General features: G+C 40.9%; 3 protein-coding genes and 1 pseudogene across 9 annotated transcripts in view; 1 reads left to right on the top strand and 3 right to left on the bottom strand.

The window, feature by feature from the left end:
- Positions 1–29511: 29511 nt before the first annotated feature.
- VCPKMT (valosin containing protein lysine methyltransferase) lies at positions 29512–43160 on the bottom strand. The gene is made up of 6 exons (XM_075531140.1): positions 42881–43160; positions 42693–42803; positions 42459–42531; positions 41472–41591; positions 40319–40420; positions 29512–37110 (listed from the first exon to the last, which is right to left on the bottom strand). Exons 1-6 carry the CDS (start codon positions 43141–43143, stop codon positions 37096–37098), a joined length of 684 nt encoding a protein of 227 aa, XP_075387255.1. The 5' UTR covers positions 43144–43160; the 3' UTR covers positions 29512–37095.
- A 542-nt stretch (positions 43161–43702) lies between these two features.
- On the bottom strand, positions 43703–115834 carry SOS2 (SOS Ras/Rho guanine nucleotide exchange factor 2). The gene is made up of 23 exons (XM_075532368.1): positions 115600–115834; positions 96861–96986; positions 90716–90847; positions 89285–89449; positions 85955–86158; positions 80462–80605; positions 79229–79339; positions 76975–77073; positions 75279–75406; positions 74144–74799; positions 73359–73440; positions 71757–71879; positions 68259–68362; positions 66833–67049; positions 64280–64399; positions 63965–64127; positions 56056–56173; positions 54799–54971; positions 51196–51312; positions 48010–48271; positions 47285–47326; positions 46293–46402; positions 43703–45455 (listed from the first exon to the last, which is right to left on the bottom strand). The coding sequence occupies exons 1-23, from the start codon at positions 115684–115686 to the stop codon at positions 44949–44951; spliced, it is 3990 nt and encodes a 1329-aa protein (XP_075388483.1). The 5' UTR covers positions 115687–115834; the 3' UTR covers positions 43703–44948.
- Positions 99027–99335, top strand: LOC142426790 (U6 snRNA-associated Sm-like protein LSm3 pseudogene; annotated as a pseudogene).
- A 21351-nt stretch (positions 115835–137185) lies between the features above and the next one.
- L2HGDH (L-2-hydroxyglutarate dehydrogenase) overlaps positions 137186–144179 on the bottom strand; it is a 68047-nt gene continuing 61053 nt past the window's right edge. For all 7 annotated transcript variants that reach the window (XM_075531197.1, XM_075531199.1, XM_075531198.1 and 4 more), the window contains one exon: positions 137186–137615. In XM_075531197.1, coding sequence (XP_075387312.1) covers positions 137420–137615 — 196 coding nt within the window. In that variant the 3' untranslated portion in view covers positions 137186–137419. The remainder of the gene's footprint in view (positions 137616–144179) is intronic.

Below are 144179 nucleotides of genomic sequence, written 5' to 3'. Positions count from 1 at the left end.
ACAAGAATGGGGAGACTTCATCTTACATACTTTGGACATTTTGGCAGAAGAGACTAGTCCCTGGAGAAGGACATCATGCTTGGGAGAACAGAGGGGCAGTGAAGAAGAGGAAGGCCGTCACAAGATGGACAGATGGACTGACACAGTGGCTGTAACTATGCGCTCAAGCGTGGGGACAATGGTGAGCACGGATTGGGCAGTGTTGCTTCAGTTGTGCATAGGGGGCAATGGGTCGGAACCGACATGATGGCACCTAACAGCAACATGCAATCTATATACTGAACAAATGATCAGAGAAGCTGGAGAGGACACACCAGAAGCAGAGGAAGGCCTACTATCAACTTTTGATATGCAGATGGCACAGCTTTCCTGCTGAAAGCAAGAACTTGATTAAGATCAACGAGTAAAGTCTGCGGTATGGATTTCAACTCACTGTAAAGAAAACAAAAATCCTCACAACTGGATCAGTAGACAATGTCATCATAAACAGAGAAAAGTTTGACGTTGTCAAGGATTTAATTTTATCTGGTCCACAATCAATGCTATGCAAAGCAGTCCGGAAGTTAAACAGCCTATTGCATTGAACAAATCTGCCACACAGATCTCTTGCCAGTATTCAAGAGGGCTAAGGAGCACCTGACTGAGGTGCCAGGATTCAAGAGGACTAAGATGGACCTGAGGACTAAGCCATGGTATTTTCAGTCACTTCTTACGCATTTAAAAGCACAATGAATAAGGCAAACTACAGAAGAACAGATGCGTTTGGATGACGGTGCTGGCAAGGAATATTGAGAGGACCATGGAGTGCCAGGAGAGGAAGCAAGTCTGTCCCGGAAGAAGCACGGCCAGCATGCTCTTTGGACCGGAGGATGAGAGTTCCCCTCCCCCACTTTGGACTTATCAGGAGAGACCGGTCCCTGGAAAGGCGCATCATTGTCATGCTTGGTAAAGAAGGGGACCCCTGAAAAGGAAGAAGACCCTCCAAGAGACAGACTGACACCGTTGCTGTAACGAGGGGCTCAACCACTGTGAGGAGGGGCAGGGCTAGGCAGTATTTCTGTTATAAAGGGGCCGCTATGAATTGGAACCAATGTAAAAGCACTTAACGACAACATTAAAAACAAACAAAAGCCTCACTGCCATCAAGTCAAACCTGTAACTGTTCACAGGAGTAGAAAGCCCAGTCTTTCCCAATGGAGCTGCTGGTGGTTTTGAACCAGGGACCATGCAGACTGCAACCCAACCCAGACCGACTACACTACCTGGGCTTCTTACCAAGAGCACACTCCCCACTTCCTTGCCCTTGTGGGTTCAGTGTGTGTCTATCCATCCACCTACTGGTAGATCATTGCTATTGTAGAGTTATGGATACAATAATTCTCACCTCTGTTGCCTTTTAACCCTTGCACTCCTCCCAAGGCCTTCCCCTGCTCCATCATGTTTTTGCCGACTTCCTTTAGTTTATATTGCCTGGCCCTTCGTCTGAGTGATTTTTTTGCATTATCAGTTCAGTTGCCTGGCTCAGGGTGTCTGAAACCTTCTTGACCCTTTCCCCCCCTTCCAAGTAGCTGTAGAACACACACACACACACACACTCTGTGTGTGTGTGTGTGTGTGTGTGTGTCTGTCTTTGTCTGTCTGTCTCAGCAGCACTGGCAGCTGCCAGGAAACATCGGTGGGTGCTTGAAGCTCAGCCTTGCCCTGAGTCGCCGGAACTCTGGGGAGAGTCTTACTCTCGTCAGCCAGGCTCTGTGGGTGTTGGTGCCCGGTGTGTCCTCTGCCCATATCCACTGTGTCTTCCCATAAGCGGCTCCGGCCTGCAGCTCCCACAAAGCAAAGCACCATTTATATCTTTCCCTTGGAAGGCCCGCCGATGCTCAGAGACAATGGCATTAGCCACAGCACTGAGGCAAGGAGCCCTTTGATTTTGTGGGCTGGAGGAGGCATTGGCAAAATGAACTCATTCCTCCAGGAATAATGTGGATTTGCAAAATGTTCTCCGTGTCCCAGGTTCTGCTCTGCAGCATTGGGTTTTCTCCGGAGCGCCTCTTCACGCTTCGGAGTAACTTGTTTGTCCAGCACCTAAGGCCTGGTTGGTTCAATAGAAATGAGAAGAGACGGTGACTTTCCGTCACAAGTGTGAGGAGAGAGATTGGGGAGCGAAGCTTGATAAAATGTGGGTCTGCAGGGAGGAAAGCCTGAGAGGCTCAGGAAGCAGAACCATCCCACTCTCTTCCATGGACCTTTGGGGTGAAGTCGAGGATGGGCAGTGCCTGGAGAACTGAATCTCTTCTCAAAGGCAGGATGCTCTATGAGAAGGAGGAACAGGAGTCAGCTGCTGTCAACTACGAGAGCTAGCCAGAGCCACTCCGTGTCCGTCCACGTGTAGAACTGGCATTTGGCTCACACGTCTCTTTTCCTGTTTGCGCATCCTTAGAGCTCCGTGGGTGACAGGACAAACACCACCCCTGCTGCCGCCAATCCCCTCTGGACAGATGCGTGAACGAACGTACAGCCTGAGGCCTCACACTTGGTGCAATGACTCCGTCCGTCCCGGCGTCTGTGCCGTCCAGGAAGTGTTCACCATGTGGTGCTGAGCCGAAGCGTTATTCAGGAGAGGGGCAGGGCGGCCCGAGAGTCTGTATGGCCGCCCCTGTAATCACTTTTAAGAGCTGGCATTGTTTGAGCAAAACGTAGAAAATGCTCCAGTAACTCAGGTGTGAACCTGGGAACTGGGACAATCACCTGTGTTCCCAGGACTGTTTCTGCGAAGAGCCCGAGGCTGGATTCTCTCAGGAGAGGCTGACAGAGCGTGGCTCCCTCATCATGGAATCGTGCTCCCTGCCAGGGGCCTCGGGACGCTGGCAAACACCACCATTCTGTTTGCTGCAGAACGAGAACCCCGGGTTTCAAGGCTACCTGGAAAGTCATGCCTGTGCTCTTGAGATTCCGGTAAGAAAAGTAAAGCCATAGATCCCAGCAGCCTTTCATCAGCTAATTATACAACCACTCACAGCCTTTCCCCTTCCTTTCAGCCCCCTGCTCCTACGATTTGCTCATATTTCACAAGTCTGGGCAAAGATATTTACCCACGTGCAAAGCTCAAGTTCGGAATCGTTCCGTGGCCATTAGCCTGGGTTTTAGGTGAGTACTGATTCCACGAAGCAAGAGAAGGGGCTGCACTGCCATCAACTGTGACAGTCCCGAGTCCATCTCACAAGTCAATTTCAACATTTCATCAGATTGCCTACTGGGTGGGAATTTAATTATCCTACAGCAGCCGCCGATCACCTGTCATATTCCGCTGTCTGGCATCTGTCACAAAGTCACCTGTGTGAGAGTCCAGAACCCTTCCAAAACATTTTAAAATTCAAATCTTCTTTTAGAATTGCTTTTCTTAAGAGAAGAAATTAGTTTGGGGGATGCTGTCTAGTCATAGAACAGGGAAGAACCCCATGGAAGGAAGACCCTTGAGGAGAGGGAGTGATGCAGAGGCTACAGCAATGGGCTCAAACGTAGCAGCACCGTAAGGGTGACACAGGAGTAGGCAGGGGTTCGTTTTATTTGTACACAGGTCACTATGGGTCAGAGACGACTCAACGGCGCCTAACAACAACACAAAGATAAGGGTCATAGGTCTCCCCTATAGTTTTTCACAATTGAAAAGAAAATCTATGGTTCTGCATTGAGCTGCTTATCGACGACATCAGGCTTTCTACTCCCATAAAGGGTTAGTCTCGGAAACTCACAGGGGCAGTTCGACCCTGCCCATTAGGATCGCTATGAATCAGCATCAACTCAATTGGCAGTGAGTTTGGTTGGTTTTTATCTTACCAATTTATTTGAAATAATATCATGGGAATATAGATTGAATTTCAAGTTTCAAATCTGGTTTAAAAAATAACTTACTTCAATCTTTCAAATACTTTGACAGATCAAATCTGCTTTGGACGAGGGCATCTAAAGTTCCGCGAAACATTCAAGCCAGTGCACTGTGAAAACCACCATTGGACACACCTTTGTAGCAACACTGGCTATTATAACTATCAGTATTGTCTTTGCTTGCCTGCTGTGGTAGCCTATATGAGGGTGAGCCCAAAATTATTGCTACAAAATCACAGAAGCCCTTGTTAAACACAAACATCGACTGTGGAGGTGCTGCGTCCCAACACGCTGTACATCTAGAGCGACGCACGACTGAAGGCAGCACTTCTAGCCCTCTAGCCGTCCCCAAGAATGCTGCACCCAGTCGGCGCCACGTCATGACAATTTTGGCATCCGAAATGGACTCATCGTATGTTCTTTGAATCTCTTTGCTTGTTTTTCGTCTTCTTCAATCTAAAGGGGCAGGGGTGGTCCAATGGGGGAAGCTTTCCCTTAAACATCTTTGCAGGTCAGCCCTGTTGTGATGGGAAACATTCCTCAGGGCAAATTGCTGGCCTTTTCCTCACAAATGTAGGTATCAATTTCTTAAAGTGTTTTCATAATAAGACCCCATGAGCCCCATGGGTCCTTTGAGAAAAAATGTATGTCTTTTGGGAGTCCCAAAAGACAGTCACAATAACTTCCTAGGCTGACCACTCTGCCTTGAAGTCATTTTTGAGATCTTCCAAGTCTCCTTTACACACTTGATCCAGCTAAAAAAATATTTTATCAGGGGCAGCATTCCCACGTTGTTGCAAAGCCTCAGTGATTTGGGAAGATGCCCACTTGAGTTGTGTTCAATTTTGACATTAGCCCTAGCCTTCAAACTGTTTTGTTTCCTGTGGCACAAATAGTGTCTCTTTTTTAAAAAAACAAAAGGCGCCCTAATGAGACTAAAACAAACCAGCGCCTCTCTGCAGCCGTCCGCTGACCATGCAGACATGTTTAACACGCTCTGTTCGGCACACGCCCTCGCAGGTAGGAACTAGACTCTGGTAGCATTCGTTTTTCACTTCTCTGCATGTACACTGAGACCATGGTCATTTCAGCCATGTTCGCGCACGATTTAGTGCCATGAATTATATTCCCCGACGGTTATTTTAAAGTTAAAATTCTATTTTAACATTGCATTTCTAGAACGCCCCCCCGCCCATCCAGCTCACCCTCTTTGTAGTCATTGCCTGGGAAAGAGAGCTTTCTCGTGTGCTTTCTTAAGAGGCCCACCCAAGGCTGGGTGCCATCCCTGTCCCTTCCTGCTCCACCCTGTCCACCCACTCTATTGTGCCCCGTACACAATATAGAGGATGCGCCTCCACACCCCCAGGGCACCTGCAGGGGGAGCTGTGAAGCAGGCATAGTTCATTTCCTATACTTCCTGCCATCACACCGAGGCTGTGCCCAGGAGTCTGACTTCTCTGAAAACGGGATACTGACAGGGAACTGTGGTCAAAGAGGGAGGAGGGCCAGGGAGTGGGGAATTAACACTCAATGTGACTTTTTCTGTAAGCCAAAGAAGTTTCATTTTTCTTTGATGATACCTTCAGATTCTAATCTTGCTCTCCTCAGATGGATTTGGGCTAAAAGCAAAGAATATCAGAGAGCTGTTTACTGAGTTCTATTGTCTAGGCAAAGGCGTGCTTCCACATGGATCATAATAAACTATAAATAACATTAAGAAGAATGGGAATTCCAGAACACTCCATTGTACTCAGGCAAAACCTGTATATGAACCAAGAGGCACTCATCCAAAAAGAACAAGAGGGATACTGCATGGTTTAAAATCCAGAAAAGTACCCCAGGGTCATATTCTTTACCATAACTACTCAATCTGCATACTGAACAAATAATCCAAGAAGCCGGACTATGTAAGGAAAGAGGCATCAGGATTGGATGTGTGGACAGCACAGCCTTGCTTCCTGAAAGCCAAGGGGACTTGACGTACTCACTGATGACGGTCAACGAGTGCAGGCTTCAGTGTTAATACACCGCAATGCCAAGAAAACAAAAATAAACTGGGCCAATAAACAACGTCAGCACAAATGGAGAAAAGATTGAAGTCATCAAGACTTTCATTTTACTTGGTCCACAAGTCAAACAACTCCCTGCATTTGAGGGAATCTGCTCACGAAGGTGTCCCTCTGAGGACTAAGTTATGCCTGCCCCAAGTCATGGTAGAGTCAATCGCTTGATGTGCCTGTTGAAGTTGGACAATGGGTAAAGAAGGCAGAAATTGTATGCCTTTATAGTGTTGGCAACGAATAAGTCATCTACCGTGGAGTGGCAGAAGAATGAAAACTGCCTTGGAGGTAGCCAGAATGCTCCTTAGAAGCAAGGATGATGAGACTTCATTTCAAGTACTCAAGAGGGACTAGTACCTGGAGACGGACGGCATGATTAGGAAAGTAAAAATGGCAGTAAAAATGAAGAAGACTCAATCTGATGGACCAACACTGTGACCCTAACAACAAGCTCAAACACAGTCAAAAGGTTCTTAGGCCAAAAATAAAGAAATAAATAGAAATAATAATAAAAAATAATTTTTTTTAAAAAAGGCTCTGAGGCCAGTGCAGTGCCAGGGAGGGTTTTGTACACAGACAGGGTCCCTATGAAGCAGCCCAACCTGATGGCACCTAACAACAACAGCATCAGTAGTTTAAGGACATGAGTTGAATTTTATTATTTATTTGCCCCAAGTAACTACAGAGAGGCCCCTGGGAGGACAAACAGTGAAGGGATGGACTGCGAACTGAAAAGTTGGTGATTCATTCCCATGCAAGAGACCTTGAAAGAGTGGCCTGGTGACCTGCTTTTGAAAGGCGACAGCCTTAAAAATTTATTGCGCCAAGTTCAACTCTGTGACACGTAGGGCCACCGAGAGTTGGAATCCAATTGGTGTAAGTGGCTAGAAACCCCTCCCAGGGGGACAGATAATGTAAAAGTGGGTGAGGGGTGACAGAGGACGATGTAAGGTATGAAGATAATAATCTATAGCTATCAAGGGTTCGTGAGAGAGGGCGGTTGAGGAAGAAGGCAAGAAGAAATGGGGAGCTGATATCAGGGGCTCAAGTGAGAAGAGAATGCTTTGAAAATTATGATGGCAGCATATGTGCAAATATGCTTGACACACTGGAGGAATATATGGATTGTGATAAGAGATGTAACAGCCCCAATACAAGTAATGGGGAAAAAAGCTTACACGTGACCCTCTAAGACGCTGCTAAGGGCTCTTCTCATTCAGAGCAAAGGAAAATGAAGAAAACTGAAGATTCAAGAAAGCAATCAGTTTAGAGCACTACCGTCTCCAGTGAGCCACAATATCCTCTACCCTGAGCCCAGAAGAACCAGCTGGAGTATGGCCACTGCCCACGCTGACCAGGGCCACAATAGCAGGTCCCATGGAGAAAGGGTAAATCACGTTGAACAACTTTATCAAACAAAACAAAGCAGCTCTTTTCTGGCTATTGCAGCACTAGGAACCACGAATCACAAAATCTGGTGAGGCACCCTCTCCACCGTGGTACAAGAAGTCCCCACTGGGAACCAGCACAGTGCTGGAAGTTTTTGGAGATGGTGGAGCTGCAAATAAGCTTGAGGAACTACGATCCCTGAAAAAAACAAATGTTTCTTGGGTACTGCCAGGATAATGTGTGCCATCCCCCAAGTTCCCTGTATGTGTCCCTCAGGACAGAGAGCACTGTGATAAAGGCAAGGCTTCATCCCTCACATGGACACTGAGCTGCTGAAAAAACTCAACAAGTATATAAAGCTAGTCAAGAGCTGGCCAAGAGATATGATACTTTTTGGGCTCTGCATCTTTGATCAAGCAGATCTCTCAAATCAAGGCAGTAGGCCTGGAGAGTGCTGGCAAACTTTATTCCCTGTTTACCCACGATGTGAACAGGGTAACCAAAGTCCACCACTAAGTTCCTGATGAAGAATGTACTGTGTCTGGTTGGGCTTGGCACATCAAGGGCACCATGGGCAAACCCCAGCTCAATAAACCTTACTGTTACTAAACAAAAAAACCCACCCGACTGGAAGAATGTCCTGAGACAGCCTTCTAACTGGAAACTGGGGCATTCCCAGAAGCCACCTTTCAACCATGTAGGAGGTTTCACCGCCATCGAGTCAATGCCGACTCTAGGGTTCCTCCAGGAAGAGTAGAACTGCCCCTGTGGCTTTTCAAGACTGCAACTCTTGTGAAAGTAGAAGTCCTCATTATTCTCCTGCAGGAAGTAGGTAGGCATATAAGATAAACAATAACAGAGAAGAGTGTGCTCCCTGGAGCAATCAACCAAAAAGGGCAATATTTATCTAAAACCAAACAAAGATGAGAGGGCAGGAAGGGGTCCTGAAACCAGATGGATGGAAAGAGGGAACCCAGTGAGTAAAAGGGAAATACACCAGACCATTGCTGGGGTTGCAGCTAATGTCATCTAACAATTTGCTATAGATCATCGATTGGAAAACGAATGCGCTATGTGAACTTTCACCTAAAGCACAAACACGATGTTTTTTAAAAAAAACAACCTATAAGCACAGTTCTACACCGACTGACATAAGGTTGCTAAGGTATCGAAAACCAGAGAATGGAGTAATAGACCTATAAATTGAGAAAGAAGAAGACTGGAAGGAGTTGACAGGGAAGAAGTGGGGTTTATTGGGGATGTTGAAGTTAAAGGATGGCTGGGCGAGAAAAGCCTCCGGTGGAGGCTGGACGGCAGCTTGGCTAGAGTCCGAGATGAGCACACAGATGTGAAAGCAGCGTTTCAGAGGGAGCAGCTCTGGATTATGCCAATCATCCCTGGGGGTGGGAGGTGATGAAAGACAAATCAAAGTGAAAGCCTCACAGTTGAGAACATAGACTGAGACCAGGCAATGGGGAGCTCATGTGCACGAAGACCGCAGGCTCCCAGCACTCATAGCAGATGAAGACTGGGAATGTGGTCCCAGCAAACGCTTCAGCGTTTACGAGGACTAGTCAGCTCTCTACTGTATCACAGGGAGACCGTGTCTTCTTGTACATATCAGCTATGATTCCAAACAGTTTTCTTGCAGTGGGGCTTTTTGTTGTTGGTGGTTGGTTGGTTTTTAAATTTTTGTTTTGTTTTTAAATATGTAATCTACTAGATTCTCTGACTAAGGTGCTGAAGATCTTCAACTAGAATAAGAAATGGGTCAAAGATCTGGCCAAGAAGTATGACTCTGAGCATATCCAGCTGAATTCTACTCCTGCCAAGTGAATTCCAGCTCCTCCTGACCCTGTCCGGCAGAGGAGAACTGATCCATCGAGTTCCGAGGCTGTAAATAGTTATGGAAACAGACTGCCTCATTTTCTCCTGTGGATTTGAATCACCCACTTTTTGGTTAGCAGCCAAATGCGGAAATTCATTGTTTGCTTAACCACCACGGCTCTCTCCAGACATAGGCGGCATAAAGCAAAGACACTCTGTGTCACACGCTGCCAAAATAGCTAAACTGCTCTCATTTTCTGCCCTTCTTTGTCATCATAAACGCCATTATGTCTGTTGCTTATTGAATAAACACTGCACCAGGAAGAAAAAATTATTGAGAATCTTTTATATCAGGTGTTGTTCTAGACACTGCACATTTTAACTGTGTATACCCAGCTTCGGTTTACTGTTGGAGGAACTTCAACAGCAACACGCCATGTTAACTCACTGGCCTTACGTATCAACTTCTCTAATACGTTCGGCCCCGGCCCTCTGCTCCAACAACTCACTGCCATCGAGTCACTGCCAACTCAGTGACCCTAAAGGGCAAGGAAGACCTGCCTGCCCCTGCGGGCTTCTGAGACTGTGACTCTACAGGAGTAGAAAGCCTCCTGAGGAGTCACTGGTGGTTGTGAACTACTGACGTTGTGATCAGCAGCCCGATGCACAACCGCTGCCTCCAGCAATGCATTGGACGAGGGTCTGCATGGTTTCCAAAGGGGAATGTATTTTCTTGTGGAGGGATGGAGAGTGGAATTGTTACATTCTACTGTGGTGTTCTAAACCTGTAATGCCCTATAACTTATTAATGTCTTCCAGGATTTGCTTGATAAAAGCAACCTTTCAATTTTTCCTCTCTGGATTTCTTACATCCTGAGATAGCTAAGGTTTGTTGTGCCGATATGGTCGAGAAACACATGTGGGATTAACTGAAGGGCAGAGAGATAAATGACTCCATGAGCCTCACCTTTCTGGTTCTCTGGGCTCTTGTTCTCTGATGGTCAGACCAGTGTGTAGCTGCCTTGGCTGGAAAGACTCACTTCCTGCGAGACATCCCTGAGGTGAAGCCACATGGACCTAACCAGATGCAGCCCTGGGTGCTGGAGAAGCCATGTGGAGACCCTGCCAGCGCTAAGATGCTTACACCACCACTGGATTCAAAGACTCTCTACCCACTGGCCTGTGATCCTCCTGCATTCAGCATCATTGTGTGTGTTTCATGAGTTTGAGGATTCTGTAGTTTGGTTTTGGACATATGAGCTAAGTCAAAATTATGGGCTTGGACTGGACTCAGTTGGAATGCTTTCTTAATGTACACTTAACCTTTATATAAAACTCTCTCTTATACATATGAGTTTTTGTGGATTTGTTTTTCTAGTTTACCCAGACTAACTCACACCTTTTCTATTATTAAGGAAGAAGTATAAAAGATAAGACAAAGAAATCTCCGCGGAAAATAAAATTAAAGGACTACTGATAGGTCCTTTGATGAATCTGGAATCTCTCTTTTGTGATCAGGTCCCTGAGCTGTATTATGTGCCATATACTGTTAGGATGACTTCTTTCACATTTCTCTAGCCTGCAACACTTTCCCTGTTGGAATTCTCAGAATGAACAGGTTAAGCTTTAGTTTGTATGACTGCCTACATCCCTACGCTGTCCCCACATGTTACCTAGTTTAATCATCATGACAACACTATCCAGTAGATAGTATTTTCCATCTAGAGATGAAAGAACAAAGTTTCACTTGCCGGCCAACATAGAAGGTACGTTAGACAGTAATGGAGTGAATCATCTTCTCCTTCAGAGAAAACAGAGTGCTTGAGCTTCATAAAGAGATGATAAAATTTAAAACGGAACTGGGCTGGCTTCCAAAGCTCGTCGGAAATTTGTTCCTACCAACCATGTGAACCTCTGTGGTGCCTAGGAATCTCAGGTTAACATTCATTTGTTCATTTATTTATACATGGTTTTATTGGCACTACTTCCACATATACAATTCAATATCAACTGTATCAAGTTCAACCATATCAAGAAGAGTTGTAGTCTTAACCACAATCAATATTTAAATATTTTCTTTTTCTCTGCACTCAGTTATTCATGGTTTATTTTTTTCATTTAAATCATTTTATTGGGGGCTCGTACAAGTCTTATCACAATCCATATATACACCGATTGTGTCAAGCACATTTTTACATTTGTTGCCCTCATCATTCTCAAAACATTTGTTTTCCACATGAGCCCTTGGTATCAGCTCATTTTGTTCCCTCATTCCCCATCTTCCCCTCCCTCAAAAACCCTTGATAATTTATAAATTATTATTTTTTCATATTTTATCATATCTCCCTTCACCCACTTTTCTGTTGTCTGTCCCCCAGGGAGGAGGTTATATGTAGATCCTTTCAATCAGTTCCCCCTTTCCAGCCCACCTTCCCAGTGTCACCACTCTCACCACTTGTCCTGAAGGGATCATCCGCCCTGGATTCCCTGTTTCCAGTTCCATTGTTTCCACTGTACCAGTGTACATTCTCTGGTCTAGCCACAATTGTAAGATAGAATTGGGATCATGATAGTGGGTGGGGAGGAAGCATTTAGAAACTAGAGGAAAGTTGTATACTTCATCGTTGCTACCCTGCACCCAGACAGGCTCGTCTCCTCCCTGAGACCCTTCTGTAAGGGGATGGACAGTTGCCTACAGATGAGCTTTGGGTCTCTATTCCTCACTCCTCCTCATTCAAAATGATATGAATTTTTGTTCTGATAATGCCTGATACATGACCCCTTCAACACCTCATGATCACACAGGCTGGTGTAGTTCTTCCATGTGGGCTTTGTTGCTTCTGAGCTAGATGGCTGCTTCTTTACCTTCAAGCCCTTAAGACCCCAGACACTATAATTTGATAGCCGGCACCAGCAGTTTTCTTTGCCACATTTGCTTATTCACCCATTTGTCTTCAGCAATTTTTTGGGAAGGGGAGCATCATGGAATGCCAGTTTAATAGAACCAAGTATTCTTGCATTGAGGGCGTGCTTGAGTGGAGGCCCAATGTTCATCTGCTACCTTAATACTAAACCTATAAATATATGCACATAGATATATTTCCACATCTTCATATATATAGTTACATATGTACTGCCTGTATTTAGACCTCTATAAATTCCCTTTACCTCCTAGCTCTTTTCTCTATTTCCTTTGACTTTCCTATTATCCCACTATCATACTCAGCCTTCATTTGGGTTACAGTAATTCCTCTGGGTTACATTACCCTTGGTCACGGTCTACCAGGCCTCCTATGCACTCCTCACCACCAATTTAGATCACTTGTTCCTTTGTCCTTGGGTTTAACATCACTACCGCCCCCCCCCACCTCTCCCTCTCCCATGTCCCCTCAGAACTGTCGGTCCTGTTGTTTTCTCCTCCAGATTGTTCATCCACCCTATCTTTAGACAGTTCTGCAGAGATAATAACATGCACAAAAACAAGACAGAAAAACCAAGCAACAAGATAAAATAAAACCACAACATCATCAACAACAAGCCATTGACAAAAAAAGAAAGAAAAGCTTGTAGTTAGTTCAAGGACTGTTTGTTGTCTATTAGCCAATATTTTGTTAAGGATTTTTGCATCTATGTTCATTAGACATATCAGTCTATAATTCTCTATACCTGGGTCTTTGGCCTGTTTGGGCATCAAAGTTATGCTGGCTTTGTAGAATGAGTGTGGGAGTTTGCCATCCTTTCCTGTCCTTTGGAATATTTTGTGGAGTATCGGAGTCAACTCTTCCCTGAATGCTTGGTAGAATTCTGCTGTGAAGTCATCTGGCCCGGGGGCATTTTTTGTTGATAGCTTCTTGATAGCCCTCTCTATTTCTTCTTTCACTATGGGTTTGTTGAGGTTCTTGACCTCTGTCTGAGATAATTAGGAACTGTTTTTCCAAGTATCTATACATGTCTTCCACATTTCTGAATTCATTAGAATACAGACCTTCATAAGTACTTTGTGATTATCCTTTTAAACTCATGGGGGTCTGTTGTAATTAACCCTGTTTCATCCCTCATCCTGGCTATTGGTGTTTGCTCCTTCCTATCCTTGGTCGGATTCAACAGCGGTCTGTCAATTCTGTTGATCCTTTCATAGAACCAGCTTTTAGCTGCATTTATCTTTTGCATCTTTCTCTTGTCTTCCCACTAGTTTAACTCTACCCTGATTTTTATTATTTCTTTTCTTTTGCTATTGGAAGGGTTGTTCTGCTGACTCTGTTCTAGTTGTTGGAGGTTTTGTGATAACGTGTCTGTCATAAGCCTCTCTTCTTTTTTCATGTATGCATTTAATGATATCAAGTTACCTCTGATAACTGGCTTCACAGTATCCCATAAGTTTTGATACGTTACATTCTCATTCTCATTAGTTTCTAGCAGGAGATTGTTGTGCATCCTCAAATTGATTGCCCTTGCTTTCCTGGACATCCTTTTATTCATCTCCAGCTTTAAGGCATGGTAATCCGAGAAAGACGTCTGAATAATCTCTATGTGTTTGAATTTACTCAGGCTTGACATGTGTCCCAGCATGTGGTCTACTCTTGAGAATGATCCATGTGAGCTTGAGAAGAATGTGAATTTATTTTTCCTTTGGAGGGAAACCTCTATAAATGTCTATCAGGCCCAGTTGCCTAATTACATTGTTTAGCCCTATAGGCTCTTTGCTGAGTTTCTTTCCTAATGATCTGTCTTTCTCTGATAGTGGAGTGTTAAAGTCACCTACTATAATTGTTGAATCTGTGATTTCTTTTTTCATCTTTTTAATAGTTTGACTAATTTGCTGCTCCATTGTTGGCGCATAAATATTCAATATGCTAACTGGTTCTTGGTTTAATGAGCCTTTAATCATTATGCAATGTCCCTCCTTGTCTCTATTTTATGGTTTGTACCGTGAGGTCCATTTTGTGGGAGATTAAGATTGCCACCCCTGGTTTTTTTAAGTTCCCATTTGCCTTGTATACTTTTTGCCAGCCTTTTATTCTTAGTTTATTTTTGTCTCTGCACTTAAGATGTGTCTCTTGCAGGCAACAGATTGTTCGGGTATGTTTTTGAGCCAGTCCTCCAGCCTTTTTTTTTTAATGTATGAATTGAGTCCATATTGTCACAATCTGTGGATTCATTGTTGTCATACTCTGTCTTGTGTTTTGGGTGTTTTCCTATCTCCCTTCATATCAGTTTGTTGTGTTTGAGTGTGGAGTTTCTATCTTGTCTTATTTTTCCCACTGAGACCCTGTTGTCTTGGTAATTGTTGCTGGCACATTAGCTACTGGATGGAGATGGGCTATATGGTGGTCTCCTGCTTGTTCTTGGTGGAGGTTGATCCTCTGACCATAGTGAGTCAGCCAGTATCTTCTGCAGTGTCAGGTGTTTTGCAGTATATACTTTGAGTCTTTCCTTGTCCAGAAAGACCCTTATCTCCCCATCTATCATAATGGATAATTTGGCAGAGTAAAGCATTCTGGAGGAGGCATTTTTTTTCTTTCAGCTTTTGGCAGATGTTGCTCCACTCTCTCCTCCTCTTCATGGTGTCTGCTGATAGGTCTGAGCATATTCTTAACTGAGCTCCTTTGTATGTGACTGTCTTCCTTTCTCTTGCTGGTCTTAAAATTTTCTCTTTTTCCTAGAAGTTGAATATTTTAACTATTAAATGTCTTGGTGAGTTCTTCTTGGGGTCTAGTCTAGTTGGTGTCCTTTCTGATGCCTGTATGAGTGCCTGGTTCTCACTCATTAAGGTGGGAAAGTTTTCTTCCAGAAATTCCTTCGCTAGCTTGGCTGTTGACTTGTGCGGTGTGTTCTGCTCTGGTAGACCAATTATTCGAATATTATTTATCTTCGTAGCATCTGCCATTGATCTCAGGTTATCCTCTGCTTCAATTTTCCTATGTAACTGTCTTCTCTGCTTGCTTAGGTGTATTTGAGTGTCCTCAAGATCACTGATATGGTTCTCTGCCTCCTCAAGCCTAATCATAAATTCTGTCACCTTGTGTGTGGCTTCTGCGACCTCATCTGTTAGCACCTGTATTCCCCTTTTGTGTGTGGACTTAATCCCCTCTATTGTGGACTTCATCTTCTCTAGCATTGCATCCTTATTCTGCATGGCTTCTCTCAGCTCCTGTATTACTCCAAGCAGACTTCTGAAGATGTCCTTCTGTGACAGATCCATGTCTGATTCTTTTATGAGAGTCTTTAATTCTGCTATTATGTTTTGTCCCTCTGGGATTTTTTTGTTGGGAGTAATATGATCTGTTGGTTTTTCTGTCATAGGACGTCCTTCTCTGTGTTACTATTAAGGATGCTTTCAGGGGGCTGCCTGTGACTTACTATAGAAATGGGTCAGACTGCCGTGTTGGCAGAGTTCCTCGATAGTTCAGTGGCCAACAGTGGTGAGAAGTTTCAGTGACTGGAGTGGGGGCTGGAGCCTAAATGAATGCCCCTAGGCTGCTTTGACCTAGTCTGCTAGGGTACACTTAGCAGCCTTTGATTTAAATTTTTTTTAGTTAAAAGAGAGGGGATAAAAAGGAAAAGCAAAGAAGAGAAATTAATAATAATGAAAACGAAAAAAGAGAAAAGAAAAAACAAACAAACAAAATTCCCTTTTCCCTCTAATTTCTAGTGATGCCTAATAAAAGGCAGAGAAAGTGGTGCTGATCTAGGGCTCGGGAGCCAGGCTATGTGAGCGGAAGGAATGCTCTTCAGATCGAGCATGCACTCCCCTGGTTCCCTGCAGGCCTACAGTGTGGAGCTGGTAGGCAGCAAGCCTCCTGCACCGGCCAGAAAAGGCTGGGTAGCAGGGGTGCAGTGGGAAACACCGGGCGAGGCACCCACTTCCTATGTTGGCAGGAACAGGCTGGGGCCAGAAGGCATTTGGGGCCCCTGGCTGTGGCAACGCCGCAGGGTACCACAGTGGCTTGGGCTGTCCGGAGCTGGCAGAGACGGTTCCAGCAGGACACACAAAGCCTGATCATTAGGCTCCATAACAGACAGGAATGCTTATTGTTCCGGCCACCGGCACTGTGAACAGTGCAGGGCTCCGCAGTGACGTGGACCAGGCTAGAAAAGGGCAGAGGCGCTTCTGGCGGGAAACAGTGGGCAGTTGCGCCGGCCTTCCACACTGGCTGGGGCAGGCGGGCTTAGCGTTTGCAGCAGCCAGTGCTGGGAACCCCGCAGGGCACCACAGTGGCGTATGACAGCCGGAAGTGGCCCCTGCAGAAATGCAGGGCATGGGTAGAAGAGGGATGGGCTCTGGCAGCCAGCATGCGCCAGCAGGAAGTGCCCAGCGCTGGCAGCTGAGAGTGCACCACAACGCGGCCTCCCAGGCAGGGAGCTGGAGGGCAGATGGGGGTGCCCGTGGTGAGGTCCCAGGCAGCAGTAGGGGTGAGCTATACCCAGTGCAGGTCACCCAATCAGCTACTGGTAGATTGCAGGTCAGTTACGGGGTCCCTGGGTGAATAGAAGGAGGGATTGCTGCCCCGTGAGGAGAGGGGAACTGGGGAAAAGGGAAACTTTTCTCCTCGTGGGCTCCCTCGAGTGGGCAGCCCCTTTGGGGGTCCTGCCACAGCTGCGTGTGTCTTGGCCGCACAGCCAAGCAACTTCTGGCGTGGAGGCCCGGTCAGGGGGTGGAGTGGGTTTATCGCTGATCGCGGCAGCGGTGATGGTACACACTGGGGTCGTTCACCCTGATGCGCCAAGATGTCCCCAGAATCGGATCCCAGATCACTGAGACCCCGGCTGGGCTCAGGACAAATGCATAGGGTAGGGGTGGGTGCTGTCCTCCTTCCACTCGGCTACCTGGACACTAAACCCACCTTATTCAAAGAGCCCTCAGTATGTGCAGCTGACCTGGTCGCCATCTTGACCAATCCCCCATTTTATTTTTCATTTTTGACAAAAACGTACAGAGCAAAACATTCACCAATTCAACAACTTCTACAAGTATAATTCACTGCCATTGATCATATCCTTGGTGTTGTACCACCATGATTGTGATTCCTCTCCAAACTTCCACCACTATTAAAATGAACTCCATGCCCCCCCCTGCACCCCCTAGAGAAACACTTTCTCCTTCACCCATGGCAACTATGGGTCAAGTTTGGTTTCCTTCTCTGTCTTTTTTGTTGTTGATATAATATTCACAGTTTTCTTGATATAATATTCACATATCATGTAGTTCCATAGTTAAACTGCTTCTAAAATGAGTCATATACACATCATCACAATCAGATCTAAGACTCCTTCCACACATCCACTGATGGCTCCCCAACTCTCCCCCCTCCTTTCCAAGAAACCATTCATTGCATCCTTATTATCACTGTGCATCCACTCTTCCTGTGCTTCCTAAGCCAGGAGACCTAACAGAAATAACAACAACAAAATGACACAAAACAAAGAAGAAAGCAATCATGTATCCCAAAGGGAGGAGAAGAACACACTGGATGGGGTGTCACAGAGACACTTGAGAGTGAAAAGAGAACAGCAGATTTTCCTTTTTAATCCTTGAGACATGTTGCAAAGAAAATAACTATTTTAAAGGCTCATTGTTGTGCCTACATTCACGTCACTGAAATTCAAAGACATTTCCTGATTAAATATTTGTTATTGTGGAAGTGTGAAACTTGTTTTTCTGGTTTTCATGTTTCAAGAAACCAGGCTTATGTTCCATATGAATTATAAACCGTGAGATTATTCCTTACCCTCATAATGAATATAAACATAAAGCTTATCACATAAGGTTTAAATAAAACATGTTATTTATATTGGAACATGCCAATACATACTTGTATGCAGTACAAGGTTGTCAGGACACAATCTTAAAGAAACAATGCCAAAGTATGAATGTAGATATAGGATGGTCCTGTTCACACGCAACTGTGGCAATGATTTGCCAAAGCAATAAGAAGTCATCCTGAGACTTACACGATTAATGCCTACATTTCAGTCAATTAACAAATGAGTATAAAGTTAACTTTTAATAAATGAGTATAAAGTTAACAAATGAGTGTTCAAAGGCACTGACTGAACAGGGGCCTAACAGGCTGCCAGCGGTGTCTCAGTAGAGTTAATAACCTGAAAGGGATTAGCTATGTAAATATTTAGGTCTAAAGAGTTACATCTGGGCTAACTTGCTTTTAAGACTCTTAAGTTTGCTTTGCAAGGAAAAATATTGTTTCTAACCTTGTGAATATTAAGGTTGGATGGATTCTTCATAAGAATAAGGTCATGGTGCTCACTTTGGCAATACCTATACTGAAGTTGGAACGACACAGACAAGAATACATAACATGGTCTTCATATAAGGATGGCAGGCTCATTTGTGAAGGGTTCCATATTTGGGGGGAATTGAAAAAAAATTAGAAGTCATTTTATTGGAGGCCCTTACAACAATCCGTACGTACATCAATGGTATCAAGCATATTTGTACATATATTGCCACGATTGTTTTCTAAATGTTTACTTTCTATTTGAGTCTTGGTATCAGCTCCTCTTTTTTCCCTCCCTCCTGCCCCCCTCATGACCCCTTGATAAATTATAATTATTTTCATATCTTACACTGATCGCTGTCTCCCTTCCCCCGTGGTTTCTGTTGTTCATTCCCCTGGGGTGGGAGTTGGTTATGCGTGGATCATTTTGACAGGTCCCACCCCTTCCACCCCCGCCTCTCCCCACCTTCCCCCTACCCTCCTGGTATCACTACTCCCATTTCTGTTCCTGTGGGGTTTATTTGACTTGGATTCCGTGTGTCCTGAGCTCTTATCTGTAACACTGTATATGCTCTGGCCTAGCCCACAGTGAAAGGCAGGACTGGGATCATGATAGTAGGGGGTGAAAGGGGGGACTTTTTAATATATTTAAGCCATTCAATTATATAGTACATGAATTATATTTCAAAAAACTGTTTTTTAAAGCAAGCTAATGAATTCTGGGAGGATGGTAGTTTCAGCAAACCATTGTTCCAATCCGCCTTTACACAGAATAGGGGGCTTCAAAACATTTGTGGAAAGATCTTTTGATTCCATTTTTTCCCACTAATATTTTGAAGCCCCCCAGTACAACAAGAAATACAACAAAGAAATGGTGCCGGGCTGAGAGAGAGAGATTTAGAGTTAGGGAACAGAGGAAAACAGAGGTGAACTGCCAACTAGCAAGAACCAACCAATCAGCAAGGAGTCACATAAGGTAGAACACCCTATTTTCGAACGCTCTGCCCCTCCCCGAAGCAAGATTGACTACCCACAGAACAGCAGACGGCTGTGGACTAGGGAGTAGGCCCAGAGAGATCTGCTTCCTTATCTCCACACCCTCATCCAGCACAGACAGGACCTCCAGCCTTTGGCTCTAAAACCAGCAAGTAGACCTTCCTGAAGAGCCGTTTAAAGCAGCGGTTCTCAACCTGTGGGTCTCGACCCCTTTGGGAGTTAAACAACCCTTTCACAGGGGATTGCCTGATTCATAATAGCAAAATTACAGTTATGAAGTAGCAACGAACATAATTTTATGGTTGGGGGTCACCACAACCTGAGAAACTATTAAAGGGGCAAGGCATTAGGAAGGTTGAGAACCACTGATTTAAAGGGTCCCCAGCCCCTCCCCACCCGGACGCGGTGACCTGCAAGCCTATTGTGAGCTGCTACAGAAGAGCCCCTGCAGGGGATTCCACCCTCCCGTCAAGACTCTACTGGCTGCCTGCAAGCTCAGGCTTTGGAAATCGACAGGACCATCTCTTGGGGATTCAGTTTGGGGCTAGAACCCCCACTCCATGCTAATCCATTCTAGAAGAAATCCCAAATCAATTTTTTCCATAATATCTGAAAACTGATTAATCCGTTCTCGACCACCAAGTTTTTACCCTAACCTTGCCTTTTTATACAAATCATGGCACAGAAATTTCAAAGTTAATAAGTTCAGTAATTATATTTAAATAATTAAAAATATTTAAATAAATAATATCATTTAAATAAGAAACACACCATTATTAAAAAGGTTTTAGCGACTACAATACGGGCCATACCTTGAGGTGGCTGAGGATCTGGATCTGTGGACACGGACGTGGAGAGGAGGGATGGAGAGAGGCATTGTTTGGAAGGGGAATCCCCTTCCATCAAATCAACTGGAAACTGCTTCTCGGGCGGTTTTTCCCTTCTTTGCCTTTTTTCACTAGGATCTGGCTGGCTTTCTCTAAAAAAAATTTTTTTTAATAAAATAATCTGTCTAATGTGGTCTGTTGTTGGCGTTTACTTAACTGTTTTCTAAAAGGGTTTACTAAGTTATCCACAATATTAATAACACGGTTAACCAGTTCCTTATCATGGTGATTCTTTTCAAAAAAACTTTCTTAGGACCCATGTTTTTTTATCTAAAAACGATACAAAAAGCCACAAAAACTAAGAAAAGTATTGAAAAACGCTGCGAACACAGACGCAAAAGGTTAAACAACTCGTACAAACAACACCAACGAACGCCCAGTGACGGGAACACGAACTGCTTACAACGGTCACGTGTGCCAGGTGGGGTCGGATGCTTCTTTTGAGCTCAGATGTTTCGCATGGATATCCCATTACGTCGGGCGCTGATGCGGCCGGGTCGCGTCCACTGTACGAGCTCAGTGCGTTCCGGTTGGCACTGAGGGCTACTGGCTGTGTGCTGGGAAGCGGGTATTGTGGGCGGAGGATGTACCGCACTCCAGCAACCAGACAGGCTCCGTGGAGAACGCCCAGCATCGCTCCAAGCCGGACACTGTCCGGGGCGGCACGCTGACGGTGACTGCTATCAAAGGGCCACGGAGTCGGGTCTGCTGGATCGTAAATACTCTGATCACCCCCACTGAAACCAACCGACAGCCTTCCCGAGGAGTGAGCTCAGCTGTTTGCTCTCCCGTCGGGTGGGGCCCGAGGGCTGCTCAGCTGGACCGGAGCTGCCGTGTTAAGAAGCAGGCATCTGAGTGGAGGGTGCGCCCGCGGCAAACATACTACAGGGAAATCTTGGGCGGCAACGAGGCCAACCTTCGTGGAGATCCATGTGGAGCAGCGCAGCCTCTCCCCAACCTCGACACTGTCACCTGCAAGTCTGCTCTGGGGGTCATAGGGAGACAAGGTCAAAGAGCCCAGGAAGGAAAAGAGTGTTTGGAAACGGATTGTGGTAGCAATTGTACAAGAATGCTTGACATGATTGCACTATGGATGTGTTCACTCCAAATAAATAATAAATTAAATGTTAAGATGTTTTCATTTAATGCCCTGCACTGGTCTCAGTTCCCATGCTCAGCACGTCCAGTACTACCTCTCTTCATCCTCCACAGCACTGACCGGCAGGACAACGCTCCCTCCGGACTAGTAAGGGTTAACCTGCTCCCGGGTCCAGTTGCTTCTCAGGATTGCCGGCTGAGGCTGCTGTGTTAGGAAGCAAGAGCTTTGAGTGAAGGCTGCACAGGACACCAACCTTTTTCGGACCAGGGTGGATGTCTGATAGCAATAAAGCAGGTCCCCGAGAGGACCCATCCAGTGTGGGCCACCACTCCCTGAACCTGGTAATTATCGGTTGGCCAGCCGATTGCAAACTGCTACATAAGGTTCACAGAGTCAACTCCACTCCCACTGTCAGCGTGCTACCTGCCTCTTTGTGCACCCCAGAGCTTAGGCCTCTGAAATAGGTAGACCTCCCTGGGGATCAGTTTGGGTTTGTCTGCTTCTCCTTACACTTGACACTGAAGACTGCTGGCTAAGGCTGTGTGTTAGGAAGCAGGCATCTGGAGTGGAGGCTACACCCTGAGTCAACACACTCTAGGGCCGGCTATGAACGAAATAAAGCAGATCTCCCCGGTGGACCATTTTGAGAGTGATTACCCCTCCCCCAACTGGTCATTGGTGACAGGTGGGCTGCTTGGAATGCCTACAGGAGTTTCCCGAAAGTGGAGATAGGCGTTAGGTCACCCAATTCCTGGAAATTAGCCCACACAATTCAGCAGGGATATAGCCCATGTTTTACTTTAGCTCCTGTGGACTTACTTCATTTTCTTCCATTTCTACTTGAATCTACATATGAGCAACGTGCATGGTAGAGGGGCAACAAAAAAAAAAGCCAGCCTGTTGACAGATGGATTGATACAGTGGATGAAACAATGGATAACACTGTGGGGATGGCCAGGCAGGGTTTCCTTCTGTTGGACATAAGAGTCCCTGTGAGTCGGTACCAACTCGACCGCACCTTAAAACAACATATGATTTCTGAGATTGTAAGCCCTTATGGGAGCAGTCCCATCCTTCTCCTGTGGAGTGGTTGGTGGGTTTGAACCACCAAGCTTTCCATTAGTTATCTAACATCTAACCCACACCACCACCCAGACTCCTTTATTAGCTGCCAGATAATGTAAATCAAAACCACTATGATACCAGTAGAATTGGTACTGTGGAATAAGCATTGGATTTCTAACTACAAAGTCAGCAGTTCAAGCCCACCAGCTGCTCTAAGAGGGACAGTTGAGGCCATCTCGTCCCATAAAGATTTACAGCCTTGGAAACCGTGTACAGGGTCTTTGTGAGTCGGAATCCACTAGAATCTATCATCTAGTGACTAGAATGATAGTGAGTAGGGTGTAGGATAGTTAAGATTAAAAAGCAAACAAGCAGAAAAGAACAAATGTTGACAAGGATGTGGAGAAATTGTAACTCCTATCCATTGCTGGTGGGCATGCACAATAACACAGGGGTTGTAGGTAATAGTGTGACGGTGCTTCAGAAACACGTGGCTTAGCAATTCATTTCTAAGTGTGTGTGTATACCCAAAAGACTTGAAACCAGAGACTCAGCGAGACTTGTGCACCAATATTCATTGCAGTGTTACTCTTCACAGTAGCAAAAGGTAGAAACAAACTATATGCCCATCAGCAGATGAACAGATCGATAAAACATGGTACATACATAAATGGAATACTCAACTAGTGGAGAAATGTAATGGTAGATGCTACAGCATGGATGGAGCCAGAAAACATTTTGTTGAGCCAATAACCGCAAAAAAGGACAAATATGGTGTGACCTCACTGATATAAAAAGGCAACGAAAGCAAATAAACTGAAACCAAAGTTGATTCGTGATTACAGGGGGAGGGGTGTAATGGTGGTGGAAAGCTGTCTCAATGAAGGGCAGGGCTGCAAGGCTGGTTGCTGCCAATAAGTTGTTCACCTACAGAAAGCTGAATTTGTAAAGTTGTGTGGCAGATACGCGTAAAACCACCACCCCACCCCACCCCCGGCCAGCCACCAAGGCAAGCGAGAGCAGCTGCTAAGGCTGTTCATGTACACACCCCCACAGGGAATTGGGTCCCTCGGTTTGATGGGATATCCGACATAAATGGCCCAATAACAAGCTTCATGCTTCTGTTCTACCTTCTACTTCATTGTATGGCCCCTGGAGTCTTAAAAGTTGCAAGCAGCCAGCCAGGGAGTACTTGGTTTCTGTTTACCATGGACAACAGAAGAACCCGAGTCAGAAATAGGAGGAGGGTGTGGACTGTGTGGCTCACTGGCTGCATGGCATGAGACCAGAACACTAGCTGGTGCTCAGTTACCATCACTGAATATTTTGATTAAAGATTCTTTTAAAAAACAAACAGTTCTTTTGGCAGTTCATCCACATATCATGAGATTCAATAGTTAACTACATCAAGAGCTGTACAATTTTTACCACAATCAATTTTAGAGTACTTGCTTTTTCTCCATACTCATCGTTATTCAAGTACTTTTTCAATTTTGGAAAAAACTTATCCAACAAAACATTCTCCAGTTCCACAACTACTGCATGTAGAATTCAGTGCCATTGGTTATACTCTTCGTGTCGTTCCACCTTCAGTAGTGTCCTTCTCCAAACTGCTCCACCGCCATTAACATGAACTCAATGCCCCTTAAGCAAAATTCATCAAAGATTCTACAGCAACATCCTGATTATAGGGTGGTGGGGGCAGAGATAAAGAGGGGCAGGAGAGGAGGATGGAGTTAAAGAACAGAACTTCCAGTTTTTATGGACTTTAGACTTTTAGAAAACTATTTCCCTGAAAGAATTTTAAACATTAAACCTTAAGCCCAAAATATCCCCTGAAATCTTAAAACAGAATAACAGTTTAGCTTGACTAGTGATAAAAAAGATCTGCCTGTGTGTGTGGGATCAAATTGACAATAACAATCAAAATAAACAGTAACCTTGCGGGGCGGTGAGTATATGTGAATGAAGGAGGAGCAACTCAGACAAGGGGGGTGAGAATTGGTGCCCAAGACAGGGTTACCAACATCTCCGAATTGTACAGGCAGAAACGGGTGCACGGGTGCATGTTTTGCTGTGGATAGTCCCAACCACAACAAACTAAAACTTACGAGAAAACAAGCTTATCTATAGTAATGTAATACTAAGGATTTCTAAAAGTTAAGAACAGCTATCTAATATGCACAATAATTTTCTCCCATCAATTGAAAACAAAAAGTCCTTGAGAGCTTAATATAATGCAGAAAAGCACCCGTGACATGTTGCTGATGGCTGAAGTTGAAGTACATACAATTCAGGGTTGGACTCATTCTTATCTCTTGGGATTTAGTTAACCCTGCACCCTCCCCACACTTATTACACAGGGAAAGACCAGGAAACAATTGCTACTGAATCTACTAGAGCTACCTTGCTGCTTTTGGAGTTCATATCTAAACTGTGGAAAGAGGTATGTGGCTAGATCACGCCTCATTCCTCAGAAAAATGACCTTCGGCTGTGCTTCAAGGTAACCTGTTACCTAAGTGGCCTCAGGTTGAAGCGATGAGGCCCAGAGGAAGAATGGACTAAGGGCCCAGAGGAGTGCAGAGCCAATCTTGGCACTCTCACCAGGAAGTCTCGGCTCCTGTTTCGAAATGAGGGTTTGCTTTACAACGATGAAAATGAACCTGCCTGCTGCCATCAAGTCGATTCCCACTCACAGTGACTGCACAGACCGCCCAGGATTTCTCAGGTGGGCATCTTTCCAGAAGCAGACTACTGCCACACCTTGCACGGTTGACCCACCAGCCTCCGAGTTAGCAGCTGAGTGCACAACCAAGGCACCTTTGTGAAAATGAACAGCAATTAAAGATTTTTTGACCACCATATTTTTTTCCTTCTTTCTAAAGTGGCCTACTTGTTCCAATAACTGAATTCTGTGGAACAGTGTTTTCATCCCTTTCCATCCTAATGGCGATTTTTACATTGATGGGGACTTGCATTCACGTGTTGTATATTCTCAAAAATAAAAAACCCCAAATTATATACAGAAGATAATACGTTATGCACAAATTTAAGCCCCTATCTGTAATTCAGCCCCTACCATAACCATAACATTTACTGGGCACCTATTACATGCTAGGTCGCTAATTAAGTTCACGGTTGTTAGGTGTTGTCCTCCAGTCCATCTCCATTATTAGAAACCTTGTAGCGCAGAGTGAGAGAGGTACTTGGGGGCATAATGGTTACTTGTTAGACTGCTAACCTCAAAGTCAATGGTTGGAAACCACCAGCCACTCAGAGAGCAAAAGATGGGACTTTCTACTCCTGTAACGAGTTACAGCCTCAGAAACCCACAAGGGCAGTTTTAACCTGTCTATAGAGCCACTGAGTCAGAATCGACTCAATTTTCGGTTTAGTAAGACAGAGTAGGCTGACCCCATAGTTTCCTGTCACAGAAGCAGCTAAACTCAAAAATACTGCCATGGAGTCCATCTCAACTCATAGTGATCCTATAGGGCAGATGACCTTTGGAAAGCAAAAATAAACAAACAAACAACCCCAAAAACCAGTCACCATGGCCTCTGAGCTGACCTCTCTGCCTTGAATTTAATTGGCACAGCAGATCCCCTCAAAAGTCATGCTTTGATTGTGTGGGTACATCCAAGGCTTGTCACTGGCTCTGATCCATTCCATAAAACCATCTCCATTGTCTTTAATCTTGCTTAAGAGCTGATGGAAAGATCAGCTCTTTGAGCTACTGATCTTCCAGCAAGGTTTTTGGCACCCATCTACTGAAAGCTTGCTGAAGGTCAAGATGTTTGCTTCAAAATGAATTTACTGACCCACATGAGATCCCAGCTTTGGGGAGGGAGTGTAAAAAGAGGAGCTGATACCAAGGGCTCAAAAAGAAAGTAAATGTTTAGAAAATAATGATGGCAAAACGTGTACATATATGCTTGCGACAACTGATGTGTGAATTATTTTAAGAGCTATAAGTATCCCAAATAAAATGATCTTTTAATAATAAATAAAGATATCTCACCTTTAGTAGCTATTGAATCATGATCATAATAAGGTCTTCTATCAGTTTTGGGACTTCAGCCAGTTTCTTTATTGCAAGGTTGTCAATCTTCTCTTCTCTTGGCTTATTTTTGAGATCTTTCCAACCTTCCTCAAAACACTTGATCCAACTACCAAAAAGTTATTTTATATAGGGCAGCATTCCCATAAACTTGGTACAAAGCTTCAGTGCGGTGGCCACTTAGTGCTGTTTAAAATTTGGTTTTACCCGTCGTCACATTTTTTTTTCCCTATGGCACACAAAAATGCCCTTTTATTTAAAGGCACTCTAATGGTATTAAAACAAGTGTGTAACTGAGAGAACTTGCCTATAGTCATCCACTGACTGCAGAGGCATGCTTAAATGTGTTTTGTTTGGAATAAACCTATGTACATACAAAACCCGATAGCAATACTTTTTGACTTGCCTTCATATTTTGAAAGTACGTTGTTCTAACTTTTAATCTAATTTAGTTCATCTTAAAAATACAATTGTGATTCCATTCCAAAATTTTCTTTTTACAAGGTCCTTTCTATAAATCATATAAAGGCAAAGTCAAGCAATACCGGCCATCGGAAAACTTTAAAACAGCAATCATATTTTTGACTCATAAATAAACTTCTTTAAATGACTACAAGATCTGCCTATTGCATTAATTTGGCATCAAGGAAACCAGGGAAATTTCAAAAAGAAAAATTAGAGACACATTGTGTAAAAGAGCCTAGTAACAATCATTTTGAATTAGTTAACATTTTTCAAATTTTTATTTATTTTAATTGACATCATTTTATTGGGGTTCATACAACTCGTATCACAATCCATACATTCATCAATTGTGTAAAGCACACTTATACATTCATTGCCCTCATCATTCTCAAAATTCACATTCCACTTGGGTTCCTGGAATCAGCTCATTTTCCTTTTTCCCTCCCCCTCCTTCATGAACCCTTAATAATTTATAAATTGTTATTTTATCTTACACTGTGTAGCGTCTCCCTTCACCCACTTTTCTGTTGCCAATCCCCCCAGAGAGGGGGTTATATGTAGATCCCCGAGATCAATTCCCCCTTTTTTACCCCCACTTCCCTTCCAGTATCGCCACTCTCACCCTTGGTCCGGAGGGGTTCATCTGTCCTGCATTCCCTGTGTTTCCAGATCCCATCTGTACCACTGTGCATCCTCTGATCTAACCAGGTTTGCAATGTAGAATTGGGATCATGATAGTTGGGGGGAGGAAGTGTTTAAGTAGGAAGTGTTTAAGAACTAGAGGAAGGCTGTGTTTCATTATTGCTACACTGAACCCTGAGTGACTCATCTCCTCCTCACTACCCCTCTGCAAGGGATGCCCAATTGTCTACAGATGGACATTGGGTCCCCATCATGCACTCGCCTCATTCACGATGGTATGATTTTCCCCGCCTTTGGTGCTTGAAACCTGGTCCACTTGGCTCTAACACTTTTAAAAAATATTAAAAATAACCTAATTTTATGCCCAAATTCAGTAAACATATGATCCATGGAGCCTTTGCTATTAACTGGTAGCATATTCAGATTCAAAGCCCTTTCAGATTGTAACTGGTACATATAAACTAAGCCTGTAAGTGTTCTGGCACCAATAATCCTGCTTCCCTTTTGTGTCCCCCCCCCCGTACCCACCCCTATGTTCCCCACTCCCCCCACCCCTACATTCCCCACTCCCCCTCCTGCCCAATCTCCATTCTTGAACCTCCTTTTCTTTAGTAAAATCACCTTTAACTTCTTGGCCATGTTCTGCTTTCTATCACTTTCTATTTTTTATAACTGTTTATTTCCATTTCTAGGAGCCCTTGTGGTGTCATGGGCCAAGTATTGGGCTGCTGACTCCAAGATCAGTGGTTCAAAGGCACCCACCACTTTGGGGCAGAAAGTAAGGATTCCGCTTCAGAAACCCCATGGAGCAGTCCTTCCCCACCCTAGCCGGTCACTCCGAATCAGAATCGTCTTGAGAATCGTCAGTGAGTAGCTGGTAAATCTTGGCTGCTAAGGGTCAGATTCCCTGTCAGCTGTGTCGTCTCCCTCTGCAGATATAGGTCTACTCCAACCACAGATGGCTGGCTTTTATGTACTTTCTCCTCTTTTTCTGTTCTCTTCCTCTTGGGAAGGTGCTAGAAGAGAGCTCCTTAGTGTAGCGGTTCGCGGCATAAACGTAAAAGTCAGCTGTGGTTCGGCTGGACACCGAGACTGTATCAAGAACTCCTACAACTCAACAGCAAAAACACAAACAACCCAATTAAAAGACGGGCAAAGGACTTGAATGGACATTTTCCCAAAGAAGATACACAACGGTCAATGTCATTATTGTTGTTGGTGTCTCTGCGTCGATTCTGACCCATGGGTGCAGAGCACAACTGCTCCTTGGGAATCTCAAGGCTGTGAACTCTCCAAAGCAGACCATCAGTCAAGTCTTCCAAGACGAGTTGGAACTGTCAAACTTTTGGTAGTAGTGCCGTGTTATCCAGGGAATCTTTAACCATCGCCAATAAGCACATAGAAAGATGCTCACCAGCATTACACTGGGGAAAATACTAATCAAACCCACAAGGAGACACCAGTTCACCTCCACTAGGATCTGATTCATCATGATCCCATAGGCAGAGAAGAACTGCCCCACAGGAGTAAGGCTGGAAACCCTTATGGAAGCTGCGGGCCACCTTTCTCCTGCAGATACAGGGGCTGGTAGGTGGAACTGCCAGCACGTTCTTGCTATCACCCAAACACGCGGAACTACTGTCCCAGCAGAACACCTTTCAACGCAGATTACATATCAACACAAAGAAAACCAAAGCCCTCACATGTAACACTTTTCTGATAAAAAGAAAATATTGAAGTTGTGAAGGATTTCACTTTACTTGGATCCATAATCAATATTCATGGAAGCGGCATCAAGAAATAAAAATAAATCTTTGCAGTGGCTGCGAAGTAGAAGAGGTCTGGCTGGGCATCAGTTGTTGGGCCTCATTGTTCCCACCTCTTCTTCGCACCCCCCCCTACCTGAGATGATTCAATAGTGATTTGATCCCCCTCCAATAAAATATATATTGCAGTGGGCAAATATGCTGCACAAGACCTCTCTTTAAAGTGTTAAAATGCATTAAGTATCTCTGTGTGATCATGAGGTGTCCATGGGGTCAGGTATCAGTCATCAAAGACCCAGAACAAATCATAAAAAATCATATCAATGTGAATGATGGGGAGGGCAAAGTGGAACCCCAAAACCCATCAATAATCAATTGGGCATTCCCTGTCAGAAGGGCCTCAAGGAAGAGATAAGCTGGTCAGGATGCAGTATAGTACCGATGAAACACCAGAATTTTCTTCAAGTTCTTTAATGCTTCCTCCCCACAGCCCCCATCATGACCCCAATTCTACCTTACAAATCCGGCTAGACCAGAGCATGTGCACTGGTACAATTAAGAGCTCACAACACAGGGAATCCAGGACAGATAAACCCCTCAGGACCAATAATAAGAGTAGCGATACTAGGAGGGGAAGGGAACGGGGGGAGGGGGTGAGGGAGGGGCAAGGGCTAGTAAGGGGGAACTTATCACAATGATTGATGCACATGGGAGTATCAGCATCTATTTGGCTCCCTGCTTTCAAGTCTTTGGCTTCTATAGCCGCCAGCAGGGGAATGACTGGGGTGTAAGGGAGCAGGCCCTGGCGGCACTGTTGAGTAAGTGATGGATGGTTAACAGAAAGATTGGTGGGTCAGACCCATCAACGTTCAAGCACAATAGTCCGAAGGTGGCAAACAAAATGGATGGACAAACAAAATATATACAGGCCTACCTTGTTTTATTGGGCTTCGACTTACTGCACTTTGCAGATAATGTGCTTCTTATAAACCTGAAGTCTATGGAAACCATTTGTCCAGCAGCTTATGCTTACCTCCTGTCTCAGGGTCACACTTAGATAATTCCCACAATATTTCAACTTTTCCATAATGACACTACACACTCAGCAAACTACAGCTTAGTGTCAACATTGCATTTCTAGGCACCGGGAAACCAAACAACTTGTGACAGTGACTTCATGGAGTGACTTGCATTACTGTAGCAGTCTGGAACCGAGCCTGAAATATCCCCAGGGTATGCTTGTACACACAATGAAGTATCATTCAGCCTTAAACAGAAATTAAGTTCTGATAACCAGCTCACAATATGAAGACATGCTGAGTGAGATTAAGTCATACACAAAAGGATAAATATTGCATATTGCCACCAAGTTATATGAAATACCTAGAACAAGCAAACATATGGAGTCCAAAGTATATAAGCAGTAGCCCAGGGGCTGGTGGGCAAGGGCAATGGGGAGGTAGCTCTCAGGAGGAATTGCTAAGTTTGTTACAAGGTGCTGTCAAGTCCATTTCGACTCATAGGAACTCCATATGAGAACAGAACTACCCCCAAAGAATTGTCCAGCCTGAATAGATCTGTGTGCATAAAGTTATAAGCTTAGTATGTAGGTAGCAGATGGATATTGGGCCTCCACTCAAGTACTCCCTCAATGCAAGAATACTTTCTTCTATTAAACTGCCATTCCATGATGCGCACCTTCCCGACACAATCACTGAAGACAAAGCGGGTGAATAAGCAAATGTGGTGAAGAAAGCTGATGGAGCCAGGCTATCAAAAGATATAGCATGAGGTCTTAAAGGCTTGAAGGTAAACAAGCGGCCATCTAGCCCAGAAGCAACAAAACCCACATGGAAGAAGCACACCAGCCTGTGCGATCACGAGGTGCCAAAGGGATCAGTTATGAGGCGTATCAAGGAACAAAAAAATCCTATAATTGTGTACTCACCTCCCTGATATGATTGCTGAAGACAAATGGGTACATAAGCAAATGTGGCGAAGAAAGCTGATGGTGCCTCGCTATCAAAAGATATAGCATATGGGGTCTTAAAGGCTTGAAGGTAAACAAGTGGCCATCTAGCCCAGAAGTAACAACGCCCCTATGGAAGAAGCACACCAGCCTGTGTGATCACAAGGTGTCGAAGCGATCAGGTATCAGGCATCAAAGAACAAAAGAGCATGTCATTGTGAATGATGGGGACTGTGGAGGGGGGACCCAAAGGCCATCTGTAGGCAACAGGACATTCCCTTATGGAAGGGCTGCGTGGACATGAGCTAGTCAGGGTGTAGTGTAGCAACAATGAAACATACAACTTTCCTCTAGTTCCTAAATGCTTCCCCACCCCACCACTATTATGATTGCAATTCTACCTTACAAATCTGGCTAGACCAGAGTATGTACACTGGTACAAATAAGAACTGGAAACAGGGAATCCAGGACAGATGATCCCTTCAGGACCAGTGGCAAGAATGGTGGAGGGAGGGTGGGGTAGAAAGGGGAACCGATTACAAGGATCTACATATAACCTCCTCCCTGGGGGACGGACAACAGAAAAGTGGTGAAGGGAGACATTGGACAGTGTAAGACATGAAAAAATAATAATTTATAAATTATCAAGGGTTCATAGGGGAGGGACAAGGGAGGGGAGGAAATGAGGAGCTGATACCAAGGGCTTAATGTTTTGAGAATGATGAGGGCAATGAATGTACAAATGTGCTTTACACAATTGATGTATGTATGGACTGTGATAAGAGTTGTATGCACCCCCAATAAAATGATCCAAAAAAAAAAAACTGTCCAGCCTAAAGTCTTTAGGGAAGGAGATTCCCTGGGTCATTCTCCTGCAGAACAACATGAGTTCAAAGCGTCCTTCAGACTATCAGTCCAGCGCGTAACCAGGAAAACAATTGGAAATGGAGGATTGTGATAGATGCACCACATGGTTAGCTTATTTAATGGCAATGAATTATACTGTATATATTTGAGTATAAGCCGAGTTTTTTTCAGCACATTTTTAATGCTGAAAAACACCCCAGTTTTTTGTGGTAAAATTACGTGCCTCAGCTTATACTCGAGTATACACGGTACATGTAATGTTTAAAATGGCCAAGGATGTTTTTGGTGGTAAAGTTAGGTGCCTCGGCTTATACTCGAGTATACACGAACATGCAGTGTTTAAAATGGCCAAGGATGTGGTTACATATTCCACAATAAGTTTTTTTTTTAATGACTTGAGGTCCTTTTAATAAAAATACCCACGCTGGGACTGTTAGAATGGGATAGGCCCTTCATAAACCTTTTGCTTGCTTTTAATTCCTCACGTGTTCCCCTGTGCAGCCTACTTAGAGAAAGACTGCCTTACCAAGAGGTTGCATACAAAGAAACCAATCTCACTGCCATCAAGTCAGTGCTGACTCATAGTGAACCCCTGTGGGTTTCCAAGACTGTAACTGTTTATGAGAGCAGAAAGCCCCGTCTTCTGCTCACAGAACTGCTGGTGGTTTTGAACTGCTGACTGTGCAAATTGCAGCCCAACTCGTAACCACTACACCACTATCCCCTAAGTGGCTGTAACTGAGGTGATTCCTGGTCTGTGGGGATGCATTCCTGAGCAGTTTCCTCAACCTCTGGCAGTCCCTTGCAATTTGAGAGTTGGCTGCCTTTGGGCTGACTCCTGACAAGTAGCCTCACACATCACTCATAGCTCGCACTTGCCTTTAAACCCTGCCTGTGGCTGTGAAGTTCTTTAGCCTCCAAGTCAGGTTTCAACTTTCCAACTGGTAGGAATCATCTTCGGTAGCTTTCGGCATGACAATCATCTGCATTGTCTCCAATGATATTTCCCATGATCTCACAGTAAAACAACAGATAAGCTCACCTGGTAGGTAAACATTAGTCCGAACAAAGACAAATACTGGTTCCTCTCCTTGCAGGTATCCTAAATGCTGACACGTCCCCTCAGCCCCCCCTCTTGCGGCTTCTCGTCACGAGAATATGAAGGACTAGTCTACAGGCAACACTCTCGCCCTTGCCCGAGTGGGATCCAACACACAGCAATCCTGCACGGGCTGTCTGAAGTTGCAAATGTCTTTGGAAGCAGAGGAGCTGGTGGGTTTGTACAGCTGGCCTTGTAGTTAGCAGGGTTCACACAACACTGCTCCTAAAGGGGACTTCTGTTGTCTGGCTGGTGATAGGATGTGCAGGACCTGGAGTCCTCGGCACTCCCTCATGCTTGCTGACACGCACCACCGGTCTCTCTGAGCTTACAAGACAGGAGACACATCATGTCTTTTGATTTCAGATTTGCCCTTATTCCAGAATAGTAACAAATCCCACTTGATACTATTTTGAGGTGCTTGAAACTTGTAATTTTAGTTTCTCTAACTAGTTTCAGAGGTAACCATCATCAGGACTCATTGGATCTGCTGTCTGTTGGCCATAAAATTAGCTGAGAAGCATAAGGGGAGGGGGGTGTGTCACTACCAGCAAGAGCAAGGATGGGAGCATGGCCTCTGGACCTAAGACCACTGCACAGTGAATCTCCTAAATTCAGAAGATGGTGTGACATCAAAGAAGCCAGAGCCAGAGCATGAGAGTGGTGGACTTCTAGCCCACAGAACAAGTAAAGCCGAATGCTCTCGGTATACTCCTCCAGTAGAACGGGGTGTTCCTAAGTACTTAATTGGCGAAGCTGGGCTTGCAGACCCACAGAGGTGGAACTGAGGGCCGTCAGCCGGTGGCTTACTAGGGTGGGTGCCTTCCGGCGCCTATTTCAAGAGTTAGGTTCCCTGACCCATGGTTTGAGGCATAATTACAGCAGAGTGGCATGCCCCGTGGGCATTTATTAGCAAGGCTGGTAGAACTTTGTAACTTGTCCTAGGCAAATGTATTTCAAGCATTTCTCACCTGCACTGCCATCTGTTGACTTTAATAAACCCTTTAGCATGAATATTGTCGAGCTGTGTGTGACCATGGCAATGATTACAGGCCCCAGCGGACAGAGCAGAGCGCACTGAGACGGCGCACAACAGTGCTCTCTTATTACTAGAACTGCAGCATTCAGACTGAGCGTGGGCGTTACTTCACTCTTGGCTTTTCTTTACTGATACACTATGTATTAAGGGGAGGGGGACATAAGTGATTGTGAAAAAGGATCTTAGGAATCCGGGTGGACTACTACAGCTTATCAATGTCAGCCTTATAAACGCCATTTCAGAAAACAAAACACAACAACTAGAAAATGGTCAATAGCATAGCGTTTAATGGATAACTCCTAGTGATGTCAGTATTATTTTATGGGGAAAAAGTCTTGCTACTAGAGGCCCAGTTCGAATGTGCATAGATTTACGCCAAACCAAACATGTTCAAACAAGTCTCTGTGATGGGGGAACGCTACAGGAAAGTTCTCTCAGTTAATACAGTGGTCTTCATCTCACTGGGGCCCTCAAAATTAAAAAGGTCTCATCAAAACAAAGCTTCTGAGACCTGCTAGGCCAGTTTCATTTACGGCAGAGCAGACAGCTCAGGCTGTAACAACTGTACTTTGGAATTCTCAAGAGGTCATCTGACAGATCTCAAGAACACAGGATGATCACAGGGGCTTATTATGAAGTTGTGTTTTTTTGTTTTGTTTTTTAATGGATGGAGCTGTTTTAAGAATATCAAAAGCTGCATTCATGATAGCAAGGCAAAGGAACCTGGCCTGAGGGCTTTTACTCATCACAGCAGTGCGCCTGCTCCTTCTTCATGGGTAGCAAGAATTCTGTTGGGAAACTACCCCATCTGCCCCTACAGCCCTACATTGCACGAACATCTAAATGAAACTTTGAGTTCCTCCAGGACGCCAAACGGTTGTTGTAGCAAATTGAGAGCATAGAAGTCATCAGGGGAGAGTGAGGATATGTTGACGTATATACAGATCTACGTGGAGGATATGTTGATGAAGTATTTACAGATCTACGTGGAGGATATGTTGACGTATATACAGATCTACATGGAGGATATGTTGATGAAGTATTTACAGATCTACGTGGAGGATATGTTGATGAAGTATTTACAGATCTACGTGGAGGATATGTTGATGAAGTATTTACAGATCTACGTGGAGGATATGTTGATGAAGTATTTACAGATCTACGCAGAGGATATGTTGATGAAGTATTTACAGATCTACGCGGAGGATATGTTGATGAAATATATACAGATCTACGCGGAGGATATGTTGATGAAGTATTTACAGATCTACGCGGAGGATATGTTGATGAAATATATACAGATCTACGTGGAGGATATGTTGAGGAACAGTGGCTTCACATTGTAATATCTGTTTAATGAAGATTTCTATGAATGTTCAGGAACATTTTTTGACTCACACTCATACATTTAAGTTACAGTGGCTGCTTGGTTAAGTCACTTAATGAGATGCTAAGGGGAGGATGAACAATGTGTCCTGAAACACAAGAGCTAAGGAAAGAGCTTCTAATGCTGAAATAAGAGTGAAACAAAGACCTCTTCTCATGTTTCTCTAAGTAGGGATGCTTTTGCGCTTTCTTGAAAGCAGGCACATGCTTTAGGCTTTCATTTTTCTTCAAAGCTATTTCTGAACATTCACAAAAATCATAGGTCTCAAAATCACTGTTTATTTTAACATATAAAATGTGCCACCTAGTACCAATGTTTACAAACATCAGAACTCTATCAGGTTATCAGGTCACTCTGGAAAGGCAGGGGATTGAAGTCTTTGGCAGAATAGACTCTGTGAGCAGATAACTGTCACATTTACAGAGACTACAGAGTCAAAATCACTTGGTAAATTCCGACTGAGCTATATTCATAGAGATTTAAAAATCCTCTTACTGTTTCATATAGTAAGATAGCTTAATGTTCATATTTTAGTCTAATTTTTCTGGAAATACATAATGTATTTATGTATGTATTTCATAATTGAAATACATTTTGTGCAACTTAAGCAAATTGTATGAATCTAAAACTGAGCTTTCTAGACTTAACAAAATAAATTATATAAGTACCTCTCTCTCACTCCAAAACTCAATTTGTCCTATTTCCTTCTCAGGAAGTCACCACAGTGTAATTACTATCTGCATCACATAGAAAAGAAGAAATACTTTGGTCAGTATAAGTATATAAAACAATGTTCTTGGCTTTTAAAAATAAACAACACTTACATATTACAGCTATTTAAAAAGCAATGGAGTGGAAGACACATGATAAATGATGCCTGATGTATAAATCAAAACCTTAACAAAAAATTTTTTAACTGAATACAAGCTAAAATTGCTGGCTTACATTTTAAACTATTATAAGATACTAATCAATATCTATCCAGAAATTTGATTTATCTCAAATTTCCTCAAAATATGCAAAGTTAAACAGGGGCTCTTTCACTGTTTACTTCTGGTAGACATCAGGCTAAGTTCAATACCTATCTTTCCTTGAGAAGTGAATGAGTCCCTAACATTTATTTTAAGCAGAAGGTTATGCTGAGCTAAGGAACCTGCAGTGGAGTTCAGGTCCAGTGGCAGGCAGGCAGCTGTTTTCTTTTTGCAGGCAGTCCATGGAAGTTGCCATGTGTGTACTGGATACTTGAGGACATGCTGGGAAAATCTGTGGACAGAATCTCCCCATGCTGTATTCACATGCTTCATTCACATCTTCAGTTCTCCAGGTGGTCATGGGGCTTGGGTAAGATGGCTAAAGGCTTCATGATAGAAATTTCTAAAAGGAAAAAAAAAATTCATTTCTCACCAATTAAGTAATCGCTACAGACTAATACTAGAAACACAGTAACAATTCTGAGGATGACCCACGTTGGGCAGTACTTCGTTCTGCTGTGCACAGTCACTATGAGTCACAGACAACTCAATGGCACCTGTAAACAATACTAGGCATTATGTCTTAATGTGCTAAAGGCAGTTCAAATGAACAACTGTGCAGAAATATTTAGAAATGGTTCTTTACTGACACCTAAACCTCAGGCAGCCACAAAAACATAGAACTTGGCCACTAGAAAAATTAAATTCAAAAGGATACACTATGATAGTGAAGTGGACACAAAGAGTGGGAGAAAAGTCACGTCTCCTGGGTTAGTTAGGCAAGGGTCTAGTGTCCAGAATGCATAAAGAACCCTTATAGCACAGAGCATAACATGGCTACAGTAACCAAAGCAGGAAAGCATTTCTCCAGTAAGCACAAGACTGCTGTTCAGCATTGTCAGTCACTAGAGAAACGCAAATCCAAACTTCACCCATTGTCAGTTTCTTCAAATCAATTCTGACTCACACTGAGCCTGCAGGATACAGACCTGTCCTGTCAGGTTCCAAGACGGAAATCTCGCTGGAAGGCGAGTGCCATGTCTTTCTCGTGCTGCAGAGCTGGGGGTCCCAGCTGCTGACCTTTCCGTCAACGACCATGGCTTTAACGAAAACTCATAATGACCAACCTGGCGAAAGCTGGGGGAATGTGGAATCCTCATCCGTCGGTGGGGCCATAAAATGGTGCCAACACTTTAAAGCAGTTTTGCAGTTTACAGGGAATCTAGGACAGATGAACCCCTCAGGACCAACACTGAGAGTGGTGATACCGGGAGGGAGGTGGGGGTAGAAAGGGGGAACCGATCTCGGGGATCTACATATAACCTCCTCTCTGGGGGATGGGCAATAGGAAAGTGGGTGAGGGGAGATGCCGGGCCGTGTAAGATAAAATAATAATTTATAAATTATTAAGGGTTCATCAGGGAGGGGGGAACAGGAAGGGAGGAGGAGGGAAAAAAGGAAAATGAGCTGATTCCAGGAACCCAAGTGGAAGGCGAATTCTGAGAATGATGAGGGCAAAGAATGTATAAGAGTGCTTTTACTCAACTGATGTATGCATGGATTGTGTTAAGAGTTGTATGAGCCCCAATAAAAAGATTTTTTTAAAAGTTTTGCAGTTTCTCAAAAAGTTAAAGAGTTACTTAACCACCAATTCCACTAAAATCTCTTACACGAGTAATCACAAAAGCACCCCAAATGTCCACCTACTGAGACACAGGTGGACAGTATGGCATGCTTGTACAAAGGTACATTCTTCAGCCAGAGTGCTGTGCTGCAACATGGATAAGCCCTGAGAACAGTGACTAAAGTCAAACGCAGGTCACCTGTGGTGACTCCACCCACGACAGGCCCAGAGTAGGCCAATCTGGAGCAGAAAACACACTAGATGGTGCCAGGGAGCGAGAACGGGGTCTGAGGGCTTGGGATTTTTTAGGGGAGATGAAAATGTTCTACAATTAGATAGTGGTGGCAGTTGCACAACTCTGTGAACCTCTGAACTGTATGCTTTCAAAGAACTCATGGTACGTGACGCAGCTCACAACTTTTAAAGTTTCTCTATACAATCGTTCTGCCTCAAAAGATTCTACTTATAAAACTGCAGTTGCTTCAACTACAACTGGTTCCTTATGTCACAATATAATTTTATTTATCTTTGTATCTTTAACAGTGTTGGCTGATCTGAATTACTAATCCCACCATCCCTGTGAGAACTAGAGGACAGTAAGAGAGTCTATACAGATGGATCCTGTATTCACATATACCGTATATACTCATGTGCAAGCCGAGTTATTAGCACATTTTTTATGCAGTTGTTGCAGTAAAATTAGGAGCCTCGGCTGATATTTGGATCAGCTTATACTCGAGTATCTACAGTATTAATTAAGAAGCCTGGCAGGCTGGGTTTCTGGGGTGGAAGGAGGCCTTCACCCTGGTGAGTTGGAAGTAAGTCCTAATCACATTCTCATAATTAATATTGTACCCCACTATATCCTCCCATAATAGTGCTCCCTTAAAGTTACCTCTGACAAGCGCATGGCCGATTGCTATCAACCTGCAGGTTTAACTACAGCAGCAGACACAAGCTATTGCTCTCTAGGCTCTGAAGACAGCCACACCCCTTACCTGCCCCAGGCGCTGATGTGAGGTTACTCCTCCTACGGACCAGGGAACCTTTAGTGTTGGGGTACTGCCCACTTTGTTACCTACGTGGTTACCTGTATCAGGGGGTTTGCACACCCTTAGTGTACATACATAAGCCTTGGTTGGATATATACTCTTTCTCGCTGCGGGGACCTGGCTCCTCAAGTCAAGGCGGTCTCAGAGGTGAGCACTTGCATGCGTTACCTGTCTGATGTCTCTTTGCTTTTACTCCTCAATTACACAACTTCCCCTTGGGCCCGGTCAATTGTGGGGGCTGGCACCCCACACATCCCTTTTCTTTATACTTCCAATACCTCTCCCTGCCCAGTGAAACAACCAATTATATTTGTATTTGGTTAAGATTCAGTAAGAAACTACACCATGAACAAATTCCATCATATAAAAGATAACAGTAACAAGTGGGGCTTATTAAGTTTATCCTTAATTTTAATTAAATGCCATGATGCTGTCTTCTATCAATCACACTTACAAAAGGCAAGGGGAATAAAACAATGGATGCGATACAATTCCTCCCTTCTCCAGGGAGTCTTAGGGGCAACTTTTGTATTATATCCTAAGTGATATAACAAGTCCAGAAACAGAACCTGGCTAAGTTCTACTTACTGGAAGAGGAGTCTTTTATGAGCAGATCCGCCCTATCACATTTCACTTAGTTAAAATTAGTTAAAATAATTGGAGAAAGTTCAAAACAGATCCGATCTTTTCAAATCACCCAGAAAGCATTGCATCTTTTAAATAAGCAAGTTATTTGTCACAGGTGAAACTAAGTAATTAAAATACATAACGAACTGAAAAGGATCTTTATCAAAGTCACTGAGAAATGGTGGCCAAGTTCAGCAAAACATAGCTCCCCACTCCCATCTCAAAAAGACTGCATTCACCAACATAAGCCCAGGCAAATGTCTAGCTGACAATCTCCTCAGAAGATGGAAAGCCAGAAATATATTTACCGATTTTTTCCTGATGTATAAAATATGAATATCTTCACTTCGATATTCTTCATCATGTTTTTCCAAAGGAATTTTCTCAAAATCAAAGTCCAGTTGAAGGAGCTACAAATTTGAGAGTAAATAATGTCAAAATGCATGACTGGAAACTGATCTATGGTTAACAAGTCAGAATGACAGGAAAGGAAGGGGGCTTTGAGAGCCAGCTGATCCTATGTTCTCATGTTTGATGTTGAAGCATAGTTCCTTGGAGATGCACCCATGAAAAACCGAGGTAAGCACTTGGAATAGGTACAGCTTGCATGTTTTATCTCATTAGAGTGTTTAAAAATGTTAATATTGGAATTACATACTTCATATACAATAAAAACATGCTATCTGAGGCAGTCATACATCTATCTACTCATTAAAACCAAAGTGGTCTGGCAGCTAATGAAATTTCAGGGTTGTTACATACATGCACCCTGGTTGGTGCCAAATGTTTATCATGCTCGGCTGCTAACTAAAGAACCAGAAAATAGAAATCTACGTCAGAGGATTAAATACATCTACTACTTGCAAGTTTTCATGATGTAGTCTAAAAATGTATTATGTCACTAATAGATAGCCCCAAAAGCCAGTATCACATTTAATTGAAAACTTTCTCAGAAAAATACAAAGTGTCATCATTACCGTTTTACGTTCTTCTACATGTACTAGAGTTCAAGTTATTAGACAAGTGTCAGAAAAGATTTTAAAAATTAAGGGGAGCAAATAATAACAACAATATATAATTGATCAAAGATTCACAAGGGTGGGAGGGAGGGAAAAAAAGAGAACCTTATACCAAGGACTCAAGTAGAAAATGTTTTGGAAATGATGTCAACACATGTACAAATATATTTGATATATTAATATATGGAATGTTATAAGAGCTGTAAGAGCCCCCGATACAATTAATTTTTAAAAATCAAGGGGAGCAGACACAGGGGATGTTGGCAGAGTGGTATGGTATATAGGCTGTGAAGGATCCTTTCTTTAGGTCTGTACTTGTGTAAGCAGAATGGTTCCCCTGGCTGCTCCCAAAGGACCATCCTGGATGTACTTTAACTTGAGCACAGAGTCACAGCCTCCCTGAAGGACAATAACTACAAAAATAAGTCAAACAAAAACTTACCTCAAAATATTTCTTCTCAATTTCTGGATTTTTCCCCATGGTTCGTTGTTCATAACAACATATTATACAAGTCTCAGATCCACTGAGATCTTTTAAGGTTTTTAGCAATGGTTCCAAAGACTGTACAAAAAGAAATAATGTTCTTGTTTAAGGCTCCAAAACGTTTCTACTATTGGAGGGGGAGGAAGGACAGTAACTGTAGTCAGATTCAATCTCTGAATCAGCCCAACAAGTATACTAAAGGAAAGCTCTCCCTAACTAATGGCTGATACCATGTGCGTAATCATCCATTGTATCCTTCTAGGTTTAAAAAAAAAAAGATTTAAAAGAGTACATACATTTTAGAATCCCCCAAGGAAAACAGAGTTGACTATATACTTTTCAAACATTTAACTTTAATCTAATTTAGCTTGAAACTGAAACTATACCAAGTCTGAAACTAACTTGAACACAGGTTCACTTGTCATTATTTTTGAAATGTGTGATGTCCACGTTTTACAAACTGATATTTAAAGAAAAGTCATTTCATAAATTTAATAAAGTTTGTCACATAACGATGAATTATTTTTAATACAACTTAATTCTCAATGTTAAGGTTAGCATATTTATTGGGGCAGCTAAAGTTAAAAGAAGTTGGGAATGGCAAAATCCTTTATAATTTTTAAGGAAGCCTGTAACAAAACACAAGTAACATTTTTCTCAACAGAGTCACACGCCTATGTTAATCATAGTGTATGCATGTCATCCCTGGTGATCTGTGTCTTCCCTTTACTCCCCAGGCCTTAGTAATTCATTTTCAGAGATAGGACTGACAGAATGGCAGACAGACCTGTTTTAGATTTTGCCATAAAACCAGCCTAACTTAGGGGAATGCTCAATAAACACTAAAATGTCATCAATTATACTCCATGGCTAATAACAACAAGGATGTGAAAAAATGTGTGCGTGCAGTTTCTCAGAAAGAGGCTTCCGTGGTTGAATAATTACCTCCTCATAGTATATGCAGTCGGCCATCAGTATGTAGTCTGGTGGGGAAGGCAAATCTTCTGCTTCTTCTCCCCTTAAAAATGTTAGGCAAACATCTTTAACTAAGGCTTTTTGGTAGTTTTAAATGTGCTTTTAGAAAATACAAAACAAAACTGGGAGTCACTTTCGTATTAACCACGCATTTAATTAAACACAAGTTCGTTATCTTAAAACAAGCTTAAAGGCCATACAAACCATTTCAGTACCTTGGCTTGAATAGAACCAGTGACAAGGTGCTTGTTCATATTAATATTCATCTTCAGCAACTCTTGCAACTCCTCAAGGTCGGTGACTACAACATCTGCCCTACAAGACAACGTCGATTGAAGGTGGTAGGCGAAGGGTTCCCGAGAGAAAGCGGCCTCCCTTCGCCCAACTCTTACCCGAGAGTAGCGGCCATCAGCCCCACGGCCCCGGTGCCGGAGCCCAGTTCCAGCACCGACCGCCGGCTCAGCGCGTGGGCCCCGTCGCCAGCAAACCCGGGCGTTTCTAAGTACTTCGAAAGGACAATGGCAGCATCCCAAACCACGCAGCCCACGACGCCAGAGCCGTTTTGCTGCAGTCGCAACACGGTGCCGTCCCGCTTCTCCAAAGCCCGCACAAAGCCCCGCAGCGGGTCCTCGGCCGACTCCGCACCGCTGGCCATTGCCACCCGGCAGGCCCCTGCGTCGCAGGCGGTGACGTCACACACGCGCCACACGCGCGCCCCCGAGTGGAGGGCGGTGCCCTCGGCGCGCGCGAGCGCGCTCCGGGGCACAAAGCCCGGAAGGCAGTACTCCGGGGCGGGGCCGAGCGGCCGGCCTGCCTCTGCCCCAAATCACGAATGTGGCGGACCGAACTAGCGGTTTAAAATCGCGCTACCGCACCAGCCTAGTGTTCGGATCCGCTCCTCTGAACAGAGGAACGCACCCTCGGGGTGCGCTCACTCGGCTGGAGCTCAGTCCCGAGCCCTTACGCCCCGCCGGCGATCGCGGCCCGGCCCACGCGAAGCCACCGCCACCGGGGCTGCTCAGCAGATTTTACTCCGGGGCTATTCTTCGGAATGCTTAACCCGGGCAGCTTTGCACTGATCAGCGAAGACAACAATCATCCCTTAAATACCAGTGAAATGGCACAAAACATTGAAGATAATGTGAGCATATGATCTCTAAAAGACCAAGCTCTCCCCACTTTTGCTTCTTAAAAGGAAAACACACATTTTAAAATCGTTTAAAAATTAAGACTGGGGTGATTTATTAATCTTGTTAAGAACTCTGATACAAAGCACAGTAAAAGGCCACAGACCAGTAAATAAACAACGTGGCTTTTGGCTACTTTACAACTTCTGCTACGGCACTTTCATCAAAACATGCTTTCATTACTTTGAATGAAGATGTCCAAATGGCAAATGTTTATTCATTTCTCTGATTAAAAAGATTTAATAAAGGTTTAAATGTGATTTACCAGTCTAAAAATATACATTTTAAAAAATTTCAGTTAACATGAGATTTATAAAGAAAGTTACCAAGTTTTGAAGGCAAGACAGATTTAGTTCCTATGCCTTATGAAACTTTTCCTCTGAATTTATGAATTAGTAAAGTAGCAGACTGTATTATAAGCCTCAAGTCACTTAAATTTTATATAGGTTATTAGCATTATCTTCAAATATACAATATAAACAAAACTGTACATACATGGCAATATTAACTTTTTTCTTCTAAAACAATAGGCAACTCATTAGCTAAAGACACCTTGGTCTGCAAAAACAAAAGGCACATCTGAACGACATACATGCGATAAAATGGGCCCTTTTTCCTTTCAGTAATTGAGTTAGGTAGTTTTTGTTTACATTTTGACAAGATAATAAACACATTGCACTCTATTGTTTTCATTCCGTTCATGTTTGTCTTCAGCAGCAAATACTGGCATTTAAGCATGGCATTAAAAAGTTTTAAGAAGAAAAAAAAAGTTTTAAGAGCAGTGGGTGTGATTCACAATACTCCTAGATGTGTGTGTGTGTGGGGGGGGGGGGGGGAACACAGAAGATGGTCAGAGGTTCACAAAGCAGAAACACTACACCCCCCCCCGCATCTTTATATAAGTTTGTTGCCTTAAAAAGGCCTCTATTAGTCCAATTTGAAAAATTCCACAAATAACACTAGCCCCTTTCAGTGCAATCGGTCACTTTAAACTGTAAGTTAGCACAGTTTGCAGTGCAAATATAAATTCTTCATACTGGCCTTTTGGCAGCACTGAGGATCTAAGACAAGGCAATGATACTGATCACCTGAGGATAACGGTGAAGAACTTTTGTATTTTTCTTTTTCCAATTTTTAAAAGCTTATTTGATCAGTAGCAGTTTTGTAAGAACATTATTTGTAAAAAGTACTAAAATACGATGCCTTTTTCAAATAAATTAAAAAAAAACTTTACAAATACCATTCCAGTGTCAATGACTACATATAGCTAAGGTCATTGAGGAGTCTCTGCATTTTCTAGCAAAGGCAGTCTGTACAAAGGAGGGTGCGAGAGCTCCCGTTTGTAAGTCTTTGGTGGCAGTTTCGGCAGGTGCGGGCTTGAGTTCTGCCTTGGTGGGACAGGGGGAGCTGGGGGGTGGACAGGGTGACCGTGGCTGGAACTGAGCAAGTGGCATCGACGTGGTACTCTTGGAGAGGGTGTGGTAGGAGTGTTTGGAGAATTGGGACACGTACTGGTGTCCCTGAACCAGTCTGGATCTCTGTGGAGATGTCCCACCGGAGGTGGCTGAAGATTAAATGGACAGTTGATGAAGTGTTCCGGAGGTCGCAGGGGGACTGGAGGAGGGGTCTCTGGCAGAGGATCTCTTGGTGGCGGTGGAGGTGGACTGTGCAGAGGCCCATCGAATGCACTAGCAGGAACAGGAACTCTGGGTTTTACCTTTGGAGGAGGAGGCTGTCTTGGTGGAATAGCTGGAGGGTCATCTTCAGATTTCATATTTCCCTCAAAAACAAAAATTAAAATGTAATTAAACTATATCACTATCTTCCTAAGACATTTGCAAGACAAGATTTCCTAAAGTTCAAAAAATCATTATGTGTTAACATGATGAATTCAGAGGTTCATAACAACCTAATCCAGCTTACCTATCAGGTTTATGAATAAACTCTAAGTTTCTCAGGACCCAGCTTAATGTTTTTAGATATGAAATGTTCTAATGTACAGGCTAGGTGCTTTTGCACACATTTCATAAATTTAGGGAATATTAATTATTTATAATAGGCAAGTGAGTAAAATAATACAAAGCTTTCTAAGCACAAAAGACGACAAAAAGGGTTTAATGCCACCTTCTGCTTACTGGGCAACTCCTGCTACTTTTCCCAGCGAAGGCTTAGAACATGGTTCTCAAAGGTGGTCCCAGAACACAGGATCACTAGGGAACTTGTTAGAAGTTCAAATTCTCAGATCCCAACCAACCGATGGAATCAGAAACACTGGGGAGAGGACACGACACTCTGGGTTCACAAGGCCTCCATGTGCTTCTGATGCCACCTGAAGTGTGAGGAGTGCCACCACTGGAAAGTTTGAATGACATTGTCCATACTATTTTGGAGTACTGAGTACTTCTAAGTTTCAGTAGAATCTACACAGACTCTTTCTTAGGAAGGATACCAGGAAGATTAAATACTTCTTGAAAGCACTCTTCAAATAAAACCACCCAAATGTTTAACAATCATAAAAGGTAGCTAAATTATAACAGACCAAATCTTTATAAGAAAGAGCACAATTTTAGATTCACACTCGGAAGCTGCTGTGCCAAACCCACGCCCGGGAGACTACCTTGGCATTTGAAGCATCCCGGTCAAACTTGTTTCGAGGAGGCAGCGGAGGAGGACTCAGTGGCTCCTCACTTAGTTTGTGTAAACTACCGCATGAGCTGAAGAAAGACTCTGTGGGGAGAAGGGGGGACCCACAATTCAAAGTCCAACAGTAAGACCAACATTGTATCAGTATTTCTACAGACTGACATTTGAAGAAAGGCCATTTCATAGTTAATAAGTCTTATCAGAGTCTGGCTAGACCAGAGTATGTCCACAGGCACAGACAGCAACTGGAAACACAGGGAATCCAGGACAGATGACTCCTTCAGGACCAGTGGTGAGAGTGGCGATGCCTTGAGGGTGGAGGGAATGTGGGTAGAAAGGGGAACTGATTACAAGAATCTACATATAGCCTCCTCCCAGGGGATGGACCGCAGAGAAGAGGGTGGGGGAGGCATCGGACAGTGTAATATATGACAAAATAATAAGTTTATGAATGATGAAGGGTTCATGAGGAAGGGGAGAGTGGGGAGGGAGAGGGAAAGTGAGCAGCAGATATTAAGGGCTCGGGTGGAAGGCAAATGTTTTGAGAATGATGATGGCAACAAATGTACATATGTGCTTGACACATGGATGTATATATGGATTATGATAAAAGTTGTACAAGGCCTCAATAAAATTATTTTTTAAAAAGGAGAGGGCAGAACTACCACTGTGGGTTTCCAAGAAAATAACACTTTACAGCAGAGAGCCGAGCTTTACTCAGAACAACTAGTCGTGTCGAGCTGCTCACGTGCTTGTTAGCTGCCCGACTCATAACCACACCACCACCAAGATAATGAGAATGAACCACAGGAGCGTTTACAGGATACACAATAATACCCAGAGACACTCCATTCAGAATAATGTCTTTCATTTCTTATTCTTGCTATGTTGAAACACAGTATTCAAATATGAATGAAACCAACCAAATAACATGCACAGTTTTTCCTATCAAATAAGAATACTTGCTTGAATGTGGTAAGAGGACGGGAGCAAAGACGCTGTTGCTGCCTGTGGGAATAAAACAGTTAGTATGAGCAGGAAGGCAAGACAGGCGGTGTTATCTCAAAAATGTGTTTGCACAAAGTACCAGAAAATAACACACACAGAGCACAGAATGCTATCTTTTGTTTACCACATTAACTTCTTAATACATAAACCTGCTACTCTCTGTGTCTGGAATGTTGTTTTCTTTCTCAACCAAAGTAGCTTCCCCTCTGTCATGGTCTCTTTTCAATTTCCTTCAAGGCATTTATCTGTTTATTTTATTATTCATTAGCTATTTGCTCCCTTTGAGATGCTGGTATGGCCCCAAAGACATTAAATATATTTGCTGCATAAATAAAATGTTAAAATAATATTCATACCCTAATAAATTGTTAAAAAAAAAGAAAGAAAATAATCAGGGCAAAGAATGTACAGATGTGCTTTATACAATTGATGTGTGTATATGTATGGATTGTGATAAGGGTTGTATGAGCTCCTAATAAAATGTTTTTAAAAAATAATAATATGTATAAACAATATATAAATAATGCTTTCTTCTCTAGGGTTCATCACTATTTTCACATTGAGATGTCACGTTTTACACTAATATAGTTTTTAAATGACTCTATTGTTCCCCAATTAAAAAGATGAGAAGAAGTACCTAAAACACCAGATACCTTTTCAAAGAATTTACATCAAGTACTTACCACAAGAACTGCTGAGATCTGTATCTAAGAACACACTGAGATCCGAAGAAGCAGACACTGGTGGAGTAGATGGTGTGTTTGGAGACGTTGGTGCTGATATTGTTGATTCAAGCTCAGTTTCAGCAATTCGACTAAAGCTTATCTTACAAGGTTCTCGTTCTAAGGGTGTTGGATGACCTCGTAAAGTGCCTGAGGTAGAGCCATGTCGGCCTGCATTTGGCCGTATTCCAGGAGATTTTAAGGAAAAGGTCGATTTCCTAGGCTAGAGAATGCAAGCATAATTAATATTACTAATTGTTTTTATCTATTTGTTTTTTATGACTTAGCATACAGTTAAAACAAGTACCAAAAAACCCCGAACCATGTACAATAAAATCCCCAGCCTGGAAGGACAGCTTCCTAATATTCTATGTAGACCACTCCAGATTTCGATATAGTGGCTTATGCTTAAGATGGCTCTGGAATAAAGAAAAACTTCTCACAATAGAAAAATGAAATTAATGAAAATTCTGCTGAAATAACTATTATCTACTCCTAAAGCACTTGGACCTAAACTTCTCCTTGAAAGCTTGTACATCAATTTTATACTTACTGAGCTTGCAATATATAGAGCAAATTATGCTAAGTGCTTCACAATTTTTAAGATATACCCCCGCCCCACCACCACCACCACCTTCTTATACTAAATGGCCAACCCTGAAAACAGTGTTTTGAAGTCTTTGGATAAAATTGGTTATCATTCACCCACTTACCACCTTTTCTTTAAATAAGCTGATAAACAAACATGGAAACTAGATTCAGAAAACTTGAGCTGAAAAAATCTCAACTATGCCAATATCTAATTATTCAATCTTGAAAAAGTTACTTAACCTTTGAGCCCTAGTTTTTTCATTTTGTTGTTTCATAGCACACAATTGTAAAGATGAAACCACATTAAACCACCTAGCCCACTGCTTGGCCCAAGGTTGGTATTTTATAAATGTTTTTTACTTCTTTCTATACCTTTTTCGTCTTTCACCTTCAGAGTTAGAATTGGTCTTCCACTTCTTTTGTGGCTACTACACCCCCCAAGAGAACTCTGAACTAAAGTAGCAGTAATAACGAGAGGTGAGATCCTAGCAAGCATGGATCCTGACGACATGAATTATATTTTTTGACATGAATTAGTTTTCAAGTCAGCATAATTGTGGCACGTGAGCTTACTCCTTTCTAAGTTTTTTCATTTCCTTGGTTCCATCCAACTATCTGTTACGTTAGCTGTCATGGCCTATCATTCAGTGCTAGAAATTATGGATAATATTGTAAAAAAATCCAAAACACTTTACTGTGCTCATGTGGAACCTGTACCTACATTAAGCACATCTCTAAACATGGCAGGAAGACACTGCATGGCTTAGATCAGGAAAGGTGTGTGCCAGGATTGTATTCTTTTACCAGACAGAGTCAAGCCATATGCTGAGCAAATAATGAGAAAAGCTGAACTAAAGAAGAAGAACTTGGCATCAGGATTAGAGGAAAGAAGATTCATGAACGGCATTTGATATGCAGTTGACACCACTTGGCTGAAACACAAAAGGACTTGAAGCATTTACTGATGAGGATCAAAGACCACGGCCTTCATTCTGAATCACACCTCAACCAAAAGAAAATAAAAATTCCTATGACTGCACTACTGGATTGTATATGAATTATTTGTCAATACAACTTACAAAAAACACCCTGTAAGCAACATCATGATAAATGGAAAATCAAATGAAGTTGTTAAGGATTTCATTTTTTATTTGTATCCACAATCAATGCCCACAGAAGCAGCAGTGAGGATATCTAATGGCATATTACACTGCTGCAAAATACTTCTTTTTAATTGAGGTTTTTCTCTGTTTTATTTTGTTACGGTTGTTAAGAGTTTTTCTGTTATGTTTTTCTTTGTGTGAAATGCAGGATAAAAAAATCTATAAAGAAAAAAATCTATAAAGACAGTGGTGGGATTAATAGTTGCTTGGGGTTATGGAGGGGAGGTTGGGGTGAAATGGGAAGCTGAATGAGGACAAGAAAGAGGCAAATGTTCTAACACTGACTGTGGTGATGCCTCCACAATTCTTTTCAGTATGTTTCGACCAATGAACTGTATACATGGAAGCTACATGTCAGTAACACTGTTTGTTTTGTTTTTAAGTAGCCACTAGGCTTTCCTTCCAAGTGTATTTTAGCGCAAAAGCTCCCTGGAACCCTGTTCAACATCCTGGCCACACTCATGCCTTGGTGGCTGCGAATGAGATGCATCAATCAGTAATGGAACTGAACCCAGGCCTCCTGCATGGAAAGCAAGTATCCTCCCACGAATCACCATTGTCTTCAAAAGAGGGGATAAATCAACTTTTATGAAAAGGCTGCCATTTCTACCCCAGTGTCCGAGGGGCTTCAAAAGTATATTTTTAAAAGGGAATTAAAAGATAATGGATCTTTTCCATGAATTATTTGAAGTTCTCTCATATGTAATTTTTGAAATAGTTTATGTGATAATTAGGTTTTGTGTTCAACTTGGCCAGGCCAGGGTTCTCAGTAATAGTTTGGCAAAAGTTCCATGATGGGATCTAACACAACATAATTAACTCTGTATGTAGGCAACAGTTACAGTGGAGGGAGGACCTGGGCAATCTGAAGACTCTTTGGGGTGTGGCCTGCTCCTTTTTAAGCAGATCCTGGGAAAGCTTCACTTCTGCTGGATCTGATTCACTGATCTCCTGTCATAGTGCCTGCTGATGCCAGGAGCCATCAATGGACTGGCAACCTTGGATTCACACAACTCTACCAGCCTGTGGTCTTTCTGCTTAGTCCTCCTGCATTCTGAAGAAAAGCCTTCAGCTTACCATCTCACCCACAGACCAGAACTAGGCTGGATTTACCTACTACTTTACCTACTACTTTCCCTGTGTGGGCCATTTCCTGATAGTAATCTCTTTATTCATACCTATATAAACATTACTGGTTCTGTTTCTCTAGAGAAGCCAGTCTAATAGGCTGTCAAACTGCAACACCTAAAACCAACGCCTCAATTATAGTTCTGAGAATAGGCTGTTAAGCAATAAATAAAATTGTTTTTAAAAACAAAATTATTTCTTCTAAAATTTAAAACTTCTTATAACTTAAGTAGTACTATTCATAGAACCTAGGTAACGGACTTACAAATCGAGGTGGCTGTTTGCAGTTTCGAGGCTCAATTTCATGTGATTTGTTGAACAAATAATCTGAAAATTCCTTTTCCGATGCACTTCCCATAGGGTTAAGGTTTTCAAAGAACCTCTGGAATTAAATATCCACAAGTATGTATCTTATTAAAATATTGCTTATTTCATCAGTTTGGTACATATATACACACAATCTAATTCAGAGATCATAATATGCAAAAAACACAAGGCTTGCTAATTTCACTTTTCCTATTTTTCAAACTTTGCATATTCTAGTCTTAAATTTGTATTAAGATAGACTTTCATTTGATTACCATCTTAATTGCTAAGTAGTTGACATTTATTGCTTAATTCTTTATCCCTGTTTCATTATTTCTACTTATTATAACAACAACAAAATAATCACAAGTAAGCACAGAGTTTAGAATAGAATTAATTGGTAAATCAAATAGGTAAAAAAAACACTTTAATAATCAGAAAAGGAAGTAGAAATAAATTGGATTAAGGTCTATTGAGAAACAAACTTCAAAAACAACTATAAACAAACTTATCTGTGACAACCTCTAGCAACTGTTTTTGTCTTCATCAAAAACGTTTTCTGAACATACACAAATTCAAAATGGATGAAGGACCTAAATGTGCAAACTGAAAACTAAAACATCCTTAGAAGAACAAGAGTGGTAATGCTGTCATTGTACAGTGCCTGAGCTCCTAACAGCTTGCAAGTGATCATCCAAGACACAAAAAGGGGTCTATTCTCCGAGAGCAACACGACTGGGTGTGTCATGAGTAGAAGACACGGAATACCTTGTGATGGCTCCATGAACTCCTTCACCACAAGATCAGAAGACACAGATACTGCCCAGCTATCACTAATGAACATTTTGATCAAAATGCCATAGAAGAATCCTGATCAAAGGGGGGGAAATTTAGAACAAAATTTCAAAATGTCCCAGACTACTCCTGATTTTCTGGTGTCACAGAGGCTAGACAAACCCCTGAAAGTGTGGCCATGAGATAATATTTAAATGCTAAACAAAAAACATACGCTAAATCATAGGTTAGCTTAATAAGTAATATGTGCTCTAACATTAAGCTCTTTCAAGATCTATTTAATCAAACTGATAACAGTTAACTTTAAAGATTAGGTAAGAACATTAAAGGAAGTTAATTCATGGTAAGAAGGAACAACTCAGAAAGGAGGATGAGAAGGAGGCTGTACAAAGAATATAATCAATGACATTAAATTGGTACATTTAAGAACTATTGAATTGGTGTAAGTGTTGCTGTGGATTCCCAACAACTGAACTAAAAGAAAAGCAATATTAAAGAACATGCGGATGACCCTTGACTAATACAGTCTGGAACTCTATAGGTCCACTTATATGCAGATATTTTCAGCACCGCGCAATGTGTAGACAGTTCCTCTCTCCAGTAGATTGTGCAGCACAGTAAAGGGGATCTCTGATGAGTCTCGGGCATTTTTAACTCATGCTTAGTGTGACGATGCAAACGTTGACTAACACCATGGGCTCCGTTGGAGGTGCCACTAGTGATGCAGAAAGTGCTCTCAAGAAGCAGAGAAATGACATGAGGAAAACTTGAATCACATGATATGAACTATAGATTGAGGTCTATGGTTGTATTTACCTGCCATTCCAAGATAAATGAATCCAGGACAAAGACTACTGGGGTGGGGAGGGGGGGTAAGAAAATCACAAAGCTATAGCTACCTGAAGGTATAAAACCTTGCACTTTCTGTAAAATACCTCTTTATCTCTCATTTCATGTTGAAAATGCAGCTTTTATGTGGGTGCAGTATATACTATAGCATACAAAATATTTTAATTGACTGTTGGTGTTATTGGTAGGGCTTGTAGTCACCAGTAAAATATTAGTAGTTAAGTCTTTGGGAGGCTCAAAAGTTACATGGGATTTTCAGCTGTGTGTATGGGGGCAGGGGGCAGTGTTGGTCAAGGGCAGCTGCATGAACACTGTGCAGGCTCAGCATCACAGAGGATTTGCCTAATGGTGACCAGTGGGATAAAATAGGGGACCACCATAAGTTTATCAGTATGTTATGGCTCCAAGCTTAACACAATTTTTAACGTGACAAATGATCTTATTCTACTACATATTTTGAATTTCAAAAGTATTACACAATAAAAAGCAATTAACATAAAAACCCAGCACCATAACTTACTCTGATTTAAAAGGTATCATACAATCTTACCATAGAATCAATATGAACTACTGCTCAAAATAGAACATGAGCTGATAGAATGTTGGAAAAATCATCTATTGCTATGAATATATACCTCTACATTTTCCCCTTATTTAAGCAGTGTTCGTAGGAAGATATTTAATGTTATATTGGCAAGTATAAAAGATCTAACATGGATATCAATCAAGAGTAATAGTACAGTAGTGGTTTTTCTTTTTACTGAATGGACATCAAAAGACTTTTTCCATTCTATTTACTTTTAGGGAGTGTTACTTAAACTTCATACAAAATAAGCTGCACATTTAAAAAAAATTTAAATCCTTTTATTGGGGACTCATACAACACTTATCATTATATATATACATATATACATATATATATATATAGCGTCAAACACATTTGTTGCCCCCATCATTCTCAAAACATTTGCTTTCACTTGGGGTCTTAGAATCAGCTCATTTTTTTCCCTCCCTCCCCGCTTCCTCATGAACCCATAATAATTTATAACTTATGATTATTTTAAAAAGCTGCACTTTCAAGAAAGTTCCTATGCATAACAAAGTCTACAAGAACAATATAGCAAACGGGGTCTTATAAGCTCCTGAGAAGCCATATAAGGTGCATCTCTGCCCAGAAGCAAGGAGAGTAATGAAACATCAAAGACACATAGAAATGATGCGTCCAGGGGACTAGTGGCCACATAAGCATCACTCTCCACAGCCCTGAAACCAAAACCTAGATGATGCCTGGCTACCAGCACTAACTGCTCTGAAAGGAGTCACATTAGAATGTCCTGGACTAGAATAGGGGGGAAATGTGTAACAAAACGCAAAATTATAAAAAAGAGAAAAAAAGGTCAGGCTTCTGGTTGGACAGAGAATGGTGGAACTCCCAAGACCATGGCCCCATAATCATCTTTTAGATCTGAAACTGAACTCAGCCCCATGGCCAAACAACAGGTCTGTAAGGGGAACAAAAACAACACCAGGGCTTTAATCAACCATTAGCAATAGAAGGGCAGCATTTATTCATGGGCAGAATGAAGAAGGGTTACAAAGGGAGGAAGAATAAAACCAGAAACACGGAGGGAGTGGGATACATGATGTTACATGTAGCAACTGCAATCATGAAACAAAATGTGCATGAATTGTTGAATGGAAAACTGATTGGCTCTGTAAACCTTTCCCAATTACAAATTAAAAGTTTAAAAAGTGCTTGTATTAACACCTGTAAAGTGCCAGTGTAGACTATCTAATACCACTACTACCACCTACAGCTTGTGATTTCTTTATTTAATTTTCACAGTAAAGTAAATAGCAAGATGTGTGGATATATTTATCACATTCTATTTTAAAGGTAAGCAAAGAAAATATTTACCCTCATTTCTGCTTCTATCCGTAAACAGTATGGTTGATTCTGATACTGCTGAATTTCTCCGGTAATTTCAGCTACTTTCCTCCTCTTACTGAAATTAATTAAATCTTTCCCTTTCTTTTTTAAAAAGTCATTATTTCCTTCTTCAGTCTTCAGAATATTTGTTAAATATATTCCTAGTTAAACAAAAGTATTTAAAGAATGTAGGAATTGGCTATTTAATCAGCTGCTTGGGAAAACAATTTATCTAGTACAGTTGAAGACATAAATATTCTATAATCAATCAATTTGACTCCGAAATTGTTGATGAGTTTCTAATACATTTAGTCAATGCTTCATTGAGAACTTTAAATGGAAGATTTTTTAATTACAGAAATAAAGGTCTAGAAAAGCTTGATTTGACATTTCTTAAGACTAGTACACTGATTTACATAGGCACTCATTCACAAAGTCTAAACTGTTAGTGTTAAAAGCCCATAAATTAGACAGAAAAATAATTATCCCTCATGGTTTGAGGGTACAAAAGTTTTTAGTTTGTTTTTTCAGGTATACTTACTGATTCATTTAAATCACCAGTTCTCAGATAGCATTGATGTTGCTGCTCTTCCGACTGTTACAATAAAACAGTGCTCTGGCGTTTGATGAGCAAAGGCCAGCAATGCTACTAAATAGTCTGACGCACAGGACAGTCCCCATAACAAAGAATATTTGCCAAAATATCAACAGTGGCCAACTACAAAAATTCTCATTGAAACCATTCCATTTCAATTAATATATAATAAAAACCCACACTATAGAATTCCTGATTAATATAGAATACATAATAAAGCTTTTATTGATATAAATGTCACAATACTTATTGATTGATTTATTTTTTTGGTGGAAGTTCTAAGGGTTAAATCACTGGAAGCCCTGGGAGGCTTTTGTTTGAGTGATGAGTCAAAAACCAAAACTTTAAATGTGAAATTCAGAGATATAATAAAACTATTAGTTGCCACTTCATGAGTACCTAAATGAGATTATACTAGACGTTGTACTTGGTCGTATATATTTAAAGTCTTTACAACAACCCTAAGAGGTATTATATCAATTTTATAGATAAAAATGGCTATTTTAAGTTTCATTTATTAATGCAGACAGTTAATTAGCATGGATGAACTCAGATAAGAAATCAGAACAGTCTATCTCTAAAGACAGCTGTCGTCTTTGGGCTACAACACACACTTCCTTGAAACAGAATGTTCATAATTAGTAACTTACCAAAAAAAGGCACACAAGGTGGGTTGATTGACTTAAGTTTTGCTAAGTATTTTTTAAAGTGATCTTGACTTAACTCCACGGCTTCATCCAAAATTCTCCGTTTTCGTTCCTGTAATGCCTTTAAAGTATAAAAATTAAGTATATATTTACATTTTAAATATTTCAACTATGTTTTATGAATGTAGAATTTATATTAAAGAATTGTAAATATTTGAAAAATACTTTCAGGACAGGAGAAGTATACCCTGTGTGTACTTGCATCTGAAATGATCTCTCCTCTTTTCTATAAATATAAAAACTAAAACCTTAGTTCTTCTTATATATAATAGTGAGCTAAACTCTTTAAAAAAATAACACTTCCTCAGGGCCTTGAGAGTTAAAACTAGCTACTGCTAATAGCTGGAGAAGAGAGAGGTTCCCCCTCTCTCCAAACGTAAAGCATTCCTATGAACGCAAAAGGCAAAGAAGCAATTATCCATTGACTTATAAGGAAACAATTTTTGGCATTCCTAGACCTAAAAAATAACCTATGACGGAAGGTGGTTTTCCCAGGGCGAGGCTCATCCATTGCACTGCAGATGTGCTGACCCCTGCAATTTCCCCAAAGGCGGGAAACCCAATTGCACAATTTGTGGTAGTAGGGGACTCTTTGTGCTCTCCCCTGAATAATAATAACAACCTATGAAATCATGCCTAGTAACCCACAAGACCTAAAACCACACTTGCATACAGTGTTCACAGGTAGCACACCCAAGGTGGCTGGGTGCTAGCAGGCTAAGTGCAGTTCTCGGGGACAGGGCTTGGGCATTACACTCTACTCTTGTTGTTTGGGCAGTGCTAAAGGTCTTCATAAAAGCAAAGTGACATAAAGTGAACTTTGAAAAGCAGGCAATAAAAACCTGAGCCTTCAGCTCTTACCTACTTTCCCAGTAAAATGCACTTGTATGCCAAGGGTAGGGCTTTGAGTAAGGGAGTAAGGCTACAGAAGGGAAGGAAAGACTTGAATAGAAATCTAGTAAACCAAGTAAGCAGTCATTCATTAGACTTCCTTATTATAAACATTAACATAGTTGCTTTCTTATTGAAAATCACTCTATTTTTAACCTTGTATGTAGCATGAACATCCCCCGGAAAAAATTCCAAATCAAACATTGTGTTTCATAAAGAACCACTGAAGATATATCCCCAACACACACACAAAGAAAAAAAGGTAACTCTAACTTCTACCCAATAATGTACAAAGGACCTAACTAGTATAGAAAAGAAAAAAAATTAAGAACTAGGATTTTAAAAACTTCTAATAGTGTTTGTAGACTATATGACAGTTTCTCTAGAAACTACGAAGAAACCCAATGAATCTACATATAAAATGCTAATGAGAACTTACCAATATTACCAGCAATAAAAGAAACACAAAGGAGCTTCAAAAAATTTGTGGAAAATTCCACTATCTTTTAACTTCCTTTTGCATATGTAAATATGATCGATTTTAAAAAACAGGATTTTTAACTAAAAAGTATGACAAAGATCACTTTCAAGAATACCATAAAGCGGTGTTAAATAGCTAAATGGACAGATCTACTATGTTCATGGTTGGTGCTACGGTTCACTTTTGTGCCAACTTGTTGCACCTGAGTGACCATAGGGGTAGAATCCTATAGATTATTGAGGTCACAGCCTGATGATGCCTGAGGCCTCCTTGGGGATGTGGTCTTTTTGGTAAGAGACACTGAGCACTCTCCTGTGCCTTTCCTTCCTGCTAGCTTGGAGTCTATGGATCCCTGGGAGCTGTCATACCTTGGACCCACCTGACTGTACTCAACTAAACTGTGATCTCCCTACTTCCTGCTTCACCTTCCTGCTTCATCCGTTGACAACAGACTTGAGTTGGGTCAAACTGCTTTCTTGATATAAATTTCTTTCTTACACATGAGTGCCACAGGTTTTATTTCTCTACAAAACTCAGCTTAACACAGTTAAGAAGACTCAGTAAAAATGTCAGTTATTCATTCACTGATTGGTAGATCCAGTGCAATTCTTATAAAATCCCAGCCAGATTCTAAAGTTTTTCAGTGTGGTGATGAGAAATTTCTTATATGGCTCGACTATAAATGTTTCTGTAAAACACACCAAATGACTGGATGGAACTATGCAAAGCGGATGTGTGAAACACTAATACAGGGGACTGGTCAGTTTGGGTTGCCATTGCTCTGTATATAAATCACCTCAGAACCAGGCAGAGAGAATTACCTTTCCAGATAGTGGAGCATGTTCTTTTGAAATCTCTGCCTGATGTAGACACTTCAAGTCATGCCACATCTGTCCAATGACAGAGGAGCCATGGTGCTGAGACCAAACACCATGAGATTGTGAGGCAAATCAGTGAGTGGGCTTTCTAACCCATGGAACAAAGTAGAGAACAAGATACCATGTGTTTGAGAGGCGAAGGACCAGGGAGACTTGGCTACTGGCTGAGGGGAAGCCACTGCTGTGAATCAAAGATAGTTTATTGATCTCAGCAGAGAAGTAGAGTACTGTGGGAGTAACGGGGTTGTTTGGTGTCAGAAGGATGGAAAAAGGAGGGAAGCCTGGCTTGTTTGGGACTGGTATGTAGACAGAGATTCTCCTTCTTTGTGTAGCCAGAGGTCACATGTGGCTTCCGCAGCCTTTTTTGTAGTAAGGAAAAGCAAACCAAGAAAAATTCTCTCAAAACTCAGTGCTATCCAGTTGATTTGTACTCATTCCAACTCTCTGGGACAGGGAAGAACTGCCCCTGTGGGTTTCCAAATCTCTAACTCTTTATGGGAGTAGACAGCTTCATGTTGTTCCCACGGGGAATAAACACCTTTTAAAAAGGATAAAATTGGCAAAGACTTCTCTTTCTACACTTAATCAAGAATTGGTACAAAATTTATGGTAATTTAGATATGTGACACTAGTAGAGGAATCAATCAAATGGAGTTAAGGAATAGAATAGACAGATCAGTAACAAGGACACCTATTTATAGAAACTGATGACATAGCTGGCACTGGGATCAGTGGATAAAAGAAAAAGTTTTTCAATGGATGGGTGGAAGCAAATGTTGACATATATGGAGCAAAAATAAAATTAGGCTCCAACCTCACACCATACTATTACTGTAAACATAATAACTTAATGTGAAAGACAACATTAAGATAACAGAGGAGGAGTATGTTAAACAGGACTCCAAAAAGCGTTATTAAAAATGGAAAAAGGAAATGAAAAACTACTGAACTAAAGAAAAATATCTGAAAAATGTTCATTAAAAAGCACCATTAAAAAAAGATAAGGAAACGTCAGGCAGTGTAAGATATGGCAAAATAATACTAAGCTGTAAATTATCAAGGGTTCATGACGGAGAGGGGCTCAAGGAGGGAGGGGGAAAAATGAGGAGCTGATACTAAGGGCTCAAGCAGAAAGCAAATGTTTTGACAATGATGATGGCAACAAATGTACAAATGTGCTTGACACAAGGGATGGATGTGTGGTTTGTGATAAGAGTTGGACAAGCCCCCAATAAAATGATTTAAAATGGGAGGGGTTAAAAGAGAAGCTCCACTCGTGGGAAAGATATTTGAACACTCATAATTGACCAAAATTGTTTGTTGTTGTTAGGTGTTGTTGATTTGGTTCCAACTTATAGCAGCCTTATTTACAACATAATGAGACACTGCCTGGCCTACACCACCCTCAAAATATTGCAGACCTTCTTCTTCATCAAGCATGATGTCCTTCTCCGGAAACGTTCTGTCTGGCAACATGCTGAAAGTACAGGAGCTGAAAGCTCACCAGTCTTCATTCTAAGGTGCATTCTGACTGCATTTCTTTCAAAGCAGATCTGTTACTCTTCTGGGAGTCCATGGGGTATTAATATTCCTCACCAACACTATAATTCAAAGACATCCAATGCATTCTTTGGATGGAATTCTTTATTCATTGCCCAGCTTTTGCATGCATCAAAGTTGAAATGACTTAGTACTTGTGCACCTTTGTGTTCAAGGTGATGGCTTTACTTTCAATATTTCACGATCTTTGACAGTTGATATGACCAATGCAATACACTGATTTCCTGACTGCTGCTTCCTTAAGCACTGATTGTGGATCAAGTAAAATGAAACCTTGACAACTTTAATCTTTTCTCCATTTATCATGAGATTGCTTATTGGTCCAGTAATGAAAATTTCTGTCTGATGTTGAAGTGTCACCCACACTTTCATCTCCATCAGTAAGTACTTCAATGATACTGCTCAATGACTTCTACAGTTTGTTGTATCACCTGTCTTTGGAATGGGCACCAATATGAATCTCTTCCAGTCGGTTGGTAATCTTGGTAAATTTGGTAATCTTCCAAGTTTCTTGGCAAAGATGAATAAAGCACCTTTGGTGCTGTGTCCAACAAAAAAGTAGAATCCAGAATATACAAAAACTTGTACGAATCATTAGGAAAAATTCCCACATGAAAAAACAACAAAGAACCAATAAACACTTGAAACAGTGTTTATATTTTTTAGAAATCAGGGAAATATAAACCCAAACCACAAGACTGAAAAAAATTAAAGGGCTAACAATAACAAGTATTGTTAAAAATGTGGAATAACTGGAACTGGTATGTTTCTCATGGGAACATAGGTTGGCGTCATGTAGAAAAGTTGAATCCATAAACTATAACCCAGCAATTCTACTTCCAGGTAAATAACTAAGAGAAATTGATGACTGTACACTAAAACAAACAAACTCAAACCCACAACTGTCCAGTGACTTCCAACACCTAGGACCGTACAGGACAGAATAGAGCTGCCTCATCGGATTTCTTTTTTTCTTTTATTAAAGACTTTTATTGGGGCTCTTACATCTCATCACAATCCATATATTCATCCATTGTGTCAAGCACATTTGCACATATGCTGCCATCATCATTTTCAAAGCATTGTCTTTCTACTTGAGCCCTTGATATCAGGCCCTCATTTTCCCACTCTTTCCCCCACCTAGCCTCTCTCATGAACTCTATTAGTTACACATTATTATTTACATATCTTACATCATCCTCTGTCGCCCTTTACTCACTTTTGTACTGTTCATCGCCCTGGGAGGGGGGTTTAATGTGTATCCTTGTGATCAATTCCCCCTTTCTCCCTCAAACTTCCCCTAATCCTCCTGGTATCTCTATTCTTATTGTTGGCCCTGAGGGGTTTATCTATCCTGGATTCCCTGTGTTGCAGGCTCTTATCTGTAGCAGTGTGCATGTTCTGGTCTAATCCAATTTGTAACATAGAATTAAGGTTATGATAGTGGGGGGAAGGAAGCATTAAAGAACTAGAGGAAAGTTGTATGTTTCAAAAGAGCTATACTGTACCCTGACTGACTCATCTCTTCCTTGTGACCCTTCTGTGAAGGGATGTCCAATTGTCTACAGATGGGCTTTGGGTCTCTACTCCACACCCCATTCACATTGGGTATGACTTTGTTCTGGGTCTTAGATGCCTGATACCGGATCACATCAACACCTCATGATCACATAGGCTGATGTAATTCTTCCATGTGGGCTTTGTTGCTTCTGAGCTAGATGGCCACGTGTTTATCTTCAAACCTGTAAGACCCCAGAGGCTATATCTTTTGATAACTGGGCACCATCAGCCACATTTGCTTATGCACCTATTTTGGCTTCAGCGATCATGTCAGGAAGGTGAGCATCACAGAATGCCGGATTATTAGAACATAGTGTTCCTGTGTTGCGGGGGTCCTTGAGTTGAGGCTCAATGTCCATCTGTAACCTTAATTCTTTATAGCTGTAAGTATATAGTTCTATTCCCCTCTCGTTATTTATAAATATTTTTACATATGTACATGCCTATATTTAGACCTCTATAAAAGTCCCTTGCCTCCTAGTCATTCCTCTATTTCCTTTAACTTTCCTCTTGTCCCACCATCATGTTCAATGTTCATTCAGGTTTAGTAATTCCTTACTACTACATTGCCCATGATCAAGCCCCACTTGGCATCCTACACCTTTCTCTTCATTGATTTTAGTTCACTTGTTGTTCCCCTGTCCCTGGTTTGGTCGTGTCCCCCCCTTTCTTTTCTCCCACCTCCCCTTCTCCCATATCCCCCCAGAACCATTGGTCCTGTTCTTTTCATCTGTAAATTGTTTATCCGCCTATCTTATCTAGATAGGCATGCAGAGACATTAATAAGCGCAAGGACCAGGCAAAGCCAAACAAAAACAAAGGAAGTCAAAGCCAACAAAAAATAACAACCACAACAAAAAACCAAAAACAAAACAACAAAAAGAAAGCCACTGACAAAAATGGAAATATCTGTAAATAGTTCAAGGTCTATTTGTTAGCCTTGACAAGTGTTTTCGAGTCTAGTCTGATAGGGTGCCACACTCTTGTCTCCAAAGTCTATTTTCAGTATTCATCACTTTGCTCCCCTTGCCGCTCTGTTGCATGCCCTAAATGTTTCACCCCAGTGTGATGGGGTCAGATTGAGCACAATTCCCACACTGTGCCTCCAGTGTCGTCCCCTGTAGCGTTATGGTTCAGTGAGGGATATCATGTCTCGTGGTGAGGCTGGCCTTATGGTCCTCTCTGTGCATTGTCTGCTCTGAGCAGGAATATCGTCCTTGGGACTTGGTGGGCCAGAAACCTCACTGGGTTTTCAAGGAAGTAAATCTATTTTTTTAAACAGCTTATTGGCATATAATTCACATATACAAGTTAATAGGTCAGTCATATTAAGAACATTTGTGCAATAATCACCACAATCAATTTCAGATAATTTTCTTCTTTTTGGTATATAGTTAGCTCCTCTTTCCTCAACCTCCCTTGCTATGTTCCTAAATAATTATTAATCTAGTTTCTGTCTCTAAAAATTTACCTATGTTGGATTTCACATACAGAAAACCATACAAAACTAACAATAACAAAAAATAATACAAAATAGAGAAAAAACCTCAATTAAAAAGCAGAAAACATTAAAAAACTAAAAATGGGTCAAAAGGGAGCTCAAATAAGGTGTTGCCATTCTAGCCCTACTACATCTGCCACAATCAACTTCAACTTTACAATGTTCTCTGACAGCAAGGCTATTCCTGTCCCGGAACGACAGTCAGAGGGATTCCCTTAAAGCTGTGGTTCTCAGCCTCGCTGAAGCCGCAACCTTTTCATACAACTCCTCAGGTTGCGGTGGCCCCTAAACATTATATTATTTTCACTGCTACCTCTTAACTGTCATTTTGCTACTGTTATAAATCAGGCAACCCCTGTGAAAGAGCCATTTGACCCCCAAAGGGGTCACGACACATAGGTTGAGAACCGCTGCCTTAAGGCTTAATCCATGTGGAGACCCTGAAAATGAATTTTGGGTTTCCATTGTCATCCACAGCCTTCTGCAAGCCAGGTGTTATTAATTGGTTGCAAGTCATTTGATACATATATAACAGAATCTCAATTTTTCTTATTAAAATTTTTATATACTGGCATATATCTGCATATTTCAAAATTTCTCATAGCACACTAACCATGTACTATTTTATGCCTGAAAATCAAAACAAATTTTCTTCCCATTTTAATCAGACCATATATTAAAGATTAAGAAAATATATATTTATGCTTGTCATTATCCTTTATTTAAGACTCTCAATGTGCAATTGAAAAATATTTTGATTACATTGGCTAAGTATATTAAATGTAATTATAAGTCACATTCCTTGATAAGTTAATTTGTATATATTCATATATTTTTTAATATCTTGATGTTAGTTGTAAATATATAAAAATAGGTCTCTAGATTGTTTACTCAAAAAGATAAGTGGTAAAAGCACCTATCTATCTTACAATAATTTTACTTCCCTCCAAAAGGATGAAATATTTAGAATTGAAAACTTACCTCAAATGTATGGTCTAGTCTGTATACTGGCACTGAATTTACTGCACTGACTATCTCCAGCACTCCATTGAAATTATTCAAATCTTGAAAAACTTGCAGAATTTCTATAATTCTACTTAGCACTGCCACCCGTTCTTCAAAATTTTCTGCTTCCACAATGCACCTAACATACACACACACACACACACACACAAAACCCAAACAAACAAATGTCATGGTTTAGAAAACAAGAAATCTATTTATAGCCAGAACTTTAGTTTAAATAAGACTTAATATTATTACCACTAGAAAATAATAAAGTAAGTAAAAGCATACTTTTCAAACCAGAGAGTGAGATTTGTGGTATGGCGAATCATTTTTAATAAATTTGGAGAATTTATTTCTTTATCTTCTTTGGTCCATACACTTCCCACAAGTTCTGAAGGTTGGACTTTTCTGTGGAACCAAAAATCAGGACAACTTAAACAATATTAACAAAAAAATATTTAAACACCTCCTATAGCTTAAAGTAAATAGCCCCGCATTCACAATGATATGATCTTTTGTTCTTTGATGCCTGATACCTGATCACTTCAACACCTCGTGATCACACAGGCTGGTGTGCTTCTTCCATGTGGGCTTTGCTGCTTCTGAGCAACATGGCTGCTTGTTTTTAAATGTGCAAAATATTGCTTACTATTTATATGAGTATGTGTGTAAAACAAAGGCACACATACTTAGTAAGCACCAAATATAAGATGGGAAATGTGATTGGGGAGGATTGCACAAAGGACTTCAATTTCATTTGTAATTATTTTTGTTTTCATAAGCACCCATTATAGTATTTTCTGTATTTTTGGAATGCCTGAAATAGTTAATAAGGAAAAATTACTGAAATAAACAGAGTAAATGATGACATACAGTGAGTCAGGGTTATGAAATTTTAAAATCTAACCAGTGACACTGCCATCAAAGTTCTACAAAGTTTCCTCTTCATAAAAAAAGAAAAAAATCAGTAGATTAAGCATAAAGAGGCACTTGCTAAGTCTTTTAAATAAGTTTTAATAGTTCTATTATTCACCAGAAACTTCATTTATCAACCAGCAATGTTGGTGTTGTTAGGTGCTATCACACTGGCTTGATTCCATAGCGATGCATCTTCTACAAAACAGAAGGAAACACTGCACGGTCCTGCACCACGCTCACAGTTGTTCGTTCCTATGGCTGAGCCCACTGTTGCAGCCATTGTGCCTATCCACTTTGTTGAGGGCCTTTCTCTTTTTCACTTTACCAAGTATGACGTCCTTCTCAAGGAACTTGTCTCTCCTGACATGTCCAAATTATGTTAAGACAAAGTCTTAACAAAGTCTTGCCATCCTCGCCTCTCAGGAGCATGCTAGCCTTACTTCTTCCAAGACAGATTGGTTTGTCCTTTCAGCAGTCCATGGTATTTCAATATTCTTTGCCAGCACCACAATTCAAATGCATCGATTCTTATTCAATCTTCCTTATTCAATATCCCACTTTCACATGCATATGAGGCAATTGAAAGTATCCTGGCTGTGTCAGGTGCACTTTAGGCCTCAAAGTAACCTCCCTGCTTTTCAACACTCTAAAAAGGTCTTGTGCAGCAGATATACCCAATGCAATGTGTCTTTTGAGCTCCTGACTGCTGCTTCCATGAGCATGGATGGTGAATCCAAGCAAGACAAAGACCCTGACATTACCCTAACCAGAATTACCCTAAATCAAATGTTTTCAGTGTTTTGTATCTGCTACCCTTCTTCCAACAAATACCACTTAACAAACACATTTTCAAGTATTGAAAGAAGGTCAATGTAATGTTAAATTTTGAGGTTTTTCCTGATGCACATTCATTTAACAGATACTCAGAGGAAAAACCTGATTTGGTACTATTCAAGTAACAAGTCCTTTTTATTCCTTATTATCACAAATCCCACAAGATAATCAGAAACCATAATTCCAAAATATCCAAAAAATAACATGAAGCTATGAATCACCTATGTGGTCAACATCTAGGAGGGGCCAAAGGTCTGCTCCTGAATGGCACAGCCAGGGCAAACCAGATCCAATTCTAAAAAGGCAACATTTACCTCAGATGCTTTTCTACAGGCTTGGTGAGCACTAAGCGAATGGCTGTGCATAGTCTTGTTTTACTCCATATAACCGGTTTCTTTAAAAAGGCGACTAAGTAGGATGACCTCTCAAAGGTCATTATTTTTTAAAGACTCCTGAAGGCAGAGCTGTTTTTAATGGAATGACGGTGGTAGCACGTCACAGGAACCCGGGTTGTAAATAAAAGGAAGTATGCCTCAGTCAATATTCTACTCACTTTGCTACCAACCATGTAACATCCATACTGACTGACTTACACTTAGCTGGACCACATCACACTAAACTGAGAAAATATAAGTAGTAGTAGTGAGACCACTGACTTGAAAGTGATTCTATTTTAGTCTTCCCCTGACACTCAGAGTACCTAATTCCTGATGTAGGCCTGAACAATGAAAGATAGGTTTTAATATTTTTACCTACAAGACAAATTATAGTTAAAAACTCTGCTATGGATGCTTTCCTTGCAGTCCACAATAATACCTGCGGTTTTGTTTTTTTTAAGTACTCATGGATAATTTGCAAAATGACAATGCCAATCCTATAGGACAAACTTCCCCTTTGGGTTTCCTAGCATGTAAATCTTTCTCCTGTGGAGCAACTGGAAGGTTTGAACTGCTGACCCAGCAGTTAGCAGCCCAATGCATAACCTATTGTGCTGCCAGGGCTCCTTGTTTTAAAAACAGGTAGAGGCAAATTCAAGATTCTTGGGGGTGCGGCAGAGGTGGGGGGTGCCAATTAACTATAAATGTCTACCTATAAAGATCAGATTCCAAAAGCGTTAGTTGACGTGCAATTTCTATTGGATGAAGTGTCATCAGTTCAAATGTTTCAAACTGTCTGCTGATATGCCATTCAATTGGTGGAGGTGGGCTTTCAAAGGTAATATTATGGCTTATTCCATTGGCTTGCGCTTGTTTCTTCCTCTTGATGATCTTAGCAATTGACTCCACCCATTTCTTCATAGATTTTCCTGAAAAATACAGGAAGCTTTTTACTAACTAAAGTAATTGCGAATCTTCATCTAACTTTGTATTATGGAAAATTTTAAACATATAAAAATGTAGATAGATTATAATGACACTTCACCAAATACCATCAATTACCTTTCATAATTACCAACTCATAGTCACTTTCATATAGTCTCAGTCAGTGGCCATACACTCATAATTATTTAAGCAGATGATTGTACTTGGCCAAGTGTTATTATGTTTTACTAGAGTGTAATTAAAATTTTTATTATGAAGTATTTAGAAATACATAATAAAAACAAATCTTTAAACATCTCTACATTGAAATATATGAATAACATTTTCTATTATAACAAAATTACTCTTGAATAACAAGGAGATTAAATAAGCAATTTTACTGGATAAAACAAAAATGACCTTGATTCCGTAATGTATACTTGATGAAAGTGGAATTTTTTTTTACTCAATCCTGACTCACAGCAACCCTTGAAGTCAGAGAGGACCTGCCCCTATGGGTTTCTGAGATTGCAAATCTTTACAGGAGTAGAAAGCCTAATTATCTTTCTCAAGCATAGGCTCCTGGTTTCAAACAGCTGACCTTGTGGGTACCAGCCCAATCTGCAATCCACTATTTTTCCAGTTTCAGAATATAGCCTATGAAGTGAAACTCTAAGCCACATACATTAGGCAAATGCATATACCATATCTCTTTCCCTTGCTTCTTCCTTCCCTCTCTCCCAAACACACACATTTGCTTAAATATACATGGCCCAAAGTTTCATTTCATGGGCCATGTTCGGAAATTTAAAGTAGGAAACCATAAATATTCCTATTTTTCAGGTGCCAAAAACGTGCTAAAACCTTTCTAAGGGAAGTAAATATTATAAACAATCCAATCATCCAAAACTTAAAAATAAGGTTAAGGATAAGGAAATAGATCAATGCAACATGTTTTTATTTATCTGAAGGAGTGACAAATATGACATGAGCAAGAATTAAATGGCTTAAATTTATTAAAAAGCACATTTTAAAAAATTCTCCTGGGAAAACAGTTTCTAAACATATGTGAGGTTAAACCCTACAAACATGATTGCAAATGTTACTTCAACTTTAAAGACAGAAAAAGTTTAGTTTCTTAATGAAAAGATGCAGAAAATCAAAAGTACCCTCAAGAGCAACATAAGATTCAACCAAGCCTTTAAATAATATACCTCTTACACTTGAAATGAAGGATTCTAGTCTTTCAAGCAACTCCAAATCTCTTTCAAAGTCATAAAAATGGTGCTCAACCCAATGCCGAAACACATTTAAGATCCTAATAAAATAGAAACACACGTTAGTGACACTAAGTATTCAAGTACACTTCTTTCGCTTTTCTAAAGCCATGGTGGTAGCATGAGCCACTAATCTGTACATGCAGGTGAGAAAACCAACCAAGATTTAAGTATGCTGGCCATTAACTCAAGTGGCACAGATGTATGCATACTCTATTTAAAAATGATAAAAATAGTATTTCTGAGACTACTCTGTTTTGTAATACCACTAAATGATTACATAGACCCTTACAAAGGAAAAGATTTAATCAACTGAGACAACTAAGAATGTTGGTTCCCAAACAGAAGGTCTTTAGTTTGAGCCCACCAGCCGCTCCATGGGAGAAAGATACGTTAGTCTGCTCCCATAAAATTCAGAGCCCTGGAAAACCCTGCACGGAGCAGTTTGACTCTGTCCTGCTGGGTCACTACAAATTAGAATTGATGCTTCAGCACTGAAGGCGGTCTGTTGTGGCACAGAAATACAAGAAGCATAGTAATATTTATTACTCATATTCTATAGTTTTCTTTATTATTTTAACATAAGATTACTTCCATGTAAACTTCCCGCTCTCAAACCAGCCTGTTGATATACAAGGTGAAGTATTTAACAAGTGTACTATAAATGCAAAAATAGAGATGATAAATGAATATATTATGTGACAAAATTATGTACTACAGTAAAATGTTGGTAGAATCTAAGCTTATGGATAACTACAATTCGTTCAACTTTATTATACATTAAAAATTTTAAATAAAATGTTTAGGAAAAATTACTAACATGTATCTCTGCTAAAACTCCTTATGCTTATAGGACATATTTAACAATTTCGTTTGGATTTCAAAATTCTCAAGACACACTCACTGCCATCTAGTCAGAGCAACTCCGTAGGGCAGTGTAGAACTTCCCTTGTGAGTTTCAACACTCCAACCCTTTACAGGAACTTCGGAAAACCTCATCTTGCTCCAGCAGAGCAGTGGGTAGTTTTAAACTGCTGACCTTGCAGTTAAGTAGCCTGACATGTAACCCATTACACCACCAGAACTCCTTGAAGTTCAAGGCCATCTTCAATTCAATCATCCGCATACGGGTAATTAATACTCTCATTGACTCTGTTGTTGTTGGGTGTGCTACAGTCTGTTCCAACTCACAGCTTCCCACGTGCATCAGTACTTCCTGTGCATTGAGCCACCCTCACCACTCTTTAGTGTGAGTGCATTTTTGCCCACAGTGTGTCATGTCCACCTAACTGAAGGTCTTCTTTCGGTTTGCCAAGCATGAGGTCCTTTTCAAAGAAGAGTCTCTCCTGATAACATGTCCAAATTACGTGAAATGACATCTCACCACTCTCACTTCGAAGGCTATACTTCTTCAAAAACTGAGTTGTTTGTTCTTGAAGCAATTGATAGTACCTAGAATATGCTGCATCAACAATATAATTCAAATTGTAATGCAATGTCTCCATTCGTCTCAGGTCAGTTTCCGATGTATGGCTTCTGCCTAACATTCTCATTTCTATTTTCTTGCCTGTGTTGATAATGATTTTATAAGACTCTTAGTGTCTGTCTGTCTGTATAGCCTTTAAAGATAATCTCAGAATTAACCTCTTCCGTCTTATGCCTCCCTAATTTCCCGAGCCTATTCTCAGCTATTACTGAAAACTTTCAAGGCCACAGTTTTCTAAACTTCTATTTTTGATATTTAAACACGCAACACAAATCGGTATCTAATTGTTTCATGTATCCTTTTTCCTCAATAAAAAGCAAAATACAGTAGAAAGCAAATGGTTTGAGAATGATGATGGCAACAAATATACAAATGTGCTTGACACAATGGCTGTATGGATGGATTGTGGTAAGAATTGTAGAAGCCTCCAATAAAATGATTTAAAAATAAATAACAGAATAAAATAAAAGCAAAATACAATGGTGTCAAAGATGAGCAATGTAGGACGGAGAAATTAGAAAACACCAAAAAAAAGAAATTAGAAAACACTTAGAAATAAATATTTGAAGGATGTACAGAACTAAGTCTCAAATTGTTTATCCTTCCTCCATATAGAAACCTCAAAAATGCATGCCTCGTGTCGAAAAGGACTTTCAGTGTGCATTGATACAAATATTAGTACAGTTTAGTACAAATTCATCACACCTAATGGAAAATTTATTCTTTTGCTGATGGAAAGATAATCTCATCTTCTACTATACGAAGAATGTCTCTATCAGCGGTTCTCAACCTGCAGGTCGTGACCCCTTTGGGGAGTCGAACGACTGTCACAGGGGTCACCTGATTCATAACAGTAGCAAAATTACAGTTATGAAGTAGCAACGAAAATAATTTTATGGTTGGGGGGGGTCCCCACAACATGAGGAACTGTACTAAAGAGTCTCGGCGTCGGGAAGATTGAGAACCACTGTTCCATAGGAACAGATAACATGATCAACGTTTTGGCTGAGAGCTATGTGGGTGAGAGCGGTGCCATTTCTCTAACACTGCGTTGTTTGTGACAATCATCTTTGAAAATAAGTAACTAAAATATTCAGTTCTGAAAGTACGATTTTTTTGGTCAGTATTAATCAAGGAAGTCACCTTAATATTTTGAGAAAAAAATAGACTGTAAAATATACAGTGAATAAAATTTTCCTCATGGAGAGAAAGGGGCAGAGATACTTTGGTTCTCACATGAACTGTGATGAAGGCTAATCAAAAGTATTTTCAATACCTCCCAGTAAAAAAACCTCAAACAGACAAAGGTTTGAAGCCTGGTCCCATGATTCAATTTATATGACCTGCACCTCAAGTTACTTAATATTGTTAAATTTCAATCTCCTCATACACAGTGACAGTAATTGTGTTGTGAGGATGAAATAAAGCACTTAGTAAAATGCACACAGTGAGCACCTAACAGTTGGCAGCTGCTATTATCAAATGCAATTTAAAATTATTTCTCTAATAATAAATGCCTATGTACTTTGGGGTGGTGAATAGGAAAAGTCAGAGCTTCTATAAATATTATACACTATTAAAAGACAAAGCAAACAAAAAACTCACCAGATTGCCAGAACATAATTGAAAAGATATGAGGGAACTTTTAATTACAATGACAAAAAGGTATTTGCCTAACATAGTGCATAATATATTGATGTAAATAATAGTACCTTTTAGAGGTTCAAGCTCTACCGACTGAAGCAGCCAAGAACCTATGTATTTTACTAACTAATTTCTTCAAGACATTTATGAGCAGCATCTCATAAAAATAAATTGGAAAGTTTCACGTAACTGCTATGACATTAGCAATAAATACCTTCATCTGATGTAAGAACTAAGAACTTTTGTACTAACTTTACAAATTGAAAGTTGAACTGCACATAAAAAATTTAATATTGAGACCAAACCTAAGTTGTACTGGTTGGACATATTCCTTGCGAAACCTTTTAAGGTCTGTACTGATTGGTTGCTCGCCTTTTTCAATTGCCAGTTTATCTGCTTCAGTGGGTTCTGGCTCTGGAATTTCAAACCTAGAAGAAAAGCAAATGGTAGAAATAGTCTCATGCAAACATAAATGTCAAGTGTTTCATATAAAGCAGAGAAAATATTTTGACTAAACAACCTTCTTTCGTACTAGCTACATGAAAGGTGCAGTTACAGCTAAACTTCCCTTAATGTATAACAAGCTCCTGGAAAAATTGTTCTTGATTAGTTGACAGTCATGCTTTCATTTTCTTAATGGCAGTTTCATAATTCATAGTGACCATCATTGAAAAGGTCAGTGGGAACGACCCCAGGAAAGAGCTGATGAGCGCAATGTCTTTAAAGAGCATGATCAAAGTGGCTTATCTAATCATCTACTTGATTCAAAATTTTATTAAAAAAATTAATCATGATAAAGGGTCTGTTTAACTCTAATAATATTGATTAAATTTTAAATAAAAATCCTTAACACAAGAAAATATTTACAGATGAAATAACAATGATACCTGGAATTTACTTCAAAATAATCCTGAGAGTAATATTTACGTGGGTATGGAAAGATATCAAACAAGACTGCCCATGAGTTGATAATTATTAAAACTGGATAACCCAAGTGGAAGGTGAATTATGAGAGTGACGAGTGCAACGAATGTATAAGCGTGCTTTGCTCATTTGATGTATGCACAGATTGTGATAAGAGCCTTATGAGCCCCAATAAAAAGATTAAAAAAAAAAAGAAAGAAAGAAAATGATTAGGGCAAAGAATGTACAGATGTGCTTTATACAATTGATGTATGTATATGTATGGATTGTGATAAGAGTTGTATGAGCCCCTAATAAAATGTTGAAAAATTAATTAATTAATTAATTAAAAAGAAGCAAACAAAAACTGGATAATGTATAAATGGGGTTAGTATAGTCCTATTTGTTGTACTCTTGTTATACTTTAAATTTTTCTGTAATAAAAAGTTGGGGATTTTTCCTAACTGAAAAGATTTAAATTCTATTTAAAGGAATTATCATTTTATTACACAGATAAAATATTTTGTTAAAATACATAAATATTTTTGGTCCTCTGAAACTGGACCACTGTGCTAATTCCTTGAAATCTGCTAACATCTGAAAAGACCTCAGTAGTAAACAGATTTCAGGGAGCAATCTATTTGAAGGGAACAGTAATATTGCTAATGTAATGACAAACGTATATGCTCAAAAAAGGCAATAAGGACTTACTAAGTGCTATGTACTTTGCAAAGTATAGAGCAAACAATAAAGTTACCATAAATATTAATAAAAGCCAGTACTTGCCAAAATGGGCAATACTGCCCTCTGGGGGTCAGTGGGACTATCCCGGGGGCTGCAAAAGTACACACCCACCTACTCTGTATCGTGGGTTATGGTTATAGTAAAAAAATATTTAATTGCCTACAGAGCATTGAGTAATTGTTTGTTTTTCTGAAAAAGGGGTGGTAAGCCAAAAAAGTTTGGCAACCTAAGAAAATAAAAGCAGCATATATTTTTCTTACCTTTCCATCAGTAAGCTTAGCAATTCCTGGGGCTTACAAAATGAACGGTATGTAGTAAGAAAAGTACGAACAAAATTGGGATCTGAAATGGGAGAGCACAAAAACAGGTTGCATGTTCAAATTAGAGTTTAATTAGCTCAAAATAACCTGCTTTGGATCCTACCCTTTACTTTTCTGTTTACTCTAGCTCTTCTTGCCATTGATGCTATTTCTTGAGAAATATGGATTGTTTTCAAATGTAAAAATTTATGAATGTCCAATTTTAGAGACACAAATAAGGAGCCGTGGTGGCACTGGTGGGCTGCTAACAACAAGGTCAGTGGTTCAAATCTACAAGCTTCTCCTTGGGCGAAAGATGACACTTTCTGCTCCCATAAAGAGTTCAGTCTTGGAACCCCCAGGTGACAATTCTACTCTGCCTGAATGGCTCACGATAGGAAGTTCCAACTGAATCATTACTAATGCTCACAACACAACAGTATGCTTCAGAAACATTTAACTAATTATTCCTTGCATCGTCCAGTCATCTTAAAATTTGGAGTCAATCTACTTCTTTGGGTCCCGGTCCCACACACTCTCGCAGCGATGTTTCCCAGAGTGGGGGCACTAAAACAATCCAGGAGGGGCTGGAAAGCAGATAGCTACACTTGACCATGGGTTACGAGCTAGAGCACAAACGCTTTCATTGGCTAGGAGGTATGCTCATGGTTTCGTCTCGTCCTGCGGAGGACAGCAGTTTGGGAATCTATGTCCTAGAATAAGCATTGGTTATGAGTTTCACATACCTGCATACATATGATATGTCAGTCTTTCAATTAATTTTACCACAGTTCCACCTTTAATCATGGGGATGCCACTTCTACTCTGCAAGCTGTCTTCAAATACAATATTTTCCTCAGAGTCTTTTACCACAAAACGATACACTTCTGGACTTGGTAATCTCAGTGGTTGCTCATTTTCTTCTTTCAATAAAACGGAGTCTAGCATTCGATCCAGAGTACTACGGTACTGAAGAGAAATCAGGGCTGCCATCCAGTTATTTTTCTCTTCAGCAGATTTAGCAGCAAATATTATGCTGTTTTCATCTGTGGATACTAATTCAAAAGCATGTTTGCATTCACAAGTATCTTCTTTATCACAGATTTGTATTTTCCTCATGACAAATTTTTCTTTTAATCTGTATTCTGCATTACTGTAACCTGGAAGCCTGGATTGGCCATGATTAGGTTTACAGCTAATCATTAGGCCATCAAAGAGAAAAATATGGCGTTCATGTTTAGCACCAATTCTTGTCAATGGACCTTCCATAATGAATTCATTACAACACTGTCCAATATCTTTGCCTTCCCATCCATCTATGTTTTTCTGAATTTCATTCATTTTTTTGATAGCCAAGTGTTTGCTTCTTAAATGACGATTATAAAACGGACAGACAGGATCCCTTAAAAAAAAGATGGAAATACATTTAGCTTAATCAATGACTAGGCAATCCTAATTGGCTAATGTGCAAACTCCCTCAAATCAAGTGACAAAGGTAACAAACAGCCTCACAGAGTTTAGACCCAGCAATGACTTTATTCTACTAACAGAATTTATTACCTTGGGAAATTCTCTATGTACAACTCAATTTATTACATGAAAGAAATGGCCCTATATTTCATCCCAAATGCTATAAAAAGTGAAACTACAAATACTCCTAAATTTCTTATATAGATTACACCAAAAAATTCATACACATCTTAAGTTTATTAAATATAACTTAGTATAAGAAGCTAATTTTAAAAGATTGAAAGAATAATGTGGAATAAAGTAGCATTTTCAAAAGTGTGATTATCTCTATAAACACACTTCTTTATAGCACAAGACATCAGATAAAAGTGAGTATGCAGAACATCCATATTTTACATAGTTTGGAATTACCCAGGTCGACGTCTAGGTGAATACTGCTTGTAAATTCGGTCCATGCTACCTTGGAGATTCATCAGAGCAGTGATAGCTTGGTTCAAACACTCTCTGTCATCTTGTTCTTCACTACATGCTTTCAATTGCTAGGAAAAAAACAAGAAAACGATTAACAAAATTTTTAAAAGAACACGAAGAAAATTAAACTTTCATTATTAGATTCTTCTACCATCTTTTTCACAATTAGAGGATGAACCAGAAAATATTGACTCTGAATTTTAAATTTACTTTATCAAAGTAAGGATAATTTTACATGCTTAATAAAAATTCTATGGCTTACATAGCAATAAATTACATAATAGAAATATATGTATAACTTCTGACTCTTCAAATTGACTCACTCTTTATTGTAAATAATTTATAAATTATCAAGGGCACATGATGGAGGGGGGAGCAGGGAGGGAGGGGGAAAAAAGAGGACCTGATGTAAAGGGCTTACGTGGAGAGCAAATGCTTTGAAATTGATGAGGGCAAAGAATGTACAGATGTGCTTTACACAATTGATGTGTGTATGGATTGTGATAAGAGTTGTATGAGTCCCTAATAAAATGTTTAAAAAAATAATAATAATGAAAAAACGTCCTCTCAAGATGGTGTAAAAAAACATGTCATGTTGAACATTTTCTACATATAGTTTAAAAGTACTTTTTTTTATAATCTTAAAACAAAAATTTAAAGCAATAATATGAAGTTATTAATTCCTTAATTTAAAAAAGACTTAAAACACTCTAAGAATTAAGGAAAAATTTTAAATAGTAAACCTATTTTTACAAGGTTTGGAATTTTAAGATCATATTATGAAATAATATGTTTTCTTTCATCTACCACAAAAAGATGTTCAGATAAGTAAGAAATAAGGGGTTCTTATTGAACATCCCCTTACAGAAGGGTGACACGGACGAGAAGGACCAGCCAGGATGCAGTATAGCCCGATGAACATTACAACTTTCCTCTAGTTCTTTAGTGATTCTTCACCACCACCACCACTATCAGATCATGACCCCAATTCTACCTTACAAATCAGCTAGACCAGTCTGTACACTGGTACAGCTAAGAGCTGGAAACACTGGGAAACCAGGACAGATAAATCCCTCAGGACCAACACTGAGAGTAGCGATACTAGGAGGGGAAGGGGAAGGTGAGGGGAGAAAGGGGGAACCGATCACAATGATCTACATATAACCCCCTCCCAGAGGGACAGACAACCAAAAAGTAGGTAGAGACAGTGGTTGGTGTAAAACATGAAAAAAATGATAATTTATGAATTATCAAGGGTTTCAGAGGAGGGATGGTGGGGGAGGGGAGAAATGAGCTGATACCAAGGGCTCAAGTAGAAAGAAAATGTTTTGAAAATGATGATGGCAACAAAAGTACAAATGTACTTGACATAAGGGACAAAAGTACAAATGTGCTTGACAAATGTGTATGGATTGTGATAAGAGTTATAAGAGCCCCCAATTACTTTTTTAAAAGGAAATCGAAAATAAATGAAAAAATAAAGGTTTTTTCCAAAGCTTCCTAGAAGTTAGATAATTTAAGATTTCTTGGTTTTAATGAATAAAAGTATTAAAAAAATAACGACTGAGTCAAAAAATAGTTCGTTCTTACACCTTTCATAGTTAAGTAGTTTTAGTCAAGGAAGCTTTCATCTTACCTTTAACAATTCAAAATAGTGCCAACAATGGTACACTGGCACGAGCATGAGGCGTGGAAGAACATATCGCACTGCCTCTTTAAAGCCATCAGCAGTGGACTACAAAACAAAGGGATACAGTGGTACATTTACCTCCGATATAAAGAACGCATTACAGCAGAGCTAACAGAAACTCTGAAATCTTCCATGCTTTTAGCTCCAGTTATGAGAACCACAGCCGCATCTTAGAGGGTTACTAGCAAGCTTTAAAGATATCAGATATTACTCACCAAGCTAAGATGTAGAATCCGATATCCATGAACCTTATTGTGCCAATTGACTGAGTCACCTCATAAGACTATGGTCCCAAGCTCTTTAACCCAGAAAACCAATTCTTTGAAGTGTTTGAAAATGTCTAAGAGTTCCTCATAGACCTCTAAATGCTTTGTTTTATGTATGTCATCTAATATACATCACTTTTTCCCCCAGCTAGCTAGCTAATGAGATAGCTATGTTAAGACGTGTTGGCTAGCCAAGGGTTTTTACCACCATCAACCTATCCCTGCTTTTAGAGCCTCACTTTGCTTTTCACTCAGTGAACTCTCCTTCAGAAGCAACACAATGACACTCAAGGGTGCTTCAAAAAGCTTGTGGAAAAATGGAATAAACAGATAACTGAATTTGAACTTTCCACAAACATTTGGAAGCCTCCTGGTACTCGGGTTTTGTTATACCCTGGAACAATGCATAGAGAAGTGGTTCTCAACCTTCCTAATGCTGTGACCCTTTAATATAGTTCCTCATATTGTGCTGACTCCCCAACCATAAAATTATTTTCATTGCTACTTCATAACTGTAATTTTGCTACTGTTATGAATTGGGTGACCCCTGTGACAGGTCATTCGACACCCCCCCCCCCAGAGGGGTCACAACCCACGAGTTGAGAACCGCTGGCCTAGTGGAAAATCCAATATGGTATGGGGTCACATATGGAAGATGTTGGGGAAGAAAAAGATCACAAACAAATTTTCAAGCAGTCTAGATATTTAATTGTCTTCAAGGTATTTATAAACCCTGAAAAATCTTGGTGTATCACTAGTCATAGATATAAGCCAGTTTAAAAAATATTACTGTATAAATCATTTTTGAGAACTTATAAAGGATCTAAGAGTCACAGGATGATTTTGTCTGTAAACCTGACTTATTGGGACCGATATTTCTTTCCATATTTGATATAGTGACTTGAATTACTCCCCTGGATATTTCATGATAAAGTGCTTTAACTGGAACCAAGAAGTTTTCAAACATCATCTGTATTGTTAATTATTGGTGAAATGGCTACTCAGGTTGGAAAATAACTATAATTAACAAGTCTGCAAGAGAAATTGGAGAGGATGAAAACTAGGAATAAATCATATCAAGGAAGCCAAGGGACAAGAGGGTTAACAAATGCTACTGACATGAAAATGAAAAATAAAATATCCAACAGATTTGGAAACTAAGTTAATTCTCCATGATTGTTTTCAGTGTTACATTTTGGGTAGGATATAGTAATTTGATGAAGAAATACTTTGAAAACTCTAAAGCTAGTTGGCTGCCAAGAGAAAAAAATGAAAAGAGGACTTAGCCAGAAGGGACCAGTGAAGAAAAGCTTATTTGTTTGCTTGAAGACAGTAAAGATCCCATATGCTGAGAAGGAAGAGCCAGTCTAGAAGCTGCAAGTTTCTACAGTGGTCAAATCACCTCCACCAATGTAGCGCTGTTACGGTGTGAAAATATAATTCCACTTGCCTCTCTCCACAAATTTCCATTTTATCTAAGTACATTAATGAGCCAATTAGCTTTTCTACTCACCCAATAGAATAAATGTACTTATCTCTTATAAGCCCCATGTCTAAAAGCAGGAGCATAGTGAAGGTTATTCTCTCTACTCCTTATAATTTATCCAGTTCTTTCTCTCGTGGGGATTAAGGCCTTACAATAGCTCTCCAGATTTCTCTATATCCTAGATCTAGAATTATTCTACTGATCAATCCGAATTTGTTATAACAAAATATATCTACATGAAGTTCTTTCTATGAGAGACAGAAAAAGCGGAAGACAGAAGACAACCTAAAAATGGGTTTAGAGGTAACATAACTTGAAGGATTATACAGTGAGTTATTTCTTCACTAGTTTAAAAAATAATTTTAGAATTACAAGTTTTTTAAGGATAGGTGGCAGAATATTTCTTTACTTGCTTTACTTTTTTTAAAGAAATTCAATTTAAGCTTACCTGGAAGTGCAAAGAAACTGCAGGTTTAGCCATCAACTTATTGAAATGTTCATTGAACTTTGGTGAAAGTACATCCTGTGATAATGTTTCATAAGGATCAAAAGCTTGCTCCTATTTTTTTAGAAAATAAAAATGTGTTAGCGTCCAAAGAACCTATTTCATACTAATTTTATACAAATTATGTAATGGAATATTTCTATCGAAGTTCTCAACTAAATTTTTGAATGTACTGCTTGCTTTTCAGGAAGAACTAAAATTAACTATGGATACTACTAAAAATGCATTAATCAAAATAGTGACTTTGATAATAGGTGATATGCGCTTAGTCTAAAAACAGGTGACTAATGTCATCAAGCATGAAACCATTTTAACCTTCATGCATATTTACTTCCAGTATATAAAAAGTATATTAATTTTTAAGTGTATATATTAATTAAAGACTGGGATTTGAAATTTAGCTAGGAAAAAATAAACTTTAGCTAGGGCTACCAAGGTTAAACTGAAACTATTGTTTTTTTTTTAAAAATAAAAGTAACACATGGAAAATAATCAACATTGTTGATTTCTGTATTTCAAAAAAGGAAAACTAAAGAACAAGATGCTATTTTTTCCCTAGCAGACAAGCAAAAATTAATAGGATAGTAATCAAAAGTTAGTGGTGGTGTGATTCTCTCCACCACCACCCCTACCCCCACCCCACCCCCATCCGCATTAGATGCAGAATACCAGTAACTTCATCTGCAACACTGCTGGGTGAATTAAAGTGTCAACCTTTACTTCAGCAGTCAAATGCAAACTGTATCACCCAGAGACCTTCAAAGTAAAAACAAGATATTTTAGCTTGCTATCGGTTACATTTAAAGTATTTTTTATAGTAGTCTGTTTGTTGTTGGCTGCTGGCAAGTTAGCTTGATGCACAATGGATGACCACTGAGATCCAAAGAGTTTCCATTAGCTGATTTCCAAAGGTAGCTTGCGAGGCCTTTCTTCCTAATCCACATTAGTCTGGACGTTCCACTAAAACCTATTCAGTACATAGCAACGTACAATTTTCCACTGACAGGCTATAGTTTTACCAATGGATACACTGGGTGAATATTAAACCAAAATTCTACCACCGAAGTATCTTCCTCCACCCCTACTAGCCTACAATATCTTCTAATGTTCATATAGAATATCTTTTTAAAATAATAAGTGCTAACACTAGACTAGGGTGTAGTTTTATAAACTTACTTCTGCCAAATCTTCAAAACAGCTGCCGGCCAACGGATGAGGACTACTTTCATCAGTCATTTCAACAGTGTCTTCAATCAAGCCTAATAGTTTCACAGTCAATTCATGGATATCTGAAATGTTACTGAAAATCTTCTCAATATCCTAAAAAATGAAAATAAAGGTTAAGACATGAGAAGTTGGAATTTTGCCTAAAATCTGTTGGGCATAGAAAGAACTCACACAATTCAGCAACAAAAAAACAAACCATCTACTTTTTTTTTTTGAAAGACAGGGGCACACAGAGGAATGGAGAGAGGGAGAAGCTGTGTAAACAGCAGCTTACAGCCACAGATCTCAGAGGAGCAGGCTCCCGCACACAGGGGCTCCATAATACCAGAAGGTCTATTTGTTCACAAGAGTACAAGGCTTCTAGGATTCGCTAGAGTAAGGGGTGGAGAGTTGCCTGAAGAATGGGCACAGAAAGGCTGCGTCCGAAGATGGCACCTTCTACTTTTTTAAAAGGCACATATCCTCAAACAAGATACACAAATAACTAATAAGCACACACATAGACAAAATGTTCAACACTATTTGTCATTAAAGAAATTAAAAGTAAAACTGCAATGAGATGCCACTTCACCCTAACTGGAATGGCTATTATAAAAAACAATAATAATAATAATTATCAGGAAAAAGTCTAGAAATTACAACCCTTGTACACTGCTGGTAGGAATGTAAAATGGGGCAGCCACTGTGGAAAAGTTTAGGGGCTCCTCAAAACAATAAATACATGACCCACCAATTCTACTTCTAGATGTACACCCAAAATAATTGAAAGCAGGGACTAAGACACTTATAAACCAAGGTTTACCTCACCATTATCCACAGCAGGCAAAAAAGAACAACTCAAATGTCCATGAACAGATGTCTTTTCAAAAGATTTTACACACACGCGCACACACACACAATGGAGTACATTAAGCCATAAGAGAAGTGAAGTTCAATCAGGATTGCACAACTCACTTTAAAGACAATTTAACCATGGAGGTGGGGGGAGGATGCTGTAAGATAGATGGGGTGCTGACTGAACAATTTCCCTTGATATGATGGAACAAATGAACTATCCGTCTGTATGGTATGTAAATTATATACCAATAAAACTGTTGGGGAAAAAGTTCAAGTACATGCTACAACATGGATCAAACTCGAAAAAGGTGCTTAATGAACTAAGTCAGATACAAAAGGACAAATACTATACAAGGAGGTACCCCTAAAAAACCAGAATCCCACCCCCCCCAGTTCTGTATTTAAATTTTTTTACAAAACAGCCTTAATACCTTCAACGTACTCTCCATTACACTTAATACATTTGTCAAATCTGAGATTCCATTCTTGGAAACATTTTTCAAACTCATGTTTGAATGGCTGACAACACCTCTCTCGGTTTTTTCTTCACCTCTTCTCATCATCAAATAGCTTTCATGTCCCTCTTCATTTGAGGAAACAAAAAGAAGTCACACCAGAGCGAGGTCAGGTGAGTCAGGTATGTGGGGCAAGAGAGGCATGCTGTTTTCTGCCAAAAACTGCCGCTCTGTGATAGCTGCATGAGCAGGTGCATTGTCGTGGTGGCAAAACCAGTCTCCTATCTGCCACAGATCAGGCCTTTTTTGTCACACTATTCTGCAATCTTTTCAAAACCTCTAAATAGAAAGCTTGATTAACAGTCTCAGCTGGTAGAATGAACGCAATATGCACGGAGTCAATATTTTTGTCTGTTAGTTAACAGATGTCCACAACAAGGTTTGTCATCAATCGATATTTCAACTTCTTTGAAAGAAGAAAATAAAGGTTGTACACTTTAATTTTTCCCATAATCCTTTTTTGGTAAGTTGTGTGCAACATCACAATAGTTTCTGTGGCATTTCCCCCCAGCAGGAAACAAAATTTCACAGGCATACACTGTTCTCATAAATCAGCCATCACAACCCCCCCCCAAAAAAAAATCAGCCATCACAAAAAAACTAGGTTAAAACAAAAAACAAGATTCAAGCAAAACTGCTTTTATGAAAAAATTCATTGTGACCAGAGAGAGCCTTCCCAGGTGATACCACTGGGTACATTAGCTCGGTGAGTTGCTCAATGCTCGCCTAGTGGGGAAAATGTGTACTACAATGAATACTACAAAAGCTCCACCCAGCTGAGTCTTCCAGTTTTGGGGAGTACCCCCTCATGATTCCACTTATATGAAACAGTAATAAAGAAAAACAAAGACAACAGTTTACTAATGGCTACAAGGGACTGGAACAGTGGTTTTCAACCTTCTTGCAACCCTTTAATACAATTTCTCATGTTGTGGTGACCCCCCCCAACCATAAAATTATTTTTGTTGCTACATCATAACTGTAATTTTGCTACTATCATTCGACCTCCAAAGGGGTCACAACAAACAGGGTGAGAACCACTGGACTAGAGGAAAGGGAAGGGTGAAAATGGGAAGTTATTCTGTTATGGATATGAATTTTCTGTTTGGGGTGATATGAACTTTTAGAAAATAGTGATGCTGGCTGTTCAAAGTGATACATGTAATTAATCTAACTTAATTATACACTTCAAATGATTAAGTGGCAAATATTTTGTCATATATATTCCAAGATTATTTTAATTAAGTATGAGCATTACATAAGCATTAAGAGTATATTTTCACCAATCTCATGCCAATATATTCTAAGACTTAAATTAAATCATGAATTAGGTAGTGAATTAGAAATAGTAAAATATTGGGAAATATACATTCTAGATAGTTTTCTCTAAGAATTTTAAAGTTTCTAATTGTGGATGAGATGACCGGACAGCTCTTTAATAGGTCCCCAAACTTATTTGGCCTACCAACCCTTTTTTTAAGGAAAAAAATATTACATAGCGGTTTCCTGGCAACTAAAACTTTTGTACTGTAATCATGATAAAATTTATGTATCTGTTTATGCAGGCCCCATAGATTGTTGTAGTATCCCCTAGGGGGCGGTATCGCCCACTTTGGGAAACACTGCTTTGCACAAATAACAGCATTTTAGTGTTTAAGATAGCTTAAGATGCTAAACTTTATCAAGTTCTTAGAGAGCTAGTTAATAACAAGAGCTGGGATCAGACTGAAGACCTGACTCCTAATCCCAGATACAATCTGGTTGCACAATTTATAGTCAGCCTCCTGAATTTTGAGGTAGAATTAAAGATTTCAGTCAAGCTCTCAACATGAATTAGATCTAGAAGCAGGTTCAAGTCCTCTGGCATACACAAATCATCTAACTACCTAGGTCAGGGGTAGGGTAAGTATAGCCCATAGGCCATGCAAGGTTCATGAAATCATGAGTGCCAGTAACTCACACACCTCACCAAAGAGTAATCCCTGCCATCACATTAGGGATGTTAATTAAATGTCTGACCAAATATAGAAGGTTACTCTTTAACTTGGTAATTTTATATGGCTTGAGAATGATGTTATCCAAAGGGCCTTTGGCAGGAAAAAAAAAGGTTTCGCATCCCTGATCTAGGTTATAGTCAATTATTATTCACTCAACAGTTTCTAACAGAAACATCATGGGCTTTGGAATATGAAAAACCTGTTTGTATCCTACCTCCACCATTTGCTAAGTGGATGCCCCTGGGTTAGGACAATGATGGCCTTAATGGCTACTGCTTGCTGAGCAATTCTATTCTCGGCATTTGCTGTGTCACCTCATAACCATCTTAGGCACGTTAATCATTCCAACAGAGCAGTAATTTGTTCAGAGTCACACAGCAGGTACCCTACTAGCTACCTTCACAGAGTGTTTATGAAGACTAAATGAGAACATATCTATAAAATGCTCCTGACATATTAGGCCAACCATAAGTGTAAGCATATAGACAGAAGTGGGGCCTATAGAAGTAAATTAAGCTCAATCTCAGAAAGAAAAAAAAAAGATCAATCTCAAGTCCTTCGGCCCTTCATCCATTATTTGCTGAGCACTATGCTTTGATGTTAAATGGTCTATACCTAAAAAGAAAAAATTAAGTCTGATCTATATACCAAAGACATTAGATAGTGACAGAAAAATAAAAAAGTTCTCTTTATCTCCCTCTAACCTCCAATATTATAACAGAAGTGTTCTGTAAAATCAGCACCAATCAGTGAAATGGAGTCAATAAAGATTACTTCCTGAGGAATGGAGCTAATGGGGCACTGAAAAAGCAAAGATATTAACTATTCGCTTTTTTTGTTCTTGTTGTTATTAGCATTTTAACATTTTTTGTCATAGCATTGTACATAAAACCTAAACTCAATTATAGTTAGAGAAAAGAACCCAAATTCAACTTCAAGCGCTACAATTTATTTGGTCAAACAATAACCACTTTGTGTCAACTTCTTCATAACAACATAGAGATACTAATACTTGTCCTACCCACCTTGTAGTCTGTGGGTGGGGCAAATGATAAATGCACTTGGCTATTCACCGGGTGCCTCAAAAGAAAGGCCTAGCAATCTACTTTTGAAAAATCAGATATTAAAAACTATGGGGCATAGTTCTACTCTCGACACAATAAATGCCATTAGTGTGAATCAATTCAATGGTGATCTTACCTATTTCACAAGACTGAGGACACATTTTAAAAAACAAAATTCTTACTACTTGAAGGTAGTATACCCAATGGGAGTAATTTATCAATACTGTAAAACTAAGCATATATATAAAAACAAAGTTGAATGAGGCCAATTAAGACAGCTTGAATTGTCACTGACCCATTCTTCTTTAAAACAATGAGAAAAACTCAATCAGTTCCTAATCTGAATCACTGCCTGGCCCAGCTGTGTCTGAACAACACTATCATCACTCATATAACAGTGGGAAAGAAGTCAGGAGGTGGAAGATGGCTGAGTACTCAAAAAGCGAGGGACAGACACACAACTATCTAAGGAAAAATAAACCCTGTGATAAAAGACAACCATTTAAACAACAAAACAAACAGTCTAGAAGGACTGCTCAGAGGTGAGTATGAACATTACACAAGTAGAGCTGCCCCCTGGGTCCCCACCCTTCCCACCCTGCTCCTACTCCTCTCCCCGCAGAAAGCAGTTCTGTTGTTGTTTTTGTGGCACTCTGCATAAACTTTTACTTTTTAAAGGTGTACTTTCAAAACTTTAAATTACCATCTTAGAGTACTTACCACAAGATCAGGAAAAAGTTAGCACTTTCTTCTTTGAACTATATATGCATTGCTTTCATCACTTTCAATCACTGACTATAAATGTCAGATACTGCACAGCCGAAAATTTCGTGACAGGGTATCTCCCTTGTAAAAACTCTGTCTCGCTGTCAGTGCATTACATTAGTGTAAGTCACATATTTTAAAACTCGGATAAAAAGAACACTTTTGTATAAGCATACAGTCTAAGAAGTTACTATTTGTTATTTTAAACAGTTATATACATCTTTTGAGGGTATATAGAATTTCAAAACCCCACAATGTACTTACAGAAGGTTTAAAGAGCTTTCTGTCAGAAAGGAAGGCTTCTCGAAAAACTTTTATGATCATATTGAGTTCCCGTAAATACTGTCTTTCTTCTGCAATTTCAGTTCTGACAAGGTCATAATAGTTTAATTCACCAGAAGAACTCGGTTCATCTTCACAGAGAGAAACCAAGCCTATGTCATCCTGATCAAACATGTCCATCAAAACCTAAGAAATATAAATAAGTAATTTATAAAAATTTTCCTTACTTTTATAAATGTATCTCAAAGTACTTGAAATGAATACATCTTAGAAAGATGAGAGCTACTTATAAAACAGGCTGATTTGCAGATAGGTGGGCACTTGGGTAAAGGGGATGATTAGATCCAACCAAAGGGAAAAGGTAGGACAAACTCTGGGAACAGGGTCGGTTACTAGAAGGTCTGATAAGCTGTGGAATTAAAAAATGACTAGACTGTAAACCTTTCACCTTATTCACAATAAAAAAATTTTAAATACATGCTAATTTGTGTATGAAAATTGAAAATAAGAGAAAAATGAAAAGCTAAAAGGGAAAAACATTAAAATAAACTGAGTGTAATAAAATTATTTCTGAAATAAAACTGTGGAAAATGTGTGTGTATGTGTTTGTAAGTATAACATATACATGTGGAAAAGGCCATAACTTTGGAGAACAATAATCTAAGCCAAAAGTCCAGCTCCCTACTTACTTACTTGTGACTGGAGACAAGTTATTTACCTTTCTGAGACACAGACCCCTGGTGTGTAAAGTGTAACCGAGGGAAGGATTTAATGAGGCAATGTACATAAGATACACACTACCAGCGTGCCGTGGACACACTGTAGATTCCGTTCCAGACCGCCCACCGCCCGAGAGAAAACAATATAGAGTCACATCAATTTTTATGTTCCCCAGTGCATATTAGTTATGTTTGCACTATCCTGTAGTCTATTATCTATACAACTATCATCATTATGGGGGGAAAAATTAAAAATTGTGAGAATTACAAAAAATGTGACGTCATGAAGTAAGCACATGGGAAAATGGCACCAACAGACTTGCTGGACACAAGATGGCCATAGTTTGTAAATGCAGTATCTGCAAAGTTCAATAAACCAGTTATGCCAGTAGTATGTCTGGGTAATTCCTTATACCCTACTGCATGAAAGTTAAAAGGAGAAAAACATGTGATACTACTGTAGAGGCGTAAGATAGATGCTTTCAGATGAATATTTACTATGCTGACAACCATTATCATGTTCATCTGTTAAAACCAAGCATCCCACATACTCTTACTGTAATGGCAATTTCTTCTTTTACATAATAGGAAAGGCTGCTACTTTAAACTTAAGTCAACCTATACACAAACATTAGTTATCAATCAAAACAATAGGAAAAAAGTGACTATGGAAAAAAAGGGACTGAATTTTAGAATAAGTTAAAAAATAATTTAGGCCCAGTTCATTATATGGTCAAGACTTACTGAAAACCATTTCTTAGAATTCAGGAAAAAAGATAAATACAATTCCAAAAAGGAAGATCCATGAAATAAAACAACTTCAGAGATAAAAGAATTCTGACACCATAATAATAGATAAAACTCATTCTTTCTAAAAAACACCAGAAAGGTGCAAGATGATCTTCTAAATAAGCAAACAAAAGAAGACACTTAAGGAAGATAATAAAGCTGAACAAGAAATTAGCAGATAAAAATCTGTTTTAAAACAGGTATGTCAAACAATGAAAGAAATAATACATAAACCATACAAATGCTTCTCTTCCCTCTATTTTTCAGGTCAGCTCTATTTTCAGACTTCCATTCCCTCTCAAGCACATTACCAAAACTGCTGTTACTGATGCCTCCCTCATGTTAAGTGTAACAGCTTGCTTTGTTTAATCTAGTTTTTCCACAGCTGACTACGCTCTACTTCTTCAAACTTTCTCTAGCCTAGCCGTCTGTGTCGCCAGCCTGCCAGTGGAGCTTTCTTTACCACTGACCACCCTATGTTTGGTTTCTGGTCTCACAATACTGCCAGCCTTGTATTCAAATGATGCTGGGCTGAAACAGGTAACATTATTGTAATATAAGAAGCAGCCAGAAGGCTGTCACCAAAAAAAGAAGAGTCTTTTCAACACCGGGAAAATTCTCCCACACCTTGTGGATTTCTTTTTTCAAAAGACTGGAATCAACACTTCTACGTGAAATTTTTGGACTTAAAAGTATTAATAATAATTTTAAGTATTAATGAAAGGTAAAAATATTAAAATTTAAGCAACAAATCTGGATAGTTTCTTCCTTTGTCACTAGCAGACCACCAATTTGAAATGTGTGCTACACTTTGTCCAAGAGAGCTCATCCACTAGAATGACCTCCAATTACTATCTATGATAATGAATCCTAGAAGTTTATCTCTAAGCTCAGCATCTCTGAAGACTCAGTCAAGTTTTATCCAAGCCTTGTTAGATATCTTCCTGTATAAACAAACCTCTCCATATATGCTCTACTCCTAATAACAGCACAGTCTTTATACCTAAAAAGGTTGCCATTACCCTAAATATATCACTTCTTCACTTTTTATACCAAATCAGTCATCAAATCTAACTCAGAAATATTTCTTAACTGGGTCAATTCTAACCATCTTCTCACACTTTTGTTTTAGATTAAGCAGTTGCCATTTTTACAAGGATATGCTACTTTTGTAATTTGATTCCCCTTGCCACCAGTATTTCCAATTCAGTCTGCCAAGTGATGTTTCTAAAAACAAGTTTGTACAAGATATGACAAAATAATAATTTATAAATTATCAAGGGCTCATGAAGGAGGGAGGAGCGGGGAGGGAGGGGGAAAAAAAGAGGACCTGATGCCAAGGGCTTAAGTGGAGAGCACATGCTTTGAAAATGATGAGGGCAATGAATGTACAGATGTACTTTACACAATTGATATATGAACTGTGATGAGTTGTATGAGTCCTTAATAAAACATTTTATTATTAGGAAAAAATAAATAAAAACAAGTTTGTTCTATACTACGTATTTCAAATCCTTCTCTAGCTCACTGCCCACTCTATACAGCTGGTCTTGCCAATGAACAATGCCACTCCTGCTCCATGGTTTGTATGTATAGCCAGGGTTTTCCTTTCCTTCAATATCAGAAATTATAAAAATTACTAACATAATTATGTATTAAAAATATGTAATGTATTTGTTAATTGGGGGGTCTTACAGCTCTTATTGCAATCCATACATACATCAATTGTGTCAAACACATCTGACCATATGTTGACATTTAGTCACTATTAACCAAGTAAATTTAAATTTCTTTTAACACTTACCTTATCTGCACACATTGACACTTTAATGTCCTGCTGAGATATTTCATAATGTCGGATATTAAAAACATAATTCCCAGCCAGTTTCAAAATATCAGCTGATATATATTCTAGCACAGCCACAATATATAAGGAGACATGGTAGTCAACTTTGTATCCTAAAACTTCCTGTGAAGAAAGAAGCCATTTAATTCCAGACAGCACTGCCAAGTATCATTAAATACTTAAGAGTCTCTACTAATACTTTTACATAGAAGGAATTTTCTATAAGTCAAATGTCTAAACTTATGAGTACCTTGTGATATAAAATGAGCCCTTGATCCCAGAATGTGTGGGTTTATTTTTATAAGAGACAGCTAATTTAGTCAGTCTTTTTTTAAGCCAATGTTTTTTACATGAAACAAAAATAGATAATTTATTCTACCATAGAAATCTTTGGCTGTACTTCATCGAAAGCAACTTAGTACTTTATCCAAAACCCAGTTAACAAGTATCTGCTACCTTAAAAGGTGTTTAACCAGTATTCCATTCCTTCATTACAGTCGCTTCTATTAAGGCAAACGTGTACATGAGACAGGGTGTTCTTGAAATAGCTACAAAGGGATCTTGAAATACAAAAACACCAAACATAGATAAGACTAAAACAACATACACTGAAAGTCATATTTTTCAAATGTATGTAACAGTATCTATAATAAACTTGGATTAATTTAAAGAGAGTGCTCATCTCATAGTACCTTTTTTGAGATGTATTTTCTTAATCAACCTAAAAAAGAATCTAGGTCAAATTCAATGGAATCTGTCAGCAGCAGTCCTTGGAAGATATCCCAATAATATAATTACTATCATAAACTCTGAAAATTATTTAATCTACAATCTGGTTTTATCAATGTATTTACCTTTATTATATGTACACACTAAAAAATATATGCATACTCATACAAACCAATATGCACAAAAATAGATTATATTATATAAATACAACAATCAAAATTCAGTACCATAAAGTTGATTCTGACCCATAACAATCCTATAAGAGAGTTGAACAGCCCCAAAGGATTTCCAATCTTTATGGGACCAGAGTGCCTCATCTTTCTCTTCCAAAACAGCTAGTGAGCTTGCCAACCCTTCAGTTAGCAGTCAAGTGCTTTTAAGCACTGCACAAGCAATACTACATAAACTCTCCTTTGCTATAAAGCTGAGGAGCCCTGGTAGTGTACTGGGTTATACATTGTGCTGTTACCCCGAAGTCAGCCGTTCTAAATCACTAGCAACTCCGCAGGAGAAAGAAGAGGCTTTTTACTACCATAGAGCTTTACAGTCTTAGAAACCCAGAGGAGCCGTTTACTCTGTCCTGTTGAGTAGCTATGCATCAGAATTGACTCAATGGTAGTATCTATAAAGAACTTCCTCACTGTTCCATTTTGTTATTACCTTCAATGAAGGATGGATTTTGTCCACAGGCAGTAAGAGAGGATTTCTTCGTTTACGTTTCTCTATGGCAGATTGTGCATCAGCAATAGCCCACTTATCAATTGGATGAGGAAAGGTCTTTTGAACGCGTTCCTGTTCAGATCAGAATTTTCAAAGAAGTGCTCATAAGTAGAAAATTCAACTTTATCACTAGCAGATAATATTGTTATATTATGTTCTAATTCTGGTAGTAAATTATTTTTTGGTGTAAAAAAACAGGATAATTAAGATTTTCCACATATTTCCTATGAGCACAGAGAAATATAAAGTGAAAGAAAGCTTTGAGAGTATGCACAATTAAGATGGGCCTCGGAAAAGGAAAAAGTAATGACGTGTAGTAAAGGTTAAAGTACATGAACAACGACAAAAAAATAAAAATTAATTTTTTTTAAAAAAAAGCTAACACAAACTAGTGTATTTTATAATAGGATTTCTCAGGTTAAAATGACTTACTTAGGAAAGTTGCTGACACATTAATAATTATTTGAATACTCTTGCTAATCTGTAATATTCAAATATAGAGAATTGATAAGAACAGATATCATGTACTTTTAGAAGAATCAACTGGATGAACTCAAAATAATTTGAGAAAATGCATCTCTTGGTAAAAATAATCCACATCATTTAGTTATTGCAGCTAATCTAATCTTAAATGTAATTTTCAATTAGCGCGAATAAGCAGAACTGGTAACTTTTCTAAGTAGATCACACAACTTTGCAGGGTGCATACTTATATAACTATATTCTCAACTTGTAACATATTAGGCATCGAAAATATTTTTTGGTACATTTACTGTTCATATCTTACAGCATAAAACAAAGAAAACAACCCCACAGGACCAATAAAGAGAGTAGTCATACCAGGAGGGAAAGGGGAAGGCTGGGGGACAAAGGGAAAACCAATCACAATGACTGACATACAACCCCTTCCCAGGAAGGACAGACAACAGAAAAGTGAGTGAAGGATGATAGTTGATGTAAGACTTGAAAAAAATAATGATAAATTATCAAGCGTTCATGGGTGGGGAGGATGAGCTGGGGGGGGGGGGGGTTGAGCTGGAGGTGGGTGAGGTGATACCAAGGGCTCAAATAGAAAGAAAATGATGATGGCAGCATATGTACAAATGTGTTTGACACAATGGGTGGATGTATGGATTGTGATAGAGCTGTAAGAGGCCCCAATAAAATAAAAAACAACAACAAAGAAACAAATGTCTATAATTTGAAATTCAGGGTCTAAGTCAATCAATGCTCATGGAAACAGCAGTTAGGATATTAAAAATGTGTTGCAACAGGTAAACTTGCTGCACCAGATCTTTAGAGTGTTGAACAGCAAGTACGTTACTTTGAAGACGAAGGTGGCCCTGACTCAAGCCATGGTATTTTCAATTTCCTCATATGAATGTGAAAGTTGGACACTGAATAAATAAGGAAGGACAAAGAATCCATACATCTGATTTGTGGTGGTCATGGTGAAGAACAATGAAAGTACCGTGGGATCCCATGGCAAAAGAACAAACAGAACTGTCTTGGAAGAAATACAGCCAGAGTGATTCTTGTTTTGTTGTTGTTTTCTTTTTTTTAATCGTTTTATTAGGGGCTCATACAACTCTTATCACAATCCATACATGCATTCATTGTGTAAAGCACATTTGTACATTCGTTGCCCTCATCATTCTCAAAACATTTGCTCTCCACTTAAGCCCCTGGCATCAGCTCATTTTGCCCCTCCCTCCCCCCCGCTTCTCCCTCCCTCATTAAGCCTTGATAATTTATAAATTATTATTTTGTCATATCTTAACCTGTCTGACATCTCCCTTCACCCACTTTTCTGCTGTCCGCCCTGCAGGGAGGAGGTCACATGTAGATCCTTGTAATCGGTTCCCCCCTTTCCAACCCACTCTCCCTCTACCCTCCCAGTATCGCCACTCACACCACTGGTCCTGAAGGGATCATCCGCCCTGGATTCCCTGTTTCCAGTTCCTATCTGCACCAGTGTACATCCTCTGGTCTAGCCAGACTTGCAAGGTAGAATTGGGATCATGATAGTGAGGAGGGGAGGAAGCATTTAGGAACTAGAGGAAAGTTGTATTTTTCATCATTGCTCCATCGCACCCTGACTGGCTCGTCTCCTCCCCGAGACCCTTCTGTAAGGGGATGTCCAATGGCCTACAAATGGGCTTTGGGTCTCCACTCCGCACTGCCCCCCTCATTCCAGAGTGATTCTTAAAAGCAAGCATGTGAGACTTCATCTTATCGAGCATACTGTCAGGAGAGACCAGTCCCTGGAAAAGGACCCCACGCTTGGTAAAGTGGAGGAACAAGATGGATGGACACAGGGGTTGTAACAATGGACTCAAGATAAGGACAATTGTGACGAGGGCTCATGATGGGGCAGTGTTTTGTTGTACAGAGTTGCTGTGGAATCCGAACTGACTCGATGACACCTAACAAAGACAAGAGTCCTTGACAATCTGAATAGTTTACTCCCTCCACATTAAGGTTTTCCTTTACACTGACATTGCTGCCTCACTATAGAAATAATCCTCAAAAGAACGTATGCAATTGATGGGTATATACACATTTGTTTATGTAATTTATATAAGTGGATATATCTAAGTACCATAGTAAAAAAATAATTTAAAAAAACTTATTCTGACAGATATCTCTTTATTTTTAATTAAATTCTTTTATTGGGGCTCTTACATCTCTTATCACAATCCATATTCATCCAGTGTGTCAAGCACATTTGCACATATGCTGAAAATCTAATATACTTCCATGTATCAGAGTCAAGTAAATATTTAAGTATTAATTCACACATATTATTTTAAGTATATATGTATTTCTAACCAATGAGCAAATATCCCTTTAGGTTTACACTATTTTTTTATTGCAGTAATAAGTATATGCAGTGAAATATTTAAGGACACGTTATTAATTTTTTTAATAAATGCTTACCTCCAATGTAAGCACCATGCCAAGCAAGACAGAGACCATTTCTATCACCTTGAAAAGTTTCTCTAATCCCCTTCCCACTACCCACCACAGACAACCACCATGCTGATTCTACCCCCCTGGTTTTAGCTGTTTCTGAACCTAACCAAAAATGCTAAACTTACTGCCATCGAGTTGATTCCATGTAGGACAGGGTGAGTTGCCCCAAGGGTTTCTGAGACTATAGCTCTTTAAGGGAGCAGCAAGTCTCATCCTTTTTCTGAGGAGAGGTCAGGGATTTTAAACTCCTGACCTTGAGGTTAGCAGTCAAACTCATAACTACTATGCCATTATGCTCCTTTTCTGAACTTAAGGGGACTCAATCACAAAATAAATACTCTTCTGTGCACGCATTTTTTTGCTTTATATACTGTCTATGAATTTTAATTATGTCATTATACACTATTAATAGCTGGCAGAAGGGGGGCGGTCTATTACTTAATCGTAGTTGTCACTAGGGGTTTGTAACCTTCTACAAAACACTTCCTGGCCTACTTCAACTCGGTGCTCCAAGATGTGAATACAACATACTGGCATGAAGCAGGGAACCAGTAGAGGTCTGAGGTGCCCGCCCCAATCCCAACTACGTGGAGAGCCACCCCTCCCCCAAGAGGAATTTACTTCAGAGGACAGCAATGAAGCTACAGCTCAGGGAGAGAGACATGTCTGATCAGAGCACTCGGGAGAAAATGAAGGGGGAGGAAGAGAAAGTGGAGCACATACTGGCCCACCAAGCCTTTAAGACAATATCCCTGTTCAGAGTGGCCAATGCACAGAGAGGACCATATAGTCGGTCCCACTACTACCCACGACATCCCTCACGGATGCATAGCTCTAAAGGGGACAACACTGGAGACACAGTGCGGGAATTGCACCCAATCTGATCCCATCACACCAAAGTAAAACACTAAGGATGTGCAACAGAACAACAAGGGGGGCAGACAAGGAAGTCCCGAGGGAGCGCGAAAAACAGACTTTGGGGCCAGGGCATGGCACCCCATCAGACTTAACCGGAAAACACTCCTAAAGGTCAACAAACAGACCTTGAACTATTTACAAACTTTTTTTTTGTCATTGGCTTTTTGTTGCTTTGTTTTGCTCTATCTAGATAAGATAGGCAGGATAAGTAATCTGGACTAAAAAAACCAAGGGACTGATGGTTGGGGGGTGGTGGGGAGGACATGGGAGAGAGGGAGGTAGGGGAAAGGAAGTGGTGTTAACCAACCCAAGGACAAGGGAACAAGTGATCCAAAATCAGTGGCAAGGAGGGTCTAAGAGGCCTGCTAGGGCTTGATCAAGGGCAATGTAACTAAGAAGAATTACTGAAACTCAAATGAAGGCTGAGCATGACAGTGGGACAGGAGAAAAGTAAAAGGAAATAGAGGAAAGAACCAAGACGCCAAGGGCATTTATACAGGTCTAAATACAGACATGTATATATGTAAATATATAGGATGAAGAGGAAATAGATCTATGTGCATATATTTATAGGTTTAGTATTAAGGTAACAGGTGGACACTGGGCCTCCACTCAATTACTCCCTCAATGCAAGAACACCTTCTTTTACTAAACTGGCATTCCATGATGCTCACCTCCCCGACACAATCCCTGAAGAGAAATGGGTACATAAGCAAATGTGGTGAAGAAAGCTGATGGTGCCCGGCTATCAAAAGATATAGCATCTGGGTCTAGCTCAGAAACAACAAAGCCCACATGGAAGAAGCACACCAGCCTGTGTGATCATGAGGTGTCGATGGCATTGGGTATCAGGCATCAAAGAACAAAAAAATCGTATCATTATGAATGAGGGAGAATGTGGAGTGGGGACCCAAAGCCCATCTGTAGGCAACTGGACATCCCACTACAGAAGAGTCACGGGGAGGAGACAAGCCAGTCAGGGTGCAGTGTAGCAAAGATGAAACATACAACTTTCCTCTAATTATTAAATGCTTTCCCCCCCCACCCACCCACTCTCATGATCCCAATTCTACCTTACAAATCTGGCTAAACCAGAACATGTACATGGGTACAGATAGGAACTGGAAACACAGGGAATCCAAGAGAGACAAATCCCTTAGGAACAATAATGAGAGTGACGATACCAAGAGAGGAAAAGGAAACGTAGGGGGAGAAAAGGGGAACTGATCACAATGATCTACATATAACCCCCTCCCTGAGGGATGGACAAGCGAAAAGTGGGTGAAGGGAGATATCGGTCAGTCTAAGACATGAAAAAAAATAATTTATAAATCATCAAGTGTTCAGAAGGGAGAGAGGATGAGTAAAAAATGAGGAGCTGATAGCAAAGGCTCAAGTAGAAAGAAAAATGTTTTGAAAATGATGATGGCAACAAATGTACAAATGTGTTTGACACAATGAATATATGTATGGATTGTGATAAGAACTATATGAGCCACCAATTAAATGACTAAACCAAAAACACACCGCCTGGCCCTGGCTATATGTGAGCCCATTGTTACAGCTACTGTGTGAATCCATCTTATTGAGGGTCCTCTTCTTTAAGAATACCTTAATTTGGCCACTTATTCTTCTGTCGAAGAAAATTTGCATTGTTTCTAATTTGGAGCTATTAAAAACACAGTTAACATTCATCTGTAAACCTTTTTGTTAGCATTTATTCTCATTTCTCTTGTATTAAATGAGTACAATGTCTGGGTCATGAATCAAAATCAACTCAATAGGAGTTTGAGGGTCCCCTAGTTAGGAGTCATACCTGACCTAGGTAGTCAAGAGGGCCCTGAACCAACAGTAACCTTTTCTAATCTGTAATTGTGTGAGTATCCCAATGGTCTGTCCATCTCTTTTCTGTAGTCTGGCCTGCAACTGTTATGAATGGATCTGTTGCCAATCATGATTTTGTGAGTTTCCTTTGTGTTCCATGCCCTACTTAAAGGCAGCCCTTGGATACCATTATGGCCTTCTGCTTAGACATTCCCTCATCTGCCTGATATGTCTTTGTGCTATTTGTGACTGAACAAACAAGTCACTACAAAATACACTTAAACTTGTGGACTCTTTTCCCCTAGAGGAATGCAAAAATTCATTTGCATAATGTTTCAGTGTCTTTTTGAAATATCAAAGCTTTTACCTCCACATCTTGAACAGTCCTTGGTTGGGCCATGCATAATTTATTAAGCAGTTGAAAAATTAGGTCTTCAATGTAGTAGAGAGACTCTTCATTAGCTGAAAGATTAGGATGTACTTGTTCCTGAACCTTAAAAAACAATAGAAAGAAACTTTAATGTACTGACAAAATAATATACAGACATAGAGTACAAAACTGGAGAATAAAAATGAGAATTATTGGTCTCTGTAAATAATTTTTTAACCAATATAGCAATGGACCTTAAACTTTTCAGACCTCATAACCTTTGTAAATATACTGAATATAATTTAATAATTTCCTTGTAACCACCAACCCCCAAAACACATACAATTTTTTCTATACCATCAGGGAAAGCACGGATGCCCTCAGGCCACCTAATAGATCAGTAGGAATATGACGCTCCATCTTGAATCCCAGCAACACAAGATTGCTGCTGCTAGGATCCACTAAGTCAGTTCTCACTCATAATGACCCTTGTGTGTAACAGAGCAAAATGTTGCTTCCTTGTCTTTTGCCTATGGGAAACTTAGGACTGAGAAGAGAATTTATGTGGCCGAATTCTCTACACTCATAATTAAGAGTCTGGAAGGCCAATTTTGGTGGAGGAAAGCCTTCAAAATTGTGAGGTAGAGATGACGCCCAGTCACATTCTCCATACGAAAAATCATTCCCACAATTTCCCTCTACAATAGTGCCAATTTAAAGATACCTATTGCAAGCAAATGGCTGCTCACTGTACACTCACTGAAGGCTCTCTAGCTCTAAGAACAAATATGTTCAACTGTTCTCCCCGCTCAAAGGGCAGTCGCCTCACCTCCGCCTGCCGCCAATACTGGTCTTGGGTTACTCCCCCAGTGAGCTCAGGGACATCTAAGGTTAAGGCACTGCCCACCTTGTTAAGTGTATGACTGGCAGGGCCTGCATGCCCTAAGACTATATAAGCCTGTTGGAGAATAAGATTGCTCTTTCTCCTGACCCTGACTTCTGGAAAGGTGAGCCCTTGCATGCTCTGTCTGTTATTTACTTTCCCTCAATTGCACAGGACCCTTTCCATCAAGAGACTGCACCTCACATGTGCTATCCTCAGAATCACGGACATGTTTGAGTTCACTGTTGCAGCCACTGTGTCAATCCATCTCATTGAGGGTCTTTCTCTTTTCAATGAACCTCTAATTTTACCAAACATGATGACCTTCTCCAGAGATTGATTCCTTCTGATAACATGTCCAAAGTACACGAGAAAATGTCTCCCCATCCTTCCTTCCAAGGAGCATTTGGCTGTACTTCTTCCAAAGTAGATGTTTGTTCTTATGGCAGTTCATGGTAATATTTTCCCCCACCACAATAATTCAAATTCATCAGTTCATTTTCTTTATTCATTGTCCAACTTTTGCATGCATATGAGGTGACTGAAAATACTATAGCTTGGATTAGGCACACCTTTGTCCTTAAAATGACATCTTTGCTTTTTAATACTTTGAGTCTTCTGCATTCTGCTGCACATTTGCCCAATGTAACATGTCATTTGATTTCTTAACTGCCAAATGAAGAGGACTTGAAGACATACAGTCCTACGCATCGATTACACCAAGTTAAACAAAATCTTCATAACTACTACCAATAGGCAACATCATGACAAATGGAGAAGATTGGCACTACCAAAGTTTTCCTTGGATTCACAATCAATACTCATGGAAGCAGCAATAGAGATGCCTATGAAAAAACCTAAACAAATTGCTCTTGGGTTCAACTCATGGAGTCTCCATGTGTGTCAGAGAAGAACTGTGCTTTATTGGGTTTTTGTTTATTTTCTATTGGATTTTCAATGATCTGGGCAACACTTGAACCTCAAATTTTTTGGTTAGTAATCAAGTACATTTGTTTCACCCAGGGAGCCCACTAAACTAGTGTATACATAAATCAAAAAGAGAGAAACATTATACAAAGGAAATAAAAGAAGACAAAATGAATATGCGGAAGGAAGTGAAGGGAAGCTGGAAGAATACAGCTAAACAACAGGTGTAAAGGTTACTGGGCTAGGTCAGAAGAAACTGATGACCATCAGAAAATCTTAAAACCAGAAGAGGATATTTTAGACAAATAGTGGAGAGTTTGAACTTGAATTAAGAAATATGAGAATTTGAAGCAATGGTGGACGATATGGACCAGCAACAAACTACCAACACTGTAGAGGAGGCTCTGGATCTCGTTAGGCTCAGCCAGGATGAACGCATGTAGGTGAAAATGTGAAATGACAGAGAGCTTCGAGGAAGACTGCATGCTTATGATCAGCATCTAAAGATGAAACTGGGAGATGTGGAAGAAACTGTGACTATTATGGAAATTGATGAAGAAACGTATGAAGAGATATATAAATCAACAAAACGGAATATTCCAATGCTCTTTGTGCAGGGTGATGGTGATGTGCTAGTTGCCCCTCCGCTGAGAGTTGGCTGAAACCAAGAATCTGTTCAGAGGAAAAAAGAGGAGTCTCTTGAATGTAGGCTATATTCTGAAGAGAAACCTATGTAAACTTTGATACTCAGAAGTAACCAAGGATCCATCCTTCCCTGAAATAAGTTGGTTTGCCACTGTAAACTAAATAACATTTAAATTTTTATCCCACTCTTCCAATAAATGTAATCACAATAATGGAGAGTTCTTTTAGCAAATAATTTTGGAATATTTTTCTTTAAAATAAATGTTTCTCAAAAAAATCATATAATTGTAAATGAGGGTGAGTGCAGAGTGGAGACCCAAAGGCCCATTTGTACGCAACTGGTCACCCCCTTACTGAGGGGCTGCAGGGAGGAAATGAGCCTGTCAGGGTGCAGAGTAGCAACGATGAAACATACAACTTTACTCAGTTCCTAAATGCTTCCTCCCCCCACTATCATGATCCCAATTCCACCCTACAAATCTGGATAGACCAGAGTATGTACATTGGTACAGATAGGAACTAGAAACACAGGGAATCCAGGACAGATAACCCCTTCAAAACCAGTGGTGAGAGTGGCGATGCCTGGAGGATGGAGGGAAGGTAGGGTAGAAAGGGGAAACCGATTACAAGGACCTACAATATAACCTCTTTCCTGGGGGATAGACAACAGAAAAGTGGGTGAATGGAGACGTTGGACAGTGTAAGATATGACAAAATAATAATAATTTATAAATTATCAACAGTTCATGGGGGTAGAGTGGGGAAGAAAGGGGAAAATGAGCTGATATTAAGGGCTCAAGTAGAAAGCAAATGTTTGGAGAATGATGATGACAACAAATGCACAAATGTGCTTGACACAATGGATGTATGTATGGATTGTGATAAGAATTATACGAGTCCCCAATGAAATGATTTTTTAAAAAAAGATAGACTGACGTAGTGACTGTAACAATGAATTTAAAAATAGCAATGATTGTGAGAATGAAAAACAAATGTTTCTTTCTGTATTTTAATTTTAAAAAGAGTAATACATAGAAAGTTAAAGAAAAAAAGGCAATTATGTATCCTAAAAGCAAAAAGGTAGGAAAGGAAAATGACTTATCTATAAACAGACTTTATAGAATCACAATAGTATAAACTTTTGATGGTGAGTTAATCTTAATTTTGATTAAGATTACCATAAGGCTGGGAAGCAGAAAGTACGTGTGGTAAGCTATTATGTGGTTGTTGAAGAGGATGTATATGTGTACTAAATCTTCATCTTCCATGGTAGGAAGTCAGTAAGTAATGCACAAAATAGAAAAATCAAGAAGTAGCACATACTTTCCTTTGGGATACAGAGTAAGTTCTGAAACAAACCACTTAAAAACATTTTTCAACGTACTTCTTCAGAGGAGGCAGAAAACTGTGTGTGTAGTAGAGGTGCTGGAAGCTCTGGTGGCATAGCAGTTACACAATGAACTGACTCCATTCCACAAGATCAGCAGACTGAAACCACCAGCTGCTCCTTGGGAGAGAGACGGGGACTTTCTATTCCTGTGAACGGTTAGTCTCAGAGCTCACAGGAGAGTTCTGTCTTGTTGTAGAAGGTCACTATGAGTCAGCATCAACTTGAAGGCAGTGATAAGTGAAGTACTACTTTTTTCCCCTCCCCAACATGATTTTTTTTAATTTATTTAGATCATTTGGGGGCTCTTAGAACTCTTATTACAATTCATACATCAACTGGATTTGACATATTAGTACATATATTGCCATCGTTCTTTTCTAGACATTTACTTTCCACTGAGCCCTTAGGATCAGCTCCTCTCCCCACCCCCACCCTTGTGGCCCCTTGATAGATTATATTGTTTTTATTTTCATATCTTACACCAATCACTGTCTCCCTTCCCCTATGGTTTTCCTTGTTACACCCCCTAGATGAGGGGGTGTGGTTATGTGCCATTCATTGCAATCAGTACCCCTTACCTCCCCACCTCTCCCCTCCTTCCCCCTATCCTTTTGGTATCACTATTCCCATTCCTGCTCCTCGGTTCCATGTCATGAGTTTTCTCTCTTGCCTCTACCTATGTACAGGCTCCCGTCTAGTCCAGAGTGGGGAGCAGCACAGGGGTCATGATAGTGTGGGTGAGGAGGCCTCAAGGGATCAGAGGTATATTGTGTGATCCATCGGGGCTCTACTGCACCCTGATTGACTCATCCCCTCCCTGCAATCCTTCTGTGAGGGAATGTAGAAATTACTACCTTTTATAAAAAGCCTTACAGAGCTAATTATCCTGTTATTTGTATGAATTATAAACTAATTATAAAGAAAAATAAGTTGAATGGGGGAAGGAGAAAGAGGAATGGCACCTGGGAAGTACAAAACACATACTTTTTTTTTTAGTTGTATATGATTTGTTTATTTTTGAACTGACTTAAAATCAGCATAGCTCAGGAAACCTCCAGGCATCCTCCTTCCTTCCTCGAAGTTACTCTCACAACAGCTGTGAGGAAGAGCATTCATTCTCACCCCAATATTTAAAAATAAAACAAATAAAGTTTTAAATTATTAAATCTTTACAAAGTGACTTCGATATTGCCTTGTCTATTTGAGACAAAAGTAATAAAGATCAAGTAATTGGAGTTTTCTTGTAAGCTCCAGGATCTTTTTGAATTTAAACTCTGAAAATTTTCACTGCAGTACTTTGTGAATCCTTACAATTACTATTGTCCAATCCAGGATTGCTTGGTTCTTTCAATAAACTTTTTATACTTGATCTTAGCCAAAAGGCCGAGAAGCGATCAATAAACTTTTTAATTATTAACTCAAACTCCAGTTTGGGCTTTGGAATGAGGAACAGAAAAAGAAAATACTATGTACATTCTGGAGAAATGATGTCTACCCAATCATTGCCTAGTTTCTTGGGGAATCTTCCTGCTCAGTCCTTGCTTGCTCCAAGGAACGCAGGCCCCTGTCACTGTCATGCAGCTCCTATCTTTGTTTTTCAGCAAGAGTCGTGTTGGTAACATGTCACACATCTTTTTGCTGAGTGTTTTTCAACATAAAATTATACTCTGTCTTCTAGAGTTGCAATGAGTCAGAATCAACTCGATGGCAGTGAATTTCATGTTGGTTTTATCCCAAAGAAGATGATGAGGTCATATTTTCTCTTTTCAGGTTCTGAGAAGACTAGGAACATCTTTACTCCATGGGCTTGCTTCTCCTATGCAGAGCACAGGTGAAATTTCAACTTGGTGAAAAATGTTACATCATGGCCAGGGTTCTCTAGGATCCATAGGCCTTGTCCATAAGTCATGAATTTTCAATGGAGATTCTTCTGCCTAGTGGTTAATCCTCACTAGTTGTTTCAAGATTCCAAAAATAGGTTGACATATATATAGTTCCATTAATTGTCATCAGTGATTATTTTCTCTGTTCCTAGTTGTCCAAAATTTGGGGCCAGGAGTAATGAACCCTTCACAGATCTTCTCCCTAAGCTTCACTGTCTCTGGTGACTCCATGTTGCCAGAGCTGGAACTCGACCACATACTTTTATATCTACTTCTTTAACATGTAAAAAGTAAAGTGTTATCTTCCTATGCGTTTCTATTAGACCAATAGGATAAAAAAGATTTACTAAAATAAACACTTGCATTAGAATTGTGACAGGGCACTTCATGAGAATGTAATCATATCTACATGTTAAGAATTAAGGTTGCAGATGAACACTGGATCTCAACTCAAGTACTCCCTCAACACAATAACACTTTTTTCTAATAATCTGGCATTCTGTGATGCTCACCTTCCCAACACCATTGCTGAAAACAAAATGGGTGCACAAGCATATGTGGTGAAGAAAAAAGATGGTGCCCGGCTATCAAAAGATATAGCATCTGGGGTCTTAAAGGTTTGAAGGTAAACAAGTGGCCATCTAGCCAGAAGCAACAAAGCCCACATGGAAGAACACACCAGCCTGTGTGATCATGAGGTGTCGATGGGATCAGATACCAGGCATCTAAGGCCCAAAACAAAATCATACCCAATGTGAATGGGGATGGGGAGGACGGCGCATGGAGTCGAAACCCAATGCCCATCTGTAGACAATTGGACATCCCCTCACAGAGGGGTCACAGGGAAGAGATGAGCCAGTCAGGGTGTAGTATATAGCACTGATGAAACACACAACTCTCCTTTAGTTCTTTGGTGCTTCCTTCACCCCACTATCATGACCTCAATTCTACCTTACAAATCGGATTAGACCAGAGCATGCACACTGCTACAGATAAGAGCCTGCAACACAGGGAATCCAGGATAGATAAATCCCTCAAGGCCAACAAGGAGAGTAGAGATACCAGATGGAATAGGGAGAGTGGGGAAATCGATCACAAGGCTCAACCTAGAATAACGGAAAAGGGGGTAAGGGGCGACAGAGGACAATGTAAGACATGGAAATAATAATCTGTAACTTAAATAACTTATCAAGCGTTCCTGAGGGAGGGTGGGCAGGAGAGGGACGAAGAAGAAATGGGAGCTGACATCAGGGCCTCAAGTGGGAAGAGAATGATCTGAAAATGATGGTGGCATACGTGCAAATATGCTTGACACACTGGATGAATGTATGGATTGTGATAAGACATGTAAGAGCCCCCAATTAAAGTATTTGGATAAATAAATAAACCAGTACAAAAAATAAAACACTTTTAGTTAAATGTTTCTTGAAGCTGGAAACACAGGGAATCCAGGGCAGATAAACCCCTCAGGACCAATAATGAGTAGTGATACCAAGAGGATAAGGGTAAGGTGCGGGGAGAAAGGGGGAATTGATCACAATGATCTATATTTAACCCCCTCTGTAGGGGACGGACAAAAGAAATGTGGGTGAAGGGAAACTTCAGTCAGTGTGAGAAATGAAAAAAATAATCATGTATAAATTATCAAGGGTTTGTAAGGAAAGGAGGGAGGGGGGAGGGAGGCAGGAGGAAAATGAGGAGCTAATATCAAGAACTCAAGTAGAAAAAAAATGTTTTGAAAATGAGCTGGAAAAAAAAGTAAGAAAATAAACTGTATGAGCCCCCCATAAAATGATTAAGAAAAAAAGTTTCTTGACGTTCCTTTACATAAAAGCCAATGGTACAGTATTAAAAAACTACTCAGTGAAAATAATTGTGCATGAGCATTAACTTCGAGTTTTTTCCTGTCATGATTTCATTTAAAAACTTAAAATCTGTAACACTGGGCAATTTCTTATGCCAGATTCTTTAATAAATTTCAAATGAGAGTAGTCATAAAAATGAATAAATAATGTTAACGTCCCAAGCTTAAATACCTTAATAGGATCTTAAAATTATACTATGAGATAACCAGACTTTGTATTTCCACAGTATTTAATATCTCACACCTTAAAGAGTCAACATAAAATTATATCAGAACTAACCTATCATATTTTTCTGAAAGACTAGTCAGAAAAAGAGCAATTAAAATAATCTTCAGTCTATGAGTAGATTAACAAGTCAGACCTGTATTTTAGTTACACCATCTCTTCAAATTGCCAGAAAATATTTCCTTACACATACACTTCAAATAGTATCATCCTACTAGAGAACCATGTATAAACATTTTAACTTTTAGTTATTGTTAGAAACACTAGAGTTGATAAGTTGTAGAAATGTTATTTCCTAATTTACATTTTGCTGTTCTGTCATAATAAAAAAATCTTGGTAGTGCATTTGTTCAGTCAAATAATATTTGAGTTTGTGATAAAAATAAATAAAAACCTTTTGCCAAGCATCAAAGATCCAGAACAAAAAATCATATTAATGTGAATCAGAGGGAAGGCAGAGTAGACCCAAAGCCCATCTGTAGACAATTGGACATCCCTTCACAGAAGGGTCACAAAGAAGAGACGAGCCAGTCAGGGTGCAGTATAGCATAGATGAAACATACAATTTTCCTCTTGTTCTTTAATGCTCCCCCCAATTCCCCCGACCACTATCATGACCCTAATTCTACCTTACAATTCCGGCTAGACCAGAGCATATACACTGGTATACGTAACAGCTAGAAACACAGGGAATCCAGGACAGATAAACCCCTCAGGACCAATAATGCGTGTAGCAATACCAGGAGGGTAAGGGAAAGGTAGGGGGAGAGAGGGAAAACCAAGCACAATGATCTACATATAACCCTCTCCCTAGGGGTAGGACAAGAGAAAAATGGGTGAAGGGAGACATTGGTCAGTGTAAGACATGAAAAAAAATAACAATTTATAAATCATCAAGGGTTCATGAGGAAGGGAGAGAGGGAAGGAGGGAAGGGGAAAAATGAAGAGCTGAAACCAAGGGCTCAAGTAGAAAGAAAATGTTTTGAAAATGATGATGGCAACATATGTACAAGTGTGCTTAACACAATGGATGGATGTATGGATTGTGACAAGAGCTTGAAGAATCCCCAATAAAATGATTAAAAACACACACAAAATAACACAAAAATATATATGCCAAATAAGAAAATATATCCATGAATGCGTGAACAGTTATGAAAACTTACACAAAATCAAACATTTTGAGGATATGAGTTACTGGACCTTGGGGTTCAGAGGCACAGTCTGGGGAACACTAAGGTCAATTGGCCTAACACAGCCAACAAAAGCTCACTATGAGTTGGGAATGACTATGAGGCAGAACTAACTCCATAGCACATAACAATAATTAAGACAAAGTTTTATATTCTCCTTGGATGAGTGGTGACGGGGATCTTAAAAGGTGTAAGCAGCCAGTCATCTCAGGTACAACCATTGCTGTCTTCTCATCCAGAAGAAACATGACAAAAACTAAAAGACACTGATGCAAGGGGCTTAAGTGGAGAGCAAATGCCTTGAGAATGATTGGGGCAGGGAATGTATGGATGTGCTTTATACAATTGATGTATGTATATGTATGGATTGTGGTAAGAGTTGTATGAGTCCCTAATAAAATGTAAAAGAAGAAAAGAGAAAAAAATGATTAGGGCAAAGACTGTACAGATGTGCTTTATACAATTGAGGTATGTATATGTATGAACTGTGAAAAGAATTGTATCAGCCCCAATAAATTGTTAAAATAAATAAATAAATTAATTTAAAAAAACAACTAAAAGACACATGGAACAATTAATCCAGTGAACTAATGAACCACATGACCATCAGTCTCTATAACCCTGAGATGAGGAAAACTGGGTGATGCACAGTACCACAACCAACTTCTCTGAAAAGGATCACATAAGAAGGTCCTAATGGAGTGGGAAAAATGTGGCACAGAACTTAAAATTTAAAAAGCAGCCAAGCTTACTGGCTGGATATACCGGTAGGGCCCTCAAATCTACAGACCTTAGACAGATCTGGAATTGAACTCATCCCCATGTTAGAATAATCAACCATTTACAATCAAAAGGGCAGCATGTACCCAGGGACAAAGTTCAGAGAATTGGGAAACCAGAAGAAATAGAAACGGGAAACATAGGGAGTAAGTGGGATAAATGAAGGAACATTCAGGTGATTGCCATTGAATGGGTTTAATGAGAATATGTATGAACTGCTGAATGTGAAACTATGATCTGCTTTATAAACCTTCACCTAATTCACAATTAAAATCTTGAAAATAAATAACTAAAATGGTGTGTTTTATACAGAATGCAAATATCTCAATAGAGTTGTTATTTTAAAAAAAAAAGAATTTCCCCTCCCCCCAGAAGAATTTATTTCAAAGGATGGCATGGAATCTGCAATTCCAGGAGAGGGACATATCTGATTGGAGCACATGGAAGCAGATGAAGGGGGAGGAGAAGAGAGTGGATGATCCCAATTAGAGCAGCCAGGCCACAGAGAGGACCACATGGCCAGTCCCACTATGAGATATGACACCCCTCGCTGGCCTTTAGCTCTACAGAGGACAACACCGGAAACAGTGTGGGAATTGCACCCGATCTGTCTAATTCTGCCACACCAAAGCAAATTACTGGGGGTGGGGGGAGGGTGTGTGTGCAACAGAACAGCAAGAGAATGGAGTGGCGAGGTTCCCAGGGAATGCTGAAGGTGAACACTTTGTGGCCAGAGCGTGGTGCCCCAACAGACTGGACTGGAAAACACTCCTAAAGGCCAATAAACAATCCGTGAACTAACTATAAGCTTTTCTTTCTTGTTGTGTTTTGCTTTGTCTGTCATGGGTATGTTATTGCTATTGTTGTTTTGTTGTATATTGTTGCTTGGTTTTGCTCTGTCTTGTTTTTGTGCATGTTATTATTTCCGCAGGACTGTCTAAATAAGATAGGCTGGATGAACAATCTGGAGGAGAAAGGAGACATGGGATAGAGGGAGGTGGGGGGAAAGGTAGTGGTGTTAACAAACCCAGGGACAAGGAACAACAAGTGATCCAAATCGGTGGTGAGGCCTGGTAGGCATGATCAAGGGTAATATAACCAAGAGGAATTGCTGAAACCCTGGTGGGGACTGAGCATGATAGTGGGACAGGAGGAAAGTCAAGGGAAATAGAGGAAAGAGCTGGGAGGCAAAGGGCATTTATAGAGGTCTAGATAAAGGCATGTACATATGCAAATAAATTTATTCATGAGGATGGGGAAATAGATCTATGTGCATATATTTATAGGTTTAGCATTAAGGTACCAGAAGGACGTTGGGCCTCCACTCAAGTACTCCCTCAATGCAAGAATACTTTCTTCTATTAAATTGGCTTTCTATGATGCATACCTTCCCGACACAACCGCTGAAGACAAAGAGGGTGAATAAGAAGCTGTGGGAAGAAAGCTGATGATCCCAGCTACCAAAAGATATAACATCTGGGGTCTTAAAGGCTTGAAGGTAAACAAGCGGCCATCTACCGCAGAAGCAACAAAATCAACATAGAAGAAGCATACCAGCCTGTGTGATCATGAGGTGTCAAAGAGATCAGGTATCAGGCATCATCAGAACAAAAAAATCTTATCATAGTGAATGAGGGGGGTAGTGTGGAGTAGAGACCCAAAGCCCATTTGTAGGTCACTGGACATCCCCTTACAGAAGGGTCTCGGGGAGGAGACGAGCCAGTCAGGGTACGATGGAGCAATGATGAAAAATACAACTTTCCTCTAGTTCCTAAATGCTTCTTCCCCTCCCCACTATCATGATCCCAATTTTACCTTGCAAGTCTGGATAGACCATTGGATGGACACTGGTACAGATAGGAACTGGAAACACAGGGAATCCAGGGCGGATGATCCCTTCAGGACCAGTGGTGTGAGTGGCGATACTGGGAGGGTAGAGGGAGAGTGGGTTGGAAAGGGGGGAACCGATTACAAGGATCTACATGTGACCTCCTCCCTGCAGGGCGGACAGCAGAAAAGTGGGTGAAGGGAGATGTCAGACAGGTTAAGATATGACAAAATAATAATTTATAAATTATCAAGGCTTAATGAGAGAGGGAGAAGCGGGGGTGGGGGTGGGGAGGGAGGGGCAAAATGAGCTGATGCCAGGGGCTTAAGTGGAGAGCAAATGTTTTGAGAATGATGAAGGCAATGAATGTACAAATGTGCTTTACACAATTGATGTACGTATGGATGGTGATAAGAGTTGTATGAACCCCTAATAAAATGATTTAAAAACTTAAAAAAATAAAAGATGGAGAAAAAAAATTTAAAGAAAGAATTCTATTTGGCTCCATAGTCAGTACCATGGAAGCAGCAGTCAGGAAACCAAATGATATATTGCAATGGCCAAATGTTCTGTAAAAGAACTCTTTATAAAATGTTAAAGAGCACAGATAGCACTTTGAGGACTAACAGTTCCCCTGACCCAAGTCGGGATACTGTCAATCACTTCATAAGCATGTGAAAGCTGAACAAGAATAAGGAAGACCAGAAAATCAGGAGTCCTGCTGGTATAGTGGGTTAAGTAGCCATTGGGGCTATTAACCACAAGCTCAGCAACTCAAATTTACCTGCCACTCCACAAGAGGAAGATGAGGCTATCTGCCACCACATTCAGAGTCTTAGGAACCCCATATGTTATAACATCAACATGAGTTAGACTCAAAGGTGATGCATCTGGAGGTGTAAGTAGAAATTTTGCTGCTTTTAAATTATAGATTTGGTAAGGAATACTGAATAGACTATGAGAACAACAAATCTGTCTTGGAAGAAACAGGATTTTCCTTACCAGTAAGGACAGCGAGTCTTCATCTCACCTGCTTTGGACATGTTATCAGGAGGAACCAGTTCCCTATAGAGGATATCATGATCCCCCAAAATGGAAAATGATCAATGACCTGGAGTGACAATGGTTTGTTAGGTAGCAAGATAAGAGGGTTGTTCCTCACCATGCCTAGGGACCCCTACAGGAAGTTGGAAGCCAATAAAGGCTAAAGGGCATGCACCAATTCAACTCAGGCCTTTGAGCTAGGTGGGAGATACAGGTAGGTGGGCAGTACACCTGGGTGGGCCCAACTAGGCCAGTGGGCTTAATTCAGCCATGGGGGTCAACCAGTACCATTGACCACGCCTCCCAGAAGGCCCCAAAAAGCCCAGAAGCTCAAGACCGATCTTGCCAGCTGCTTCTCTGACTTTCTGGGGGGGGGGGGGGGTCTCTCTCTCTCTCCCTCCCTCCTCCCCTCTCTCCTCTCTCCCTTTAGGGCCGCCACGTGTGGGTGTGCAGTGCCGAGGCTGCCTGTGTTCAGCTAACTGTAAAGCCTGAAACTTCTATCCTTTATAAAAACTCACTTGGATCACAAACCAAGCAAAGCCAAGAATCAAGGTATTTCCCACCCAAGGATGGTTGGTGTGGGGGAAGGTCAGATGCTCACAGGCATCCTCCCTGAGGGCAATCAGTTGCCAGACTGCAGTAGGCCCCACTCCCTGCTGTTAAGGACAATGGACAGGCCTGCAGTCATCTATTTGGTTCCTGTAGGTGGGGTTTACACCCTGATAATGGATCCTATGGAGACCCAGAGAACAGGTCAAAGTTAAGCTGCCATCCTAAATCTAGGATCCGCCCATCTTGTCACATGTATATTCCCAATCTCTCCTCTTCATATTGCATGTATGTCCCTAGACCACCCCCTCTCATTACTGTATTACCTACAGCACAGCCCCTTCCTGTGATGTATGTCCTCACCTGTAATTAGGGGGCTTGCATGTCCCCAGAGAATATAAAAAGCCTGGGCTAGCATTAAAATCTCTCCCTCCACATGGACCACCAAGCGGGGCTGATGTGAGCATGCTACCATGAATTGTGCCTGACTCCATTTATTTCAATACTTCACTTCTAGCTCTCATGTTCTCTATAACTTTACTATGATCTTTACTTATTATCGCTGTACCATTGCACCTACCGGATCCGTAATGATGTGTTGGGGGCTGCCTTCCCCTTGACAGGTTGGTACAGGACTAGGCAGTGTTTCCTTATGATATACATAGGATCACTATGAGTCAGAGCCAACTGAATGGCACCTAACAACATGCGATCGTGTAAATCCATTATCCATTGCAGTTAAGTTGATTTCAACTCACAGCAATGTTATATGAGAGAGTAGAACTGTTTCCAATGCTGTAACTCTTTACTGGCACAAACTACCTCCATTTCTCCTATGGAGTAGCTGGTGGATCCAAACCACAGACCTTTAGATTTGCAGCCCAATGCATAGCCCACCACACTAACAGGTCTCCTAAGTCCATTAGGTCCATTAAAATTCCCTGCTGATGTGCAAGGTAAGGATATAATCAAACTACTGTTTCCTTGAAAGAGAGGCCATGGTTAATCTAAAAGGCATATACTTGATTTATGTCAAGTAGTAGCACAGGTAATGCTTTGGATACATACTCAGCATAAAATATTTTAATGGATATTATTGCTCCAAATAGACCATGCCAAATTAACTGAGAACAGAAGCCTAAGGGACAAATGTCTCAAGTTAAAATGCACTCCTAATGTTCATCCCGCTCTGGCTGACCCCACTGGGTCAGTTTAGGACCAAACATCTGAAATGATTTCAAATGACTCCCTAGAGCTCTACTTTTACTTTCAGTAGCTTTAGGAAGTCTAGGACAGGTCTTCAAAATTGTATGTCATGAAAACCATAGGATTCGCAGATTTCTGGATTTACTTGGAGTGGTCTTTAAAAAAAAAACCAACCCAATTCTGATTTAATTAATCTGCATGGTTTCCCAGTGTTCTTGGAAAGACTTTAAGCTAGTGTACCTATAGCCTACCACAACAGCCTCTCCTTCTCCCCTCAGGCCTTTAAAAGGAGCCAGGCCCCTACCTTTCCTTTGCCTCAAATCCTATCTCTTTTCAATGTTTTGTTAGTTCCTACTGAGCTTTCAGATAATTGTTCACTGACGATTGTCTGTCTCTCTCAGGCCTCCAGCCAACATCCATTTAGAAAGGGAGCCTTAAGGGAGTGGGAGCCTTGCTACAACCAGTTACCACAAACAGTACAGGCGCTCAATAAATAGTTGAATCTAGCCTCCAGAACCCAACACAAATGTCACTTCCTTAAAGAAGCCTTCCTTGATGTTCCAATGTCAGTAACACTAATTTTATTTTCTCAAAGAACCTACTAACTTTTCTGTGGATCCCAGGAAAGATACAATGCAATCTTCTAAATTAGAATCTAAAACAAAGTCCCAGGAGATGTTGGTACAAAAGTATAGACACTAGATTTCAAAAAAAAAATCTGTGAATTAAAGTCCCTACACACTTTTTCCTTGCTATGTTTCTGTTAGTTGCATCGTTGATTCCAACTCTTGGCAACCCTATGTGTGCAGTGGAAATGTTCCTGGGGGGCAGTGAACGCGACTGTCAGCTTTCAGAAGCAGATTGGCAGACCTGTCGTCCTTTCAGCTAGTAGTCAAGTGCTGCTGCTCATTAACCCAGACATTCTCCCACACCTCCTACAGGTCAATTATTTAAGCAAATCATGATGACTGGGGTGAGGAGGAAATCCTGGTGGCGATCCTCAAGGTCTGCGGTTTGAAACCACCAGTCTCTTGAGGGAGACAGCCGGGCTTTCTTGCACAAGCGGTTGCAGTAGTTCTACCCCTGTGCTATCCGGAGGGCAGTGAGGTATGCGGAGGGGTGAGGAGGTAGTGAGCATTTACAGTGAACAGAACTAAACAGGATGAGAGTAATTAATTTAATTATTTCTCTTCCAGCCCTCTATAACATTTGTAAACTACAGACGGTAAGATAATATACATTTTCTTTTCTATAGCCAACCTGGTGAAGAACACCTGACAGAAAAGGCACCTTCAATGGAAACATCAGAAGCCCACCCACCCCCACTGCTGTCGAATCTATTCCAACTCAGGGTGACCCTATAGGCCATCAAGCCACCCACATTTTCTTGATCAGCAGAATGCTTTGATCTCTATGTCCGCAGGGCTGGCTTCCAATATCAGGGAATTTAAAAAACCTAATAAAATTATTTTAAGGCCTGTTTCCCTGTGTAAAATGCACACATTGCTGTATCTCAACATGCCATCAAACAGCAACATGCCCAGTCCCAAAAGCATTTCAAACACACAGGTAATAAGATGGATTTACAAATATATCTCATGTTCTTAGCCTTCCTCCTCTTGTAATATGATAGCTTCAGTGTTCTTGGGGAGTAGTGGTGAAGGCATTTTTGTTTCTGATCTTTTAGGATGATACATAATTTAGCAGTAATGTTAACAATCCATGCATTATCCATTAGTAGTGCTATTTCACTCTATAGTTCTGGATATACTTTAATGCTCTGGGTGAGGGTCTGCTTTAAAAGTAAAAGAACACCACATTTCTATTTCTAAAGTAATTTTCCAACAAATATGTTTTTCAATGTTTGTGTTTCTCCATAATGAAATGAATATTTCATGATGTTTTTTAAAAAACTTGCTTTTTCAATGTTAATATTGATCACCTTCACAAATGTATATAAACAGATTTTATACCCCATAAAATTAGCCTACACTTTAAAAAAAGCAAAAAGGAAAACAAAATATCTCTTACAGAACTCTACACTCAAAACTGCAATCTCATTTACCCAAACTAAAACCTCAAAACGGAGAAGAATTTTCTTGCTGTATTGTAAATTCCTTTAGAAGAGTCTTTGCTTGTGTCCATCTTTCTATTCTCGGGAGTTAGTACAGTGCAAAGTGTCTAAAGTGTGTTGGTCCCATAAATATTAAATGAATGAATGAAGTTAGAGTATACACATGTTCAATGACAGTATTGCCTATGAATTCTAACAGTCTTTGTAACTATCTGATTGGCTGGAAAAGGAAGCCAAGTTCTCAACACTCTGAATGTGACCACTGAGCCTCCCTAGAAATAGACACCAGAACGGAATACAAAGCCTAAAAAAAAGAACCACATCTTGAGCTCCTTGAGGGGTACCACTTTTCACAGGCACTACAAATCTACATCTTGCAATGTCCCTATACACAAAAATGACACATCCCAATTACTTTCACCAAACATTTCCCAAAAATATGACATTGTTTCCCATGGCACTGTCTTTCAATTTTATAATACCATTAAACTCTTTAAAAGAAATTGCTTCTCAAAAATCCAAGCCAAAAGACTAGATTTTCTTGGATGTATGTTTTACCTAAGTACAGGGGATATTCCAGAATATTGTGGAGTAAAGCAAAGCAGTGTCTACAAAGCACCAGAGTTCCAGGAAAACCAGCATAACACACAAATGCAAAGAAACAAGCAATGAAGTCTGGGTGAATGCTAGTCCTGGCCTTGTTTTCCACCTTAACCTACAGAAGCACATCTACGTACATGCATAAAAGACCCTTACAGTCAACATTACCTGTGGAGGAAGTTGTGCAAAGGATGTTCAAATGGCATCTGTCATCAGAAGGTAATAGTGGCCAGGTCCCTACATTCCGTGCCAACAAGATAGGCCTGTGCACTCCCTGGGATGTTGACCCCTTTGCTTTTCATTTGCAGTTCCTTCTCAAAAATAAGCTCTTTTCATTTTTCTCTGACTCTAGAATTAGTCTGCATATGCAGGACTAGCGAACCCATACCTGTCATAGGTGTCCTTAGTCACCTCCAGTAAGTTCTTTAAAATACCAGGGAGACAACCTTGTAAAAAGCACAAAAATACTAGAAAACCTGCAACTCTGAGTACATGAAGAAAACCTTTCTACCTTGAAAATACACTACGTTCACTGATTGAAACGTAATGTCTGAAGGCTTGCTTTCCAAGTGCAAGCTTTTAAAGTAATGCTTATTTTTCCTTTATTATTTTAAAAGTGGGTCTTCCTTGTTTCACACAAAAGATGGAAGAGCTGAAGTCTGCCGTCAATGGCGAGGGAAGGCCATGTTCAGCAGGCGTTATAGCTGTTTGTGCACCCATTCTACAGATGTTATGCCTGTCTTGACCTTACAGAAATGAGAGCATGAGACTCTCCAAATTCAGAAGACAGGCACCATCTACAGGAGAAATGCACCTTAGCGACCAATGCACACAAACGCTTTGTTTTTATTTATATCCTTAAAATAAGGAGCCCTGGTGAAAGCAGAAGTTTGAGAGTTCAAAACCATCTGCTGTGCAGTGGAAGAAAGATAAGGCTTTTTGCTCTAGTAGAGATTTACAGCCTCTGAAACCCACCCCATTGGGTTGGAGTGGACTTGATGGCAGTGCGCTTTTTCCTCTGGTCCCGAGTTCTGGCTCGCACTCCGCGTTCATAGGGGAACCTCTTGGCGACAGTTGGGCCATCACTTGCAGGAAGTGGGGAGGCACATTAATTTTGCCTCAAGAACCGTGACATGGGCGAGATTATGACTCATGGATATTTCGCACGCGTGAAACACATTCCTATTCCCCAAAGCTCGGCCTCAGACGCGAGTGGACGCTCTGGACCAGCCAACTGTGGGAGGGGTGGGGTGCGGGCCCCCCTGAGAAGTGAATCAAAAGTAATCACGCAGCCTGGGAAAGCAGGGCACGTGTGGTCGAAACGGTCTCCCTGCCAGGGGCACTTTCTCTTGCCCGAATGCAGCCCGAGGACAACAAATTGGTCAACGGCGGAAGTTGCCTGACGAAATGAGCGCAACGCGAAATCCAGCTTTATGGTCACAACAAAACCTTCCTTCCGGGGCCAAGCCAAAAAAAAAAAAAACTTGAGAAAATGTCCTTCGAGACGCAACAGGCAAGGACGAGGCCGCGACCCCAGCAACACGAAACCCCAGACCTCCGTCCCGGGCCCCCGGGACGCGAAACCTGGGAGGGCGCGCAGCCCCCGGCAGCGTCCGCGCGGAGGCCCCCGGCCCCGGCACTGACCTTCCGCAGGGCAGAGACCAACAGGCCCCGCCATTTCGGGCTGTTCTCCTCGCTGAAGAACTCGTAGGGCTGCGGCGCCTGCTGCATGGCCCCGGCGGCAGCGCCTCCGCATCGGGGGCCGCCCGCGAGCCGCGCCGACGGCTTGACAGGCAAGGCGTGGGCCGCCCGCCTCGCGCGCCTCGCCCGCGGCCGCCGCCTCCCGCCCGGCCCGCGACGTGGGCCCCGGCGGCTCGGAGGGGGCGGCGCCGGGCAGGCGGGGCCCTGAGGGCGGCTGCCGGGGCGGCGGCGGCCCTGGCCTCGCGCGGGGCTGGCCCAGGAAGCGCGGCGGCGGCCGGGACGCGGCCTCTGGCCTGTCTGCCCGGGCGCGCTGGCCCCTGCTGCCGCGGCTCCGCCTCCTTTGTCTGCGCGCCGCGCCCGGCGCGGGCCCCGCGGGCCTGGCCCCCGCCCGGACGCCCGCGGCGGCTCGCCGCTCAGCGCCTCCGCCCCGCCCTCGCCACAGGCAGCGCCGCCCGGCCCGGCCCGGCGCGGTCACCCCCAGGGGCCCTGGCCACCGACCGGGCGTGCGCGTCCGCGCGGAGCCGCACTGTGGCGCGCCCAGGTCGGGCCGCCGCCGGGCCGCGTGCCGGGCCCTCCACCGCGGCGCGGCGCTGGGCGACCAGGTCGCCGGAGAGCCCCGCACGGAGCATGCGCGCGGGGAGCCGGCGCCGCGCCGGCCCGCGAAGCTCCAGGTGTCCCGTGCTCCCGGCCTTGGACGGGCGTGGGAGCCGGTTCCTGCCCCAAGTCCTGCCGGGCTTGGTGACGTGTAATGTATACGTGAGGGTCTGCCCGTGGACCGTGCCCACACCATTCTGGCTGGACGCCGGCCCCTCAGAGTCCACAGCCTAGAGGCACGACAGGCTGGACATAGTAACTCTAGGATCGGAGCTCCGCCATAGATGAGGGAAACGGTTTCCCAAGCCAGTGTTGTCAGCCCTGAAGGAGAGACGTGATAGCACTTCAGCAGAAAGTGGGCAAGCTAAACCCAAAAGAAGGCTGAGCATGACAGTGGGACACACGAGCAAAGTCAAAGGAAATAGAGGAAAGAGCTGGGAGGCAAAGGGCATTTATAGAGGTCTAGATAAAGACATGTACCTATGCAAATAAATTTATATATGAGGATGGGGAAATAGAGCTATGTGCATTATTTATAGCTTTAGTATTAAGGTAGCAGAAGGAATTGGGCCTCCACTCAAGTACTCCCTCAATGCAAGAATACTTTCTTCTATTAAATTGGCATTCTATGATGCTCACCTCCATCATACGATCGCTGAAGACAAATGGGTCCATAAGCAAATGTGGTGAAGAAAACTGATGGTGCTCAGCTAGCAAAAGATACAGTGTCTAGGGTCTTAAAGGCTTGAAGATAAAGAAGGGGCCATCTAGCTCAGAAACAACAAAGCCAACATGGAAGAAGCACACCAGCCTGTGCGATCACAAGATGTCAAAGAGATCAGGTATCAGGCATCAACAGAACAAAAAAATCATATCATTGTGAATGAGGAGTGTGGAGTGGAGACCCAAAGCCCATTTGTAGACCACTGGACATCCCCTTCTGGGGGAGGAGAAGGGCCAGTGATGAAACATACAACTTTCCTCTAGTTCCTAAGTGCTTCCTCCTCCCCCACTATCATGATCCCAATTCTACCTTACAAAGCTGGCTAGACCAGAGGATGTACACTGGTACAGATAGGAACTGGAAACACAGGGAATACAGGGTGGATGATCCCTTCAGGACCAGTGGTGTCAGTGGCCATACTGGGAGGGTAGAGGGAGGGTGGCTTGGAAAGGGGGAACCGATTACAAGGATCTACATGTGAGCTCCTCCTTGGGGGACAGACAACAGAAAAGTGCGTGAAGGGAGAAGTTAGCGTAAGATATGACAAAACAATAATTTATAAATTATCAAGGGTTCATGAGGGAGGGGGGAGCAGGGGAGAGGGGAAAAATGACCTGATGCCAGGGGCTTAGTTGGAGAGCAAATGTTTTGAGAATGATGAGGGCAATGAATGTACAAATGTGCTTTACATAATTGATGTATGTATGTATTGACATAACAGTTGTATGAGCCCCTAATAAAATGATTTTAAAAGAGAAAGAAAGTGGGACAAGCAAAAGCAAGATGGCAATGGCATCAATTTTGAACTTCAGGATCCTGAACTAGCCCCTGTGTTCACAAGGTTATAGCAGTTCAATACATTTTCAGTATATGTGCTGCCGAAGCGAGCACTACAGTTCAATACATTTTAAAAAATTCTTTTACTGTGAATTTGGTGAACATTTACAAAGCAGATCAGTTTTACATTGAATGGTTCATAAAACATTTTATTTTAAAGCATCCATTGCAATTCGCTCAATGTACCATCACTTCGGTCACTCTGTGCTTTTCTGTCTCTATTCCTCCATATTTCCCAACCCTCTGAACTTTGTTCTGGGGTAAATGTTATCCTTGCACCGTAAATGTTTGATTAGTCTCACATGGGGTTGAATTTCATTCCAGACCTGAAGAGTGACTGTGGACAAAGTCTCGGAGGTTCCGCCAATCTTAGCGACCAGTAGCTCATTCTGGACCATGTTTTTCTCCCACTCTATCCAGAATCTCCTAATGATCCCTTTTGGTCAGAGCAGTCGATAGTGGTCTGATAGTGGTCTAGTTCTGGTCTCAATATTTGTACTGTCCATTAGCTAGTCCATTGGACTAATTGTTTCCATGTGTCTTTCGATTTTCATCACCCCTCTTTCCTCTGAAGGGGAGACCAATAGTTAGTTGCACCTTACATGACTGCTCATGAACTTTGAAGACCCCAGTGACTACTTACCGAAATAGAATGGAGAACGTTGTCTTTGTTCACTGTGTTATGCCAGTTGACGTGGGATCCCTTCAGACAATGGTCCTGAAGCCCCAGGCGCTGTGGGACTCATTGCTTCAAGGTGTTTGGTTATGTCTAAGAAGTTTTCATAACTTCCCTGTTCAATTCATTACATTCATGGGTATATACAGGCACAGATACCCTCAGATGTCCTCTTATTGAAAGTGCCATGAGCTGCTGCTAAGGGAACAACACCATGTCTTAAGAGAAGTGTGGCAGAGTGCTCAACCTTAGAAGCAAGGATGGTCAGAGTATATAAATATGACATACTTTGGACGTGTCAGGAGAGATTAGTCCCTGGAGAAGGACATCATGTTGGTAGGGGGGAGGGAGGCCCTCAACAAAATGGACTGACGCAGTGGCTGCAACCGTGGGCGCAAGCATAGGAACAATTGTGAGGATGGTGCAGAACTGGGCAGTGTTGCCCTGTGGGTCAGGTCCGAGTCAATGGCACCCAACAACAATCTAACAGCATCCTCTTATATCCAAGCCTACAAATACTCGTGGGCACACTCCTCCTATCCATCCCAAACCTGTGCAGCCTGTGTCTATCCAAGCATCTAATTGCAGATCCCCACTCGCACGACCATGTGTATAACAGCATTTGCCTATGTGACCTTTAACCCTTACATGACTCCCAGTATCTTTCTCTGCCTCCATATTTCCCTAGCCCCAATTTTTTTCTTCACACTGTCCTAAAAATTGTGTAAGATTCATCTCCTCTGGGACCCCGTCATCCTCCTTATGGCTAGCTGCCTGCTAGTTGCTCCCAACCCATGGCAGCCCCCCATCCCACCACCACAGGCTGCTGTGGTGCACAGGGTTATTTCATTGACTGAGTTCTGGAAGTAGATTACCAGGCCTTTCTTCTAGTCGGTTTTAGTCTACAAGTGCCCCTGAACTTCAGCATCAGACTAAGGCACAAACCGGCCTTTGACAGTAGTGGATGTGGCTGAGAAACATTAATGACAACCCAGAAAAGATCCCCCTCACCTTGAGCTTTTCTGGTGAAAGAGGTACAAATTCTAGTATCTTTTTCGTTATCGTACATTTTATACCATGAAAAATGCTAAATATATATATCAGTACGAGTTGTAGAGAAAGTAGTTCTTCACTTCCTGTCCCCAGCAATGAGCAGTGAAAGGGGAAAGGAAAGAAGATCAGATAGAGAGATTAAATCTGTACATAACTTAGCTACGGGGTTCACTGCTGAGCAATGATTCTCCCCCAAACTCTGCATCACTTTGTCAGTACCGGCAGTCAGAACAGAAAAATTGGGAAACTAGAGAAATCTATTCCAATTATACACTGAGTTGGCAATGTCCTCTTATAAATGACCACCATTTCCATATTTCCATGTATTTGAGATAAAATATAGGCTTCTAAGACACTTACATTTAATCAACCCTTCTTTCAATCTGTAAGAGCAGACGGCCTTCTCTAGAGGATGTGTGATTTTCTTTCCTGTAGAGGAGCCCTGGTGATGGTGTCCACTCAGTGTTGGTCTGCTAACCCCAAGGAGGAGAGTTCAAACCTACCAGCCACTCTAAGGGAGCAGGATAAGCCATCTCTTCCTTTAGAAAGTTTCAGCATGGGTGGGAAATGTCTAGCTCATGCACAAGCTGTATCCAAAAAAAAAACAAAAACTGATTGCTATTGAGTATTCTGATTCATAATGACCCAATAGTACAGGGTTACCAAACCTTTATGGGAGTAGAAAGTCTCTTCTTTTCCGCATGGAGTGGCTGGTGGTTTCCAACTAACCATTACCCACTGCATAGCCACTCCACCACCACGGCTCCTTGTCAGGGGTACAAGGCCCTGGAAGTCAATACCAACTAACATCTCACGTCTCACCAAAGAGAAGCAGTAGCAGCCGTCACCCTAGGGGAAAGTTCATTTCATGTTTGACCAGTATGACCCTCGAATGGTGTCCTAAATATCCAAAGGGCCTTTAGCAGAAAAAAAAAAAGTGATCTCATTCCTGATTTACAGTTGCAGAAACTAGGATCACTATGGGTCAGAATCAGCTCAATAGCAGTTATAGGTCAATTTGGAGGCAAACTCTCAAACTTGAGGAATAAACTACTAGAGTTTTAAGTTCCCATACTTATTTGGCCTACCACCTTCTTTCAGAAAAGAACATTTACTCAGCACCACCTTGACAATTTAAAACTTTTGCACTGTAATAAAAGGATCTGCTTAATAGAGTGAGAGGAATATCACTCCAGTGCCTCCCAGGAGCCAGCTCTGTTGTCTTGTTGGGCTGCCGTCCTCAAGGTCCACAGTTTGACACCACCAGCTGCTCCGAGGGAGGAAGATGGGGTTTTCTACTCCCATAAACAAAGATCTGGTAACACTAGGCCCTGTCACATTCCTGTAAGGGAATAATCAGCAGGTGATGAGCCCTCTTTAGAAAACTATGCCATCCCATTTCCAGTTGGCCATGCTCCTCCCCTGGCACTCTGCACCCTTTTATGTAACCTGCCTAGTCTCTACAGGCATCTGAGCTGTGAACTCAGAGCTGGGAAAATAGGAATATGATCATGTGTGTACAGAAAACAATCTAAGAATAATACCATTAAAATTTTTCCCAACCAGACAAATGTGCCATCGAGAAAAGAAACATGGGATCCAAACCATACATCCTATACTAGGAGAGATGCCAGATGTCTCCCAGATTGAAATGCAAAAAGTAAACCATAAAGTACTCCTAACCACAGAGTATGAAAGACCTTTTTAATATGACATGAATCTAGAAAACTGACAAACTCGAATGAAAAAACAAATTGCACGGCAGAAAGCTACTATAAATAGGCTAAATAAAAAAGCGAATGATAAACTGGAAAGAAAAAAAAGTTTTTATTTCATTTCACAGATCTGATTTCCCTAATATGTAAAAGACCTAGAAATTAATAAAAATGAAAACTAATAAGCCAATAAGGAAAAAATAGGGGGGAGGTAAACAATATGAAACGATAGCTCAAAGAAATATATTAAATTATGCTTAATATCGTTCATTTCTGCCCTCTCATATTTTTGGAATTTTAGACTATTCTGATTTACTATTTTCAGCTACTAAACTTCAAAAACTGCCATTGAGTCCCTTCCGACTCATAGTGACCCTACAGGACAGAATGGAAATCCCCAGGCTGTAACTATGTAACAATGAGCAGAAAGCCTCACTTGTCTTCGGAGGAGCGTTTGGGGGCTCAAAATGCTGACGGGGGTGGGCTGCGAGTGGGGGGCGGTTAGCAGCCTCACTGCCCTCTCTACTCAATTCCAGCCGGTAGGTTTCGGAGACTAACTCACTCACCACCATGGTCAGTGCTGACTCAGAGCGAGCCACGGTGGGTTTCTGAGATGGTAGCTGCTTACAAAGCCCCGCCTTTCTCCCCTGGAGCTGCTGGTGGTTTTGAACCGCCCAGCGCCTCAGCCCAATGAATGCATAAGCAGGACACCACCAGCATCCCAGATGGAAGTAGGTCTTTGACCCCCAGAGCAGAGTGGCCTGTGGTTTTCAAATCAATGACCTTGCAGTTAGCAACCCAACACATTACATATTAAGCATAAGCACCAGGTCAGTGGTTCAAAACCACCAGTCACTCCATGGGGAAATAAAAGATGACTCTTTGCAGAGTTGTCGTCTCTGAAATCCACAAGGACAGTTCTACCGGTCCCTATTGGGTGGCTATGAGTCTGACCGAATCAATGGTAGTGAATTTATTTTTCGGGGGTGGGGGGTAGTTGGTTTGTTTTGTGGGGAGAGGTGTTAGTAACTCAATGCATAACACACTACACAACCGCCCCCCCCCCTTTTTTAACCTATTATCATAGCACAAATCAGAAAGTTCGATGACACATTGTTTATGTTGAAACTGGGAAAACAGACACTCTAAAATACTGGTAGAAGTGTAGTTTCAAACTCCATCGGAGGTAACTTGACTATTTCTATCAAATTGTACCTTGATGGCTGGTGTTGGACTGTCAAACTCAAGGTCAGCAGTTCAAGTCCACCAGCCTCCCTTAGGGAAAGAAGATGAGGCTGTCTGCTCCTGGGATGATGTAGTCTCCCAAACCTTAAGGAACAGTTCTACTCCGACCTATAGGATTCCTATGACTCAGCCTAGAGTTCCTGGCAGACAGGTTTGTGTGGGGTTTGTTTGGTTTGGTTTTGGTTTAGATACTGCAATTCCACTTCCGGGAATTGGTCCTAAAGACATAAATGCTCTCATGTAAAATAATCTATGGATGAGCTTTTTCACTTCAGTATTTTTGTTGCAGCAAACAGTAGCAGTAACAACAAAAACACCTTAGAAACGAGTTAAATAACCATTAGTAAGAGGAGACTGGCTCAACCAATAATAGTAAACCAAGCTTGTATAACTCTGATATGATAGAACTTTTGAACTGTATGATGTGCGAATCACATGCCAATAAGTCTGTTAAATAAATAATAGTAAATCTAGCTAGTGGAGGCTATTGAGTCATTAAAAAAGAAACAAGTTTAAAAGAAAAACCAAGTCATTGTGGAACAACGGTCTCCAAGATAAATTACAACATGAGAAAGCAAGAACTAAACTATGCAGAGTTTGTTCCTACTTGGGTAAAAAGAAGGTAGTTTTGATTATATGTGTGTAAACGCCTCTCAGAGGCTGCACTAGGCTGGTGAGTCCTGTTGCCTCTGGCGATGAGATAACTGGAGGATCGCGGAGACTCTTTCCTGGGAATCTTTCGGTGGCTTTTGAATTTTCAATAATAGGAAAGTTAAACTTGTTTTTTTTAACAACATTGTTTAATTACAAGAGATTTTCACTGAAAATTTTCCAAACTGAATATAAATACCTGATGACTTCAAGTGTTATGAAATGGAAGTGTCAAGCACACTGGTGTTCTCAGAGGATGAGCCTATAAATAAGGATAACAAAATTGCTCAACCATAAACCTAGTCTAACCTAAAATGCCAATTACTATGGCAATAACTTCATAGATCAAAAGGTTGCTTACATTTTTAGAATTTAGAATGGCTTTAAGAGGTCATTTGATGCGATATACTGAAGACAAAACACTTGTGTACATCTAAAGAATTCACCAAGAGAGTAATAAGAGAGTCCACAGACTGGGAAAACATCTTTGGCAATGACACATCAGACAAAGGCCTAATTACTAAAATCTACAATACCCTGCTAGCTTCCAAAAAGAAAAAAACCAATAGCCCACTTGAAAGGTGGGCAAAGGACTTGAACAGAATTTTCACAGGGACAGAAATCCGAATGGCCAACAAACATATGAGAAAATGTTCCCGATCTTTAGCCATAAGAGAAATGCAAATTAAAACAACGAGGTACCACCTGACACCCTCAAAGGTAGCCCAATTCAAAAAATCAGAAAGCAACAAGTGTTGGGGGGGCTGTGGGGAGACAGGAACTCTCATCCACTGCTGGTGGGACTGTAAGTACGTACAGCCACTATGGAAATCAATCTGGCGATACCTAAAACAGATGGAAATAGAGTTACCATATGACCCAGCAATCCCCCTACTGGGCATATACCCAGAAGAGGCAAGAAACAAACCAAGACCAGACATCTGTGCTCCAATGTTCATTGCGGCACAGTTCACAATTGCAAGGAGCTGGAAGCAACCCAAATATCCATCAACTGACGATTGGATTTAAAAACTGTGGTATATACATACAATGGAGTACTACGCATCACTAAAAAGCAGTGATGAACGTATGAGGCACATAGCGGCATGGGAAGAACTGGAGGAAATCATGCTAAGCGAAGTAAGTCAGGCACAAAAGGACAAGTACAACATGAGCCCATTGAGGTAAGTATTAAAAATAATGCAAAAGTGGCATAGGGGAAAAAGCTACTGTTTACAAACATTTTTGGGGTGAAGACTGTGTAGTATGGAAGAGACCAGACCAAAACCAGGGATGCACATGGTAGACAACAGTGGAGGAGGTGGGGAAAGGAAAATAAAAGGATGAATATAAGGAAGTAAAAGGGAGTGGGGACATGGGGCACTAACCCACCCAAGGGGAGGGTATTGTTTATATCTCCACAGGGAAAGTGGGACCAGACTTCAACCCAGTGCCGCAAGGTGTGAATGCAATATCCCAGCGTGGAGTAGGGAACCAGTGGAGAGTTCTGGGAGGCTGGCCCCAGCACCAAAAATTAAGTGGATTCCTGCCCCTCCCCCGAGAAGAATTTGTTTCAAAGGACGACATTGATTCTGCAGCTCCGGGAGATGGACATGTCTGATCGGAGCACACAGGAGCAGATGAAGGGGCAGAAGGAGAGAGTGGAACACAGCCTGGCCCATCGGGCCGTGACGATGATGTTCCTAAGTAGAGCAGCCAGTCCACAGAGAGAACAACATGGCTGGCCCCACTATGAGAAATGATGCCCCTCAGCGACTAAGGGCGATACAGGGGACAGCAACGGAGACACGGTGTGGGAATTGCACCTGACCTGATCCCACCACACCGAGGCAAAGCACTGGGGGAGTGCAGCGGAACAGCAAGGGAATGGAGTGGCAAGGTCCCCAGGGAATGCTGAAAGTGGACTTTGGGGCCAGGGCATGGTGCACCAACAGACTGGACTGGAAAACACTCCTAAGGGCCAACAAATGATCCTTGAACTAACTACAAGCTTTTCTTTTGTGAAGTGTTTTGTTTTGTTCTTTGTCAGTGGTTTGTCTTTATTGTTTTGTTGTCTGGTTGTATACTGTTGCTTTGTTTTCCTCTGTCTTGTTTTCATGCATGTTAGTGTCTCCACAGGTCTGTCTGAATAGGACAGGCTGGATGAATTATCTGGAGGAAAAACAATTGGACCGACAATTCCGGGGGGACTTCGGGTGGGGGGAGTAGGGGGGTAAGGAAGTGGTGTTAACAAACACAGGGATAAGGGAACAACATGGGACCCAAAATGATAGTGAGGGGGGAGTGGCAGGCCTGGTGGGGAATGATCAAGGGCAAGGTTGCGTAGAGAAGAGGTATAGCTGTAGCCCAGGTGGGGATGGAGCATGGTAGTAGGGCAGGAGGAAAGTCAAGGGAGAGGGAAGAAAGAGCTAGGAGTCAAGGGGCATTTATGGAGGTCTAGACAAAGACATGTACATGCAAATATATATATGAAGATGGGGAAATAGATCTATGTGTCTATATTTATAGGTCTAGTATTAGGGTGGCGGAAGGACCTTGGGCCTCTACTCAAACACTCCCTCAATGCATGAATACTTTCTTTTATTAAATTTGCACTCTACAATGCTCACCATCCCAACACAACTGCTGAAGCCAAAGTGGGTGAACAAGTAAATGTGGTGAAGAAAGCTGATGGTGCCCAGCTATCAAGAGATAGTGACTGGGGTCTTAAAGGATTGAAGATAAACAAGCGGCCATCTAGCTCAGAAGCAACAAAGCCCACATGGAAGAACACACCAGCCTGTGTGATCGCGTGATCCCGAAGGGATCAGTTATCAGGCATCAAAGAACAAAAAATCATATCATTGGCTGCACACCTCCATGATACAATCGCCGAAGACAAGCGGGTGCATAAGCAAATGTGGCGAAGAAAGCTGATGGTGCCTGGCTATCGAAAGAGATAGTGTCTGGGGTCTTAAAGGCTTGAAGGTGAACAAGCGGCCATCTAGCTCAGAAGCAATAAAACCCACATGGAAGAAGCACACCAGCCTGTGCGATCACGAGGAGCCAAGGGACCAGGTATAAGGCATTATACAAAAAAAAAAGAATATATATATATATATATATATATATATATACACACACATACACATATATACCATAGTGAAAGAAGGGGGAAGTGCAGAGTGGAGATCCAAGGCCCATTTGTCAGCCACTGGAGATCCCCTCATAGAGGGGTTTAGGAGAGGAGATGGGTCAGTCAGGGTGTGATGTAGTACTGATGAAGAACACAGCTTTCCCCCAGATCCTGGATGCTTCCTCCCCCCAACGACCATGATCCGAATTCTACCTTGCAGGACTGGATAGGGCAGAGGTTATACACTGGTGCATATGGGAGCTGGAGGCACAGGGAATCCAGGGTGGACGCTACCTTCAGGACCAAGGGTGTGAGGGGGAGATGCTGGGAGAGTGGAGGGTGAGTGGGTTGGAAAAGAGGAACTGATTACAAGGATCCACATGTGACCTCCTCCCTGGGAGATGGATGGCAGAGAAGGGGGGGAAGGGAGGCTCGGGATAGAGCAAGATATGACAAAATAACAATCTATAAATTATCAAGGGCTCATGAGGGAGGGGGAGCGGGGAGGAGGGGGAAAAAAAAAGAGGACCTGATGCAAGGGGCTTAAGTGGAGAGCAAATGCTTTGAGAATGATTGGGGCAGGGAATGTATGAATGTGCTTTATACAATTGATGTATGTATATGTATGGATTGTGATAAGAGTTGTATGAGCCCCTAATAAAATGTAAAAAAAAAAAAAAAAAGAGGTCATTTGACTGGTCCAAGCACAGTATTATTTTTTTTTTTAAAGAGCTGCCCAAGGAACTCACGGAACTAATGACTCTTTTTAATATGATCGAACTACTTTTCCTCTCTTAATAACTGGTCTTCCAGTGATTGAAAGAGTTTAAATTGTCATTAGTTTTTAAAGGTGCATTCAAGGAGGTACTCAGAAAACTTTTTACCACTCATATTTTCTTTTTTTTGTTTGTTTTTTTTTGTTTTTACCACCCATATTTTCAAGAATGGTTTAGCTAACATTTTCTCTCCTACTTCTTCCATTTATTTAAAGTTATAAGTGTTGCCAGCCACTAGTAAAGAAAGGCAAAGCAAGACCGCAGGAAATAATAAATGTCCTTGTCGCTCATTCTTATTGCTCACTGCTATAGAGAGTTCTAGTTCTCTTAATGATCCATTTGCTTGAAAGTCGCAGGACTATCACTCGGACAAATGGGCCTGTTCCATGATTGTTATGGGGAACCCTTCCTAAAAACCCGACCAGCTGCAAGAGACAATGTACAGAAAATGTCTTTGAAAGAGGAACTATAATGCTTTTATGAAACAAAAAGATCAATTAACTTATTGCACACACCCATATAAAACCCTCAAATCTAGTGTCGATGGGCCAATTTCAACTTATCTTATTTTTAAAATTGTTTCCTAACTTATCATGTAGGAAAGAGTAGAACTGTCCTTTTGGGTTTCTGAGACTGTGAATCTTTACTGGAGCAGAGAACCTCATCTTTCTCCAGTGGAATGTCTGGTGGGTTCAAACTACTACTTTGTCTCACATTAGCAGTCCAAATTGTAGCCCACGGCACCACCAGCGGCCTTATTCACATATATACAGAAAGAAATAAAAAGGCATTGTGTATTATATGCTGTGTACAGTCTGTGATGGAACAAAAATATAAAGTTCCTTGGTGTTTTGGGGAATTACGGCACTGATGTCATCTAGATGGTGCCAGAATTACCAGATTAAAAAGACAAACTCATTACCGTTGGGTCAATGCCGACTCGTAGTGAGCCTTTCAGGACAGGGCAGAACTGCCTCTGTGAGTTTCCTAGACTAACTGTGGAGCAACTAGAAGGCCCGTTTTTCTCCCAGGAAGCACTGATGGTATCAAACTGGTGACTTTGTGGATTGTAACCACTGTGCCACCAGGGCGCCTTCATTACCAGATAAAAAGTCATTTTTAAGTGGGGAAGTGGCTGGTTTATATACCGATTCCAATAATAAAGATGAAGAGGTGACATCATTCAAGTTTTTGTTATTTAAACCCAACCCCAGGCCATCGAATTGATTCTGACTCACTGGAACCCTTTATACATTTCTAAGAGTTTGTAAATATTTACTGGGACAGATGGGCTCATTTTTCCCCAAGGATCAGTTGGTGTGTTTGAACCACTGACTGTGTGGTTAGCAGTTAGCTAGCAGTTAGCGGTCCTATTCTTATCTGACAATGCCACCAGAGCTCCTTCTTGTTATTTATATTACATGAGAATCCTTCTTAGTCCTGTGAGTTATAAAACTAAGCTGTCCACAATGAATGTTTCCACCTGACAAACTTACCTGTACTTTTATATGTATATGAATTTTGGTTGTAGAATGGAGAACTTAAGAAACAGAAAACAAATGTTGGTTTGTTCAAATGTGTCAATAATTTACTTGTGCTAATCACTAAATGTGATACATACAATATATGACAGTCAATACTTAGTCCACTCCCACTTCCAAAAACCAAAACTAAACTCACTACCATTAGCTGCCCCTGTGGGTTTCTGAGAGTAGAAACCTCATCGTACTCCCAAGGAGTGGCTGGTGGTTTTGAACTGCTGACCTTGAGATTAGCAGCCCAACTCATAATCACTATGTCACCAGGGCTCCTAGGAAAACTGGACACCCTTATAGCCAGGGTTCCAGATATCATTTAGGTTGAGCCTATCAGATGCAGTAGAATAGCAAAAAGATAGTAGTGGAGTTGAAAGTCATAATTCTGATATTGCTGCTGGCAAACCCAGTCCAGACAACAGCTTTTGGTTTTTCACATGAATGCTCAAATTTTATCACTGGCAACCAACACTGTTGTTTTCCCTGAAGTGATAGACTCGCTTGGCTCATTTTTTTTAATTAAGTATTTTACTGGGGGGCTCTTACAAATCTTATAACAATCCATCATTCAATTGTATTAAGCACACTTGTACATATGTTGCCATTAACATTTCCCAAATATTTTCCAAAAAAGAGTTATCAGATCTTTTTTCCCCTCCCTCCTCCACCCTCATGAATCCTTGATCAATTACATATTATTATTATTTTATTACTTACACTACCTGTTGTCTCCCTTCACCCACATTTGTTAGTAGTCCAAATGGGAGGGGGCTAGATATATAACCTTGTGATGGGTTTCCCTCTTCCCCCCTTCACCATCCCTTTACCCTCATGATATCACTACTCCCACTACTGTTCCTGTGGAGTTTATCATCCTGAATTCCATGTGTCTAAAGCTCCTATCTGTGCCAATGTTTGTACTCCAATCTAGCTGGATTTGTAAGGTGGAACTGGGTCATGGCAGTGGGGGTGGGGGAAGCATTCAGGAACTAGAGGAATGATGTGTGTTTCGTTGGTGCTTTACTGCACCCTGGTTGAATTGTCCCTTCCTTGTAACCCTTCTGTGGGAGGATGTCCAAATGTCTACAGATGGGCTTTGGGTCTCCCATTCAAACTCCTCCTCTTTCATATCACTAATTGTTTGTGTTGGCTCTTTTGATACCCGATACCATCAACACCGCATGATCACACAGGTTGGTGCGCTTATTCCATGTGGGCTTATTTGCTTCCATGATAGATGGCTCCTTGTTTACCTTCAAATTTCAAACCTTTAAGACCCCAGACACTACATCTTTTGATATCTGGACACCATACACTTTCTTTACCACATTTTCTTATGCACCCATTTTGTCTTCAGTGATTGTGTCAGGAAGATGAGTATCAAAGAGTACCAGGTTACTAGGACAAAGTGTTCTTGTGTTTAGGGAGGTCTTGAGTGGAGGCCCAATGTCCATCTGCTACCTTAATACTAAATCTATAAATATATGCACATAGACCTATTTCCCTGTCATCATCTATAAATATATTACATGTGTACATGCCTATATTTAGACCTCTATAAATGCCCTTTGCCTCCTAGTTCTTTCCTCTATTTCCTTTTACTTTCCTCCTGTCCCACTATCATGCTCATCTTCCATTCAGTTCTCAGTAATTCCTCTTGGACACATTGCACTTGATCCAACCCCACCAGGCATTACATGCCCTCCTCACCATCAATTTTTTTCTCTTATTACTTCTTTATCCCTGAGTTTGTTGGCTCCTTGATCCCCATGCCGACCCCTCTCCTCCTACCGCCCCCCACCCCCAACGACCAATTGTCCCATTGTTGTTTCTCCTCGTGATTGTTTGTCCTGCCTAGCTTAAAGTAATATAGAGCAGGTGTTCTCAACCTGTGGGTCGTGACCCCATTGGGGGTCAAAAGCCCCTTTCACCGGGATCACCCAATTCATAATAGTTGCAAAATTACAGTGATAAAGTAGCAACAAAAATAATTTTGTGCATGAGGAACTGTATTAAAAGGGTTGCAGCATGAGGAAGGTTGATAACCACTGATATAGAGAGAAGAAAAAAGCAATAAATAGTTCCAGGTCTGTCTGCTGACCCAATCAGGTCTGGTGAGGCGCCACACCCTGTCCCTGAGTTAGAAGTCTGTCTTCAGGATTCCCCGGGGACTTTGTTACATTGCTCCCCTCGCTGCCCTGTTGTTGCACTCTTTTTGTGTTTCACCCCACTGTGCGTGGGGCGGACGGGCACAGTTTCCAAGCTGTGTCTCCAGAGCTGTCCCGGTAGTGCCATAGGTCAGTGAGGGGACATCATGTTTTGTGATGGGCCGGCCCTACGGTCCTCTCTGTGCATGAGCTGCTCCAAGTCGGGATCAGACAATACTTTTGTGCAGCACTGGGTAATGGTTAGACTCACGGTGTGTCACTTCCTTGTTCACAGATTATAGACGTTTGGGAACTTCTCCCTTGATGTTTTGGTTCTGTTGTGTGGCTTTGGTACTTTTTCCTGAACATTCGACCAAAGTTTATTTCATCCTCCTCCTAATGATTGTATCCATCAAACTACCATCGAGCTGATTCCAATGCTTATCAGTCCAATATAAGGTTCCTGAGGCTGCAAAGCTAAGAGAACAGATAGCCTCATCTTTCTCCCACTGAGAACGTGGTGGGTTTGAACTGCCGAATTTGTAGTTAGCTGTCCAATGCTTACGCAACAGTGCCACGAGGGCTGATTTGAAAGTATGTAGAATGATCAATTAAAAAAAATCTAATGATTCTACATGACTTCAAATCATTACCCAATTAAAAAGTGGGCAGATGACATGGACAAGGCATCAAAGAAGAAAATCAGGTGGCCCCAAAACATGAAGAAATGCACATGATCACCAGCTTGCTGAGAGATGCAAATCATTGAAACTGTGAAACACCTTATGAGGTGGATGGATTTGGAGCACAATGTGCTAAGTGAAGTTAGTCAATCACAAAAGGATAAATACCGTATCAGGTCACTGTTATAACACACACACACACACACACACATGCACACACACACAAAGGTTTTCCCTCAATAAGAAACAGACTTTGAGAAACAAACCAACAGACTTTGATGGTTACCAGGAATGGGAGGAGGAAGGAAAGGGGCATTAATAGGCTAGAGGTGTTATTTGGTGAAAGAGAGGATAATATAAGGGAGGTGGGGGTTAAACGTTTGTGGGGAGGGGGTTGCAGTGCAAGTCACTGGGAGAATGGATAAGTTGTTGAATGCAAAAGTGGTATGATATGTGAAACCTTGCCAAATTTACAACAAAAAGGTTAGTTTTAATTTTTTTGTTTAACTAGCTAGAATAGGTTTTCTATTACTTGTGACTGAATCCGTATTAATGTACCATGCAACACAAGCTTTCTCCCTCAAGGGTAGAAAATAATGGTGTTATTAGTGTCCATCCTTAGCCCACCATGTAGTGGTCTTTCGGTGTTTATTTGTTCCCATCTGGTGTTTTATGATTACAATATTATATTCATGGATACACAAATTTGACCAGGTGTACTATCCATTGAGGCGACCTTCTCAAAAACTCTTGCTGCTACATCTGAAGGCCAAATAGCTTGGAATGGCTGTCCACACTGTCTTCACCTGTGCGGTTCTCATCTACTCCGTGCACTCTTGGACTAAACACTATCCTTTAGTATATGTTCTCTTTTGTTTCCTATATATGTTGTTTACATAGGGAACACCAGCCTCTTGACTGAAAATGCTTGTAGAGCTTTGGAAATTCTCATTTGGCACGTCAATCTTTCTAAGGTAACACTCATACTTAGACTGGGCTTTTCACTCTCTCACAACACTCACCGCAATTCCAGAAGTTGTATTAAATAATTTTTGAAGGTCTAAATTAAAAATACTTTCAGAAACTTACTACCAACTCCCCACATTACTATAAAATAGAAAAATAAAATGCATTTACATATCCTTAAATACTAAAGCATGACACTAAATATCAGGAGACACTTTTTCTAGTGTCCTGTAACTTAACCACGGATAAAAACAAGTCCTTTTACTCCCACAAAGAGTGATGGTTGGGGAGACTTGTAGGGGCAGTTCCAACCTGTCTTTCAGGGTCGCTATGAGTCTGCATCAAAGTGATAGCAGTGAGTTTGGTTTTGGGTTTGATAACATATCCAACATGCTTGGTTTTGTCTATCTCAAAGGATCTAGGAAAGTAGAATTTAGGAAAGGTTAGAAGGTTGAGTGAAAGAGCCAGACACCCCAATATCCATCAAGGGCTGCCCCCTTCCTGGGCTGTCCAGTGGAATAGCAGCAAACATACTCGACATGAGGACAAAGTCTTTTACATGCTGGCAGAAAGAATTCAATGGATCCTAAAGTTATACACAGATTCCAAATGGATTTCGTGCTTCCACTGTACACTACAGCCTCCTGCAAATGCAATGCTCAGCATTTAAGCACTGGTTTAAGGTAAGAAAAAGGCACCAAAGATGGGAAGATCTACGCACCTGAGAAATAGCAATGGATGTGTGGTCTGGGTGGTTTAGAAAGCCTGTCCCGAATCTTACCCAGGCCCCCAAATTCCCTTGTCCATAAAGTGATATCCTGAAAATATATCTTTTATAAGAGCTCAATTTATTAGTATAAGAATTATTTTCCCCTAATAAAATGTTAAAAAAGAAAAGAAAAACAAAGAAAGAAAATGATTAGGGCAAAGAATGTACAGATGTGCTTTATACAATTGATGTATGTATATGTATGGATTGTGATAAGAGTTGTATGAGCCCCTAATAAAATGTTTTTAAAAAAAGAATTATTTTATCTTATCTTTTAATAGTTTGATTGGCATATGATTCAATCATTCAATCATATTAAGAAGAGTTGCACAATCAACAATACACTCAATTTAAGAACATTTTCTTCTTTCTTGTACACATTATTAATTCCCCATTTCTCCCAATCTTACCTGCCACACCCCAAGAAACAATTGATCCACTTACTGTCTGTAGATATAGATCTATCTTGGATTTCATGTACAGATAAATATACCCAAGGATTCCAACAACAATTACAAAGTAAAAGAGAGAGGAAAACTTGAATTAAAAAGAGCAGGAAATACTACAAACTGAATCAAACTTAAAATGGGTCAAAAGGGCGATCAAATGATAACATGTTAAATTGTAACCTAACTGCATCTGCAATAATCCACTTTCTGATGCTGTCTGCATGATAGCCAGGTGATTCGCCTGCCTGCTCTATGGACGAAAGGGCTTCTTCATTTAAAAAAAAACCAGAAACAACTTTACAATGAATCATAAGAGAGATCCAATGGTACTCCATTTTAACCTAACCACAGTTGCCATAACCCGCTTTACAATGCTGTCTGCTCACAAGGCTATCCACATCCTTTGGCTAGGGTCGGGGCGAGTGCACTGGATGATATGACCTAGCTCTTCTAGCTAGAGCCTTTGTCTCTCCCCAAATAACCTTTGTTTTTCTGAGGTGTCTGCGTAAGACAGGAGAAGACACTAACTGGATGATACGATTCGGCTGAGTGATTGTTAACAGAATTGATTGAGAGTTCCATCTTGGTGGGCATAAAATGAGTCACGTAGGAAGCAAGAAGGGCAGTGCTCACTATCAGTACGAGTAGAGGTGGGAGCGCATGGATCGAGGAGACAACTGTGACCCTAGAGTGACACAGTCGGAGCAGCAGTAGGACCAGGAGACAGAGCCGGGGAATTCCCAGTGTAGAGAGCAAATAAATTGGAGTGCTTATGGGTACGAGGCCTACTGAGCACTGAATTGTGGGGACTGAATTTGTTGATCTACTGAGCTGGGGCTGAGGCCCTTTGGATTGAGGCTTAGAGTGAAGTGGCATGTCCTTTGGGTATTGATTGGTAGCCCTAAAAGAGTTTTGTAACATTGCCCAAATAGGGCAGAGGCCAGGCCGAGTGGCTGAGGGTCAGAGAAAGTCCTGCCTGTGAGCATGGCAGAGAAGACACTTTCGTGAATGAACTGTATCCTGAGCATTTCTCACCTGAATTGTAACCTGCTAACTTTCCTGATAAACCCCAGAGCCTTGTCTGTGGCCCTGGCAGTGCATTCTAGAACCCAGCGCAATAAAGCATGCATGCGAGGGGTGGCTGGTGTCAGAACTGGTCAGGAAGGTTGGAGGGTGGGGCATGCATGGCAACCCAGCCTTGAGGGCCAGAGAGGTCCAATGTGGCCCCCACGATGTTTCTTTAATGAAGGTTTCAAAAATTGGTGGACAAATAAAATGTAACGATATAACAATTTTTCATGAACGTTTTGAAGCCGAGCATTTCCAGTGGATGAATTTAATCACCACCGTGGTGTTAGGTTCTCACTCTGAACAAAATGCTACCAGTCCTGCCCCGCCCTCACAATGATGTTTCAGCCCGTGGGTGCAGTCACAGTGTCCCTGCTTGTCGTCCCCTTCATTCGGTTCTATCACTGTTTGATAGCAACAAAGTTACAAGGGGTTATTCTGAAGATAGTTATTGTATTTTATTTTTAAATGATAGTTTTAAAAAGTTGGTTGAAATTTTATAGAGCTCTGGTGACGTGATGGTCTGCTAAGGTCAAGGTCGGCTGTTTAAAACCACCAGCCGCTCCTGGGAATAAAGACAGGACTTTCTATTCCTGTAAAGACTTACTGTACAATCTTGGAAAATTGCAGGGGCAGTTCTACCCTTCCTAAAAGGTTTACTATGGGTCTGCATTCACTTGATGGCAGGCAGTTTGGTTTTGTTTGAAATTTAACTATTTAAATTTAACTTTATCAATTTCCTATTGATAAATAAAGTCCCTCTGTTATCACTTCGCTTTCCCTAAATTAAAACTCTAGCTCCATGGGCAAGTCCAGGCATGCCATCACATCACCCTCAAGCCACATTCAAAGATAAAACTTCTCATTTTATCTAAGAACAACAACTCCAAATCACCACCTTGGAGTCCATTCTGACTTTTAGTGACCCTAAAGGATGCTAGAAATGCCCTGGTGGGTTTCTGAGATGGGAACTGTTTTGGTTGCTAACTGCTGACCTTGTAGTTAGCAGCCCAATCCACAACCAAGGAGGTCACTTTGAAGTGAACCCCTCTCTTAGCAAAAAGTAACTCAAAAAGCAAAACAAAAGCCATTACCATAGCTTGAGTTTGGTTTAGGGTTTAACAAAACAAAAGGAACACTAATCATGTCTGAAGGCTCAGGTAAAAGGCCTTACACTACATAAAATGAATTACCAAATGAATTGTTGGTATACTAAGACTTCATCACAAACGTAATGCAAAACTGTCCATTCTTGCTTGACCTAAAATACTAATTGACTTCAAACTTTTTGACGCTCCTATGATTAAACTCTCTCCCGCATCTTTACATTCCACACTAGAAAAATTTCATCATTAAAAAAAAAAGATTGGCTGCTATATAGATTATGCTATGTTAAGTTCATGTTTTATACAGAAAGTTTGAGCAAAGGTTCTTATGAAAATAAAATGTTTTCAATAACACCAAGGCTCATTAAACAGTTTTAATATTAATATGCATTTTCTTGTACACAAAACCAAAATGTACCAGTATTAAATAATACACCCTACTGACAAAATATTAAATATTTTAAAGTAGGATAATCTATAAATTTAAAACATTTTGAAAGAATTTTTCATTTGTATTTTTTGGGGGTATACAGTACAGATGAGAATAGAGTGAAATTATTTTAATGAAGTACTTTTTCATAATTCCAGCCATTCCGTTTAGTGTACACAGAATCTTACTGTTGACATGAGAGAATTATTAATATATTCTGTATCTTAATAATCTTATCCTGAAACAGAAAAACCGGGCTCTCGGAGAAATCAGCGGTTATGGAGAGCCATTGGGGCTGAGGACCTTTCACAGTAGTGGAAGAGAGAGCCCAGTCAGCGCAACTGCTGAGCCTTCAAGTGCAGGGAAGGAAAGCGTGAAGAAAGTTCTCTCCGTGAGTCAACATTCACCCCTCTCCACTCCTCCATCCAGAGCTCTCCAGAGAGCGGAGGAGAGCACATGTGAGGGGCAAGGACAAACACCACCTCACCGAATGACCTTCTGTAGCAAACACCTCCCCAGTCACACAAAGTTGCTACATTTTCAGTGACATTTCTATTTTCCATCTTGGTGAGTTATAAGAATCATTTCAACAGCTGCCAGTACAAAACACGGTGTGGCACTGGGCAGCCCTTTAAAACACTCACGAAACGCACATGAATGGAAGGCATTTTTGCGATTTCCGAAGTGAATGCCTCAAATGTAGGCATTTACCAAAAATGGAGAAATATCCTTATGAGAGTTTATAGGAGCTCTGGAAAACCAAGTAAACAGGATTCATCAGGGGTGTGGCCAATTTTGAGATGTTTAATGTGACTGCAATAAACAATGTTTTTAAGTCACAATTCTAGATATCAATGTCAGGGAATAAAAAAAGATTTAAGTTATTTCTGTTTCTTCAACACAGACACGGAAGAATAGGTAACAACTACTCACAGTAGACTGCTGGTTAGAGATGATAATACACCAAAATTCACTGTAAAATTTTAATTTTATTTTGCAAAGTTTTCTGAAAAATATGGGTAAGAAAAATCTCAGGTAAACTATAGAAAATATAAAATTTGTGTACTTTCTTCAACTTCAATCTGTGACTTAAAATATGAGATTTTAAAATACTTTGCTTTAAAATCAAAGAATATCATGGGTGGATTCTTGCTGCTGAATGTAGAGATTAAAATGCACCCCTAGCTCCTCTCATTATTTTATTTACAATTCAAATCGTTCTTGTACTTCATCTGCAATCATTCCAGAAATTGCCAGGGAAGATGTGGCAGCAGGGGAAGGTGCGTTTCTCACATGAAGAATGCGACTTCCAATATCCCCAACTCCTCCATCAAATATAAAATCTTCGACCAAATTCCCATCTCTGTCCAGGGCTTGGGCTCTTACTCCAGCGGGACCTCTGTAAAAGCAAGAGTGGTGGTCAACTGACAGAAGAACTAGGACCCTTCACAACTCCAGGCAAAAACCACACTGCCATCGCGAGAATGCCAACCGTGACACTACAGGACAGGGTGGACCAGACCGTGTGGGTTCCTGAGACTGTAATTCTTTTCATTTTTTATAATTTAAGTTTTATTAACACATAATTCACAAATAATACAATTTGGTGTTCAATCATCTGAAGAAAAGTTGTACAGTTCTTTTGCTGTGGTCTCTCTCTCGATCCTTTCTTTCCCCCTCCCTCCTCTCTCCCCTTTTTCTCTTCTCTTCTCCTCTCTTCTCTCTCTATCACCTTCTTCTCTCCATAATAAAAACCCATTTGGATCACCCAAAAAAAAAAAAAAAAGAAGAGTTGTACAATCATCACCACAATGGATTTTAGACCCTTTTCTTCTTTCTTGTACTCGTTATCAACCCCGTTTCCCCCAACTTCCCCTGCCATAGCCTCAAGGAATTATTAATCCAGTACTGTCTCTATAGATTTACCTAGCCTGGATTTTGTATACAGAAAGACATTAAGAAACAAAAACAAAAAATTAAGAGCATAATCTACATTTAACCGCCTCCCTGGGGGAAGGACAACAGAAAAGTGAGTGAAGGGAGACATAGGTCAGTGTAAGACATGGAAAAACAATAATTTATAAATTATCAAGGGGTCATGAGGGAGGGAGGGAAAAATGAGGAGCTAATACCAAGGGCTCAAGTAGAAAGAAAATGTTTTGAAAATGATGGTGGCATCAAATATACAAGTTGTGCTTGAAATAATAGATGCTTTTATGTATTGTAATAAGAGCTGTATTAGCCCCCAATAAAATGATTTTTAAAAATAATAAAGTGGGTTAAAAGGGAGATCATATGATAAGATGCCAAATTTAACCTTACTGCATTTGCAACAAGCCAACTTCCAATCCTTATGATAGCAAAGTTATTCACATCTGGTTTATATGGTCAAAGAGGATCCACCAGGGGCATAATCTACATGTACTTCTCCTTGACTTTTTTTTTTTAACTGAAACAACTTTAGAATGGGTCAAAAAGGAGATCAAGTGTTAGTACATCTTAACCTAATAATCAACTTTACAATGTTCTCTGATAACAAGGCTATTCACATATGGTCAGAGGAGATTTACAGGGGGCTTAATTCAAGTGTGGATCCTGCAAATGGATGTTGGACTTCCACTCTGTCCACAGCCTTCTGCTAACCAGGTATTTACAATTGACTGCTACTCTTTTTAAAAATTTTTTACTATGACCCTTTCGGGCAGAAGAAAGCCCTTTCTTCCCGGGGAAGTTGATGGTTTCGAACTTGCAGTTGACAACCCAACACATTACCACTGTGCCAGCAGGGCTTACAACTAGTGGTTTTCAAATCCATTCTTAAAACAAGTCTTTATTTTTTCAAACTGCGGAAACCTGAAAGGTTTGTTATTTAGCCAAAGTTGTAATCTGTGTTAAGCCCATGTCATTAGCCTATAGCACAGGTTCCAAAACTCATTTGAACTACTACCCCCTTTCAGAAAAGAAAAGAAAAATCAGTGCCCCAATAGCGATGGAAACCTTTTGTACCACAGCCCACAATCTGGGATAGGAGACTACCTGCCTGCTTTCGCAGGTGCCAGGGGACAGAATCGTTCATTTTGGGAAACACTGGCCGAGAGCATAAAATTCAGCTGGTAGTAAGAGTGCATTCGATGCTTATAAAATGAATGAGCACGCAGGTTAGTTGGTTAGGCGGTCTGCCTTGTTTTTGTAGAGCCCTGGTAGCACAGGTTACAGGCACTGGGCCCCTAACATTAAGGTCAGTAGTTCAAACCCACTAGCTCAGGGTTTCTCCACCTTCCTAATGCCGTGACTCTCTAATACAGTTCCTCATCACTGTCATTGTGCTACCATTATGAATCGGGCGAGCCCTGTGAAAGGGGTGGAGAACCGCTGCCTCGCTGCTCCACAGGAGAAAGGAGAGGCCGCCTGCTCCTGCAGAGATTTAGTCTCAAGAACCCGACGGAGCTCTACTCTGTCCTATTGGATGACGAGGAGTCCGCTTGATGCCAGTGGGGGGGCATGATTTTTCCAGGTCTTGCAAGTTTTCTGTCTTGGACAGGCTGTGATCTTATGAGTTTTCCATCATGAGTTTTAATGGAAAATATTTGATTTTTCCTTCTTTAATAGTTTTCTGCCTTTCACAGGTTTACTATGAATCTCTCTCAATATGTGTCCTTTCCATAAGTAGCAGGTAAGTTCACATTTAATTAGATATATACATTTTTCATTTAAAGTTACAAATGAATTAATTATAATACCAATAATGCGAACAGTATAGCTCTTTTGGTTAATATAAAACTATGAAAGTAAAAGGTTTAGCTTTCAATTGTGATCAACTACAGTATTTTTTATATTGTTCTAGAGTACAATACAGCTCCGTCAATCTCAAATATAATTTAAGGAGAATAGTTATTAAGTCCTAAAAGAGAGAAACAATACAAAGATCCAGACACTTGGACGCATCATCTGGATGAGCGAGCCTATCAGCACAGGTCATAATGGTATCCAAGGATTCATAGTCAGGATGCTAGTTAAATAAGGCATGGAACAAAGCAAACTGTCCCAATTCATGATTGGTGGCAGATCAATACATCACAGTTACAGGTGGGACTACAGAATCCAGTTCAGGGCCATTATTGGGACAGGTACATTACATTAGATAAAGAAGCTTACAAGATTGGTCCAGGGCCTTTCAACATGGCAGTCAAGGCACAATTGATGACTCTGTAACCCCCAATACTGTTCATCAAGGACACACCCAGGCTGCCCCTCCCTGGGCTGGCTGAAGAGGGGTGGAGGTAATCCACTTTCCAATGCACTCTGCCTGAGGGCAAGATTATCTACACCATTGGTTAATGATCAGAAGGAATTCAATAGAGGCTTAATCTAGTTGGGGACTTGGCAAATGGATTTTGGGTTTTCACTGTCATCCATAGCCTCCTGCAAATAAGGTGCTCCAAATTTTTGCTCTAATACTATATATATATTTGTATTTTGTTTGGATTGCCAACTACTTCCAAACAGTAACAAACAAACCATGCCTTGCAGTTTGCTTTTAATGCTATGCCAGCAGGGATCGTTCAGATAAGGATAAAAACTGCCCTGGAATCAATTTCAAGCTTTGGAAAGCTTTGCAGGAGCAGAAAGCTTGCTTCCTCCTGCAGAGCAGCGGGTGGGTGTCAGCACCTGCCCTTCAGTTAGTGGTTATGAATTGGGCCGGGATGTGTAAGGTCTGCAGTTTGAAACCACCAGCAGCTCCAAGGGAGAAAGATGGGGCTTAGGTCACTACGAGATGACCTTGACTTAATGGAGGTGATTTTTTTTTTTAATTTACCAAAAGTTCACCTGATGAGCATAGTGGCATAGTGGTTAGTGCTAGAATGCTTATCAAAGAGTAGGCAGTTTGAACTCACCAGATATTTTCTACTTTTGTAAATATTACAGCCTTGGAAACCCCAAGGGTGTAGGAGCTCTAGGAAAAGCTTAAACATGAGTTGGTAAGGACGTGGTGTTAACAAACACAGGGACAAGGGAACAACATGGGACCCAAAATGGTAGTGAGGGGGGAGTGGCAGGCCCGGTGGGGAATGATCAAGGGGAGGGTTGCGTAGAGAAGAGATATAGCTGTAGCCCAGGTAGGGACGGAGCATGGTAGTGGGGCAGGAGGAAAGTCAAGGGAGATGGAGGAAAGCGCTAGGAGTCAAGAGACATTTATGGAGGTCTAGACAAAGACATGTACATGCAAATATATATATGAGGATGGGGAAATAGATCTATGTGTCTATATTGATAGGTTTAGTATTAAGGTGGCGGAAGGACCTTGGGCCTCTACTCAAGCAATCCCTCAATGCATGAATACTTTCTTTTATTAAATTTGCACTCTACGATGCTCACCCTCCCGACACAACTGCTGAAGCCAAAGCGGGTAAACAAGTAAATGTGGTGAAGAAAGCTGATGGTGCCCAGCTATAAAAAGAGTTAGTGTCTGGGGTCCTAAAGGCTTGAAGATAAACAAGCGGCCATCTGATAGCTCAGAAGCAACAAAGCCCACATGGAAGAACACACCAGCCTGTGTGATCAAGTGGTCCCGAAGGGATCAGTTATCAGGCATCAAAGAACAAAAAATCATATCATTGGCTGCACACCTCCATGATACAATCGCCGAAGACAAATGGGTGCATAAGCAAATGTGGCGAAGAAAGCTGATGGTGCCTGGCTATCAAAAGAGATAGTGTCTGGGGTCTTAAAGGCTTGAAGGTGAACAAGCGGCCATCTACCTCAGAAGCAATAAAGCCCACATGGAAGAAGCACACCAGCCTGTGCAATCACGAGGTGCCAAAGGGACCATGTATAAGGCATCATGCAAAAAATATATATATATACATATGTGTGTATGTATGTGTATGTGTGTATATATATAAATACACCATGGTGAATGAAGGGGGAAGTGCAGAGTGGAGACCCAAGGCCCATTTGTTAGCCACTGGAGATCCCCTAATAGAGGGGTTTAGGAGAGGAGATGGGTCAGTCAGGGTGCGATGTAGTACCGATGAAGAACACAGCTTTCCCCCAGATCCTGTATGCTTCCTCCCCCCAACTACCATGATTCGAATTCTTCCTTGCAGGACTGGATACGGCAGAGGTTGTACACTGGTGCATATGGGAGCTGGACGCACAGGGAATCCAGGGTGGATGATACCTTCAGGACCAGGGGTGTGAGGGGCGATACTGGGAGAGTAGAGGGTGAGTGGGTTGGAAAGGGGGAACTGATTACAAGGATCCACATGTGACCTCTTCCCTGGGAGATGGACGGCAGAGAAGGGGGGAAAGGGAGACTCCAGATAGGGCAAGATATGACAAAATAACAATCTATGAATTATCAAGGGCTTATGAAGGAGGGGGGAGTGGGGAGGGAGGGAAGAAAAAAGAGGACCTGAGGCAAAGGGCTTAAGTGGAGAGCAAATGCTTTGAAAATGATTAGGGCAAAGAATGTAGGGATGTGCTTTGTACAATTGATGTATGTATATGTATGGATTGTGATAAGAGTTGTATGAGCCCCTAATAAAATGTTTTTTAAAAAAAGGAAAAAAAAAGAAACACACCAAAAAAAACCCAAAAACGGAAAGCTTAAACAGCCTTGACAAGAGTGAAGCCATTTTGAGGTGACAGAAGCCATTATGAACTATAAATGAACTAGCTATAAACTATAAAGTAGCTGATATGTAGGGAGGCAGGCTGTGCTGAGAAGCGCAACGGACTGTACCGAAGGAAATGTATGTTCAGAAGGCTTGGAAGAACTAAGAGCAGTTATTGCTCAACTAAGAATGGCTAACCGCAATGTTCTGCTTCTGTACTCTGCTTGCATACCTGCACATTGCGAAAGTGTAAAACCCTTTGGAAAATTAGGCAGGCACCGCTCAGTCTCCTCTCAAAGAGGGCTGACGGTCCCTGCGCAGGTAATGAGACTTTTTCTTTTGCACTTGTCGGTGGTCTGGGTTGTTTTCTTTCTGGGAACGGGCAGTAGGCTACAACAAGCGCATATCTGCTCTGTCCTTAAGAGTCAGAAGGACCCAATGGCAACACTTTGGGTTTGGGTTTGGTTTTGCTGTGAGCTAGGAATAATCTCAAAGGGATAAGGCACAAACTTGCTCGCAAGGTTCAAAGTGAAGGCTCAAGTGAAGAGGGCTTGGCAAGGTTCAAAGACTATGGCTTTCAACATAGGCTGCACCTGAACACAAAATAAAAGACCTTACCACAGGACCAATGAGCAACTTACTGATAAATGGAGAAAATGCCAACGTTGTCAAGGATTTGATTTTATTCAGCTCCATAGAAAACACACATGGAAGCAATGGTCAAGAAATCAAACATTGGGCAAATATGCTGCAAAGGATCTCTTTAGAGTCTTAAAAGAGCGAAGAAGTCACTTTGAGGGCAAAAGGTGCATCTGATCCAAGTGATATTTCTGGTTGTTTTATTATGTGAAAGCTTCGACAATGAACATGGATGAAAGGAGGAAAATCAATGCCACTGAATTAGGTTGCTGGTGAAGAATATGAATGTGCCACAGACCGCCAGAACGAAATAGTCTGTCTCGGAAGAAGCACAGCCAAGATGCTCTTTAAAAAAGAAAATAATGAGGCTTTTGTCCCAAATACTCTGGAAGTGTTATCAGAGACCAGTCCTTGGAGGAGGACATCACCTTGGTAAAGTGGAGGATGAGTTAAAAGAGGAAGACCCTTGAGGAGATAAACTGACATAATGGGCTCAAACATAACAAAGATTGTAAAGAAGGTGGGCAGTGTTTTGTTCTTGTGTGCATAGGGCCACTGTGAGTCTTAACCATAACACCTAACAAGCACTAACAAGCGCGCACACACACACACACACACACACACACACACACACACACACAGAGGATTTATCTCATTTCATTCTCACAATACCTCTAGAGGTTGATTCCATTTACATGTATTAAGAG

The sequence above is a fragment of the Tenrec ecaudatus genome, chromosome 14 (genome assembly GCF_050624435.1).
Source record: "Tenrec ecaudatus isolate mTenEca1 chromosome 14, mTenEca1.hap1, whole genome shotgun sequence".
NCBI lineage: Eukaryota > Metazoa > Chordata > Mammalia > Afrosoricida > Tenrecidae > Tenrec > Tenrec ecaudatus.
Note: the sequence above shows the minus strand (reverse complement) of the source record. Positions and strands in the feature narration are given on the sequence as shown.

Coding starts and splice junctions, on each gene's coding strand:
- VCPKMT (XM_075531140.1), bottom strand. CDS start 43,143: ATGGCCAGCGGTGCGGAGTCGGCCGAGGACCCGCTGCGGGGCTTTGTG. Junction 42,804..42,880: donor CTGATGGCCGCTACTCTCGG/GTAAGAGTTGGG, acceptor GTTGTCTTGTAG/GGCAGATGTTGTAGTCACCG. Junction 40,421..41,471: donor TTGAGAAGAAATATTTTGAG/GTAAGTTTTTGT, acceptor TCAAATTTGTAG/CTCCTTCAACTGGACTTTGA.
- SOS2 (XM_075532368.1), bottom strand. CDS start 115,686: ATGCAGCAGGCGCCGCAGCCCTACGAGTTCTTCAGCGAGGAGAACAGC. Junction 73,441..74,143: donor GACATATCATATGTATGCAG/GTATGTGAAACT, acceptor CTCCCATTTCAG/ATCCCAATTTTGTTCGTACT. Junction 48,272..51,195: donor GCAAACAGCCACCTCGATTT/GTAAGTCCGTTA, acceptor TGCATTCTCTAG/CCTAGGAAATCGACCTTTTC.